Raw genomic sequence first — 120,572 nt, forward strand, 5'->3', positions numbered from 1 at the left:
CTTGAAACTTGGCATACCTTCTTCCCCATCAATTTGACGTCTCCTGTGCATTTTTTTAAGAAAAAAAAATCAAAATTTTTTGAGATATATCGATTTTAGTGACGTAACTACATGGCGTTTTCAGTCAAAAAGTGGTAAATGTTTTAAAAAATCGCCAAAAATCAGGGTTTTAAGCAAATTGCAAATTAAGGACATGAGTAGACGCAGCTTAATGGGTTCTTTAAAATGGCTATCTCTGATTTTCCATGAAATGCGTTTTTCACCCCTAAAATTTCGAAAAAAACTACATTTTTATCCAAAATTTTGAGAGTTTCCAAAAAACCGGAATATATGTTATAGAGCTCTATTAGAACATTAGATGTCCCAAATTTCAACTTTCTATCTTGATTTTGACTCCCAAATTCTAAAAAATAGCTCCAACATGCATAGGGCATGGTGACGTCATAAGCATTTTCGTGAATTATAGGCACTTCTAAACATTGCATGTGAACACAAATGGCACCACTAGATTCCTGGGACAAAGCTCGTCTAGAAGAGTCAAAAGTGCATTTTCATGTCAAAAATACAAAGTTGAAAAATTGACCTTTTTTCTTAGCCCTCGTTTAGTTATGTATGGTATAAACGATTTTTTATGCTTTCAATGCACACTTTTCCACCAGCACAGTGACTTGGGGTCACATTTAACCATTACCATCGGATTCGGCGTGAAAAATAAGCCATAAAACATGTGTCGCACGCCCATGTAGCAGAAAGTGAAAACCGTGACCTTTCGTGACCTGACCTGACCTTGAACCGTACTTAGTATGTCCCCTATACGCACATGGTACCTTCACTAGGTCTTTGAGGTCATTTTTGGTGAGTTTCGAGCAGCAGCTGTCGATTCCGCTGTCCGTAAGCCTAATCATGCAAAACCCCAGAATTTGACCTTTGACCTGACCTTGACCCGAAAGTTGACCTCAATCTTAAAATCTTAACCCTCGCCCGTAAACGGCGATCTGCCACCTTCGCCCATGCAGGGGGGGGGGTTGGTGCGACCCCCCCTTGGCGTTTGAAAACGGAGCGTCGTAGAGCTTAGCGGAAAAAACCAACGGATTGCTCTCAACGAGATCTCGCGATTGGTGGTATATTTTTTGGTCCTAGGTCAACATTTGACCTACTTTTGACCGGTCAAAGGTCAAATTTTCGGAAAAATAGACTTTTTTCAACCTTCCGCGGCGATTGCGGCAAAACGGTGGGAGATATCGACTTGAAACCTTCACTATCGTGTTCCTTGATCAATTCTCTATCGTTTGGTATGTATTTCGTTTCCCTAGCTCTAAAAATGGCGCGTTGGGAGCGCCGGAAGTCGGCAAGGTCACAGTCGGCGGCAGAAATTCGAAAAATCAAAATTTAAATTTTTGAAATCTGATTGTATTTTTGGATTTGGGAGGTCCATTTGCTCCCTATAGAAGCTAATATTGCTGCATATTCCCATTGAGGTGACAAGGATTAGTAAAATAGTGGTTCGGGCGCTTTTCAAAAATAGTACCGGACGCTGTTCCTCTTGTGACGTCATAGCTCCGTGACCTGACCTGACCCGGTCAAGTTTCTTATACCATATGATAGCCAATACTTGCCCCAACATGCATTGGAAGTTTCATCACGATCCATCAACCGATGTCCGTACCACCGGCAGGAAACCTCGGGCGTTGGCACTCAGTTTGTGAAAATCCGGCCGGAGGCTGTTCCCTTTGTGACGTCATAACTCCGTGACCTGACATGACCCGGTCAAATTTTTTTATCAAAAGATGCGCAAGGTTTGCCCCATCAGGTACCCAAAATTTGGCGGCGCTGCGCGCCGCCGTTTTTGCACTATTTCCGAAAAACCTCAGGGGGGGGGTTGCACCAACCCCCCCTACATGGGCGAGGGTTAAGAGTGCTTTGGGAAGGTATCGTAGAGACCTTTCGAACGCCGCCTCGCGGGGCTCGATGCGACCATTGGTTCTCGAGATAACAGGGGGAGGGGGTCGGATCCGACCCCCCCCCCCCCAGGCTGTCGGAAATAGCCCAGGCGGTGCCGGGTTAAGCGGGAGGGAGGGGGGAGAATGAAAAGCTTTTATACATAAATAAGTAAAAGTCTATTCTTGAATGAAATGGAAACGGTTAAAATGCACAAAATACGGGGGTCACAAATGCGGTTCACTGAATCGTTCTCATAGGGCCACGTCGGCCGCGTCGTACGTAAGGCCACGTCGGCCACGTCGTGCACCGGGCCGTATCGCACCGGTGGAGTCCCGTCGAAGACTGTTGGGCCCCCGTCCCGTCTCAGCCCTCGTGGTAGCACAACACGTGGTCCTGAGAACCAGGACAGGGGCCAGATGACACATATGTGCCCGGCGTGGCGCGGCGGACCGACCGCCGCGCTCCGAGCGCCGGCCGTCTTTGCGAAAATACCTAAAAATACCAACGTATTCGCTCGCTAACACCTAGGTTTACCAATGTTGTACAAGCGGGACATTTTTATTGGTCCACCTACTAGAGTCTAGAGATGTCAATCGGACACTAACTTTTTGGTATACCGATACCAAACCGATACCAACTTGGCATTTGGTGTTTGAATCCTAATGTGTTTGGTATTTTGTTGGTATCATGAACCCTCACTAACGTATAAGAGGCTGGAGAAATTGGTAAAAAGTTGGTATTTCCCTAATGTTCCCAAGTTGGTTTGTTTTCGGTATTTCCCCATGGTTTTGGTTGGTATTTCGATTTGTATCGGTATTCCGATTTTCCGTAATTGACATCGCTACCACCTACCCTTTAAATATCGTGTTTCTAGATGCCATATAAGTCAGGGGCTTATATATGTCGTAGGCATCGGGTGAAATCCGGCATTTCATGAAATGCCTAGGCATTACATGGAATGCCGGCAAAAACTGAAATCTTCGTAGAATTAGGCGCGTTACAGCAAATGTCTGAAAATTTTAGGCATTTCATGAAATGCCAGGCGGAGGCCAGACACTCCCTGAAATATGGTCAAAATTAACTGAGTACACTCGTTGCCTAGGCATTACATGAAATGCCCGACTGACGGCCGGCACTTTCTGAAACGATTACCGCAGCTGTGTGGTTTCCCGCGCTTTTTTCGTATCCATAGAAACCACGACTTGTCTGCGCGTGCAGCGTCTTAGCGGCGGCGTGGGGAGGGGTTTTCGGCTGGCTGTCATTGGGCTGTCAGTTGCGTTGGAGGTGTAGCGGGTGGTTTTCGTTTGTCAGTAGCTTGCTGAGTCGTCTCATTTTATTGTACCGAGTAGCCCGCAATGGAGGCCGAAGATGGCAGAGAGGGCTCAGGGGACAGCGGACGAGACAGGCAGGGAACTCAAGACAGCGAACAAGACTCGGAACCAATGAAGACTATATTTTATCAGGCGCTTGATGAGCACTACAAGACGAAAAACAAGAAACAGGCTATGTACAGGGAGGACATTCAGAGGATCATAGAAGATCTACAGGCCGCGAAGCAAAGAAAGCAGCGCGGGGAACGTCTGACTCGCATGCAGTATCATTATGTGTCTACGTATGACATAATGCAAATATCCGACGACAAGTTCCTGATCAAAAAGCCCAAAAGCGACCGGGAAAAAATAGAGTATGTGGTTGCATACGAAGACTTCTTTAATGTCCTCCAAGTACACCACAAGAAAACTGGACATGGAGGCAGGGACAAAATGCTGCATTCGCTAAAAAGGAAGCAACTTGTCCCGAGAGCCGCTGTGAACATCTTTGTAAAGGCGTGTACCGTTTGCGAAGCGAAGGCGACCATAGGGAAGAAGGGTCTCGTTGTGCGGTCCATCACCTCGAAGGATTTCAACAGCAGAGGTCAGGTCGACCTCATCGACCTGCAGAGCGCAAGTGACGGCAACTTCAAGTGGTTGATGAATTACCAGGACCACGCCACTAAGTTCGTCTTTCTCCGCCCACTCCAGTCCAAGAGAGCCGCTGAAGTGGCCATGGAGCTGCTGAAAATCTTTCTGGAAGTTGGGGCTCCACGCATTCTACAGTCAGATAATGGCAGGGAGTTTGTCGCTGCCGTTATCGAGGATCTGTCACAGCTGTGGCCGGAATGCAAGATAGTTCATGGGAGGCCCAGGCATCCTGAGAGTCAAGGCAGTGTGGAACGAGCCAATCAAGACGTGGAGAACATGCTGAAAGCCTGGATGAACGACGAGAAGAGTACCAGGTGGTCGATGGGCTGTTACTTTGTCCAGGTGAGACATTTTACAGTTTTCAAATATCTTTCGGATTATCCGTATTTTTTTTTTCTCTCTCTCTCTCTCTCTCTCTCTCTTTCTCTCTCTCTCTCTCTCTCTCTCTCTCTCTCTCTCTCTCTCTCTCTCTCTCTCTCTCTCTCTCTCTCTCTCTCTCCCTCTCTCCCTCTCCCTCTTTTTCTCTCTTTCTCTCTTTCTCTCTTTCTCTCTTTCTCTCTGTCTCTCTCTCTCTCTCTCTCTCTCTCTCTCTCTCTCTCTCTCTCTCTCTCTCTCTCTCTCTCTCTCTCTCTCTCTCTCTCTCTCTCTCCTTAGGTAGCTGTCTAGGTGATCATCCGATCGTATGATCTTCCGTCCATCAGTCAGTCAATCTGTAATTCAGTGCATGATATGATCTGTCAGTCCACCAGCCGGCCTGTCCGGCTGTCCCGTCTTTGCTACCATGCTACCCCCGCCAGCCTCGCGTTCCTGGTGTCCCTTCCTTTCCTCCCGCCTATTGTGCCCCAATTCGTCAAAGTGTGCTATTTTTTTCCTTACAGTGGCAGAAGAACTCCAGCCTCCATCGCGTGATTGGGCGAGCACCGTATCGCGCTCTCTTCGGTTGCGATCCACGAGTCGGACTCAGCAACTCCGGGCTTCCAGCCAGCATCCTGACAGCTCTCCATGCGGAAGAAGACCTGGAAGCGATCGTTAGCGCGGAGGATGGTGTCCGCGCAGCTACCCAAGGCACCTCAGGTGACGAACGCAGTGGCGTAGAAAGTCGTCCCGTTGAGGAATCTTCTGATGATGAGGAGGCGGATGTTTTTCAGACCAGTGGCGCGTTTTTTACCGATGACGATTCACACCGCGACGATGATGTTGTCAGCAGTGCCGCTGGTCCTTCTCGTCGTGGTGTGGAAGTGAGTGACGGTTGCGTAGATGAGGCTGATATCCTGCGGGAGAGGGCAGGGGCCTACGAAGGAGTAGTCAGGCAGGCCAAGCAGATGGGCGATAAGGTGCGTAACCTCCCAGCCCTAGCGGTTGGGACCCCCGTAGTAATGGCCATGCCCAAAGTGGACCGTGGGCCGCTCGATCCTGCTAACATCCACGCAGTGATCACTGATGCAAGGAATGATGTGTATCAGCTGAGTACGCGCGCCGGGGTCATAAAGGGCTGGTTTCCGCGCTCAGCTTTGCGGGAAACCAATGCAAACGAGGTTGGGGTGGTCGGAACAGATCGCACTCTTGGCCTGAGAGAGGCGTTCCGAGAGCAGTCGCTTTTTGGAGGGCAAGGGATGAAGCAGTGTGCATGCCGGGCCAGCGCCAAACAGTGCAACACTTAGAGGTGCAAGTGCCGTAAGGCTGGAATGATGTGTACGAGTCGGTGCCACGCGGCACTCCCATGTGTCAACAAATAATAAAACAGTTCTGGAACCTTTTGTTTGAAAATGCGGTCTCTATAGGAGTTTCCAGACGATATTTTTTTTACTGCCTATGGACCAACACAGCAGACCCCACACTTCAGAGAAACCCGATAACTGCACAGTGTAATATTTGTGTACTAGCTAACAATAAAGTAGGCACGCTGCAGACGAGACGATCCGTGAAATATCTCGTAGTGTTAGCCCATTTTACACCAATACGATAACGTCCCTCCCCCTCCCGCCCGCCGGCGTGTATATGCACACAACCGTCCGCGTACGAAAAGTTGTTACAGAGAGTGCCGGTCGTCTTTTGGGCAATCCATGTAATGCCTAGGCAACGAGTGTACTCAGTTAATTTTGACCATATTTCAGGGAGTGCCTCGCCTCCGCCTGGCATTTCATGAAATGCCTAAAATTTTCAGGCATTCGCTGTAACGCGCCTATTTCTACGAAGATTTCAGTTTTTGCCGGCATTCCATGTAATGCCTAGGCATTTCATGAAATGCCGGATTTCACCCGATGCCTACGACATATATAAGTCATATATAAGCCAGGGGGTCATACCCCCGCCCCGTGGCCGCTCGATTTAGGAAAAAATGATCTGGCATTGAGAAGAATCTGACACACCTACAGCGTTATGTCAGACTTACAGCGAAGTGATACTGTGTATTGCAGGGACCGTGACATTTTACACCGAATCATGTCACCTTGCATATCAAAACAAGGTATTTCCAAACGAACAAAGAAGTAGCTGTTCAAACTACCTATGTATCAATGTGGGACGTACCGGCTGGGGACGTTCCGGCTGGGGACGGCTGGGGACGTACCGGCTGGGGACGTACCGGCTGGGGACGGCTGGGGACGTACCGGCTGGGGACGGCTGGGTCGTCAGATTTCCCGGGTGTTTCGGAGACCATCTCGTCCACGACATGTCATCCCGGCCCCACCCCGTGCCGTGCTGCCACCACGCCACCGAACGCCACTGGCCAGCCCTAAGGTGTCGGCGGGTGTGCCTCTTTTCTACGGCCATTTTCCAGCGGCCGGCCGGAGCCAGTCGCGGGAGGCGCTGCTGATTGGTCCGTGCGTAACGCGCGAGCCGCAGAAGCGTCTGCTGATTGGTCTGTGCGTGGTGCGCGTGCCGCAGAGGCGACTGCTGATTGGTCTGTGCGTGGCGCACGTGCCGCAGAAGCGTCTGCTGATTGGTCTGTGCGTGGCGCACGTGCCGCAGAAGCGTCTGCTGATTGGTCTGTGCGTGGCGCGCGTGCCGCAGAGGCGTCTGGTGATTGGCCAGCTGCCTGGGCTGCGCCGTCTTCTGGCCGCCTTGGCCGGGACGCTCCACCTCCTGGTCAGTGGACGCGGCGCCGGCCGAGCGAAGCCGCAGGACCAGTGGCGGCCTCCGTCCTATCTGTCCGTATAGTTCTGAGGGTTCCATGACAACTGAACCAGTGACAACTGAACCAGGACAACTGAACCAGTGACAACTGAACCAGTGACAACTGAACCAGTGACAGCTGAACCAGGGACAACTGAACCAGTGACAACTGGACCAGGGACAACTGAACCAGGGACAACTGAACCAGTGTCAACTGATCCAGTGACAACTGAACCAGGGACAACTGAACCAGTGACAACTGAACCAGTGGACAACTGAACCAGTGGACAACTGAACCAGTAGACAAATGAACCAGTAGACAACTGCACCAGTGACAACTGAACCAGTGACAACTGAACCAGTGACAACTGAACCAGTGGACAACTGAACCAGTGGACAACTGAACCAGTAGACAACTGAACCAGTGACAACTGAACCAGTGACAACTGAACCAGTGACAACTGAACCAGTGGACAACTGAACCAGTGGACAACTTCGAACCAGTAGACAACTGAACCAGTAGACAACTGAACCAGTGACAACTGAACCAGAGACATCTGAACCATTGACAATTAAACCAGTCACAACTGAACCAGTAGCCCAGCCAGCAATTTTACTCCGGGCTCAAGCAGACTGAAGTGAGGCTTGCCCGAGATTTTTAGTTGGGCGAAAGTCGGCTAGCGCTTGGGCTAAAGCCAGCTAGCGTTTGGGCAGTCGGCGTATGACTAAAAAAAAACGCCGACTAAAGCCAATGCTCTGCCGGAGGTATGCGCGCTCGGCGAGCTCAGGACAGCCGTAGTTACGCCCTAGCTGTGCGACGTTTGGCGCAAGCCCGATGTAAGTCCGAGCAGTCAATCCATTTATATACCGGAGATTCCTCTGGGCCCAAGCGGGCTGAACTCTGCCATGCCCACGTTACATGCCCTGTCTGTCCCGAGTTACGCCATCAAAGTGAATATTATTTATACGTTGCTAACTATTCGGGCGTCCCAGGTGGGCGTAACGGTCAGTTCGCGACCACCAGGCTCTGTCAGCCCTGTCAGCCATCGTACGGCTCTCGGACGGACACTGACACAGATCAATTGGCAGACCAGCAGATTGGTACAGTCCGTCCGTACAGCCACGCGCTACCTTGTACCTATACAGCGCAGTACGACATTAGAATTGTTTCTGGTTCAGCTGTCCACTGGCTCAGTTGTCCACTGGTTCAGTTGTCCACTGGTTCAGTTGTTCGCTGGTTCAGTCGTCACTGGTTCAGTTGTCCACTGGTTCAGTTGTCCACTGGTTCAGTTGTCCACTGGTTCAGTTGTCCACTGGTTCAGTTGTCACTGGTTCAGTTGTCACTGGTTCAGTTGTCACTGGTTCAGTTGTTTGCTGGTTCAGTCATCACTGGTTCAGTTGTCCACTGGTTCAGTTGTCCACTGGTTCAGTTGTCACTGGTTCAGTTGTCACTGGTTCAATTGTCACTGGTTCAGTTGTCTACTGGTTCAGTTGTCCACTGGTTCAGTTGTCACTGGCTCAGTTGTCACTGGTTCAGTTGTCACTGGTTCAGTTGTCACTGGTTCAGTTGTCACTGGTTCAGTTGTCACTGGTTCAGTTGTCACTGGTTCAGTTGTCTACTGGTTCAGTTGTCCACTGGTTCAGTTGTCATACTGGTTCAGTTGTCACTGGTTCAGTTATCACTGGTTCAGTTATCACTGGTTCAGTTGTCCCTGGTTCAGTTGTCACTGGTTCAGTTGTCGCTGGTTCAGTTGTCACTGGTTCAGTTGTCACTGGTTCAGTTGTCGCTGGTTCAGTTGTCACTGGTTCAGTTGTCCCTGGTTCAGTTTTACTGGTTCAGTTGTCCCTGGTTCAGTTGTCACTGGTTCAGTTGTCTGCCTACCAGTTCTGAGACACCAATCCGTGTTTTTGTTCGAAAAATCACACTACTTTGTTTGTAAGAATTACTTTTTACTGCAACAATAAAGAGTAATTTTTGCATCATTCATTTTTGCTGATGATAGGTAGCCGGGGAGAAAAGTAAATGAATGTATTATCATTTATTTATATTCTCATTGTTAGCGATCAAATACTTTGCTTTGGGTATTTTCGCAAAGACGGCCGGCGCTCGGAGCGCGGCGGTCCGTCCGCCGCGCCGCGCCGGGCACATATGTGTCATCTGGCTCCTGTCCTGGTTCTCAGGCCCACGTGTTGTGCTACCACGAGGGCTGAGACGGGACGGGGGCCCGACAGTCTTCGACGGGACTTCACCGGTGCGCGACGGCCCGGTGCACGACGTGGCCGACGTGGCCTTACGTACGACGCGGCCGACGTGGCCCTACGAGAACGATTAGTGAACTGCATTTGTGACCCCCGTATTTTGTGCATTTTAACCGCTTCCGTTTCATTCAACAATAGACTTTTACTTATATGAACAATAACTTTATGGTCCTCCGGGGGACGGAAGAGAACGAGTACGAGAACGAGTGAACGATCACGAGCACGCACGAACATTAACGTATCGAACGGGTGAACTAAACGATTCTCGCGAACACTCATAGCTATGCTCTTTGCGAGGACGTTAAGAAGAATATCTAACTAACAAATAAATTGGCGTTCATGAAATGCATACGGCTGTTCAGTATTGACATAGTACCAATAAAAATATATGCACCATCTAGGTGGAAAATTGACATAATTGACATAAACTCAACTTATCGTTTTTGGCACACGTCATATGCTCCAGGGTCTTCCCAAGATTTCCATTAAAGTAAATGGTGTGACTGTGCAGGAGGTTGAGCGAGTAAAGAATTTGGGGCTGGTTATGGACCGACACTTATCTTTTGAAACGCATGTCAACCAACTGGTTGCAAAGTGCACCGGGCTACTTATAGCTTTGAGCCATGCGAGGCATCGTTTACCTGAAGGTGTGCTACCAGTGATCGTGAGTGGCTTGGTTATTTCTCTGATTCGATACTGCATTGTTGTATACGGAAACTCAACTACACACTCAGTGACGCGCATTCAGAAACTGTTAAACTTTTGCGCAAGAGTGGTGTCAGGGCGGAAAAAGCGGGAACATGTGCGTGATGTGTTGAGCGAGTTGAACTGGTTGCCTGCCGAGGACCTCGTGATGTATCGTACACTGTGTCTGCTGAAAGCCATCCTCACCTACGAACAACCGGCTGACTTGGCGAGTCACTTTCGAACGGCGATGAGTGTGAGGCAGAGATCGACCAGGCAGGACGACCATCTTGTTTTACCACGCATCAGAACAGAGTCAGGGAGGAGAATGTTCATCTACCGGGGGGCCCGAGCATATAATGCCCTACCACCCTCCGTACGGGACGGACGCACCGCGGCTTTCAAAAACGCTTTGCGGATACACATGGGTCAGGCGCGGCAGATGCAGGTGTGAGCGTGCTCGTGTGTGGTACCTTTTAGCATTCTTTCATTGGGTTAGTTGCCTTTTGCATTGTTTTATGTCGCATTAGTGTCGTGTGTGTATGCCTTTTATCCCACAACTGACGTAAGCACATGAAAAGCCGGTGTATGTTTACCTGGATGAGCTTGAAATACATTCTGAATTCTGAATTCTACCAGGGGGTGCTTTTCCAGCACCTGGCGAGTGGCAGAGTCAAATTATTGCGCAGTAAAGCACATATTATAAGCACCCTTTTCTACAGCATCACTATCCTCGCGACTAACGCAAAGCAGCTTGTGTCTCAGATGAAATGCAAGCAACCATTTGAGCATTATTACGTGGTAACCTTTTAATTTCAGGGGCGTGCTCGAGCACCCCCAAAACCCCTTATTCTCCACCCATGATATGCTTGCACAGATGTCATTTATTCATATGACTCTTATAAGGAAAGACCTATCTTTAGAGGCTGCATTTTGATTGTTCTTGGCACCCATCCACATTACAGCAAATCGATTATAACACTGCATAGACGTCCTTCAAATTGCAGTATCATACCACAACTGCGCTGTGTATCGTTATGCCACAGGCGATACAGTGGTCATGTCAACTACGATCAGACGTACCCGTGAGTCCATCTACCGCTCGCTAAGCCTGTTGTATGTGAGTGAGTGGTCAGTACGGGGAGGCCGATGGCACGCCGCCGCCGGCCCGGCCTGACCAGTGCAGCGTCTGGCTATCGTCCAGCCGTGCACGGTGTGTTCCGTTTCCGGCGGGCTGAGTCCCTCGGCCGGGCCGGGCCGGCCGTGGCGCGTCTCGCTGTGGCCGTCTGTCCGATCGGCCGCGTCCCCCTCACCGCCCCCTCCGGCCCAGACGGGTCCGTCTGGCGAGACGTTCGGAGCGGTGTGTCCATGTGGAGTGAATGCACTGCTAACTACTGCAGCTATTTGGTGTCCGGCTGCCGGAATAGAGTGTCGGAGCGGCGGCAGAGGAGTGACGGCAGCTGTTTGTGGTGGATTCTGACGGAGCTGACCACCGGCACAATAAGACTGCAGCGGCACCAGCCACGGGGAGGGGGCTGCAGCTGGGAGTGTCACCGGACCGCTCTCCGTGCCGGCAGCTGACACTGACCGGTGGCCGGTCTGCGTATTTACAAATTGCAACCGAGCTCCGCCGTAGGGTATTTTATTTCCGCCGTAGTGTATTTCACTTGGGGGATTTTCTACCATACATCTGCCTGAGCTTAGGGTAATTACAATTTGTCGGTGACGTTAAAAAATGATGCACCTTTTTTCGCAGTATAGGATATCGCATGTGCATATTTCTGCCTTTTTGGGTGCGCTTTATCGGTTTTTCGTGAGTAACTCGCGTAAAAACCGTCCGATCGCGACGAAACTTTCAATGCCCCCGATTTTATCAATTTTACACCTACCCTGAAAATTTCATGACCCTGACCCAAATGACCTTTGACCTGTGACCTATTTCTCGAGACCATGTTTGGCCCGAATCGCGATTCGGCGTATGTCGGCTCGCATTAGCCGCGCGGTTGCGGTTTTCACGTGGTTTCAAGCGTTGAAACATGTGATATGATGCTGGTCCCATGCATTAGGGTGGGTGTCAAGGTCACCTGAAGGTCAGGTCAGCTCAATGACCTTTGATGACCTCGGTTCCTTTTTCGAGTTTTACATGGTTCTAGGCTAGTTTTTGGAGCTTATTTCGAATTTAGCAACCATTTGAACATTACAGGGGGTGTAACGAAATTATCCGGACACCTTTATTCCCGCTGTAATTAAAAAGCAAAACAATATGGTACTTTTTCTTTTAACTGAGCTTGTAGCCACCTTTCATAAAAACACAGTGATGAATGTTCTGGAGCATTTCAGCCAATGGATTCTCCAGCACACTGGCTTTGATGCGGACCAACGCCGTCTAAACCTGTGCCTGCGGTTGAGCAGTGCTTATGGCGGGTGGCTCTTCATATACCTTCTGCTGAACAAGAGCCCACTGGTTTTCGATTGAATTGGGATCGCGACTTTTTCCAAGTCATAAGCGTTAGCCCAGAATGGTTGAAGGTTCTATCGGCATCACTTCCCGTTCTTTTAGGGACTTTTAAGTAGCGCGCCGCCCGGCATGAAGACAGCGTGGCTTGAATCACGCATCAGTGCGCGTTCAGAAACCGTGCACTCCTATGCCGTCTGGTTGAGCGCCTCCAATCATGCTCCACCACCTTCCCTGGAAAAGCTCCACCGGTCCACCCTTGCCTATGGGGCAAAATATAAGGGACAAAAACACCAAACAAGACAGATAAAAACAAGGCAAAATTAACTCGTTACCTAATGAAATTCAGGCTTGAGCAAAAACATAGGTAATAGGTATCTATGTCAAATTAGAATGAAAGATTAAAATCAACCTGACCAGGCCTTACGGTCTGACCTGGTCCTAACCACCTTACTTCGCCTAACTTAACCCAATTCAACCTAGCCTACCACAATATCAGTGCAGAGGTAGGTACCTTCCTGGAAAAATGACGCCCAGGGAGGTGAGGTGACTGTCCAACTTATTGGAATACTACCATGATTGCTTGTCAAAATGTGTGTCATCATGCTCTTGTTTGACAAGTGATGTATAATAAATTGTGATATTCAATAATTATCTCCTGACTGCTGACTGTTGAGTGATCAAAATATTCAAATAATCAAGGTGTGCATAGTGCACACTAATCATGTTGTTTTTGTGTAGGCCCTCTGCACATTGTTGTGTGCACCTTAAGTAAAAAAGTGACTGGTGGTACATGACAAAAGGTTGTGCAACTGTGAAGTTCATGCCCTTGGTCAAGCTGGTGCCAAATGCCTATAGCTATAGCAGGATCAGTGAGGGTTGTAGACATGCTACATACATTGTGCATTGAAGATATTGGCACAAAGTTCATCCGTAATTACCATGCTTAACACCTAATGTAAGAAGCGACATAAATGCCCAGATGATAAAACTCTCTGGTCAACATCACACAAATTTATTGACATACTTTGCAGGTACATATCTACATTCATGGCAAAATATACTTTCGATTTGATTCAGAAACTAGTTGCTAGTAAGCTTGCATTTTTGTAGGTACAACAACGAGCATATATTGAATCATAAAAAACCTTCTCAAGGCATTCATCACATACCTTTTTACCGAACAAGTACCTAGCTACCATGCAATGATTCTAAAATTTTCCGCAATCCATCTATATCTCAACTGACACAATGAATTTGAAATACCCTAACAAAACCTATAACTGTACATAAAAAGAATGCAATACTACAAGAACTATGAATTTCTGAAGTTATTATCACATGCTGGAACGTTGAAACTCTACTTTTGTCATCCATTTCCACGTTTGATTGAGCCATCATATCGAACTGCTTTCGTTCTTCAGTCACAAGCTTTCGCACAAATCTTGAATTTTTACACATCATCTTGAACAATGCTCCAGTCTTTCCAGCAAGGTACTATGTAACATCAAAGCAATTTTGATTTGTTACAACAGCTTCAGATCATGATAGGCTTGAGGTTTGTCACACCATTTGCCAGACAAATCTCTACAAAATGTGCATCAATTCCCAAACTAAGTAATTGATCATATCAGTATTTGCAGTTTCCACACAATGTTTCATAATACTATGTTTATATAAAGAAACTCAAATAATCCACAAATTGTTATTGAAACACTCCCACTTCAAGAATTCACAGCAATAACAGTACAAGTTCAGAAGCAAACAAACATTGCGCCAGATTTCGTATGAAACGCGCCATCGTCCTGAAGTTTCTACCACAGACGGTAGTTCAACCGCAGCCGTAGTGCGAAAACCCCTGCCCACCTTACCCCACGGCGGAGCTCGGTTGCAATTTGTAAATACGCGGCCGGTCTGACACTGTCAGGGGCTGCGGTGTCAGTGTGTCAGTTCAGCTGACAGTCGGAGCACCAGCAGCTGGACACAGCTGACACTGTATATATATAGACCACTGTCACTCCGACACTGACACGGACTGGGACGGCACGACGGTGTGACGCCACACTGGCCTCCAACACGGCCTCCAACAGCTGCACCCGGCTGTGGGCACGGACACACCGGCTGCAGCCAGTAACGCTCGCCGCTGTGCTGGAGCCGCCCGCTGGCCACAGCAGCGACGGGGGCTGACAATCGTCCCGCACGACAACGGAAAGGCCACACGACGGCAACGGGGGTGACTGCTGTGGTGGGATTTTCCGATAAATACGGGAATGGCTGTGAGCTCGGTATTATTTTGTGTGTATTTGACGAGAGGTGACCGGTTGATTTTGTGAGTGTGTTGATGGACATGCGAGGGTAATTAGGTGATTTTGTGAGTGCGTTGATGGGCAGGCGAGGGTGATTAGTTGATTTTGTGAGTGTGTATCTGGACAGGTGAGGGTGATTAGTTGATTTTGTGAGTGCATTGATGGGCAGGCGAGGATAATTAGTTGATTTTGTGAGTGCGTTGATGGACAGGCGAGGGTGATTAGTTGATTTTGTGAGTGCGTTGATGGACAGGCGAGGGCACGTGGTTGACAGCGAGACAAGCCGGCTGCTGGATGTGCTGTGACAGTGTGTCGGTGCTTGTTGTCGGTGTCGGGTGGTGCAGCTGGCGGCGGCCCGCTGCCATACGGGAGCGGTCGGTCGGCAGGCCGCTCGGCGGCTCGTCCAGCCGGTAGTTGGTGTCAGATCTCTGAGGCCGGTGTGTCAGAGCCGGTGAGCCCGGTCAGGGCACGGCCGGAGCACGGCCACGGCCCCGGCGGCGGCACGGCGTGCTTGTCAGTGGGCCGGCCGTGACCTGGCGGTGACCGGTCGGTCTGTCTGCCGACCGACCAAACTGTACTCAGGTCACCAGGACATTAGCACAAATGATGAGGTAAGCTCCGAAGGTAGCTGTTTTCCAGGACAAAGACTGGACATGTGTAAAATGTATTAGTCAAAGCGCAGCCGATTATCAGTAGCGTGGCCAAGTGATAACTAAAATCTAAAAAGCCGTTCCGGAGTCGGAGTCAAGGCAGCTTGATTGACACGGACTCCGACTCCGACTCCCAGTCGGTCGGTAGCCCAATTACCCCCCTGTACGAAGCAGAGGACACAAAACATGGCGGCGCACACCCGGGCCGTGACGGCGTGCTTCCGTGAACCGAGTCGGACAGACGCGAGGACACTCGTTATGACCGGTGCCGTAAGAGCTCTACACAATTCAGTAGCATCCAGCTGACTATATCCGACCGTTGAATAGCCGGCTATATCATACCCAGGGTTACATTATCCACAATACCCGACCGGTAATTACCCACTAAATCGCATCACTTCATCCAATTACCCACAATACTCGCCCGGTAACTAATTGCCCTAGGCTACAGATGGTACAGCTGAAGCGTCTCCTCTCGTGTATATAGTAGACATCTGACTGGCCAATCTGACGGACCAATGGTCAGCTGACTGACCAATCAGCTGACAGACCAATCAGCTGACTGACCAATCAGCTGACTGACCAATGGTCAGCTGACGGACCGGTCCCCGCCCCGGGCCGGGTGACGGCCGCCGGCCGGGACCGGAGCGGGCGGGCGCGGCGCGGCCGGCCGCCGTCTGAACTGGCACCGCGTGTATACTAGAGATGTCAATCGGATACCAACTTTTTGGTATACCGATACCAAACCGATACCAACTTGGTATTTGGTATTTCAATCGTAATGTGTTCGGTATTTTGTTGGTATCATAAACCCTCACTAATGTATACGAGGTTAAGAAATCGGTAAAAAGTTGGTATTTCCCTCATTTTCCCAAGTTGGTTTGGTTTCGGTATTTTCCCGTGGTTTTGGTTGGTATTTGGTTTGGTATCGGTATTCCGATTTTCCGTAATTGACATCACTAGTGTATACTGCCAGCTCGGACGGCAGCTAGCCAGTAGTCGAGTAGAGCTGTCCGTGTGGGACGTGCCACAACACGCTCAGCACGGCGCTCAGCACCGCCGAGCCGAGGTGCAGCCAGACCCGGGGGACGGTCACGTGACCGAGCCGTCCGACTCCACCGGGGGACGGTCACGTGACCGAGGCCGGCCGTGCCGCCGGGACCAGGCGCGGTGAACCGAGTCGGACAGTCCGAGAGGGCCCGCATTCACGCCGGTTAGAGGTGTGTTCTACATACAGAGTACCTATCGTAATGTCACGATCAGTATACACTCCATCACATCACTTTCACTGTCCAATTACCCACAATACCCGCCCGGTAATTACCCACTAGGTCACATCTCCCGTCCAATTACCCACAATACCCGCCCGGTAATTACCCACTACATCACATCTCTTGTCCAACTATCCACAATACCCACCCGGTAATTACCCACTACATCACATCTCTTGTCCAACTATCCACAATACCCACCCGGCAATTACCCACTACATCACATCTCCCGTCCAATTACCCACAATACCCACCCGGTAATTACCCACTGCATCACATCTTCCGTCCAATTACCCACAATACCCGCCCGGTAATTACCCACTACATCACAACTGTGTGCTACTACTACATCTACACTACTACTACTACTACTACTACTACTACTACTACTACTACTACTACTACTACTACTACTACTACTACTACTACTAGAGCGGACACCGGGGCCGTGTGCCGGCTGACCGGCGCCGCTCTCAGTGCCGGCTGGTGCAGCACACACGGCAGCAGTCAGCTGGCGGCCCCGGCCGACTGGCTCGGCCTCTCTGCAGTCAGCTCATCACTGCACGGTCGGTAGTGCAGCGCATCAATGCTTCCACTCAAACACTTTGACCCCATCGCCTTCCTGTCTCTTCAGCTGACGGTACAGCTCACCTGTGGACAGAGCAGAGACACGTCTGAGGTGGACATCTCACACACAGACAGACACACAGACAGCGGTACAGCCATCAGCCATGTCCACACACCGCCGGCCAGTGACGTCACACACAGGACAGACGGCTGACGTGACGTCACCATCGGCCGTGGTGGCCGTGACGCGTTACGTCACCGTTTGTGACGTGGCCTGCGGCGGTGGTCGAGTGTGTGTGTCTGAGAGGCCGGTGGCGCCGTGCAGCGTCTGTTGTGAGGGACTGACTGGTCAGAGGCGCGGCGCGCGGCGCCCTCTCACCTACCGGGGACATGGAGACCGATGCTACCGAATATACCCCGGCGCAGGTGCGCCTCCTTCAGGGCGGTCAGCACGGCCCGGGTGGTGTCTGCCGTGCAGTGAAGGTACAGACGGCCCAGATTCCGACACGACTTCACCAGGCTGTAACAGAGCAGAGCAGCAGAGCCGTCACACACAAACACAGCGGCACCAGCCGGCCGGACGTACGAGTCAGTGTCAGTTTCAGTATTTCAGTGTCAGTGTGTTGGAGTCAGTGACAATGCGTCAGTGTCAATGTGTCGGTGTCTGTGTGTCAGTGTCAGTGTGTCAGTGCCAGTGTCAGTGTCAGTGTGTCAGTGTCAGTGTGTCACTGTGTCACTGTGTCACTGTGTCACTGTGTCAGTGTCAGCGTGTCAGTGTCAGCGTGTCAGTGTCAGCGTGTCAGTGTCAGCGTGTCAGTGTCAGCGTGTCAGTGTCAGTGTGTCAGTGTCACTGTGTCATTGACGGTGTGTCAGTGACGGTGTGTCAGTGACGGTGTGTCAGTGGCAGTGTCAATGTCAGTGTGTCAGTGTGTCAGTGTCAGTGTGTCAGTGTCAGTGTGTCAGTGTCAGTGTGTCAGTGTCAGTGTGTCAGTGTCTGACAGGATACCCCTCTCCAGTGTCTGCTGACTGACCTGGTGACCGCTGCTGCTGTGAAGGCCGTCTCAGCCGGCCGCTGGCGGTCCCCCAGTGTAAGTCTCCACAGCCCGGGGCAGCCGCTGAGACTGTCCAACACGGCGTCAGGGACGCCGCCGGACAGGGTGAGACTCTCCAGCTTAGGGCACCTGGTGAGGGGCTCCAGGCTCACGGTGTCAGGGACGCCGCCGGACAGGGTGAGATGCCACAGCTCAGGGCACCTGGTGAGGGGCTCCAGGCTCACGGTGTCAGGGACGCCGCCGGACAGGGTGAGAAACCGCAGCTCACGGCACCTGGTGAGGGGCTCCAGGCTGCCGGCCGTGAGATCATGACAGTCTGGAAAACACTCAGACACACATACAGACAGGATCAGTCGGCAGGAATATATGTAAATATACGGAAAAAACGAAACAGCTATGAATTCGCATGGTTTAATGGATACAGTAGACAATGGTATCACAGTGGAACTATATGATATGCCATATAAACATCAAACATGAATGATTATGAATGTTCATGTTATCTATGGATATGCGATCAGTTCAGCCAATGCTGCCGGACAGAGCTGCCGGACAGAGCTGCCGCCAGCTCCCCGCTGCACCACTGACACCAGAGTGTCAGACACTGACACAGACATTTATGGGCCTCCTGACAGGTATGGTTGCGGTTGGTGGCAGGCCGTAGCCAGGCGAAGTCAGCGAGGGGACCGGCCGTGCGCGGCTTTGTGCGCACGTTAAAATTTGGACTCTAAATTCTGCCATAGAATCGGAATTACGCAATCGGAGGGTAGAGGGCAGGGTCATCGCAACAAGCTTCGCTTAGCGGTGGCTCTGTCCTTGTGAATCCTTCCCATCAAAAGGTTCGGACTAAATTTATAAAAAAAAAAATTATAAAAAAAATGCATTGAAGTGCATTGAACATTGCATTACAATTGCAATATGTAGTTCAACTAACTATGAGCGAATATATCACTGATTGTACAGTCCTCCTCCATTTTTGAGCTCAATTTGCTTCATTATTTCACAAAGCACATTGGCTATGTATCACGCCTGTCTCCATGAGGTCCGACAACGGCACACCGTTACTCGGTGTCCGCCATTCGCTGATCTCGTATATCAGCGGCCTGTCCGTGCTGCCGCTGCTCACCGTATATATCCAGTACTGTGACCGTCCGTCCCAGGCCAGCCAGGTGACTGATGGTGTCGGCAGCCACCCCCTGGAGAGACACTGATAGACCACTCCCGTACCATTTCGGCCACCTCGGCTCCGTCACCTCCGGCCCTGTCGGACAGAGCTGTGTCAGCTGACTGCAGTCGGACAGAGCTGCCGCCAGCTCCCCGCTGCACCACTGACACCAGAGTGTCAGACACTGACACAGCCAGCACTGACACAGCCGAGCGGCTGGACAACGATATTTGGCACCACCTATCATATGCAAATGTATGAATATCAACAACATAAGTAACTGCGACATTCCCTCAGCCCAGCACTTGCGTTATAAACAGTAAAGGTATAAAGGTAACATCAAATTGGCAGTTTAACGAATTACACTACTCGAAGCGGTTGCAATGTAATCTGCCCTCATCTATATGACTTTTCACCATATATTATATGCATATATACTTAACATATGTATTTGTATGTATTTGTATGTTTATGTGTTATATGCAATGCATACACTGCATACAACTGTACCTATGCATTGCAAGTTGCAACCCATCCCCCAATATCATGCACATGCAACGCTGTGTGTTGTTGGCTGAATTTGATCGGTTCGTCCATTTGCCGTCTCCCTGTCCATTTGTATATCTATATGCATTGTCCATTATACCGGCATTGCATGTAAGTATGATCCGATCCGTGGTAGCTCACCTCTGACATTGAGGCGCCTGAGGCCCTCCGGCAGCTGCTCCCTCAGTCGCGGGAGGTCGGCGGTGGTGACTGACAGCCGCTCCACAGTCTCCCGTGAGATCTGCAGCTCCGTCAGCTCGCTGTCACCGACTCCGGCCGGAAGGATGATAGTGTTTGGGCCCACCCTGATGATGGCACCACGAAGTTGACTTGGAATAGTAGTAACTTGTGCTGGAAAGGTGACTGAACCCATGTCAGGCATTTGTCTAGGTCAAACATTGTACACTTACCTACAGGTGTAGAAAACACAAAGTGAAAACTGTTTGTGGCTACAATGCTGTGATTATTTCGTGTCTGAGTAAATATGTATGTATTTGTTGAATATTATGTTACGGAAAGTCGCCGTAACTTATGAAATTCACATCGTTTTGATAAAGTACATACAATGATAATGGGTCTTTGACATATAAAACAAAATCACCACTAATTAGTGCATTATATTCCGAACTAGGCATATTTTCATGATGTCAATTGATCAATATGACAGTTTTTGAAACCTTTTCACCTAAGTATTTTGTTCAGCACTTATGTGTAGCGAATTATAACAATTTTGTATCGTTATAAAATTTGTAGCGTAAATATTACGTCCAATAGAGGCCCAAATCATTGACCATCACCATTCACCACACGGCACACGACTTGTCATCCTACAGCTTGCCATGGCTTATGGCTTCCGTCTTACCTTAGGATGAGGCAGCATTACCTGCAGTACCTACATGTAATATGTGTTGTATCCAGTTATTCTTGGTTTGATTTAGGCTTTAGATTTTCAGGGATAAACTGCTTCTCCACGTTATTTATGAACATTTGCTAGAAAAAAGCAGTTCCTTAGAGCAAAAATAACAAGCAAGGAGCGGTGCCGCCGGCCAGTTTTCCTGTTCTTGTGTCCCCGTATCGCCCCCTGCCCCGTTCAGGAGCGTCCGGCAGCGCCACCTGCACCTGACCAGTCCGGCAGCGTTTGGGGTCGCCGCCGGCCGCGCACCGCTGACAATCAGCTGACGCAGCCGGCGGCGCGTCTCAAGGTCACTGGAGGTCAGCCGGGCCGCGGCCCGCTGGGGTGGCCGTGACGTCACAGCCAGCGAGCGCCGAGCGCCGGAACACCCACTGTTGGCTTATCAGGTCTCCTAACCATTAATATATGAATAACTTCCCCCGCTGCTCACCATCTGTGTCTAGTAGGGTAATCCGAGACCCCAGCTCCGTGGCCAGGTGACTGATGGTGTCGGCAGCCACCCCCTGGAGAGATACCGACAGACCACTCCCGTACCGTTCCGGCCACATCGACTTCGTCACCTCCGGCCCTGTCGGACAGAGCTGTGTCAGCTGACAGCAGTCGGACGGAGCTGCTGCCGGGTCGGGAGGCGGCTGACACTGTGGTGTCAAACCCTGACACAGACGACACTGACAACGCCAGGGTCGATCGGCACTGTTGGACAGTAATTGAACACTGTGCACAGTGCATGCGCTATGCTTATACATGCGTCAGTTAATTAATACAGTTCAGTACATACAGGTCATACAGGTTCAGTACATACAGGTCATATTCGTTTGCAAGAGTATAAAGTAGGTATGTACAATACAGTGGCTAATGTTTGTGTAGCAGGTAGGTAGCATGGCACACATATGTCCGCTGAACGTTTATCACTGAAACTGTTACTTTATGTGAGCTATGTAAGTACCACCATTCAGAAGTAATAGTACGCGTTTCCTCAACTATTTCTCACCGGCAACGTATAGCGTCCTCAGTGACGTCGGCAGCAGCCGCAGCCACCGCCCCGTTCCGAAGGACGGGACCCTGACGGTCAGCTCCTCCAAGCGAGGAAGACTCTGCAGAAGCGCCGTCAGCTGGTCCTCGCCAAGGGCTGACGGAGCGTCGAACGTCGTCACGGTCCTTAGCGCCTCTCTCAGCACTGTGGTATCATTGTCTGCCGGTGGCTGGGGCTCCGTCTGTACCGTGACGTCACTAGTTGCCGAGGACTGGGGCTCCGTCTGTACTATGACGTCACTGACTGCCGATGACTGGGGCTCCGTCTGTACTATGACGTCACTGACTGCCGATGACTGGGGCTCCGTCTGTACCGTGACGTCATGAAACGCTTTTGTAATTTTACTGAGAAGACAAGAAAAAGTACATAAATCAAAATGCAAAAGAAGGTCACAACTGTAGTTGGCTCCTTTGATGATCCGATATGCATTTACATATCGTCGTCAGCAATAGTATGTTGTCAAATCTATTCGGTTGCATAAAATCGTTCAGAGTTGATTTCATACGAATCTGAACGATTTGATACGACCGATTATATTTTGTGACACGATTGTTGATGAAGACATGTAAATACGTGCGGGATATGATGTCCCGAACTGGCCAACTTTATGCAGGACGGCTGTCGAAAACTGGAACAATATGATGGAGACTAAACGGCTAACTTACGAAAGATGGTACGAATTCAAGGCATGTTTTTTTGATTGGGCGGAAATTACAATTACAAGTTACTCGACCTTCAATGACCTAGTTATGTTTTATTTTTTTTACACCTTCTACAAAGAAAGTTTACTTCTCACCATGACAGCTCTCCGAACTCTCTCAGCCCCCACAGCCACCCCTGCTGCCTCCCAGTCTCACCCCTGGGGACGGCCGGATGGCGCCGCTCGCCGGCGGACCTCCTGCCGCAGATCCTCCACCACGGTCTGGCGAGTGGTCCGCTCCTCGATAGCTGCCTGCTCCAGGCGGACCATCGCACCGTGAAGTGCGGCGTTCTCCCCCTTGAGCTTCTTCGTGTCTGAATTGTCTTTCGCCACTACCTCACTCAGAATGGTCACCTTTTCACGAAGGGGGACCATCACTTCCCGAAGGGCGGACATCTCTTCACGAAGGGCAGCCACCACTTCACGAAGGGCGGACACCTCCCGGCGAAGGGCGACCAGGTCTTTACGCACTTCTGTCATCTCCATCTGTAACGCATAATTACAGTTTTTTACGTTTCTACTCATCATAAATCAGTGGCCTAGTACGTAGCGTTACGTCGTACGCATTACGACATGTCGTGCAGCGTCGTGTCTAATCACGTCACAAAACGACATGTCATTACGTATTACGACATATTTTGTCATGCAACCCGTATTGTAGCATACCAGGCAGGCAAGCTTGGCAGGCAGGCAAACAGGTCTTAGGTAACCAATATAGAAATTTACTATCGTTACTAGTTTTTTTTTCGCAAAAAAAAAAAACGAGATAATAAAGAAACGTTTATCAGTACGAATGTTTACCCTTGGCTGGGTCTTTTTCATAACGCGGACGGTGAGGGGCCGGTTCGACCTTTGGCGATTAGCTCCTGACCTGATGCACTTAGAAACACCAGATGTATAGGGTAGGTGAACTCATACGACATCTCGCCCCTGTTCAAATCTAGTGACTGACACAGTCACACAGACAGTCACACAGACAGTCACACAGACAGTCTCACAGACAGTCACACAGACAGTCACACAGCAGGACTGACACAGTCACACAGACACACAGACAGTCACACAGACAGTCACACAGACAGTCACACAGACAGAGTCACACACACACATACAGTCACACAGACAGTCACACAGACAGTCACACAGACAGTCACACAGACAGTCACACAGACAGTCACACAGACCGTCACACAGACAGTCACACAGACAGTCACACAGACAGTCACACAAGACAGTCACACAGACAGTCACACATACAGTCACACAGACAGTCACACAGACAGTCACACATACAGTCAGACAGACAGTCACACAGCAGGACTGACACAGTAACAGACAGTAACACAGACAGTCACACGGTCACACATACGCCACACTGACAGTCACACAGACACACAGACAGTCACACAGCCAGTCACACAGACAGTCACACATACAGTCACACAGCAGGACCTCGGCTAAGGAATTTCGACTGGGCAGATGGGGACAAACCAGACTCCAGAATGTCATATTATACCACCTAATATACACCGTATACGCGAACCTTTACACCACACAGGGGCGTCGCCACGGATTTTTGAGTGGGGGGGTCGGGTTTCCGGTCTTCGTCTTGATGGGTAGGGGTGTTTTTAGCCACACTCTCGGTTTTTTTTTTCGTGTACCCGGAGAAAAACCTCGGCGCGCTGCACCGCGAAAGCAGCGGCCTATATCTTATTGTACATCAATTTTGCATCGTGCATAAAAATCAAGCACAGGTCACCTGAGGTCAGGTCACAATGTCAAGTTCAGTTTTAATGCCTCTAAAAACTGCAATCTTGTCATTCCCATAGATTATCTCCTGACTCCTATAAGTCTGAAATTTGGTGTAATGAATGGGATTATAAGTGCCAACAGTTCATGAATCTGGGATTTTACATCTGAGAAGTAAAGTCAGGTCAAATAGGTATGTGACCTCACCAATCATGATAAGATATGGGAAAAAGCACGATGCCCTTTGCTTTGAAAGAATATGCTAAAAACGCTAGATACTTTTGTAGCCATGGCACCTTGTTCATTTTAGAGACAAGGTGCAGCTAATGACCAGTGGTGACTGGAATGGTCAGTGATTAGGTCATCAAAGGTCTCTAACACATTTTCGACAACAACTTTCGATGGAGACGGTGTAGAGCGATGGCAGCACTGGAGTGTGTTCAGCTCAGTAACACAGATCGATCCATATGCAGCAGGTTCTTTTCCGGTCAGGTCATGATAAGTTCAAATTGTAAGCTATGCGACGTGTTTCGACGAAACAAAAACGATGGTGATAACATGAATATCATACACATTCACTGAATCATAGGTTGTTACGGAACAAATGTTTCGGCAAAATCAGTCCGTTTAGCTGTTTGAACTCTATGGTACACAAGCCATAGCCCGAAGTCATATCTGAGGCGAAGTTGGCGAAAGAGCTTTAAAAAAGCTATCGAATACGATTTCTGTGTTGCTGTAGCTCTTATTCGTATTTTACGGGTCGCTAAGGTAAAACGTTTACCAACGTAACGCTAAGGCATGCTTTCGGCCCCTGATCGAGATAACTGATCGAGGTAGAGCTTCGCGGAAGAGCGAGAATGCTGCCCGTGATGAGAAAAAGCCGATGATGCCCAATTTCAAGGTCTTGGCCGGGTCATCTTAGGTCAACGCCCAAAAGTAGGAAAAATTTGGCCGCCTGCTAGAACTTTTGTTTGTTTGTTTGTTTTGTTGGGTTAGGCCCTTTCGGTCGACAAGACCATTGCAGAGCCGGAAGGATGATAGGAATTAGGGGGAGACATTGGTCTGGGCAGGCACCCTACACTGTAAAAAATGTTAACTAACTTCCGTGTTATCATGGCAAATCTCACTAACCTAAAGCGTGTAAAGTTTACACGCATCTATTGGCCAAACGTGTTTTATAAAACACGCTTTTAAGAAAAAACGTGTTATGAAACTAAGACATTAGTTTTCGACGTGGTGTTGACCTACACGCCTTTTGCGTGTGACCGTGTAACTTAACTAATATCTACCTGTCAATGTACTAATATTATGCGTGTAAAGTAACTAAAAAGTTAGTTATCCTGGCAAATCTCACTAGGCAAAAGCGTGTGAAGCTTACTAGCATTTTGCGTGTAAGCGTGTTTCCTTTTGTGCGTGTTATGTAACACCGAAGTTAGTTATCATGCAACTAGGCATCGCCTAGTTGCAGGATAACTAACTTCGGTGTTACATAACACACACAGAAGAAAACACGCTTACACGCAAAATGTGAGTAAGATTCACAAGCTTCTGCCAAGATTTGCACATGTGCACACGTTATCCAGGCAAATATCATTAGCCAAATGCGTGTTAACTTCGGGATGCAGTGTGGTAAATACCAAGTTTACACGCATTTGGTTAGTGAGATTTGCCAGGATGACTCGAAACGTGCAAATATGTTTTACAGTATATATACATGTTGTGCGTTTTCACACACCGTGTTGCGACACGCGTCGAAATTTTTATTAAAAAAAAAGTATCATACAGACGAGTATTTAAATACAAAGATGTTTATTCAAACCAACGTATAAAGCAACGCAACCAACCTCATGCCAACCAACGTCATAAATCAGTCGGTAATCTGCACCGGTCATGGTGACAAATCTGCACTGATTCACACCTGCAACTATATATAGCCTGCAGGAATCCGCACCAGCCATGACACCATACAGGCTCCAAATACCTATTACGAAAACATTGAGAATGCTTCATTTCTGTCGATATGGGCAAACTAAATTGCAACAAAAGGGCAAAAATTCACTGACCGAACAATGGTGGCTCATGTGTCTACAAAAAAATTATTTGACAACATGGCTGCAGTGACAGGAATTGCATAAAACAGCACCTCACCGCGTTCGCTGGTTGAGTGCCCAACCAAAAATTAGGTACATTTAATTTCTTGTTCAAAGCTTAATGCGGTTTTAGTGTGCAACATGCTCATTGTTCAGTCCGTCATATGTACTTATAGACGTCAATTGACAGTCAACAAATGAACAGTGTCTCCCACCTGAGACCCTCTAAAGCCTGGTTGGAGCTTCATTTGAAAAGAAAATGAGTGACATACATAAACCACACTAAAACGCCAGCAATATCTCCACTGATCTTTCCCATAATCACTCACCATACCAGTAAGGATGAAAGCCATGTCCAACAATCCATATCATTTCACTGTTTGACTTCTTATTATTCTTATTCGGGTTATGTATCACCACAGTATCACCACTTCTGCATCACCACAACAGCTCCTTATACTGCACACGCAACACTTATACCTACGCCACAGCTCAGCTCCTTCACAACGCACGCGTCCTCTCCCTTCTCTGACTTGGCACAGACTGAACAATGGCGGGCGCAGAGGGGCGCACAAAATGGCGATTTTTTCAATTAACTAAGGTCTTTGTAATGCTACAACAAAAAGGGTAGTAAGAAAACTAAGATTGTGAGTAACAACATGCGTTTGATTTGTTAGTTAACACGTTACCCAGAAAAAAAGGCAAAGGAAGCATAAACAAACATGTTTGTCAAATAACACGGCATGGTTTGCACGGATAATATTTGTCGGCTTACAATGATGTTAGCTTTTCTGCTCGATGAAATGGATGTGGTGTTAGGTTGCAAACATATGTGTTACCTGACCCGTTTTTTTGCAACAACGTGTGTTTTAATACTAGATTTTGCTTGAAGAATTAACTAACTGGTTTGTTAGCATTTTTTACAGTGTAGTGAGTCGCCGGGGCTGAGCCCGTCCAGGGGACAGGCCACCCAGCCCCAAGGCACTCACTGCACCCGGCTACGGGGTGCGCTCCCTTAGGAGCAGCGGTGCCGCTCCAAGGGAGCAGCCCGCATGAGATAAAGTTGCCTGTCCAGCCCGGAGTGGGGTTGCGGCGTGGAGGAGAAGGATTTCAGTATCCTGAGGATAGAAGCACGGATAGGTGCTAGAACTTAGTGAGCCACAGCTGTTATCAGGGTCCCGAGTACGAGTTCGATGTTATAACATCGAACTATAGTTTCGATGAGATCGGGTCGGGTCAGGTCAGGTCGACCAGCAGGCTTCTTGCCGGCCATCTAGAGTGGGTGACTGACAACCACCAACGATAACTTCGTAACATGTTACATAACCACCATTTATCAAAACTATTTAGGTATTATGTTCAAACGGGCGCTAAACTCGAAATCAGCCCCAAAAACTACACTTGTAAGTGGAAGCAAATAAAACTCAAAAAAGTTATCCAAGGTCATCCATATTCGAATCAGGGCCAATACATTTTTAGAGTAGGTGTAAAATTCATTAACTCGAGGTCACTGGAAGTTTCGTTGCAATATACTCCTTTTTGCGCGTCTTATTAGGAAAGTCCCAGAGGGATCCACCATTGACCCCATTTCCCCAATGCAGGCAGGTCCGAGGGTAGCAGGGCTGAGGCTAGCCAGGTACTTCGTAGTTACTGATACGTCATCCGACGAATCGACTGCAACCATTATTTTGACAATAAGACGAACGCTTGGGTCAGTTTTGACGCGCTCCCTCATTTGAGGGATGAAAAGGGACTAGAATCATATTGTCATGCTGATGTTCCAGCCCACAGCTTATTGACCTATAAGCAATAGGGACTAGGGAGCTCTTGAAGCGATTCTGAATCTGACGTTGTATTTGTTGATGTTGCTGACGCCAACTTCCCTGACATGATAGCTAAAAAAAGCATACTCAGCATCGCCAAAAGTGGGGGGGTCGACCCCCCCGGTTCTGACGAGTGGGGGGGTCGCGACCCCCCCGACCCCCCCGTCGGCGACGCCCCTGACACCACACCTAACATACATACCATATACCGTAGGTAAAGGTATACCAAAATCCTGCCTAATCAGTTAAGCATCCGTAAACATGTCTAAACAAACTTCTACCAAAGGTTTCGAGGCCAGCGTAGGGCCCTCAGAAGCCGAAGTCGAGCCGTCGGAGGCTAGCATGGTCATTTAGAGTCCGCTTTGGGACCCTAAATGGCCAAATACGGACGTGGAGCCCAAAGAAGCCAGTGCGTAGCCCTTTTAGACCAGCGTGGGGCAATATAAGGCCAGTGTGGGGTCCTCTAAGACCAGCGGCGTGGGGTCTTCTGAGGTCAGATCGAGGCCCTCTGAGAACAGCTTGGGGCTATCTGAGCACAATGTGGGCCTTCTTAGGCAACGTGGAGCCCTCTGTCTTTTGATTTCTAAGGCTGGCGCTGGGCCCTCAGAGGCAGGCGTTGGGACATCAGAGGCCACCTCGAGGGCCTCGACGGTCAGACTGTAGCCCCTATGCATGTTTCAGCCCTCTGAGGTCGAGACGGAACCCTAGATGCCGGCATGACCTCTCAGAGGCCTGCACAGGCTTACCAAAACCGGCATGGGTTCCCTGAGAGCGGAGGAGGCCTTTAGAGGCTTACTCAAGGGCTCTCATGAGCCATCGTGGGCCCTGAGAGGTCAGCATAGGCCTTCAGTGAGGCCATTGTGGGTGTAGAGTCCGTGTCCACCAGAGACGTGTATTGGCTGCCTGCCAAGCACCAACTGACCCGGCCGGCCTGGGAACTGACCCGGTCGGCGGTCACAACATCACGTGATCACAGTAGGGCGGGGCGACACTGGCCGCAGTGCAGACAGCGCGGACGCCAGTTGATACAGCCCAGACACCAGTTTTGTCAGATATCGTCACCAATTTTTTAGGACACTTCCGGGCATTCATTTTACACATTGTGACCAAACAGTTCCTAAAAACTTTGATAGGCTGGCCACAAATGACGTCAGAAAGACGTTTTGTGTTTTGAAGACACAAAAAAAGTTTATTTTTGTAAATAAAAAGTGCAAATTTAATGGAACTATAAACCTGCAATCTCATACTTTTGAAAAATTTGGATTTTTACCCCATAGAATAAGGGATGGATAAAATAGCAAAAAAATATTCCACAAGGTTTTCAAAGTTCGAAAAAAAACGAAATAAATATTATAGTCCCTATCGTCTTCTATCCGTACCAAATTTGAGATACATACCTCTCTTTTTAGCTAAGTTATAGCGGAAAAAAACTGTTCTTAAATGATGACGTATAATTTCCAAAACACACTTTTAGCAATTCTGACCACGTAGCGCAAAACCAAGACCACGATTAGACTTCCCGTGACGAGCTGCATCGAATCAATACTTATTTTTATAAAATATCAACTTTAAAATTTGACCTAGTTTGACCTGAACTTGATCTGACCTTCACCAGAACGTAGCCTAAAACTTGATCTGACCTTCACCAGAACGTAGCCTAAAACTGGCCTCAAAGGTTGCATAACCCACATAATCACATTTGTCATGTAAACTGGACCATTAAACATGTATTACACGCCACTTTCATATTGTGATCCTCAGTGACCTGACCTCTGTTACCTGACCTGGTATCAGTGACCTCAAATAGCAAAATATGTGTTTCACGAGCAATTCGTGCGCGCCAACGGGGCGTGGGCTAACAAAAAGATCCGTCTTTTATTTCAGGGGTCTATTTCAAAAATCACTTTTTACTTTGGGGTTCAAAATATAAACAAATATATAAAAAACTAATAGCAGTTTTGAAGCGCTGCTTGTTTTATATCTTTTTGTTTTCCAACATTTTTCTCTATCTTCAAAACTTTGGGTTTGACAGCTCTTCCCACCAAACCTCTTTTGGGTCGGAAATGCCTGAACATGACGTCACTCTGACGTCATTTAAGGCCAACCTATCATAGGGTGTGGAAAAAGGTCACAAAGTGTAAAATCGATTTACAAGAGGGTACTGAAATTTTCGCGGCGATCGGCGCATTGGTTTGAGAGATAATGCGAAACGACTGGAAGGGGGGGGGCAAAAATACCCCCACCATGGCGCGGGCTAAAAAGTTTCCACTGGTTACCCTAAGGTAAAGGTAATCTCAAGATTGTGGATACGCCGCTGGATGTTCTCTACGATATTAGGCTAAGAACAGTGTAAACACCGGCGACAAAATATGAAAAGGATATATCATATAGGATTGATTGACTTTCACATCGGGTTTGACAGCTTGGAGAATATTTGAAGCGCATTATATTCACTCCGACAGGGTGGGCAAAATCTCTTCACTGCAGGGGCAACTGGCAGCCACTGCGGGACATTTGCCCCCTCCCCAGTAGCGCGGAACACCTTCAATTAAGGTGGGGGTGGGGTGGGGGCATTGCCGACGTTTGGTCCCATTCTTTCCATGCAACGCCCATAAGGCTTATGTTAAAATGCCGAAATCAAGTTGGCACGGTTCCCCGGTGCTCCCCTCCCCCTCCCCGTTCCGCCACCTATGCCCTCTTCCCCGTTAACCCGCGACCTGGTGGGGGGCTATTTTTTGCCCCCCCCCCTCCAGACTTTTCGATATATCTCCAGAACCGCTGCGCCGATCGTCACCAAACGTTCAGTACCCTCCCGGACATCAATTTTACACATTGTGACCAAATTTTTTTTTCCAAAAGCTATGATAGGTTGGCCGGAAATAACGTCAGAGTGACGTCATGTTCTGCCGTTTTCGACCCAAAAAAGGGTTTCGCAGGAAGAGCTGTCAGGCCTATAGCTTTGCAAATACAGAAAAATGACACGGACATAAAAGCTGTAGAATTGACGGGGCTACAAAACTGCTATCTCGGATTTTTGAAATTTTAGGATTTTGACCCCCAAAAATAAAAAAAATAGATTTTTTGGATAAAATAGTCGAAAAATCCAAAAAGTTTTTTGAATTTCGCAAAAACCGGAATATATGTGATAGTCCTTACCGCCTTCCATCCACATACCAAATTTTAGATTGATACCTCTTTTTTTGGCAAAGGTATAGCGAAAAAAAACTGTTCAAAATTTATGACGTCAAATTTTCAAACTCAATTTTTAGCAATTATATACCCCGTAGCGCAAAACAAAGACCACCATTAGACTCCCCGTGACGAGCTGCAGCGAATCAATACCCATTTTATGCAAAAATATCAACTTTGAAATTTAACCTTTTTTGACCTGACCTTGACCTGACCTCCACCAGAGAGTGACCTAAACCGTACCTGATGGTCTTATAACCAACATCATTGAGTTGGAAATCAAAAACTGGCCATAAAACATGCATCACACAACCTTAGTAAAGTTGGGTTCATGTGACCTGACCTGTGACCCTTGGTGACCTGACCTGTGACCTGACCTGGTATTGTCAGTGACCTCTAATAGCAACATATCTACTTGGCAACTGACGCCCTATCGCTGATTCTCGACAAAATGCGTTTTCCTCGGTGTTATAGCGCATTCCCTAGTAGACCCGTGAACGGTGAAACATTTTATCTTTGACCTGACCTGTGACGTCATCGGTGACCCCGAGGTCAATGAAATTTGGTTTCCTTCGACAAATTTGACAGGCCTTTCGAACGCCGTTTGAATTTTGCGGATCCGTCCAGTAGTTTCGGAGATACGAGGGGGGGGGGGGCAAAAAATAGCCCCCCCCCCCCACCAGGTCGCGTTATAAACAGACCCCACCAGAGCGCGGGTTAATTCATATAAGCACAGACATCCAAACACTCAGACGGGTACCTAGCACACAGAGAAAACACACAAAGACTCACACCATCACATACACACCGTTACATAGGTAAACACCTATGGTCTCACTATAGACACAGACGCACAAAACACACTCAGACAACAGACACAGGGACACACAGATCCCCCCCCCCCCCCCCCACACACACAGGTCGGTCCGGCTCACCTGATATTCGCCGCCTCCGCCGTGGTCGGCTCCGGTGGACAGAGCTCAGTACCGTCCACACACTGTTGGACCACCCACTCTGTCGACTGACCCGGCCGGTGGACGCAGTGCAGCCCGTGCTCCTCCGTCGCCCTTGTCCCGGTCTGGACCGCTGCAACTGCGCAGTATGTAATTACCCCGGGGCGGGGCGCCGCTGAGTCATGGTACCGGTTAGCGCCGACCTCGGGCCGCTGGGCGACTGCAGCGCCCCTACCGGTCACCGGCGTCGTACTGTAACTAATGGGGAGCCGGGGCGTTCATGGAACACTTGAGATGTAAGTGCACTGTTGCCTCGTAAAGGCTAGTCAGCAACAACAACAAAATAAAATGGGAACTCTCTACATTCGTCAAGGACTTGGATGTCCGGGTTCCAATGGGCCTTGTCCCGTAGCGAGGAGACTCTAGCGTGTTCAGTGAGTCGGCGGCGCGGTGTCCCGGCCTGATGACGTCAGTGGGGGGTCACCAGGGTTACAGGGACAACACGGACCGCCGGTCGATGTGCAGTCCCCCCCACCCCACCCCACCCCTCCCCTTCCCCAGTACCCGGGACAACTCTGCAACTCGGCAAAACAATACTTAGTGGCGACTGACGAGCAGGCATGAACGGTTGAAAAACAAAACCGATGATAGGCGTAAATGGGTAATGGTGAGCGGTGGCGCAAAAGGACCGCTCGATTTGCATAGGCCGTGAACAAAGGGTCGCCGCCGCCGCCGCCGCCGCCGCCGCGGAGTCGCGGTGTCGCGGCCTGCAGCCGGCAGCGGCCCCTCCCCGTCGGAGCAGCGGAGGAGGGTGCGTGCCGCGGGGAGGTGAGCCGGCGGCGGGGGAGGGCGCCGGCACCTGCCGACCACCTGGTGCCCCGCGGCGCCCCGGCGCCCTCCAGCCAGGCGTGACCGCGCCGCCGGCGCCCTCCCCGCCCTTGACCCGACAGAGACCCACCGCCGCCGCTGCGCCGCGACCGCCGCCAGCGCGAGCCGACGGTGACCATTGTGACGCACACCGGGCGGGGCGTGCGCCGCGCTCGCCCCCAGTGCGCCGCATTCGTGCTCAGCCGTCCGTGAAATCCCATTTGGCGCATTGTGCGAGCGGGAGACGCGTGCGGCGCCGGTGAGAACAGGTGGAAAGGTTTCCCGGCGTGGCGGTTGGGTCACAGCGCGCCGGCCAGCGCGGCGGGCGGCCGCGGGCCGGGACGACAACCGAGGTGCTTCGGCGGCCCGCCGACAACGTTGACAAATCGTGTTTTGTATTTTACACTCGCACAAGTTCACACGGGTCGCCAGTGCGACACTGTGCGAAATTTGTTCTCAACGGGAATAAAGTGAGTCGGTGACAAACAAAAATCGGCACGGAGCACCGTACCGGAACTTATCCCTCGCATGTGTAGGGGGGTCGCATGGACCCCCCCATGGTTTTTCGCGAATAACTCGCGTAAAAAGCGGCCGATCGCAACAAAACTTTCAGTACCCTCACATTGATCAATTTTACACCTACCCTGAAAATTTCATGACCCTGACCCAAATGACCTTTGACCTGTGACCTCTTTTCCGAGACCATGTTTGGCCGGAATCGCGATTCTGCGTATGTCGGCTCGCCGGCATTAGCCGCGCGTTTGCAAGCTTTTCGTGGTTTCAAACGTTCAAACATGTGAATTGATGTTGCTTCCATGCATTAGGGTGGGTGTCAAGGTCACATGAAGGTCAGGTCAGGTCATTGACCTTTGGTGACCTCGGGTGACCTCGGTTCACTTTTTCGAGCTGTACATATTTCTAGGCTAGTTTTTGGAGCTGAATTCCAATTTAGCAACAATTTGAATATTTACGAAGTAGTTTTGGTGCCTTCGTAACATGTTACGAAGCTGTCAGAGGCGGTTGACACGTACTACGAATACCCGTCACGACGCCTACTGATTGACCTGACCTGACCTGACCCGACCTGGTCTAAATGCTTTAAGACACCATCTGGGATCAAAACTAACACGATATTCGTGATCAGCACCCCGAAAAAAACCCTTAGCAACCACAATTTACGACTTTCTAACAGGTCCCGGTTTTCCCGATTTTGGGTCATTGACCTGACCTGGAAGGTCAACCAATGACCTAGGACCTTAAAATTGGGTATCATCGGCTTCCTCTCGTCACGGGCAACACGCTCGTTTTTTTTCCGCGAAGCTCTAGCTCGATCAGGGGCCAAACGGCAAGGGGGGGTCCAACCGACCCCCCCCCTACACATTAGAAGCTGGCAAACGCCGCACACATGCGAGGGTTATGGCCATTTAGCACGTTTTGTCAGTTTACCCGAGGACCATGTAAAGGGCACAGTGGGTGGCGACATTCATTCTTGCACTGGTCGTTTGCCGCTGGCACTGTCAGGGAGCCGACCAAGGTAACTACCACCCTCTCGATAAACTGCAGGAATTGAGCTGCTGCTCACACCTCGGTACATACCGAGAGACAATGGCGCCGCGTCTTCCGTGGGTGAAAACCGACACTTTTCTGGCTTTGAAAATTGCAGCCTGCATTTGAAAAAAAATGCATTTGCATTTGAGCCTGCAGTGAAGTATGCAAAAGTCAAATAAATATGTGACGCCTCAATCAAAAATGAATTTATCGGTGCTTTTGATAAAGCTATTTTAGATTTACACCGAAAGAGTAGTACCTTGCTTGAAATACTCGTGCTTCTACCTCATGCTGCTTGTCACGGAAAATTTATTTTCTACCATGGATCTGGTAAAGCACTAATGGCTCTGTCTACCACCAACGGTAAGCTACCAAGGCTTGTGGTAGGTTATCATCACTGTAAGACATCATAGAATGCCACCAATCAGGGTGCAGTCACATTGATCTGTAAAGAGCTGCTGACGGGCCCCGGTAGCTCTGTTTGCTATAGGGTGAAGTCGTATAAGAGTACGCACTTAGTGGATTTCTTGCTCTCATTTGTTTAATATTTGAAAGAAAGAACTCGCAAATAGGGAATATTAAAGTTCATTGAATTAGCCATCAACCCATGGGGCAACGATCCTTCAGCGTAAATGGAAGTGGTCTAAAACTGACATTTTCTGAACCGCTGCAGTTGCGTACTCTTACCGCCTGGGGTGTGTAAGAGTACGCACGCCAGGCGGGTGGAGTACGCAAGCATATGAACACACACCTATGCAGCTTGTACTGTCCAAATGCTTGACTTCAAACTCAGAAGGCATTTAAGTTAATTCTAGTATCCAAAAAGAAAAACATAAAATAAATCTTTGAAGTCTATAAATCAGGAAATAATCATGTCGTGTGTTTCTTAAAAAAAAAATGTACAATCAAAAGGGAGAATAACTCGTATTTGGAAGAATTTCGGGTACGCATCTGCATCACAGTGCTCCATTGATGATATACCTACAAAACAAACGTCATTGAGCGATAGATTAATAATTTCATATTTCTGTAGGTATATTCGATTTAATGTATAATTCTGCGTACTCTTACCCTCCTGAACAGTGCGTCCTCTTACCGTACATGCAATTCGCGCACAAAACAACCCCGAAACGTTGTGCAAAACTTCGCAAACAGAATATTGCACTGCATAGTATTTCCCCAGATAACCTCACAAGTTTCCCACAACAATCACGGAAATGTACCTTATCTCAACTGCCAAGTATCAAAATTATTGTACCATACCATAATAATATCATAACGCTCGAAAATAATATTCATCGCCTTAAACTCAACAGCGTCACCGCTCAACGCCCACGTTCCGTTGGTGACAAGCACGCACTGGCGGCTTCATGTCACTTCATGAACTCGACAAGCCCGCGTTGCTAAGCAACCAAAACAGCTGATGCGTACTCTTATCGCCCGCGTACTCTTACCCGCCCTTACCCTACTCTTCGTCAGGCGTGTGACACATTCATGGCAGCTGGGACCTGACCGATAAACTGTGGCAAACGGTGGCGTGCAGATTTCTACCGTGAAACCCACCAAACCCACTCTTTCTCTTGATATGCAGACATTAACCCGCGCCGGGCCGGTGCTCTGAGATTCCGCGCCGGGCCGCGGGGGGGGGGTTTGAACACTCCCCCTTCTAACTCGGCTCCTGGGCCACGTAGCGACACGCGGTAAGCGGCAATCGAAAGAACGTCCAAAATAAGGAAGAAAACACTTAGGTCATTTTTTGGGTCAGATCAAAGGTCAGGTCACCAGAGGTCACCAAAGGTAAAATGTTGACTATTTCAACATTTTGGAAACTGCCAGCGGCTATCTCGGGAACCGATAGAGCTACAGCGCGGCGCCGCAAAAAAAAAACGCATTCGATAGCCCTTTTACAGACCTTTCTGAGTAATGTTCACAGATTTGACCTCAGGTCAACGGTTTAGCCTCCAGAGGGCAAAAACTCCAAAAATAGCCGTTTTTACGAAAAACGTTTTTTCGGCAATAATTTTTGACTCAAAAAAGCTATGACATTACTTTTGCCAGCTCGTATTCTTTTGGTACTTCATGTAGTTATAAATGCTATTGTTTAGCTAGGGCAGAGACATTCTAGCATAAAAACATTCAAAACACCAGCTTCGTTTATTAGTTACGGGAGCTTTCGAAAGACGTTCGTCTTTCTTCGTCAGCCTGTCTTAAAAGCATTTAACACGCGCACCGACGGGGGAGGGGCGGATATCCGCCCCCCTGAGGTTTTTCGCGAATAGCGGGACCATCTCGTCTACGACATGTCATCACGGCCCCACCCCGTGCCGTGCTGCCACCACACCACCGAACGCCACTGACCAGCCCTAAGGTGTCGGCGGGTGTGCCTCTTTTCTACGGCCATTTTCCAGCGGCCGGCCGGAGCCAGTCGCGGGAGGCGCTGCTGATTGGTCCGTGCGTAACGCGCGAGCCGCAGAAGCGTCTGCTGATTGGTCTGTGCGTGGCGCACGTGCCGCAGAGGCGTCTGGTGATTGGCCAGCTGCCTGGGCTGCGCCGTCTTCTGCCTCCTTGGCCGGGACGCTCCACCTCCTGGTCAGTGGACGTGGCGCCGGCCGAGCGTAGCCGCAGGACCAGTGGCGGCTTCTGGTCCTATCTGACCGTATAGTTCTGAGACTCCAATCCGTGTTTTTGTTCGAAAATCACACTACTTTGTTTGCAAAAATTACTTTTTACTGCAACAATAAGTAGTAATTTTCGCATCATTCATTTTCGCTGAAGATAGGTAGTCGGGGAGAAAAGTTCATGGATTTATTCTTTTCTATTTAAATTCTCATAGCTATGCTCTTTGCGAGGACGCTAAGAAGAATACATAACTAATAAATTGGCGTTCATGAAATGCATACGGCTGTTCAGGATTGACATAGTATCTACCGAAAAAATATATGCACCATCTAGGTGGAGAATTGACATAATACCAGGGGGTGCTTTTCCAGCACCTGGCGAGTGGCAGCATCAAATTAGCTTGCGCAGTAAAGCACATATAAGCGCGCTTTCCAACAACATCACTATTATCGCGACTTACGCAAAGCAGCTTGTGTCTCAGATGAAATGCAAGCAACCATTGGAGCATTATTACGTGGTAACCTTTTAACCCTCGCCCGCACATGGGGGGGGGGGTTGCCACCCCCCCCCCCAGGTAGTCTTTCTGCTCTGCACTCGACATTTTTTGAGCTAGAAAGCTGATTTTTGGTATAGCTGCTCCTCTATCCTTTCTTGATGTCCACTGAAAATTTCAAGTTTCTGTGATTTCTGGTTTCGGAGATATGACCTTGTTTTTCAGGTCATGTCATGACCCAAATGGCCAATACTCAACATCTTGCGTTTGCCATGGGCCTTATGAGCTTTTGACACCCTGATTTCGGCTTTTTTTGCCAGTCTTACCTCCCACCTATCATGGAACATGTTGTTCGACGATGTACAGGGGTCAAGGTCAGGGTCAAGGTCAACCTAGGTCATCTAAGATAATTGCGTTTTAGGCAAGCTGAATTTACTTTTTTTGAAGTTTTTTGACTGCATTGTTGGTAAAAGCTTCTCAGATCATGATTTCATGTAATATGGACCCCAAAAACAATCGGTGCACACATCAGTATACACACAGACACACACAGACATACAAACACATATAATTGACCTTGACCTAACTTGACCTGAAATGACCTCAGCAGCAAAATTCTGGTCGGGTAGTGTGACAAAGAGGTTCTAGCTGGCTTGGCACCAGAAAACAGCATCGTCATCGGTATTTGATAAGCAGCACACTTGATATCCAACGATGACCCAAAACAGCAACATTTTTTAGTTTGACCTGACCTGGAAGGTCAATGACTGACCTGAGAAGGTAAAACTGGGTATCATTGGATTCGTCTCTTCCCAAAGAATCTTTTTGGTCTTTACAGCTAAGCTCTATCTCCAACAGGAACGAAATGGCGCGGGGGGGGGTGGCAACCACCCCCCCCCCCATGTGCGTTCTAGGATGGGAAAATGGCATGTGCGGGCGAGGGTTAATTTCAGGGGCGTGCTCGAGTTCTCCCCAAACCCCTAATTCTCCACCCCTGATATGCACAGATATGCCATTTATTAATATGACTCTTTTAAGGAAAAGCGTATCTTCAGAGGCTGCATTTTGATTGTTCTGGGGACCCATCCATATTACAATAAATCGAGTATTAAATAAGCATAGACGTGCTTCAAATTGCAGTCTCATACCTCAACTGCGATGTGTATCATTATGCCACAGGCAATACAAGGCTCATGTCAACTGCGATCAGACGTAGCCGGTGAGTCCATCTCCCGCTCGCTAAGCCTGCTGTACGTGAGTGAGTGGTCAGTACGGGGAGGCCGATGGCACGCCGCCGCCGGCCCGGCCTGACCAGTGGAGCGTCTGGCTATCGTCGAGCCGTGCACGGTGTGTTCCGTTTCCGGCGGGCTGAGTCCCTCGGCCGTGCCGGGCCGGCGCACGGTCTTGCCGAATACCAGATTAGCGCGAATTTAATCAAAAACCCGACTTTAGATAAACTGTTATTTATACCTATCAATGGGTAGGAAATTGTCCGAAGTTATCGGATAGAACCTTATTTTCAAGCCACTTTATCATTTGAGGACTTATATCCCTGCCGAAAGTAGACCCACGCTCCGGTTCCTGAAATCGGGCTATGGTACTGAGAAATATGTCCAGTTTTCAATGTAAATTTTACGGAAGCATCGAGAAGATATATGAGAAAATAGCATATCACCGGATAGCACAATTCATGATGAAGCTGTTTCTGCTATCATGGTAGTTTTTCAATGAATGGTTCCTGAGTTTAATGAGTTAGAACAGGAGCCCTGCATGTGTATCGTTCTCAAAATAGTATTTCATAAAGAAGTTGGAAAATGTCAAAATGGATAAAAATGGATATGACGAATAGGGCATGGCTGAACTCTCCGCACATTTCTGAACACAAGCGAGCAAGTTTCAGCTGCCACTTTTTGCCTATTTGCCGTCAATTCAGCTTTGAACATGTCTAGTCGGCCGCCCGGCGCGACCTGACCAAGGTCGGGGGCGGCGCGGCCGAATAGGCTCCAGCCTAATTAACTATCTCAAGCACACGGAATCGTGATTTCATGCACTCCTTGCAAGGTCCGATGCTTCACTTTTGCATTATTGGCCTTACGTGACGTCATTTATGACGTCACTAGGGTAATAAGAGTTTTTCGTCAATAACTCCTGATCAAATTGAGCTAGCGAGTCGGGAAAGCCACCAATGGACTCAGGAAGACCTGCCGAATCGAATGATATGCAACATGACCTCCTTCGACCAACTTCGTGATCTGGGGGGGCTCTAACCTGACCTTGACCCGAGGTCAACACCTTAAGTTGACTTCAGCCGAACAAAAAGTATACCATTCGACGCACCTGAGCGAGGCGAACACGATGATGCCAAAATTGCGGCTCTGCGGCATTTTTTCGCGAAGTTATTAATAAAAAACGAATCCGTGCCTTGGGCCACTTGACCTGAACTCAGAGGTCACAGGTTAACCTGAGACCTTAAAATCGGATACCAGTTGCTGCGTCTCGTGACGGCACACACGCTCGGTTTTTCCGCGAGGCTCTAGCTTCATCAGGGGCGAAACAGCGACGGGGGTCGTACCCCCCCCCCCCCCGTCGGCCGGCGAAGGGGGTATTTTGAAAACCAATAGATCCGGCGAGGGGTAAACGTCAGTTTTGGAACCAGAGAACAATTTTCAGTGGATCCCAGCGGCGCTGGGATTAAATTCGCGCTAAATTGGTGTTCGGCCACACTGTGCGGCGGTGGCGCGTCTCGCTGTGGCCGTCTGTCCGATCGGCCGCGTCCCCCTCACCGACCCCTCCGGCCGAGACGGGTCCGTCTGGCGAGAGGTTCGGAGCGGTGTGTCCATGTGGAGTGAATGCACTGCTAGCCACTGCAGCTATTTGGTGTCCGGCTGCCGGAACAGAGTGTCGGAGCGGCGGCAGAGGAGTGACGGGATCTGTTTGTGGTGGATTCTGACGGAGCTGACCACCGGCACAATAAGGCTGCAGCGGCACCAGCCACGAGGAGGGGGCTGCAGCTGGGAGTGTCACCGGACCGCTCTCCGTGCCGGCAGCTGACACTGACCGGTGGCCGGTCTGACACTGTCAGGGGCTGCAGTGTCAGTGTGTCAGTTCAGCTGACAGTCGGAGCACCAGCAGCTGGACACAGCTGACACTGTATATATATAGACCACTGTCACTGCGACACTGACACGGACTGGGACGGCACGACGGTGTGACGTCACACTGGCCTCCAACACGGCCTCCAACAGCTGCACCCGGCTGTGGGCACGGACACACCGGCTGCAGCCAGTAACGCTCGCCGCTGTGCTGGAGCCGCCCGCTGGCCACAGCAGGGACGGGGGCTGACAATCGTCCCGCACTGCAACGGAAAGGACACACGACGGCAACGGGGGTGACTGCTGTGGTGAGATTTTCCGATAAATACGGGAATGGTTGTGAGCTCGGTATTATTTTGTGTATATTTGACGAGAGGTGACCGGTTGATTTTGTGAGTGCGTTGATGGACAGTCGAGGGTGATTAGTTGATTTTGTGAGTGCGTTGATGGACAGTCGAGGGTGATTAGTTGATTTTGTGAGTGCGTTGATGGACAGACGAGTCCCCGTGGTTGACAGCGAGACAAGCCCGCTGCTGGATGTGCTGTGACAGTGTGTCGGTGCTTGTTGTCGGTGTCGGGTGGTGCAGCTGGCGGCGGCCCGCTGCCATACGGGAGCGGTCGGTCGGCAGGCCGCTCGGCGGCTCGTCCAGCCGGTAGTTGGTGTCAGATCTCTGAGGCCGGTGGGTCAGAGCCGGTGAGCCCGGTCAGGGCACGGCCGGAGCACGGCCACGGCCCCGGCGGCGGCACGGCGTGCTTGTCAGTGGGCCGGCCGTGACCTGGCGGTGACCGGTCGGTCTGTCTGCCGACCGACCACCGGTCGAGCCCCGACCGACCACTGGGACGGCACCGGTGGATGATCAGGGGGGCGGGCGGGACATTTGAGACCATTGATCAATGGAAGACCATCGTTATTCGTTCGTGACTGCTGATTACATAGTTCAGAGCGTATGTTGTGTATGTTTCTCGATAAACAGGGGTGTGTGTTGTATGTGAGTGAGTGGTCAGTACGGGGAGGCCGGCTGGCCGGAGGCCGATGGCACGCCGCCGCCGGCCCGGCCTGACCACTGTAGCGTACTGGGAGCAGCGAGGTCTGAGGCTGTCACCTCGGCGCCGCGGGCAGCGTCGGCCGGCCGCCGCCTGCCCTGTCCTCTCCGGTGTGGACGGAGACGAACATCGGACATAGGAGCGTCCCCGGCGGCCGTTTGTCCCAGTTGTGGGGCCATGCCGGCGCGTCGGACGGCACGGAGGGGGTGTCGGGTCGTAGCCATGTGACTGCACGGTAGTGTGTAAGGTCGATCGACGAATACATGGTGCATTGCAGAAGACAGTCCAGTTGACCACGTGACCTCGAGTGACCCTGCACAGCGGACTGGGGAGAGGAGAAGGACAGGGTTGGGGGCTCAGCGGCCGCCGCCGAAACGGACACTCAGATATAGGGAAGGGACAGTCGGCAAAGACAGTCCCACCGGTCCCACTCATGGGGTAGGGACAGTCGGCAGAGACAGTCCCACCGGTCCCACTCATGGGGTAGGGACAGTCGGCAGAGACAGTCCCACAGGTCCCACTCCTGGGGTAGGGACAGTCGGCAGAGACAGTCCCACCGGTCCCACTCATGGGGCAGGGACATTCGGCAGAGACAGTCCCACCGGTCCCACTCATGGGGTAGGGACAGTCGGCAGAGACAGTCCCACCGGTCCCACTCATGGTATAGGGACATTCGGCAGAGACAGTCCCACCGGTCCCACTCATGGGGTGGGGACAGTCGGCAGAGACAGTGCCACCGGTCCCACTCATGGGGTAGGGACAGTCGGCAGAGACAGTCCCACCGGTCCCACTCATGGGGTAGGGACAGTCGGCATAGACAGTCCCACCGGTCTCACTCATGGGGTAGGGACAGTCGGCAGAGACAGTCCCACCGGTCCCACTCATGGGGTAGGGACAGTCGGCAGAGACAGTCCCACCGGTCCCACTCATGGGGTAGGGACAGTCGGCATAGACAGTCCCACCGGTCTCACTCATGGGGTAGGGACAGTCGGCAGAGACAGTCCCACCGGTCCCACTCATGGGGTAGGGACAGTCGGCAGAGACAGTCCCACCGGTCCCACTCATGGGGTAGGGACAGTCGGCAGAGACAGTTCCACCTGTCCCACTCCATGGGGTAGGGACAGTCGGCAGGGACAGTCCCACCGGTCACACTCATGGGGTAGGGACAGTCGGCAGAGACAGTCCCACCGGTCCCACTCATGGGGTAGGGACAGTCGGCAGGGACAGTCCCACCGGTCCCACTCATGGGGTAGGGACAGTCGGCAGAGACAGTCCCACCGGTCCCACTCATGGGGTAGGGACAGTCGGCAGGGACAGTCCCACCGGTCCCACTCATGGGGTAGGGACAGTCGGCAGGGACAGTCCCACCGGTCCCACTCATGGGGTAGGGACAGTCGGCAGAGACAGTCCCACCGGTCCCACTCATGGGGTAGGTACAGTCGGCAGAGACAATCCCACTGGTCCCACTCCTGGGGTAGGGACAGTCGGCAGAGACAGTCCCACCGCGGTCCCGCCCTCGGAGGCCGATGGGCGACTCCCACCACGAGTCCTCGGTGGGTGATGGGACCGGTGGGCGACTCCCACCACCAGTCCCCGGTGGGTGATGGGACCGGTGGGCGACTCCCACCACCAGTCCCCGGTGGGTGATGGGACCGGTGGGCGACTCCCACCACCAGTCCCCGGTGGGTGATGGGACCGTCGGTGACCCGCCGGGCCGACGGTTGTTCCCGCTGCCCTCTGCTACCGCCGGCCGACAGCCAGCCGGCAGCTCTCTTGTGGCGGCCGTCGGCGCCGCTCAGTGACCCACGGGGCCGGCGCTGAGGTGCCGCGGCGCGCCGCCCCCCGAGCTACCCAGTGGCGGTCCGTGGACACGCGTCTGGTGACGCACCGCCCCGCCGCGCCCCACCTGGGCCGTGACCTGGCCGGCGGCGGCGGTGGCGGCGGCGGCGGCGCGCCGGACGGTCACCAGTAGAGCTCCGACAGAGTCTCGGACCGACCGGACCGTGCAGCGAGCAGCGAGCCGGGCAGCCGCGCCGAGGGGCGGGCCGGGCGGCCGAGCCGGTCCGCACCTCTGACCAGTCGGAGGGGCGGGCGGTACGTCCGGTCCACACCTCTGACCAGTCGGAGGGGCGGGCGGTACGTCCGGTCCGGTCCGCACCTCTGCCCAGTCGGAGGGGCGGGCGGTACGTCCGGTCCGCACCTCTGCCCAGTCGGAGGGGCGGGCGGTACGTCCGGTCCGCACCTCTGACCAGTCGGAGGGGCGGGCGGTACGTCCGGTCCGCACCTCTGTCCAGTCGGAGGGGCGGGCGGTTCGTCCGGTCCGCACCTCTGCCCAGTCGGAGGGGCGGGCGGTACGTCCGGTCCGCACCTCTGACCAGTCGGAGGGGCGGGCGGTACGTCCGGTCCGCACCTCTGCCCAGTCGGAGGGGCGGGCGGTACGTCCGGTCCGCACCTCTGACCAGTCGGAGGGGCGGGCCGTACGTCCGGTCCGCACCTCTGTCCAGTCGGAGGGGCGGGCGGTACGTCCGGTCCGCACCTCTGACCAGTCGGAGGGGCGGGCGGTACGTCCGGTCCGCACCTCTGCCCAGTCGGAGGGGCGGGCGGTACGTCCGGTCCGCACCTCTGACCAGTCGGAGGGGCGGGCGGTACGTCCGGTCCGCACCTCTGTCCAGTCGGAGGGGCGGGCGGTTCGTCCGGTCCGCACCTCTGCCCAGTGGCCACTGCAGTGTCCGTGTATGGCCCCAGAACACGCCACGGGTGTCTCCCGAGCCGTGTGTGTCTCCGAGTCGGTAGTGTGTCCAGCCGGTGTTGGACAAGTGCCGCTGGCCGGCCGTGGCGGCTGGAATGGAGGGCCGGGCACGGGCCGGCCGGCTCATCCGCCGGCGGTGGGAGGCCCGGTGTCAGCTGTGGGTCACTGACCAGCACCGAACACTGCAGTTGTGAGGGGAACGGGTGCAGGCCATACAACACACACAGAACTGCAACAGGGAACTACTTACATGACACCAGTCAGAGTGGCCAAAACACATGTGTGATGAGCAGGAACCTCAGAAAAGGTATATGTGTGGTCTGATCCCACGTAGTTATCCTGATATCGGATCCGATGGGATCCTAGATCCACCCAAATGGCTCGAGACGGCAGCTGATTTACCCGAGGCGGCTTCCAGACCTGATCCCAAATGACGGCGGGTAAAACGGTGTGTCGTATATACAGGTTATCGTCCGCCCGGCACCGGGGAAGGCGGTGAAATACGGCGAGTGGCGATCCAGCCAGTCAGTGTGTGGCCGCCGGTTAACGGTGAACTGCCACGCTGGGCCTGTATAGATATATACGACACCTGTTGATGATGTGCACGGAACAGAAGGACCGGGCCTCGACGGCCGACGGTGTGCTCTGGAGCCGGGACCGCAGCTCGGCAGGTCACAGCAGCGGCGGCACAGCGGCGCAGAAACACCCCCCCCCCCCTCTGGTGGAGCCAAACTGTACTCAGGTCACCAGGACATTAGCACAGATGATGAGGTAAGCTCCGAAGGTAGCTGTTTTCCAGGACAAAGACTGGACATGTGTAAAATGTATTAGTCAAAGCGCAGCCGATTATCAGTAGCATGGCCAAGTGATAACTATAAAATCTAAAAAGCCGTTCCGGAGTCGGAGTCAAGGCAGCTTGATCGACACGGACTCCGACTCCGACTCCCAGTCGGTCGGTAGCCCAATTACCCCCCTGTACGAAGCAGAGGACACAAAACATGGCGGCGCGCACCCGGGCCGTGACGGCGTGCTTCCGTGAACCGAGTCGGACAGACGCGAGGACACTCGTTATGACCGGTGCCGTCAGAGCTCTACACAATTCAGTAGCATCCAGCTGACTATATCCGACCGTTGAATAGCCGGCTATATCATACCCAGGGTTACATTATCCACAATACCCGACCGGTAATTACCCACTACATCGCATCAGTTCATCCAATTACCCACAATACTCGCCCGGTAACTATTGCCCTAGGCTACAGATGGTACATCTGAAGCGTCTCCTCTCGTGTATATAGTAGACATCGTGTTTGACGTCTCGAGTCTCGGCGTGCGCCGCGCTCCGCCGGTGGAGAGCGGGGCGGCTGACGGACCAATCAGCTGACGGACCAATCAGCTGTCTGACCAATCAGCTGACGGACCAATCAGCTGACGGACCAATCAGCTGACGGACCAATCAGCTGACGGACCAATCAGCTGACGGACCAATCAGCTGACGGACCAATCAGCTGACTGACCAATCAGCTGACTGACCAATGGTCAGCTGACGGACCAGTCAGCTGACGGACCAATCAGCTGACTGACCAATCAGCTGACGGACCAATGGTCAGCTGACGGACCGGTCGCCGCCCCGGGCCGGGTGACGGCCGCCGGCCGGGACCGGAGCGGGCGGGCGCGGCGCGGCCGGCCGCCGTCTGAACTGGCACCGCGTGTCTACTGCCAGCTCGGACGGCAGCTAGCCAGTAGTCGAGTAGAGCTGTCCGTGTGGGACGTGTCACAACACGCTCAGCACGGCGCTCAGCACCGCCGAGCCGAGGTGCAGCCAGACCCGGGGGGAGCGGTCACGTGACCGAGCCGTCCGACTCCACCGGGGGACGGTCACGTGACCGAGGCCGGCCGTGCCGCCGGGACCAGGCGCGGTGAACCGAGTCGGACGGTCAGAGACGTGGGTTCTACATACAAAATAGCGTAATGCCACGATCGGAAGTCTCCCCAGCACATCACTTTTCACCGTCCAATTACCCAAAACACCCACCCGGTAATTACCCACTACATCACATCTTCCGTTCAGTTACCCACATTACCCACCCGATAACTACCCACTACATGCCATCTCCCGTGCAATTACCCACAATACCCGCCCGGTAATTACCCACTACATCACATCCGTGTGCTACTACTACATCTACACTACAACTACTATAACTAGATCACTACACTAGAGCGGACACAGGGGCCGTGTGCCGGCTGACCGGCGCCGCTCTCAGTGCCGGCTGGTGCAGCACACACGGCAGCAGTCAGCTGGCGGCCCCGGCCGACTGGCTCGGCCTCTCTGCAGTCAGCTCATCACTGCACGGTCGGTAGTGCAGCGCATCAATACTACCACTCCCACACTATGACCCAATCGCCTTCCTGGCTCTTCAGCTGATCGTACAGCTGCCCTGTGGACAGAGCAGAGACACGTCTGAGGTGGACACGTCACACACAGACAGACAGACACAGACAGCGGTACAGCCATGTCCACACACCGCCGGACAGTGACGTCACACACAGGACAGACGGCTGACGTGACGTCACCGTCGGCCGTGGTGGCCGTGACGCGACACGTCACCGTCCGTGACGTGGCCTGCGGCGGTGGTCGAGTGTGTGTGACTGAGAGGCCGGTGGCGCCGTGCAGCGTCTGTTGTGAGGGACTGACTGGTCAGAGGCGCGGCGCGCGGCGCCCTCTCACCTACCGGGGACCAAGAGACTGATGGTACGGGGCAGGTGCGCCTTCTTCAGGGCGGTCAGCACGGCCCGGCCGGTGTCTGCCGTGCAGTGAAGGTACAGATCCCACAGCAACCGACACGACTTCACCAGTCTGTAACAGAGCAGAGCAGCAGAGCCGTCACACACAAACACAGCGGTACCAGCCGGCCGGACGTACGAGTCAGTGTCAGTGTCAGTAGTTCAGTGTCGGTGTGTTGGTGTCAGTGTCAGTGTGTCAGTGTCAGTGTGTCAGTGTCAGTGTGTCAGTGTCAGTGTGTCAGTGTCAGTGTCAGTGTCAGTGTCAGTGTTAGTGTCAGTGTCAGTGTCAGCGTGTCAGTGTCAGTGTGTCAGCGTGTCAGTGTGTCAGTGTCAGTGTGTCAGTGTCAGTGTGTCAGTGTCAGTGTGTCAGTGTCAGTGTGTCAGTGTCAGTGTGTCAGTGTCAGTGTCAGTGTCAGTGTCAGTGTGTCAGTGTATCAGTGTCAGTGTGTCAGTGTCAGTGTGTCAGTGTCAGTGTGTCAGTGTCAGTGTGGCAGTGGCAGTGTCAGTGTGTCAGCTTCAATGTGTCAGTGTGTCAGTGTGTCAGTGTGTCAGTGTGTTAGTGTATCAAGTGTCAGTGTGTCATAGTGTCAGTGTCTGACAGGACACCCCTCGCCAGTGTCTGCTGACTGACCTGGTGTACGCTGCTGCTGTGAAGGCCGTCTCTGCCGGCCGCTGGCGGTCCCCCAGTGTAAGGCTGTACAGCCCGGGACAGCCGCTGAGACTGTCCAGCATGGCGTCAGGGACGCCGCCGGACAGGGTGAGATGCAGCAGCTTAGGGCACCTGGTGAGGGGCTCCAGGCTCACGGCGTCAGGGACGCCGCCGGACAGGGTGAGACGCTCCAGCCGAGGGCACCTGGTGAGGGGCTCCAGGCTGCCGGTCGTGAGATCAGGACAGTCTGGAAAACACACAGACACACATACAAACAGGATCAGTCGGCAGGAATATATGTAAATATACGGAAAAAACGAAACAGCTATGAATTCGCATGGTTTTATGGACACAGACGATAATATAACAATGGTAATATATGATATGCAGTCAGTTCAACCAATGCATTGAACTGCATTGAACATTGCATTACAATCATTATGTGTACGTTCAACTAAGTCTCAACGAATACCTATGTCACCGATTCCCTTCCCTCACTGATTCACACCATGTTGGAGCTCAATTAGCTTCATTATTTCACAAATCACATTGGCTATGCATCCAGAGGCGGATCCAGCTCAGAGTTGGGGGGGGGGCAATCCATAACAATTTATCGATTCTTTCCATGCATCGTCCATAGGCGTAATGTTAACACGCGCACTGCAGGGGGGGGGGTTGTTTTCAACCCCCCCCCGTGGTTTTTCGCAAATTGCGAGAAAACGGCGGCGCGTAGCGCCGCCAAATTTTGCATACCTGTTCTCACAACTTTTGCACACCTTGAGTAAAAATTTTGACCCCAGGTGACCTATGGTCAGGTCACCAGGTCAGGTCAAGTGACCCTACCTCGAAACGTAAATTTCGAAGTTTGCAATCCCACCAAGCCCACAGTTGTTGAGATATGATCTTGAAACCCACAGGAAATAGTAAAGTCATCACGAGCTACAACTTGCATATCTCGGAATTTTTATATCGATGACGTAAGGTCAGGTCATTTTTGCGACCGGCCCATTATAAGTCAATGGGAGAAATTTCAACTTACTCTGAATGCCATCCTATGACTTCAATACGCTCAGGATCATAGTATTACAGGTCCCTGTTGGTGATTTCACCGAAACATATCACTTATGACCTTTGGAAGGTGATCTCCAGGTCATCTTAGGTCACCTGAGGTCACCAGCGGTTTTTCTTCAATAACTTGAGATTGAGTAGAGATAGAGACTCCGTTCGACGTTTATCGTGTTTTTCTCGTCAATGCGGATCGAATGATATGCAACATGACCTATTTCGGTCAGGTCATGACCTTGACCTGAGGTCAAATTTTCAACTTGACCTTTCGAGGTCATATTATATATCATTCGATGCGCCTTGACGAGCTAAGAACGATGGCGTTCGAATCGATCCTCTGTCTTGTGTGCAAGACAAGTTATTCAAGAAAAACTACCGCGAAATTCCTGTTGTGAAAATCGTAACATTTTGTCTTCGGTGACCTCTGGTGACCTCGTTTTTGACCTGACCCAAAAATGATCTTTGTATTTCTTGTCGATCTCATCTTAACCTATCCAACGCCGTTTACCGCTTGTCGCTACGTTGCGCCGTTTTCGAGATCTCAGGGGGGGTTGTTTTCAACCCCCCCCCCCCTGCAGTTCGTGTTCGGCTCAGACCCGCTGCAGTGCGCGTGTTAAAATTATGCCGTTTGGGGGGCAAATGCCCATTTTGCCCCCCCCCCCCTGGATCCGCCACTGTATGCATCACACCTGTCTCAATGAGGTGCGACACCGGCACACCGTTACTCGGTGTCCGCCATTCACTGAGCTGGTATATCAGCGGCCTGTCCGTGCTGCCGCTGCTCACCGTATATATACAGTAGTTTGACCGTCCGTCCCAGGTCAGCCAGGTGACTGATGGTGTCGGCAGTCACCCCCTGGAGCGACACTGACAGACCACGAGCCAACGGGTTCCATAGCGGCCACCTCGGCTCCGTCACCTCCGGCCCTGTCGGACAGAGCTGTGTCAGCTGACTGCAGTCGGACAGAGCTGCCGCCAGCTCCCCGCTGCACCACTGACACCAGAGTGTCAGACACTGACACAGCTAGCACTGACACAGCCGAGCGGCCGCACAGCAATTGTTAGCAGCAGCAGTCATATGTAGAATGTGAATATGAACATCATAAATATATGCGATAAGTATAGCGTAATACAGTAGTCTATGCAACTACTTATACTACTCTCATTCAGTAGCGGCGGAACACCTTCAATTAAAGGGGGGCACTGTCGACTTTTGGTCACATTCTTTCCATGCAACGCCCATAGGGCTAATGTTAAAATGCCAAAATCAAAGGGGGGCACGGTGCCCCGGTGCCCTCCCCGTTCCGCCGCCTATGCTCTCATTGGTTGCACTATGTCTGTATAATCATCCCTCATTGTAAATACTTGCACACTTATTGAAACAATGCCTGCATTCCCGTGCTGGCCGCCTTCGATCGTGGCGCCACCTATACTCTGTATAACCGCCGCGCCAGGGCCGCGGCCAGTCAGTCTCGTCAGTCTGCTCAGACTCGTCGTCAGCGAGCTATCTATGTAGTCAGTCACTAGTCAGAAGTCAGTGTCAGCCGTCGACCCAGACTAATTACTTTTGTTCGGAAATTTGCTGCTTGTGACATTGCAACTATTACTAGTACCTTGACTTTTAAAAATCACCCCGCGACATTAGGATTTAGGTACACTAATAACTATTCCATGCATGCGCCACAAGCATGTGCACCGGCACCCTATGCAAGTGCATGCATTGACCCCCCCCCACCACAACCACAATAATGTACACGGTCAATGGTGGAAATTGCTAGTTGAGGCTGATCGGCTCATCCATTTGCCATCAACGCTGTCCATTTGCATATAGCGGCATTATATGTGTCAGTGTGATCCGCATGGTATCTCACCTCTGACATTGAGGCGCTCGAGGCACTCCGGCAGCTGCCCCCTCAGTCGCGGGAGGTCGGCGGCGGTGACTGATAGGGCTTTAAGCCCAGGGCACCTTGTGAGGGGCTCCAGGCTGCTGGCCGTGAGATCAGGACAGTCTGGAAAACACACAGACACACATGTCATACAGACAGGATCAGTTAGCTGTAATACATGTCGATATATGACAAAACGAAAAAACACCTAATAACTCACATGGTTTTATGGACACAGTAGACAATGGTAAAACAGTGCAAATATATGATAATATGCAATCAGTTAAGCAAATGCATTGAACTTCATTGAACAGTGCAACACAAATGTTATGAGTATGATCAACTAACACTGAACGAATATGTCACTGAGTGAACAGTCCTCCTCCATTTTGAAGCTCAATTGGCTTCATTATTTCGCAAAGCACATTGGCTATGTATCACACCTGTCTCCACGAGGTCCGACAACGGCACACCGTTACTCGGTGTCCGCCATTCGCTGATCTCGTATATCATCGGCCTGTCCGTGCTGCCGCTGCTCACCGTATATCTCCAGTAGTTCGACCGTCCGTCCCAGGTCAGTCAGGTGACTGATGGTGTCGGCAGCCACCCCCTGGAGCGACACTGACAGATCATCATCCTCGTCCCATTCCGGCCACCTCGGCTCCGTCACCTCCGGCCCTGTCGGACAGAGCTGTGTCAGCTGACTGCAGTCGGACAGAGCTGCCGCCAGCTCCCCGCTGCACCACTGACACCAGAGTGTCAGACACTGACACAGCCAACACTAACACATCCGGGCGGCTGCACAACGATATTTTTAGCAACAGCATACATACGTAAATATGAAAATATGAGCAACATAAGTATTACGATTTTTGCAAGGCACATTGGCTTAGGCACTGGGCAGCCAGTCATGGTATAGTAACGGATAAAGTTGGTAGACTACATAAATATATGGTTCGCAGTGGTTGCAATGAAACCATTTCAAATTACCATAATTGCTACAATAATATTTCATGCATGCACTTGATGCTCACACTATATGCAAATGCATGCATTGCATCACTCTAACAATACCATATAACACAAACAAGGCTGTAAGATGTTGGCTGAATTCGAACGGTTCGTCCATTTGCCGTCTGTCTCCCTGTTCATTTGTATATCCATATGCATTGTCCATTATACCGGCATTACATGTATGATCCGTGGTATCTCACCTCTGACATTGAGGCGCTCGAGGCCCTCCGGCAGCTGCTCCCTCAGTCGCGGGAGATCGGCGGCGGAGACTGACAGCCGCTCCACAGTCTCCCGTGAGCTCCGCAGCTCCGTCAGCTCGCTGTCACCGACTCCGGCCGGAAGGATGATAGTGTTTGGGCCCACCCTGATGATGGCACCACGAAGTTGACTTGGAATAGTAGTAACTTGTGCTGGAAAGGTGATTGAACCAATGTCAGGCATTTGTCTAGGTCAAACATTGTACACTTGCCTACAGGTGTAGAAAACACAAAGTGAAAACTGTTTGTGGCTACAATGCTGTGATAATTCCGTGTCTGAGTAAATATGTATGTACTTTATCAAAACGATGTGAATTTCATAAGTTACGGCGACTTTCCGTAACATAATATTCAACAAATACAATGATAATGGGTCTTTGACATATAAAACAAAATCACCACTAATTAGTGCATTATATTCCGAACTAGGCATATTTTCATGATGTCAATTGATCAATATGACAGTTTTTGAAACCTTTTCACCTAAGTATTTTGTTCAGCACTTATGTGTAGCTAATTATAACAATTTTGTATCGTTATAAAATTTGTAGCGTAAATATTACGTATAGAGGCCCAAATCATTGACCATCACCATTCACCACACGGCACACGACTTGTCATCCTACAGCTTGCCATGGTTTATGGCTTCCGTCTTACCTTAGGATGAGGCAGCATTACCTGCAATACATGTAATATGTGTTGTATCCAGTTATTCTTGGTTTGATTTAGGCTTCAGATTTTCAGGGATAAACTGCTTCTCCACGTTATTTATGAACATATGCTAGAAAAAGCAGTTCCTTAGAGCAAAAATAACAAGCAAGGAGCGGTGCCGCCGGCCTGTTTCTCCGTTCTTCGTGTCCCTGTGTCGCCCCTGCCCCGTTCAGGAGCGCCCGGCAGCGCCACCTGCACCTGACCAGTCCGGCAGCGTTTGGGGTCGCCGCGCACCACCGACAATCAGCTGACGCGACCGGCGGCGCGTCTCAAGGTCACTGGAGGTCAGCCGGGCGACGGCCCACCGGGGTGGCCGTGACGTCACAGCCAGCGAATGCTGAGCGCCGGAACAGCTACTGTTGTTTATCCCTTCCTAGCCATTCATATATGAGTAACTTCAACCGCTGCTCACCATCCGTGACTAGTAGGGTAATCCGTGACCCCAGCTCCGTGGCCAGGTGACTGATGGTGTCGGCAGCCACCCCCTGGAGAGATACCGACAGACCACTCCCGTACCGTCCAGGCCACCTCGGCTTCGTCACCTCCGGCCCTGTCGGACAGAGCTGTGTCAGCTGACAGCAGTCGGACGGAGCTGCTGCCGGGTCGGGAGGCGGCTGACACTGTGGTGTCAAACCCTGACACAGACGACACTGACAAAGCCAGGGTCGATCGGCACTGTTGGACAGTAATTGAACACTGTGCACAATGGATGCGCTATGCTTATACATGCGTCAGTTAATTAATACAGTTCAGTACATACAGGTCATACAGGTTCAGTACATACAGGTCATATTCGTTTGCAAGAGTATAAAGTAGGTATGTACAATGCAGTGGCTAATGTTTGTGTAGCATTTAGGTAGCATGGCACACATATGTCCGCTGAACGTTTATCACTGAGTCTGTTACTTTGTGCTATGTAAGTACCTACCACCATTCAGAAGTAATAGTACGCGTTTCCTCAACTACTTCTCACCGGCAACGTATAGCGTCCTCAGTGACGTCGGCAGCAGCCGCAGCCACCGCCCCGTTCCGAAGGACGGCACCCTGACGGTCAGCTCCTCCAAGCGAGGAAGACTCTGCAGGAGCGCCGTCAGCTGATCCTCGCCAAGGGCCGACGGAGCGTCGAACGTCGTCATGGTTACAAGGCCGAGCGCCTCTCTAAGCGTTTTAAATACACTGGCGACCGATGGCTGGGGCTCCGTCTGTACCGTGACGTCACAAGCCGCCGATGGCTGGGGCTCCGTCTGTACTATGACGTCACTGACTGCCGATGACTGGGGCTCCGTCTGTACTATGACGTCACTGACTGCCGATGGCTGGGGCTCCGTCTGTACTGTGACGTCACTAGTTGCCGATGGCTGGGGCTCCGTCTGTACCGTGACGTCATTGACTGCCGATGGTTGGGGCTCCGTCTGTACCGTGACGTCATGAAACGCTTTTGTAATTTTACTGGGAAGACAAGAAAAAGTACATAAATCAAAATGCAGAAGAAGTTCACAACTGTAGTTGGCTCCTTTGATGATCCGATATACGAGTACATTTACATATCGTCGTCAGCAATAGTATGTTGTCAAATCTATTCGGTTGCATAAAATCGTTCAGAGTTGATATCATACGAATCTGAACGATTTGATACGACCGATTATATTTTGTGACACGAATGTTGATGAAGACATGTAAATACGTGCGGGATATGATGTCCCGAACTGGCCAACTTTATGCAGGACGGCTGTCGAAAACTGGAACAATATGATCGAGACTAAACGGCTAACTTGCGAAAGATGGTACGAATTCAAGGCATGTTTCTTTGATTGGGCGGAAATTACAATTACAAGTTACTCGACCTTCAATGACCTAGTTATGTTTTATTTTTTTACACCTTCTACAAATAAAGTTTACTTCTCACCATGACAGCCCTCCGAACTCTCTCAGCCCCCGCAGCCACCCCTGCTGCCTCCCAGTCTCACCCCTGGGGACGGCCGGATGGCGCCGCTCGCCGGCGGACCTCCTGCCGCAGATCCTCCACCACGGTCTGGCGAGTGGTCCGCTCCTCGATAACTGCCTGCTCCAGGCGGACCATCGCACCGTGCAGTGCGGCGTTCTCCCCCTTGAGCTTCTGCGTGTCCGAATGGTCCTTCGCCACTACCTCACTCAGAATGGTCACCTTTTCACGAAGGGGGACCACCACTTCCCGAAGGGCAGACATCTCTTCACGAAGGGCAGCCACCACTTCACGAAGGGCGGACACCTCCCGGCGAAGGGCGACCAGGTCTTCACGCATATCTGTCCTCTCCATCTGTAACGCATAATTACAGTTTTTTACGTTTCTACTAATCATTTAACCCGCGCCCCGTAGGGCTACCAGCGGACCCTACCACCCGTAGGGGGGGGGGGCCGTTTCGGCCCCCCCTAAGATCTCGGAAAGTTACCGGCCGATTTTCAAAATTCAAACGGCGTTTGATAGCCCTACCCGGGAACTACCTTGTGACAAAATTTCATTGACCTAGGTCAAACCGATGACGTCACAGGTCAGGTCAAAGGTCAGGTTTTCACCGTTCACAGGCAATTCAAGAAATGTGCTGTGAAATCGAGTAAATTGGTAATTTATTGAAAACCATCGATGGTATATTGTTCGTCAAACACATACTTTGCTATCTGAGGTCACTGATACCAGGTCAGGTCACAGCGAGGTCAGGTCACCGGGGGTCACAATATGAATGTGTCGTGTGATACATGTTTTATGGTCCATTTTACATGACAAATGCGATTATGTGGGTTAGGCAGCCTTTGGGGCCAGCCTAGGTCACGTTTTGGTGAAGGTCAGGTCAAGGTCAGGTCAAATTAGGTCAAATTTCAAAGTTGATATTTTTGCATAAAATGGGTATCGATTCGATGCAGCTCGTCACGGGGAGTCTAATGGTGGTCTTTGTTTTGCTCTACGAGTTCTAGAATTGCCAAAAATTGAGTTTGAAAATTTGACGTCATCATTTTTGAACAGTTTTTTCGCTATAACTTGGCCAAAAAACGAGGTATCGATCTGAAATTTGGTATGTAGATAGAAGACGGTAGGTATTATCACATATATTCCGGTTTTTTCAAAACTCAAAAAACTTTTTGGATTTTTTGGCTAATATATCCAAAAAAATGCTTTTTTGATTTTTGGGGATCAAAACTCAAAAATTTCAAAAATCCGAGATAGCAGTTTTGTAGCCCTGTCAATTCTACACCTTTTATGTCTTGATCATTTTTCTGTATCTTCAAAGCTGTAGGCCTGATAGGTCTTCTCGCGAAGGTCTTTTTTCGGTCGAAAATGACAGAACATGACGTCACTCTGACGTCATTTGTGGCCAACCTATCACAGCCTCTGGAAAATTTTTTGGTCACAATGTGTAAAATTGATGCCCGGAGGGGTCCTGAAAGTTTGGTGGCGATATCTCCAGCCGTTTAGGAGATATCGACCGAAAAGGACAGGGGGGGGGCCGTTTCGGCCCCCCCCTACGGGGCGCGGGTTAAAGGTGACTTATTACGTAGCGTTACGTCGTACGCATTACGACATGTCGTGCAGCGTCGTGTCTTATCATGTCACAAAACGACGTATCATTACGTATTACGACATGTTTTGTCATGCAACCCGCATTGTTGCATACCAGGCAGGCAAGCTTGGCAGGCAGGCAAACAGGTCTTAGGTAACCAATATCAAAATTAACTATCGTTACTACTTTTTCGCAAAAAAAAAAGAGATAATAAAGACAAGTTTATCACTACGAATGTTTACCCCAGTGGCGTATCCAGGATCTTGAAAAGGGGGAGGCCAAACCTGCTCAAGGGGCCCCACCCTTACCTTAGGGGCCCCAGTAGTGGCGTACTTAACCCACGCCCAGGTGCGGTTCTCTGCCACTTTCACCATGTGAGGTAGCCTTTTTAGGCACACTCGGCAATCTAAAAGGAAAAGAAAACGTGAAAAACCATCGATATTGATAGCTCTGTATGAAGTGTACAATTTATGTCACCAGTAGGCATTGAGTTTTTTTTTTTTTTTTTTGCTTTGGTCGTTGCCGGGGCCACTAAAGATTATCCAAAGCAAAATGTTTTGTCAATTTTTTTTTACGATTGTAACATTTTTCAAAGGGCAGATGTCAATCTCTTAGTGTCTTGTGCTGGTTGAGGGCTGATACCCTAATTAACTTTAGAAGGGCCCGACTCGGGTTGAGCTCTGATCTATGTAGACTCTGATGGCTCTATGTCGCCCACATTTGCCTCACTCCGACCTCTGAAGGCTCGTTCTGGCCTCTGAAAGTCCCACACCGGCAACAGAGTGAACCACGCTGGCCTCCGGGCCCCATGATGGCTTCAGGAGACCCATGCTATGGCTGACCCCATAGCCCCCTCCCCCCCTGGCTCTTGGGACTTGGGAGTCTTTGAGTCAGTCTGACGACCCTATGCCGCTTTCGAACCCACGCCGGTCTCTAGAAGCCCATGATGCCCCCTGAGGGTCCCACGCTGGCCTTTAAGGGCCACTCCTACCTCAGGGGCCCAAACATGCATAATATCTGAAAAGTGGTCGTCGAGGCCCTCGAGGTGGCCTCTAATGGCCCGACGCCAGCCTATGAAGGCCCGCGCTGGCTTCTGAGGGCCCAGCGCCAGTCTCTGAAGTCTGAAGTCAGATGACAGATGGCCCCACGCTGGCCTCAGAGGGTTCACGCTGGTCACCGAGTGCCCACACTGGCCTAAAAGGGCTCCACATTGTCTTCAGAGGGCCCCAAGCTAGTCTCGGTGGCCAATGGGCCTCAATCTGACCTAAGAAGGCCCCATGTCGCTGGGCTTAAAAGACCCCACGCTGGACATAGACGCATGCTGGACATAGAGGGTCCCACACTGGCCTTACAAGGCCTCACACTGGCCTTAGAAGGCCCCACACTGGCCTTAGAAGACCCCACAACAATGGCCTTAGAGGGCCCCATGCTGGCCTTAGAGGACTGAGCGCTGGCTCCTTAGGGCTCTACACCAGCGTCAAAGGATCCCACGCTCGAGTCTAAGTTTCTTTATGGCCGCCAAAGCGACCTCTGAGGGCCCACGCTAGCCTCTGGGGGCTCGGCCTTGGCCTCTGAGGGCCTATGAGGGCCATCAAATGACATTTTAAGATAGTTTGACGCAGTTTGACTTTATTTATGCTTGGGCCAGTACTTTGGATGAGGCCCTGAAGGTCGTTTCTCTTGTGACACTCAAGCAGGCACGTACCCAGGATTTCGCCCAGGAGGGAGCCGCCTGCTCTCAAAGGCGCCCACGGGTCACCTGGATGCCGCTGTCAACCCAGGCAGGGGCGTATCCAGAACCTTTCGATGAGGGGATTGGGCACAGTGGGTCCGGTCCCCCTTGCAGACGGGTCCCTCTATCCGTCTGTCTGTCTGTCTGTCTGTCTAACCCCTGAGAAAATGTGCAAAATTGGCAGGTAAAAATATCATTTTTTGCTTGAGGAGTATGCGTAAAATGCACGGTATTTTATGAGGAAGTGAAGCGAACGAGCGCCTCAGAGTCACCTGTGTTAGTCCTTCAGAGGTGTCGGTGAAAGGCCATCAGATGCGCTGGTGTGGGGTCCTCACAGGCGCCGTTGTGAGGGCCTTAGGGCTTAGAGACACTGGTGGGGGCCATCACTTAGGCGTGTGTGGGGCCCTGAAAGTTACTGGTGGCCCTTCATAGGCCGGCAAGGGACCCTCAGAGGTCGGTAAGAGGCCCCCAGAGTCGCTGGTAAGTGACCGTCAGATGCGCTGCATAGGACCCTCGGAGGCGCCGATGTGGGGGCTCTCAGAACCGCCGAAATAGGCCCTTAAGAGGCACTGATGTGGGGCCCTTAGAGGTGGCAGTGGAGGCCCTCGCAGGCGCCGTTGTCAGGGCCCTCAGAAACACCGGTGTGGGCCGTGGGGCCATAGCAAACGGGTATTTGGCCCTTACAGCTGATCCCTTATTGGCCGGCAAGAGCCCTCAGGGCCGGCAAGGTCCCTCAAAACCTGGCGTGAGGCCCTTCTGGAGATAAGTGTGGCTACACAAGAACCCATGGGGTGTTCTCACAAGCCCTGTGGTCTCCTTTCCAGTTGAAGCGTTGCCAGCGCGGGCCCTCTACCGCCAATGGCACCGCAGGGCCTCTCGGGCCCGAGGGTACCCTAAACCCTATAACGGACACGTGCCCCCTCACCCCTGGCCATACCATTGAATCCCAGTGATCACGGGCCGTTCAGGTAATCAGGGGCCTCTCAGGTGACCAGGGGCCTTTCAATTGACCAGGGCCTTTCAATTGACCAGGGGTCTTTCAATTGACCAGGGGCCCACCAGGTGACCAGGGGACCCTCTGAGAAACAAGGGACGGTTATACCAGGGGCTCCACGGGTAACTAAGGGCCTTAATGTGACTGCAGGGGCCCTTCATGTAACCAGGTACTCCCCGGGTAAACATGGGTCCTTCAGGTGACCAGGGTTTCTTCAGATCACTGGCCAGGGGTCACCCAGGGGATCAGGGGCCCCTCAGGTAGCTAGGGGCCCTTTAGATAACTACAGCCCTCTCAGGTAGCCAGGGGCCCCTCAGATAACCAGGGACCCCTCATATACCAAGAGGCCCCATTGGTAACCAGGGACCTCTCAGAAAATCAGGGTCTCTCGGGCAATCACGGGCCCTTTAGGTAATCAGCGGCCCCTCAGGTAACTATGGGCCCCTCAGATAACCAGGGCCCCTCAGGTAACCAGGGCCCCTCAGGTAACCAGGGCCCCTCAGGTAACCAGGGCCCCCGTAGCCAGGGGCCCGTCAGGTAACCAGGAGTCCTTCAGATAACTAGGGACCAATCAGGTAACCAGGGCCCCCTCAGATAACCAGGGGCTCCTCAGATAACCAGGGGCCCTTAGACAACCATGGGCCCCTCAGATAACCAGGGCGCCCCTCAGGGCCCCCATGGCCCCCCTTGGGCACGTTACTGCACTCAAGTGACCCAAAGGGCCCACTTGCATGTTTGATGCCAAAGGGGGAGGCCATGGCCTCTTGGCCTCCCCCCTGGATACGCCACTGGTTTACCCCATGGCCAGGCCTTTTTCATAACGCGGACGGTGCAGGGGGAGGGTCTGGCTGTACGACCCCTGGCGATTGGCTCCTGATGTACTTAGAAACACCAGATGTATACTTATAGGATGGATAGGATGTATAGGATACAGCCAGTCACACAGCAGGACTGACACAGTCACACAGCAGGACCTCGGCTAAGGAATTTCGACTGGGGAGATGGGGACAAACCAGACTCCACAATGTCATATTATACCACCTAATATACACCGTATAAGCGGACCTTTACACCATACCTAACATTCATACCATATATGTACCGTAGGTAACGGTATACCAAAATTCTGCCTAATCAGTTAAGCATACGTAAACATGTCTAAACAAACTTCTATCAAAGGTTTGGAGGCCAGCGTAGGGCCCTCAGAAGCCGAAGTCGAGCCGTCGGAGGCTAGCATGGTCATTTAGAGTCCGCTTTGGGACCTTAAATAGCCAAATGTGGACGTGGGGCCCAAAGAAGCCAGTGCGTAGCCCTTTAGACCAGCGTGGGGCAATATAAGGGCAGCGTGGGTTCCTCTAAGACCAGCGGCGTGGGGTCTTCTGAGGCCAGATTGGGGCCCACTGGGAACAGCTCAGCTTGGGGCTATCTAAGGACAATGTAGGCCCTCTTAGGTTAACCCGCGCCCCGTAGGGGGGGGGGGGGCCGAAACGGCCCCCCCTGTCCTTTTCGGTCGATATCTCCTAAACGGCTGGAGATATCGCCACCAAACTTTCAGGACCCCTCCGGGCATCAATTTTACACATTGTGACCAAAAATTTTACCAGAGGCTATGATAGGTTGGCCACAAATGACGTCAGAGTGACGTCATGTTCTGTCATTTTCGACCGAAAAAAGACCTTCGCGAGAAGACCTGTCAGGACTACAGCTTTGAAGATAGAGAAAAATGATCAAGACATAAAAGGTGTAGAATTGACAGGGCTACAAAACTGCTATCTCGAATTTTTGAAATTTTTGAGTTTTGACCCCCAAAAATCAAAAAAGCATTTTTTGGATATATTCGCCAAAAAATCCAAAAAGTTTTTTGAGTTTCGAAAAAACCGGAATATATGTGATAGTGCCTATTGTCTTCCATCTACATACCAAATTTCAGATCGATACCTCGTTTTTTGGCCAAGTTATAGCGAAAAAACTGTTCAAAAATGATGACGTCAAATTTTCAAACTCAATTTTTGGCAATTCTAGAACTCGTAGAGCAAAACGAAGACCACCATTAGACTCCCCGTGACGAGCTGCATCGAATCGATACCCATTTTATGCAAAAATATCAACTTTGAAATTTGACCTAATTTGACCTGACCTTGACCTGACCTTCACCAAAACGTGACCTAGGCTGGCCCCAAAGGCTGCCTAACCCACATAATCGCATTTGTCATGTAAAATGGACCATAAAACATGTATCACACGACACATTCATATTGTGACCCCCGGTGACCTGACCTCGCTGTGACCTGACCTGGTATCAGTGACCTCAGATAGCAAAGTATGTGTTTGACGAACAATGTATTATCGATGGTTTTCAATAAATTACCAATTTACTCGCTTTCACAGCACATTTCTTGAATTGCCTGTGAACGGTGAAAATCTGACCTTTGACCTGACCTGTGACGTCATCGGTTTGACCTAGGTCAATGAAATTTGGTCACAAGGTAGTTCCCGGGTGGGGCTATCGAACTCCGTTTGAATTTTGAAAATCGGCCGGTAACTTTCCGAGATCTTAGGGGGGGCCGAAACGGCCCCCCCCCCTACGGGTGGTAGGGTCCGCCGGTAGCCCTACGGGGCGCGGGTTAACGTGGGGCCCTCTGTCCTCTGAAGTCTAAGGTTGGCGCTGGGCCCTCAGAGGCTGGCTTTGGGCCATCAGAGGCCACCTCGAGGGCCTCGACGGTCAGACTGTAGCCCTTATGCATGTTTAACCCACGAGCCGCTGGGGGGGACATATAGTTGCCCCCCTTCACGTTTTGCGGAATATCTCCGAAACCTGATAAGCTACGAACGTGAAACTCAAGGTAGCTTCAAATGAATACCAAGGCAATGTTTGAGCAGAATTTGGTGGTTTTAGCACTTAAGATGACGTCACAGTGACGTAATAAAATATTGTCGTTTTCCTATACGGACCGTTTCTGATGTCGCTGAGCATGAAACTCAACTGTAAATGAACTAGACAGCACCTGCTGTCATCCTGAAACACCTAAATACACTTCCATCTAGGTCCTGACCAAAAATCGGCCCTTTATATACGGTCCCATATATCTGATATATCGTGAGGAAACTGGAGAGTCACAAATCTATAATTTCACTTATGACGTCACTGTGACGTCATTTCAGATGAAATCGACATTAAATTTGGACACAACCTCGGCTATGTATTCAGGAAAATATGTGCAAAGTTTCGCTTCTCCATCTCTTCGCGTTGCGACGATATCGTCGCAGAAGTAAAGGGGGGCAACTATATGCCCCCCAGCGGACGGCGGATGGCGCGGAGGCCCAGCGGCCGCCGGGTACTTTAACCCTCGCATGTGTAGGGGGGGGGGTCGGATGGACCCCCCATGGTTTTTCGCGAATAACTCGCGTAAAAAGCGGCCGATCGCGACGAAACTTTCAGTACCCTCGCATTGATCAATTTTACACCTACCCTGAAAATTTCATGACCCTGACCCAAATGACCTTTGACCTGTGACCTCTTTTCCGAGACCATGTTTGGCCGGAATCGCGATTTCGCGTTTGTCGGCTCGCACTAGCCGCGTGTTTGCAAGCTTTTCGTGGTTTCAAACGTTCAAACATGTGATTTGATGTTACTCCCGTGTGTGTCAAGGTCACCTGAAGGTCAGGTCAGGTCATTGACCTTTGGTGACCTCGGGTGACCTCGGGTCACTTTTCGAGTTTTACATGTTTCTAGGCTAGTTTTTGGCGCTGAATTCGAATTTAGCAACCATTTGAACATTTACGAAGTAGTTTTGGTGTCTTCGTAACATGTTACGAAGCTGTCAGAGGCGGTTGACACGTACTACGAATACCCGTCACGACGCCTTCTGGTTGACCTGACCTGACCTGACCCGACCTGGTCTAAATGCTTCAAGACATCATCTGTGATCAAAACTAACACGATATTCGTGATCAGCACCCCGAAAAACCCCTTAGCAGCCACACTTTACGACTTTCTAACAGGTACCGATTTTCCCGACTTTGGGTCATTGACCTGACCTGGAAGGTCAACCAATGACCTAGGACCTTAAAATTGGGTATCATCGGCTTCCTCTCGTCACGGGCAACACGCTCGTTTTTTCCGCGAAGCTCTAGCTTGATCAGGGGCCAAACGGCAAGGGGGGGTCCAACCGACCCCCCCCCCTACACATTAGAAGCTGGCAAACGCCGCACTCATGCGAGGGTTAACCCGCGCCCCGTAGGGGGGGCCGAAACGGCCCCCCCTGTCCTTTTCGGTCGATATATCCTAAACGGCTAGAGATATCGCCACCAAACTTTCAGGACCTCTCCGGGCATCAATTTTACACATTGTGACCAACAGAGGCTATGATAGGTTGGCCACAAATGACGTCAGAGTGACGTCATGTTCTGTCATTTTCGACCGAAAAAAGACCTTCGCGAGAAGACCTGTCAGGACTACAGCTTTGAAGATACAGAAAAACGATCAAGACATAAAAGGTGTAGAATTGACAGGGCTACAAAACTGCTATCTCGAATTTATGAAATTTTTGAGTTTTGACCCCCAAAAATCAAAAAAGCATTTTTTTATATATTCGCCAAAAAATCCAAAAAGTTTTTGAGTTTCGAAAAAACCGGAATATATGTGATAGTCCCTGCGCTCTTCTATATACATACCAAATTTCAGATCGATGGGTCGTTTTTTGGCCAAGATATAGCGAAAAAAAAACTGTTCAAAAATGATGACGTCAAATTTTTTAACTCAATTTTAGTGATTCTAGACCACGTAGGGCAAAAAAAGACCACCATTGAACTCCCCGTGACGAGCTGCATCAATTCAATACCCATTTTGTGCAAAAATATCAACTTTGAAATTTGACCTAATTTGACCTGACCTTGACCTGACCTTGACCTGACCTTGACCAAAAAGTGACCAAAGCTGGCCCAAAAGTCTGCCTGACCCACATAATCGCATTTGTCATGTAAAATGGACCATAAAACATGTATCACACGACACTTTCATATTGTGACCCCCCCCGCCCCAGTGACCTGACCCCTGTGGCCTGACCTGACATCAGTGACCTCAAATAGCAAAATATGTGTTTGAAGAACATTTCCCCATCGATGATTTTCAATGAAATGCATTTTACTCGATTTTACAACGCATTTCTTGAAATGCCTGTAAACGGTGAAAATTCGACCTTTGACCTGACCTGCGACATCATCGGTTTGACCTAGGTCAACAAAATTGGGTCATAAGGTAGTTCCCTGATAGGGCTATCCAACACCGGTTGCCGCTTGTCGCTAGGTTGCGTGGTTCTCGAGATCTTGGGGGGGGGGGCAAATTGCCCCCCCCCCCAACGGGGTGCGTTGCTCGGCAGAGCCAAACGGGGCGCGGGTTAATTTGGGGTTCAAAATCAAAGCAAATATATAACAAACAGGATAGCAGTTTTGTAGCGCTGCTCGTTTTATATCTTTTTGTTTTTCAACATTTTCCTTTATCTTTAAAACTTTGGGCTTGGCAGCCCCTCCCATCAAACCTCTTTTGGGTCGGAAATGCCTGAACGTGACGTCACTCTGACGTCATTTGCGGCCCACCTATCATAGACTGTGGAAGAAAAGGTAACGAGGTGTAAAACCGATTTACAAGAGGGCCGGGTTCTGAAATTTTCGCGGCGATCGGCGCATTAATTTGGGAGATAGTGCGAAACGACTGGAACTGGGGGGGGGGCTTAAAACACCCCCCACCAGGGCGCGGGTTAAAAAGTTTCCACTGGGTCCTCTAAAGTAAAGGTAACATCAGGATTGTGGATACGCCGCTGGATGTTCTCTACGATATTAGACTAAGAGCAGTGTAAACACGGGCGACAAAATATGAAAAGGAAATAGGATTGATTGACTTTCACATCGGGTTTGACAGCTTGGATAATATTTATTTGAAGCGCATTATAGGTATTCACTCCAACAGGATGGGCAAAATCTCTTCACTGCCGGGGCAACTGGCAGCCACTGCGGGACATTTGCCCCCTCCCCAGTAGTGCGGAACACCTTCAATTAAGGTGGGGGGGGGGGGGGTGGGGCATTGCCGACTTTTGGTCCCATTCTTTCCATGCAACGCCCATAGGGCTTATGTTAAAATACCGAAATCAAGTTGGCACGATTCCCCGGTGCCCCTCCCCTCCCCGTTCCGCCACCTATGCCCTCTCCCCCGTTACTTCATCTAAGCACAGACATTCAAACACTCAGACGGGTACCTAGCACACAGAGAAGACACACAAAGACTCACACCATCACATACACACCGTTACATTAACCCGCGCCCCACTGGGGGGGGCTATTTATAGCCCCCCCCCCCTCCCGTTTTTCTGCAATAACTTCCAAACCGCTTGACGGATCAACGCCAAACTTTCAGTACCTTCTGCTGCATCAATTTCACACCTTGTGTCAAAATTTGAACTTCGTAGCTACCATAGGTCGGCCGGAAATGACGTCAGAGAGACGTCATGTTCGTCCGAATTCGACGCAAAACATTGAACCACGGCAATCGCTCCCAAGAGCTCAGTTTTTAAGCTAGATCCAATTTCTTTGCATGAAAGGACTCAAAATTGACCGCGCTATCAAACTACTATCTCGGATTTTCAAAATTTTGATTTTTTTTGAAAATTTTATATAATCATATTCAAAATTTAAATTGTTATATTTTTTTCAAAAAGTTTTTGACTTTTCGAGAAAAAAAACCGTAATATATGTGACAGAACGCATGATTATGACTAACTCTGGCAAGTTTTAGCTAAATATCTTCAAAAATGGCCAAGTTATACGCATTATTGCAAAAAATTCACAATAATTAATTTTTTTCAAATCAATTTTTTCAGTACGTATTTGACATCGTACACAAATATAAATGGCACCATCGTGTTCCTGAGCTTAAACTGCATCCAATAGACACCTTTTTTGTTGAAAAATCTTAACTTCAAAATTTGACCTTTTTTGACCTGAAAGTGACCTGACCTAGGCTAAATTTGACTCAAAATGACCTCGAATGACACAGACGACATCAAATTCGAAATATATGGCCTAAATGGACCATAAAACATGTGTCACGTGACCGACGCATGATATAATATTTTTCGTGACCTTGACCTGACCCTGACCTGAAAATCAAAGTAAAAGTTTGGTACCCTCAAGGTATCTAGAGCATCTGTTCACGAGTGTGTAAACCAAAAATGAGGCTGATCTGACTTGTAAGACGGCGGCCAGAGCCCAAAATGTGAACAAGCCAAAATGCTAATAATTTTTACTTTGACCTGACCTCTGACGTCATCGGTGACCTCGAGGTCAATGAAATTAGGTTTCGCTTGACAGTTTTTCCGGGGCTATCAGACGCCGTTTGAATTTTGACAATCTGCACAGTAGTTTCGGAGTTAGGAGGGGGGCTATGAATAGCCCCCCCCCCAGTAGGGCGTGTTATACACAGACCCCAGTGGGGCGCGGGTTAACACATATAGTCTGACTATAGACACAGATGCACAAAACACACTCAGCAACAGACACAGGGACACACAGACCCCCCCCCCCCACACACACACACAGGTCGGCCCGGCTCACCTGATATTCGCCGCCTCCGCCGTGGTCGGCTCCGGTGGACAGAGCTCAGTACCGTCCACACACTGTTGGACCACCCGCTCTGTCCACTGACCCGGCCGGTGGACGCAGTGCAGCTCGTGCGGCTCCGGCTCCTCCGTCGGCCTTTGTTCCTGTCTGGAACTGCGCCGAACATCAACACCCTGAGTGGTGTGTCGGCAGAATCGATCGTGTTCAGTGAGTCGACGGCGCGGTGTCCTGGCCTGATGACGTCAGTGGGGGGTCACCAGGGTTACAGGGACAACACGGGCCGCCGGTCGATGTGCAGTCCCCCCACCCCTCCCCTTCCCTTCCCTTCCCCAATCCCCGGGACAACTCTGCAACTCGGCAAAACAAAACATAATGACAAGCAGACATGTGCAGGGATGGAAGAGGCGGATCTATGATCTCAGTGGATATCTCGACAAGTTGGAGGGTTCGGACCTACATCTCATCCCTCGCCCGGTCAGGGGTTGGGGAGGGGGAGATTGATTAACCCTCGCCCACACATGGGGGGGAGATTGATTAACCCTCGCCCGCACATGGGGGGGGGGTAACCACCTCCCCCCCCCCCCCAGGTAGTCTTTCTGCTCTGCACTCAACATTGTTAGAGCTAGAAGTCTGATTTTTCGTATAGCTGCTCCTCTATCCTTTCTTGAAGTTTCTGTGGTTTTTGGTTTCGGAGATATGACCTTGTTTTTCAGGTCATGTCATGACCCAAATGACCAATTCTCAACATCTTGCGTTGGCTATGGGCCTTGTGAGCTTTTGACACCTTGCTTTCGGCCTTTTTTTGCCAGTCTTACCTCCCACCTATCATGGAACATGTTGTTCGACGATGTACTGATGTCAAGGTCAGGGTCAAGGTCAGCCTAGGCCATCTAAAATAATTGCGTTTTAGGCAGGCTGAATTTACTTTTCGTGAAGTTTTTTGACTGCATTTTTGGTAAAAGCTTCTCAGATCATGATTTCATGTAATATGGACACATAAACAATCGGTGCACACATCAGTATACACACAGACACACACAGACATACAAACACATATAATTGACCTTGACCTAACCTGACCTGAAATGACCTCAGCAGCAAAAATCTGGTCCGGTAGTGTGACAAAGAGGTTCTAGCTGGTTTAGCACCAGAAAACGGCATCGTTATCGGTATATGATTTGTAGCGCACTTGATATGCAACGGTGACCCAACGCACACTGGTCGGAAACGCTCCAGCGAGAGGCCAGCGGCCTTTCCGCAAAAGTTTTTTGCTTGTTATTCCACAACTAGTGAAGCAAACTTCATAAAACTTTGCATACCTTCTCTGTCATATGTAAGCTATCATTTGGATGTCAAGCACTAAATATATGACGTGAATCTGTTAAGTTATGACGTCATAATTGAGTATAATACAGGATCTAGCACCACTTTAAGTCAACAAGGGAAATTGGGAGCTGCTATTCGGGTACCGGGAATGGTTTCATGCACTCCTTGCAAGGTCCAGTGCTTCACTTTAGCATTGTTGACAGCGTGACGTCATTCATGACGTCACTAAGGCCATATAAGTTTTTCGTCAATAAATCCTGATCAGATGGAGCTAGAGAGTCGGGAAAGCCACCATTGGACTCAGGAAGACCTGCCGTATCGAATGATATGCGATATGACCTCCTTCAACCATTTTCGTGACCCGAGGGGCTCCGACCTGACCTTGACCTGAGGTTAACACCTTAAGTTGACTTCACCCGAACACCAAGTATAGCATTCAACGCGCCTGAGCTAGACAAACACGATGATGCCAAAATCGCGGCAGTGCGACCATTTTTGGTAAAGTAATTAACCTAAAACTGAGCCCGTCCCTTGTGGCACTTACCTGACCTAAGAGGCCACTGGCTGACCTAAGACCTTAACCCTCGCCGGCCGAGGGGGGGGGGGGCGGGTGCCGCCCCCCCCCATAGGGTTTTTTCGCGATAGCTCCGAACACGCTGGCGATAGAGAGCTGAAACTTGGCATACCTGACCTTTGATCCAAGCCGGATCTTTTGACACCAACCGCATTTTTGGGTCAGGTCAGGTCACTGACCTATGACGTCATAAGTGAACCTCTGCACGGTCTTCAGATGTCGCAACTTCGCAACGCCCTCACTGCCAGAGGAGATGTCACAGGGAAATGAAACTTGCAGGATCTAGTATCCATTATGAGTCCCACAACTTGTATATCTCGGATTTTTCCTAAAGGTCATATGAGGTCAGGTCATTTTCGTGACCTCACCATTATAAGTCAATGGGGAAAAATGAAAACTGCTATTCTGGCGCCGGGAACGATCTCCAACTATCTCAAGCACACAGAATCGTGATTTGATGCACTCCTTGCAAGGTTAGATGCGTCACTTTTGCAATGTTGACCTTGCGTGACGTCATTTATGACGTCATCAAGTTCAAATTAGTTTTTCGTCAATAACTCTTGATCAAATTGAGCTAGCGAGTCGGGAAAGGCACCAATGGACTCAGGAAGGCCTGCCGAATCGAATGATATGCGACATGACCTCTTTCGACCAGCTTCGTGACCTGGGGGTGCTGACCTGACCTTGACCTGAGGTCAACACCCCAAGTTGACCTGACCCGGACAAAAAGTATATCATTCGACGCGCCTGAGCAAGGCGAACACGATGCTGCCAAAATCGGCGCTCTGCGGCCGTTTTTTGCGAAGTTATTCACCAAAAACTGAACCGTACCCTGAGACAGTTGACCTGACCTCAGAGGTCACCGGATGACCTAGGACCTTAAAATCGGGTACCAATCTCTGCGTCTCGTAACGGCGCACACGCTCGTTTTTTCCGCGACGCGCTAGCTCCACCAGGGGCGAAACGGCGAGGGGGGGGTCGTACCCGCCCCCCCCCCCCCCTCGGCCGGCGCGTATGTAGAAAACCAATAGGTCCGGCGAGGGTTAAAATCGGGTAGTACCTAATTGTTGCGTCTTATAACGGCACACAAGCTCGTTTTTTCCGCGAGGCTCTAGCTCAATTAGAGGCGAAACGGCGAGGAAGTTGTACCAACCCTCCCCGGTCAATATAGAAAACCAATCGGTCCGGCCAGGGTTAAATACCGGAATTGTGATCTAATGTAAAAAGACGGCCCAAGGTAACCCGACGTCAGTGACAGGTGTCCTATATTTGCAGCGTCTTATATTCACGAAGGTTTCAATTTCCACTTTCTTCAGCCGAGTGATGGCTGTCAATAGCAAGGCTCTTTAAATGCAAGCCGAAATCGCCACGCAATATGTGGAAGGCTTTTGATGTCCAATGTCCATGCATACATAAATGCATACATAAAACGCGCTTTTCACAAAATTCATAAACTCAAGCGCATCTGTTTTTAATGACCAGTCAACTACGCATGGATGCGTGCAGGCCACACAGGTCAGCGTAAGCCGGGCGCGGCGGCCGAGCCGAAACTGGGGCGGGGCGGGCGGTACTTGGGTAGGAAGAGCGGCTCCTGCAAATTTTGCGCAAATATGCGCAGTTAGCTTTTATGTTGCCCTGGTGTAAATTTAAATCCTGCTTCATCTCACAAAAAAATCAGAGTGGAACTAGATGGGACTACCTGTTGTTTCCTTACCTAAACTTTGCAGTTATATTCCAAAATCACTGTAGGAGAGCCTTCATAAAAAGCTACAGTAAATCTTAGTTAAGGAAAAGTATACCAAAAATTTTGCACTGACCAGTCGGCAACTTCATAACGAACATTTTGATGCATAATATGTGGGATTTCAATTTGGTGTCTATCAGCAATAAGACTCTGAATATCCGGCTCAAGAAACCTCTTGCTCCGCGTCAGTTTCCGAGTTCTGGAATACCCCATCTTCGGGGGCTGATTGCAGTTATTTTTGGTCACCCGGATTAGTTTTTTTTGCCTAAGTATAATAATTTGATCAATTTCAAATCGATCTATATAAAAAATAATCCGAAACTCCGGAATCGCCCGTGGCCTCTCGTGAGGGCGTTTCCGACCAGTGTGCAACGGTGACAACGGTGACGAGCGTTAAGGGGGATGGGGGGGGGGGGGGGGAATGAAAAGCTTTTATACATAAATAAGTAAAAGTCTATTCTTGAATGAAATGGAAACGGTTAAAATGCACAAAATACGGGCGTCACAAATGCGGTTCACTGAATCATTCTCGTAGGGCCACGTCGGCCGAGTCGTACGTAAGGCCACGTCGGCCACGTCGTGCACCGGGCCGTCGCGCACCGGTGGAGTCCCGTCGAAGACTGTCGGGCCCCCGTCCCGTCTCAGCCCTCGTGGTAGCACAACACGTGGGCCTGAGAACCAGGACAGGGGCCAGATGACACATATGTGCCCGGCGCGGCGGGGCGGACCGACCGCCGCGCTTCAAGCGCCGGCCGTCTTTGCGAAAATACCTAAAAATACCAACGTATTTGCTCGCTAACACCTAGGTTTACCAATGTTTATTATCTCATCCATGCCAATGTTGTACAGGAGGGACATTTTTATTGGTCCACCTATTAACTACCTACCCTTTAAATATCGTGTTTCTAGATGCCATATAAGTCATTCGCCAGGGGGTCATACACCCGCCTCCTGGCCGCTCGCATTAGAAAAAAACGCAAGCTGACACACCTACAGCGTTATGTCGGACTTACAGCGAAGTGATACTGTGTATTGCAGGACCATGACATTTTACACCCAATCATGTCATCTTGCATATCAAAACAATGTATTTCCAAACGAACAAAGAAGTAGCTGTTCAAACTACCTATGCATCAATGGGGATGTACCGGCTGAGGACAGCTGGGGACGTACCGGCTGGGACGTCAGATTTCCCGGGTGTTTCGGAGACCATCTCGTCCACGACATGTCAGATCACATCCCGGCCCCACCCCGTGCCGTGCTGCCACCACACCACCGAACGCCTCTGACCAGCCCTAAGGTGTCGGCGGGTGTGCCTCTTTTCTACGGCCATTTTCCAGCGGCCGGCCGGAGCCAGTCGCAGGCGGCGCTACTGATTGGTCTGTTCGTAACGCGCGGGCCGCAGAAGCGTCTGCTGATTGGTCTGTGCGTAACGCGCGAGCCGCAGAGACGTCTGCTGATGGTCTGTGCGTAACGCGCGAGCCGCAGAAGCGTCTGCTGATTGGTCTGTGCGTGGTACGCGTGCCGCAGAGGCGTCTGCTGATTGGCCAGCTGCCTGGGCCGCGCCGTCTTCTGCCTCCTTGGCCGGGACGCTCCACCTCCTGGTCAGTGGACGTGGCGCCGGCCGAGCGTAGCCGCAGGACCAGTGGCGGCTTCTGGTCCCATCTGTCCGTATAGTTTTGAGACACCAATCCGTGATTTTGTTAGAAAATCCCACTTCTTTGTTTGTAAGAAGTACTTTGTACTACAACAATAAAGAGTAATTTTCGCATCATTCACTTTCGCTGATGATAGGTAGCTGGAGAGAAAAGTCCATGAATTTATTATCTTTTATTTATATTCTCATTGTTAGCGATCAAATACTTTGCTTTAGGTATTTTCGCAAAGATGGCCGGCGCTCGAAGCGCGGCGGTCGGTCCGTCGCGCCGCGCCGGGCACATGTGTCATATGGCCCCTGTCCTGGTTCTCAGGCCCACGTGTTGTGCTACCACGAGGGCTGAGACGGGACGGGGACCCGACAGTCTGCAACGGGACTCCGCTGGTGCGACACGGCCCGGTGTCATACGACGTGGCCGACGCGGCCTGACGTGAACGACGTGGCCGACGCGGCCTGAGTACGAACAGTCTTCGACGGGACTCCACCGGTGCGACACGGTCCGGTGCACGACGGCCTTACGTACGACGCGGCCGACGTGGCCCTACGAGAGCGATTTAGTGAACCGCATTTGTGACCGCCGTATTTTGTGCATTTTAACCGTTTCCGTTTCATTCAAGAATATACTTTTACTTATATGAACGATAATTTTATAGTCCTCCGGGGGACGAAAGAGAACGAGTACGAGAACGGTCGATAAAACTTCCAACGTGCCAACGCTCGTTGGAGCAAGATATTAGCAATACTTCGAAGAGCTGGAGACAGTCCGCCCGTCTAAATGGATGCTTCCTTACGCCTAAAATATAGCATTGACTTATGACTTAATAATCGTCCGGTGCTGTTATCGGCTGCTCGGTACCGCGTGAATGTTCCCTCATTCACTCCTGGTCACCCTTTGGTCACCCCTCGCTGGGTCGGGCCAGTCGGCTATTTTTATCCTCTTTCCGGCTAGGCCACCCGCTGAGCTCTCGCCGTGCCGCGCCGTCTGCGGGGGATTTGACCCTTCTGCCAGGACAGGTTTCTCCAGGTGTCTCCGAGGAGGCATTATAGCGCTAAGGGTGTGCTCCGCATACACATACATTGATTTTCGCCCTTACTAGCAGGGCCGCTGGCACGCGTTGGCAGCGCCCTGCGGGCATTTTTTCGCCTAGGGTCATTTTGTGATAAGGAGGATCAGAAAATCACCCTTCCAACTTTCTCCAGGCCTGGGTGTTTTATCGAGCGCGCCTGAAAACGCACAGTGTACCGAAATCACACTTCGATTGCGTTACTTCGCATTAGGTAATACGATAAACAGTCCGCTCTTTTCTCAATCAATAAGGACAAGTGCGTTAAAGCACACATATAAACTTTTGAATTAAAAGCTTTAAAATGCTAAATCTCAACATCTCTAAGCTGTTGATAATCGTTAGTTGTTTCAGACTTTGGCGCAAAAACGTAGGCATTCAGATCCACCGTGCGACCGGTCACCGTATGCAGTAGTGTGATGGTGTGAGTTGGGGAGTCAAGGCCGTGTGGGGATAAGGTGAGGAGATACCGGTGTGCCGACGCCGCGGATGGCAGTGAATTTTCAGGATAGGTAGCAAAAGGCTCATTCTAGAGCACTTCATGGGCCGGATAAATCCGTTATCCACGGATAAATCCGCGGACCGGATAGGATTGGATTCTAAATTTGTTAAAAAAGAACGGATATGGGCGGGCCGGATTTGGGAATTGAAGGTTGAACCCGGATCAAAACGGATCAAAAATTTAACATTTAACATTGAAGTTAAAAATTAACCTAATGTGTTAAGCGGCAGCAGAGGTTTGATTAAAGTAATAGGCATCATTTTATGACACTCACTTGTCACAAGACTTGTCTTCAAGTGGATAATGTATGCAATATAATGTAATAAATGGATCAAGAAATCCCGAAATGAAAAAAATATATGTCCACACGTCAGTCATTATTACGGATATTACGGATATTTTTTGGAAGTTTGGCTGCAATACGGGCCATGGGTGGGCCGGATTCTGATATTCAAAGAAAGACGGATAATGGGCGGATCTGGATATGACTTGCTGGATATGGGCCGGGCCGGATCCTAAAAAGCCTATCCGTGAAGTGCTCTAGCTCATTCCCAGACGTTGTGCCAAATTTTGCGACGCTACGCGACACCAACTTTTACGCTATTCGCGAAAAAAAAACTTAGGGAGGCTGCTCCCCCCTCCCCCCCCCCCCCCCGCCAGGCGAGGGCTAAGTTGGAGACAGTGATGGGACTAAGATGTTCGTTGGAGCAACTCCAAGCATTTTATCGACCTCTACGAGTGAACGATCACGAGCACGCACGAACATTTACGTATCGAACGGGTGAACTAAACGATTCTCGCGAACACTGATAGCTATGCTCTTTGCGAGGACGCTAAGAAGAATATCTAACTAATAAATTGGCGTTCATGAAATGCATACGGCTGTTCAGTATCGACATAGCACCAATAAAAATATATGCATCATCTAGGTGGAGAATTGTCATAATACCAGGCGGGGTGTTTTTCCAGCACCTGGCGAGAAGCAGAGTCAAATTATTGCACAGTTAAGCGCATATAAGCACGCTTTCCAACAACATAACTATCCTCACGACTTACGCAAAGCAGCTTGTGTCTCAGATGAAATGCAAGCAACCATTGGAGCATTATTGCGTGGTAACCTTTTAATTTCAGGGGCGTGCTCGAGCACCCTCAAAGCCCCTAATTCTCCACCCCTGATATGCACAGATATGCCATTTATTCATATGACTCTTCTAAGAAAAGGCGTATCTTCAGAGGCTGCATTTCATTGTTCTTGGGACCCACCCATATTACAACAAATCGAGTATTACATAAGCATAGACGTCCTTCAAATTGCAGTATCATACCACAACTGCGATGTGTATCGTTATGCCACAGGCAATACAGTGGTCATGTCAACTACGATCAGACGTACCGGTGAGTCCATGTACCGCTCGCTAAGCCTGTTGTATGTGAGTGAGTGGTCAGTACGGGGAGGCCGATGGCACGCCGCCGCCGGCCCGGCCTGACCAGTGCAGCGTCTGGCTATCGTCCAGCCGTGCACGGTGTGTTCCGTTTCCGGCGGGCTGAGTCCCTCGGCCGGGCCGGGCCGGCCGTGGCGCGTCTCGCTGTGGCCGTCTGTCCGATCGGCCGCGTCCCCCTCACCGACCCCTCCGGCCGAGACGGGCCCGTCTGGCGAGACGTTCCGAGCGGTGTGTCCATGTGGAGTGAATGCACTGCTAGCCACTGCAGCTATTTGGTGCCCGGCTGCCGGAATAGAGTGTCGGAGCGGCGGCAGAGGAGTGACGGCAGCTGTTTGTGGTGGATTCTGACGGAGCTGACCACCGGCACAATAAGACTGCAGCGGCACCAGCCACGGGGAGGGGGCTGCAGCTGGGAGTGTCACCGGACCGCTCTCCGTGCCGGCAGCTGACACTGACCGGGGGCCGGTCTGACACTGTCAGGGGCTGCAGTGTCAGTGTGTCAGCTCAGCTGACAGTCGGAGCACCAGCAGCTGGACACAGTTGACACTGTATATATATAGATTACTGTATGCAAGGCCATATAACCAGGTATGGTCATCAGGCTTTTTTTACCGTCCCCCTACCGGGCCCGAGTGACGTCACTGGGATGGTAACTCGCCGGCCGCCGTCCGTAGCCATTATGGAGGACGGACGTTTAAATACGTTTTCAGCGGATTTTAGTGCAGTTTTGATGTCCGATGCAAGGCAGAACGGTGTGATGTTTCCTCAGTGAAGCAAATAAGGACCAGCTGTTACTCGAACCAAAGATTTGGCGACATTATTGGGATCGGACCGAGCCAACGTGCGCCCCGCCGGTGATCCGGCCAGCACATCGGCGGCCCTCTCGTAGATGAAAATCGCCATAGTTTTGCGCGAGGCTTCGGAGTCAATGGATTTCTAGTGACTCTGACTCCAACCGCGACTTCCAAAAACCAACTCCGACTCCGACTCCGGGCTGGGTAATCAACTCCTACCGACTCTAACTCCGACTCCGCAGCCCTGCCAGATCTGCGGAGCGGCCAGGGCTGCGGAGTCGGAGTCGGAGTCGATTTTAGAAACCCGAGCCGGAGTCGGAGTCACCGAAAATATGTCGACTCCGCAGCCCTGCTAGGTCTGCGGAGTCGGAGTCGGGAGTTGGAGTCGGTCGGAGTCGACAATTCTGCCCGGAGGCGGAGTCGGAGTCGGAGCTGGTTTTTTTAAAGGCGGAGTCGGAGTCGGAGTCGGAGTCGGAGTCGCCGAAAATCCATCGACTCCGCAGCCCTGGTGGAGCCGATGGATTTTCGGTGACCCAGACTCCGACTCGGTTTCCAAAATCGACTCCGAGTCCGGTCAGAACTGTCGACCCTGACTCCGACTCCGCAGCCCTGGTTTTGCGTCTATTTCGCCCCATAATTAAAGGGACTATCCCACCTTTAACCAGACATGTGCTTGGATCCGGAAAAATGGATCTGAGATCCGATCCCATGGATCCCGATCCGAGATCCACTCAGATCATAGATCCAACCCCTCAATTTTGTCGAGAGATCTAATGGGATCATAGATCTGACCCTTCAATTTTGTCGCTAGATCCACTCGGATCATAGATCTGGCTCCCCAATTTTGTCGTGAGATCCATTGGGATCATAGCTCATAGGTGCTCAAAATGTTAACAACTTTCTTTCATAAGAAGTTATGAATACCAAAGTATGGTTAGAAACAAACAATCTTATACAAAGGACATATTAGTAAAGGCATCCAGTTACATTATACAGAATACAAAATAAAGGAGGCTCATGACGGTCACAACTTGAGAGAATTGAGTGACATGAAGATTGTTCACAGTTCACATAGGTACCTACCAACAGAAAAGTTTGCATTAACAATTAACATAGAGGTAAGTCAAAGTAATGACTAATGAACAATACATAACTTGGTACCTACCACATCACAATTCATGTTAGAATCTACATAATGATATTGATAAGACAATCTTGCATTAGACAACCATGAGGCTTTCCAGTTTCCACTTTGCAGCTACCACAATTGATTGATGAACAATAAAAGATGATACTGACACATGTGGCTTGGTTAGGTAAAGGTATTTCAATCTATTGAAAGAAATATTTGATAAAATAAACTGAGATATAAACAAAAGTATAAAAACATTCAACAGCCTGCGGAAGCGATGGGAACCGAAATATCAATTGTAATGGCCTTGGATATTTACCGTAGAATGATTATTCAGTATCTAAATAGAACTCGTGACGTCATTTCAAATAACAAATGAGCTAGGCGTTCTACCTTCGAGTATAATGACAATAAATAAAAAAACAAACTGGAAATTCAAAAGTCTAGAGTTTTTTTTTTAACCCTATTAGTGGCAGGGGGGGTTGTTTTCATCCACCCCTCAGGTTTTTCGGGAATATCTCCGAAACCGCTGAAGCTACGATGCTGAAATTTTCTGACTTTTCCTAAAACTAAATTGGGCACATTCCCTGAAAATTTCAAGTTCATAACTTTACCAAGGGCGGCTCCAGAGCACTGGGAATTGGGGGGTCCTATTCGTGAAGCGAGTCATTTGGGCGATGATCACGATGCTGATGTATTATAACTGTATGCACCAGTTTTATCATGTGATAACATATACAAAGTTATTGCGCATCCTCTTTTGACACGTTTTTGCTATAATAGGCGGATCCAGGCGTCCAAAAAGGGGGGTTATGTTTTACCTCCCAACATAGGTGCCCTGACACCGCCTATGCATGACCAATACAATTGTAGTCGTTCTCTCATAAGAAAATTGTAACATAACAAGACCATTACCACCCTTTTTAGAAACAGTACCAACAAAAACCTTATTTGCTATACTTTTTGTGTACCCCCAATCTCAATGATCTGTATCCGCCTATGATTTTTGAAAATGCATATTTTTAGGATCCATGTGAATTCCTGGTTCATTCTCTATCGATCGGCAAAAGTTACGTTAGGATTGGTTCAGAAACCTGGCCGTGATAAGCAGTCTAAAATGTATCTGCAATTTGCCCGTTTTTACCCCCCTCAACCCCCCTTTTGACATTTTCTTAATTTTTTTTTTTTAGAAATGTAGATCACGTTGAGCGAAGTCGAATGCCGTTTGAATTTTGAAAATCGGCCCGTTAGATCTCGAGATATCAAGGGGGGGTCGTAAACAGCCCCCCCCCCTGCCACTAATAGGGGTAGCCAGGAGCCTGCCACTAATAGGGTTAAGAATGTTCATTTTTTCTGCCTCACATAATTTTACGATACGATTGTTTGTGAATATCATCTTTGTAGCGTTGAATTTAATGACGTAAACATCAGCTGAAACGGTATTATATGACCCAGAGCGGTGTGCGCCTTGCATCTTTGTTTTATTCATTTTTCAAAAGAATAACAATATCTTACGTCATTAGTTTAAAGGGCCTATTACGGGAATCTTTTAGAATCATTACGGTTTTGGTCAAATCAAGATTTTTCATTGGTCAAACGATAATGACGTAATAAAACCATATTACCAAAACGTGAGCTGTGAATTTCGTTTGTCTTTTTTTGGGAGGCTCTCTCATAACAAAAGCACAGCATGGCACTACACGTGGCACGATGCCAAAAGTAGGTAATCTGAAGAAGTTGATGCCATTTTTGAACTTGTAATTTTATTAGGAAAGTATTAGAGGTTGGTTGCTATTCTTACTAAATCGAAATTGTGTTGCACATACTAATAGCTCATACGAACATTCTGGATTGGGATTTCATACCTGGCAGAAGTGGATTGCTGGATTATTTTAACAAAACTGACCTATTTGGCTTCCAGGTTTGATTCCCTAACATCTGTCCATAGGCGGCAGAACAGGGGGGGGGGGGTGGCACCAGGGTACAGTGCCCCCCATAGATTTTGGCATTTTAACATTGGCCCTACTGGCGTTGCATGGAAAGAATGGGACCAAAATGAAAATCTGCAGTGCCCTGCTGCCACTGCATCTGTCTGTACTGCTTGTTCATTGAATTTAAGTGGTTGTAGCTTGTTGATAAGATTGTCATCAGTGTTGTCATGAAAAAGTTACAATTGGTCACAAAAAGTAGCAATATGCATGTTCTTGGTTTATTTTAAATGTAGTACAAATGTTGTTTATTTAAATTCAAATTTAATGATGATACCTAATGATTACAAGTGGTCTTAACCAATAACCATGTCCCCAAGTGATAATTCTCAATTGTATTGCACTGTAAGGTGTAAAATTATGTAGGATAAGGGTTTCATTGGCTACATGTTGTCGTGAGATCCATACAGATCATAGGTCCTCCACAAATTTTTGCCCGCTGGATCCACAGAGATCCTAGATCCGACCCCTAAATTTTGTCGAGATATCCATTCGGATCATAGATCCAACCCCTGAATTTTGTCGAGAGATCCACCCGGATCATAGATCCAACCCCTCTATTTTGTCGAGAGATCCACTGAGATCATAGATCCAGCTCTCGGATCCAAGCACATGTCTGCCTTTAACATGGGATTTGAGTTGAGATAGCCAAGTTTGCGGCGAGGTTCAGAAACCACTATCTATCTAGGTTGGAACCCCCGAGGCCTCTTGGTGTTGAAGAAATTCGTTCCCTTCATTTGAAAATGGGCCTTGTACAAGGCCCTATCTTCAACATGGAGCGACCGTTAGTGTGACGTCACCTCGTTTAGTCATTCTGATTTAAATGGGTTTGTCCGTTGAAAAATCGCTTAAAACTTGGTCTGAACTTTGTTGTGGTGCCTACAGAGTAAAAAGAATCAGCTTTATGACAGTAATGTGGCCTGGGGAAGGAGGTAATTTTGGGCTGTGACGTCACATATTTGAAAGTTTGTGTTTGGAATATGGGAAGCCTAAGATGTTTAATGAAAAATAAATGCCAGAACCGTAATCCTGGTCATCCAATCTATAAAGTCGGGCACAATTTAACTGGTTTTAACAGCATTTTAGAAGGTGGGATAGTCCCTTTAAGAGAGATTGTGTGAACTGCACAAACCGAAATTTTACCGTAGGTAACACAAGTATATGTACACATTCCAAACTTCTGACTGGAACGAACCAAATGCGTACACAATATACCGGTTTATGTCATACCATAAATCGTAGTTATAAAAAACATATTGGACAGATTGGTAGAGGACAAATAAGGCACAAGCCTAATCTCTTGCGACTTGAGTAGGTACAATAAAATGCTCCGAACTGTCGGAAAGTTGTACAAGATGTCGCCTCTCCAAACACAATGTGCCGATTGACTCCGCGACAGCCAGGAACCGGGCAACATAACACGTGAAACGGAGCGGTGGCACCTCAGCACAGGCTCCCAAGCTCGTCAAGGCGGCGAGAAAGGTCCGGCAAGTCGGTAACAGGTTCACCACGGCAGCGACAGGTCAGGCAGGTCGGCAGCAGATTCACCAGGGCGGTGACAAGTGCGACAGGTCGGCAGCAGGTTTACCAGGGCGGCGACAGGTCCGGCAGGGCGACGACGGACCTGTTTCACCAGGGCGGCAGCGTAAACGCGGCGGCAGGCCCGCTGGGGTGGCAGCAGGTCCCAGGGCGGTCGCAGGCTCACCAGGGCGGCGACAGGTCCGGCAGGGCGACGGCAGTTTCACCAGGGCGGAAGCGTAGACGCGGCGGCAGGTCCGCCGGGGTGGCACTAGGTCCAGGGCGGCCGCAGGCTCACCAGGGCGGCGACAGGTTCGGCAGGGCGACGGCAGTTTCACCAGGGCGGCAGCGTAGACGCGGCGGCAGGTCCCAGGGCGGCTCAGGCTCACCAGGGCGGCGACAGGTCCGGCAGGTCGGCCTCAGCAGCAGGCAGTCAGCACTAGCAGATTCTCGGGGCAGCCCTGGTTGAGGTGGGATGTCATCAGAAACTGCACATCTGGGTGCCGGCGTCGGATGTCGTACAGACCACGCAGCGAGGCTTTACTGCGCAGCACGCCCTGCTGGCAGCGCAGGAGTGTCGGCAGCCCAGCGGGTGCTTTCGGGTTGCCTTCCTCAACTTCGTTTCGGAAACTGGCGCTCGCCACTCAGGGACTCGGGAGTCGGGCGACGTCTCCAAAGCTGGGAGACAGATGCTGAAGTCGATATGATGTGATTTTATGCCCTCAGCTCGGTGCCAGTCATTGTGTTATGTGCAGGTAGCCACTCCTCGCCGTCCTGCACGCCAGAGGACCAGCCCCGGACCTGCAAAACACAGTACCAAGTTTATTAACATATTGCAACATGAAAAAATTGACTAGGCGATGGCAAGCAAAAATAATCAATGCCCAAAGGTGCCTTTTCTTCGATTGCCTTTTCTATGTGCTGATATGAAGCCTCAAAACATGTACCTATTTCATATTTATGTGTTGATTGCAGGCCTGACTCAGAATTCAGGTGAAACAAGCAAATAACACAATTTTTCATTAATATTTTGAATTTGGGTCTGGCATCCGAAGAATTTCCATAAAATCAGCACTATTCCTTATATGACTGTCACTAACAGAGCCTAAATTGCTTGACAGTGGTTTGGCCAGTACCTTTGCCAGTCGGTGGGGTGCGCTGCCTATCCCCGACGTTATTGGGCGCACTGGAACTCCAGCTTTATGAAGTTTTGGAAGGCCTCGTAGCCTTGGGGCACCAGGAGCTTCTTCCAACAGGTGAAGCAGTTTCTTTCCCTTCTCGGTGTTCTTCAATATCTTCCTTGCCTCTTGGTTAAACTTCTTGCTTGTTTTTGCGATAACGCCGGAACGTTTCTTCTCGTAGACTGATGTGTCCTTGCGGAGATCGTTTACTTTTTTGGCGTAATCACTACTGTTAATAATGACGACTCCTCCTCCCTTGTCTGCCTCTGTGATAACTATTGACGGATCGTTGGCGAGTGCCTTCAGAGCCTTCACATACCTTCTTGGCAGTGCATCGGACTCGTTGTCTGACATGGCTTTGCAGCAGAATAAAATTCCTTGAACGAATCCTTTCTCGACATCTTCTTCGTCACTTTTGTAATTCCGGCTGACTTGCTCCATGAAGCTAGCTTTGTCCTTTCCGGAATCAAACTTTAAGCCAAGAGCTAGCGCCTCTTTTTCTTCGCTAGATATCATTCTCGAAGACAGATTTGTTATAATGCTTACATTGCCGGCTTCTCTCCATGCGCTATCTCTGCAGAGATTTAGTTTTTGTTCGAGTCTAGTTCGTTGTGTTTCGTTAAGTTCGTTGAGCTTCGTTCGTAAGTGTGCTGGTAGACTAGTTCCTTTTAATTCATCTCTTAAAACGTAAATGTCATCTCTCACCTTCGTAATAGCTTCCTCTAAATAACTTCTAGCGGCCTTAGTAAACGGATGTTGAGTTCCTTTGATTTGTTGGGGGGCTGACTTTGGAAGTACTTGCTCAGCGCAGCAATCCCTCAGAAACTTCAATCGATTGAGACAGCTTGCTAGTTTTCTCTTCGTGTTAAATTCTTTGGAAATGGAATTCATAGTACTTAAATATGGAATTCATAGTACATAGGGCTTAAAGTTTGATTCCGGAAAGGACAAAGCTAGCTTCATGGAGCAAGTCAGCCGGAATTACAAAAGTGACGAAGAAGATGTCGAGAAAGGATTCGTTCAAGGAATTTTATTCTGCTGCAAAGCCATGTCAGACAACGAGTCCGATGCACTGCCAAGAAGGTATGTGAAGGCTCTGAAGGCACTCGCCAACGATCCGTCAATAGTTATCACAGAGGCAGACAAGGGAGGAGGAGTCGTCATTATTAACAGTAGTGATTACGCCAAAAAAGTAAACGATCTCCTCAAGGACACATCAGTCTACGAGAAGAAACGTTCCGGCTTTATCGCAAAAACAAGCAAGAAGTTTAACCAAGAGGCAAGGAAGATATTGAAGAACACCGAGAAGGGAAAGAAACTGCTTCACCTGTTGGAAGAAGCTCCTGGTGCCCCAAGGCTACGAGGCCTTCCAAAACTTCATAAAGCTGGAGTTCCAGTGCGCCCAATAACGTCGGGGATAGGCAGCGCACCCCACCGACTGGCAAAGGTACTGGCCAAACCACTGTCAAGCAATTTAGGCTCTGTTAGTGACAGTCATATAAGGAATAGTGCTGATTTTATGGAAATTCTTCGGCCCTTAGATATGTCAGGAAAACGATTAGCCAGCTTTGATGTAGTATCCCTGTTCACAAATGTTCCCGTTGACGGTGCATTGAAAGTTATCGAGAGCGTTGTGGAGAAAATGGACCCCAATCAGCTACCACTCGCAAAATCAGACTATTTAAGGCTAGTCAGACTATGCATGAACTTTGGCTGCCTCTCATTCGATTCTGATGAATATTTGCAGCATAGTGGATTAGCCATGGGCTCGCCACTCAGTCCAGTGGCAGCGTGCCTATACTTAGAATGGCTAGAGGAGCATCGCTATCAGAACATAATGGGAAATGACGTAGTCTGGGTACGGTATGTCGATGATGTTTTAGTAGTTGCCCCAAGTGATATGAATTTGAACGACAAACTGAACGAACTGAACGCAGTAGATCCAAAAATCCAATTTACTATTGAGCATGAAAAAGATGGTAAGATACCTTTCCTGGACACTGAGATAGAGAGGACAACAAACAGCTTGAAATTTAAGGTGTACAGAAAGCCGACGAACAAAGAAGATTACATTCATTTCTATTCCGGACATAGTGATAGAGTAAAGCGGGGAGTGGTTTTGGGATTCTTTCTTAGGGCCTATCGCATATGTAGTGAAGAGTATCTCGAGCAGGAAATCCAAAACATTTTAGCAGCATTCACCAGACTTAAGTTCCCAAAAGGTCTTCTTTTAGATTTGAAACAAAAGGCGAAACAGATCCGAAATAGAGCACAGACCGAACGACGACGAAAGAAAAACGAACGATATCTCGTCCTACCCAATTCGAAACTGGCGAAAATAGTGACACGCAGAATCGAAACGACAGGCACACGAACAGCTGTGACCTCGGGTCAAAAAATAGGCGATATGATACGACAGAAAAGAAACGAAGTCAAGTCAGATAATAGCGTAGTTTATAGGGTACCATGCGGGATGTGCGAGAAAGCATATATAGGAGAGACAGGGAGAGGGATAAATACTAGACTGAAAGAGCACAAAAGAGATCTTAGCAAATACCGAGAGTATAGCGCCTTTGTGGCCCATGCAGACGAAACGGGACATCTGCCAAACTGGGAGAGAGCAAAAGCAATAGCTTCCTGCAGTTCAAAATGTATTAGAAAAGCAGCCGAAGCGGCATTTATAAGCACTAGCGAAACGATTAACACGAAGGGTGGGTTCATAAAATGGGCAAAATCGGCAGCAACTTTTAGCATCAAAGATTTTACAAAAAGCTGAAAATGAGAGAGAGAGAGAGAGAGAGAGAGAGAGAGAGAGAGAGAGAGAGAGAGAGAGAGAGAGAGAGAGAAAGAGAGAGAGAGAGAGAGAGAGAGAGAGAGAGAGAGAGAGAGAGAGAGAGAGAAAGAGAGAGAGAGAGAGAGAGAGAGAGAGAGAGAGAGAGAGAGAGAGAGAGAGAGAGAGAGAGAGAGAGAGAGAGAGAGAGAGAGAGAGAGAGAGAGAGAGAGAGAGAGAGAGAGAGAGAGAGAGAGAGAGAGAGAGAGAGAGAGAAATGAAATAGATTTCTGTACACCGTCAAACATGTTTAACTTTTAGGCATTTACTGATGTATCGAACGTTGATGTTTGGTGTAGGAGCATATTCACCGAAATATGATGATAGATTGTGAGTGTTTTTAGGTAGTAGGTGCCCTTCTCAGCAATGCTTATTATTTTCTAACTGAATCCGATTTTATTTCAAACGATTGTCACTGTGCTATAGTCTGTTCCATATCAAGCTTGCAGTTGGAGTTTCTTCGGCAGATCACTCCTCCGCTCAAGAATTTGCGTCTTAACCCGCGCCGTGCTGGTGGCCTGAACTTTCCGCCGAGTGCTGGGGGGGCGTTTTCACGCCCCCCCGTCTAACTCGGCTCCTGGGCCACGTAGCGACACGCGGTAAGCGGCAATCGAAAGAGTGTCAAAAATAAGGACGAAAACACTTCGGTCATTTTTTGGGTCAGGTCAAAGGTCAGGTCACCAGAGGTCACCAAAGGTAAAATGTTGACTATTTCAACATTTTGGAAACTGCCAACGGCTATCTCGGGAACCGATAGAGCTACAGCGCCGCGGAAAAGCGCATTCGATAGCCCTTTTACAGACCTTTCTGAGTAATGTTCTCAGATTTGACCTCAGGTCAACGGTTTAGCCTCCAGAGGGCAAAAACTCCAAAAATAGCCGTTTTTACGAAAAACGTTTTTTCGTCAATAACTTTTGACTCATAAGCGCCATGACATTACTTTTGCCAGCATCGTGTTCCTCTCGTCAAGACGCGTCGAATGAACTATTTGTTGACCTTGAAAGGTCATTTTGAAAATTTGACCTCAGGTCAAGGTCATGACCTGACCGAAAAGGGTCATGTTGCATATAAGTCGATCCGTATCGTCGAGCTGAACACATCTGACGTGTTTTCACCGCTCTAGCACGTCTCTATCAAAAGTTATAGCCAAAAAACTGCTGGCGACCGTTCATGACCTGAGATGACCTCAGGGGCACACAGAGGGGTCACAGGTGCATTTTTCCTATTCAGTGTGTCATGTTTACCTATGAACCGATGTTTGAGAGCGTTTTGAACGATATTCGTCCAAAAGAGGCGCATTTCAATTTTCTCCCATTGACTTATAATGGAGAGGTCGCAAAATTGACCTGACCTTAGGTCACAGATATCAAAAATCCGAGATATACATTTTATACATACTGTTACTCATATCAATCGCTGAAAGTTTCAAAGTGATCGTTCAGTCGGTGTAGCTATAGCGAGCCTTTGAACTTTTTCTGAGGTAAGGTCACTTGACGTGACCTGGTGACCTGACCTTGAACGGCCTAGGTCTGAAATTTTCACAACATGTGCGGAAATGATGTAGGAACACGTGTACCAAAAACGGCGGCGCTGCGCGCCGCCGTTTTTGAGATATTCGCGAAAAACCTGAGGGGGGGGGGCGTAAAAACGCCCCCCCCCCAGCACGGCGCGGGTTAACATGTAAGAGCTGTATATACAGAAATCACGCACTGCTTTCAGCAGGGCACTTCGGCTGCAAACTTGAAACGGAATAGAGTATAGTTTTCTTGTTATACGTTTTTGAAAAAAGCGCTGAAGAAGTCTTTCATAGACGAAACCGGTCCGCGTATTTATATGTAATTGCTACTTGAATATATTCGTATGCTACTTGCTCTTTACTACATACCTGTCCAAGGATGAGCTTGTTTAGTTAGCAAATGTCAATTACATAACATTTACATAAACAAGAATGGGATTTTCAGCAATAAGCATGTCAGAAATCCTTTTAAATTCAAAATTTCCATCCAAAATTTGAAAGTTTAGATACAGATTATAAAATCTGGCAACAACTAATATTGAAAAGAAGTAACAATGAGCTTCAACTTTGCACAAAAGATGTGCCAAAATTTTGGTGAGAAATCACTTGCGCTGAATTTTGAGACCCGAAAGCCCCTGGGCCCTGACGCATCTGACAGTGTGTGAATTTTTTTCCAGTCTGGGAGGTAAGCATAGATTGATTTGTTATTTGATACTATTTGATTTGACAAATAAGTTGTTATTTTCACAAAGCATTAATATTTATAGAAGCTAGCCACTTCTGAAACAATTTACAACTATTCCATCTCCATTCTCCTTCTCATTAAAATGCTAAGGCATTTTACAACTTAATATGAGTTTATCATGCTCCCTTTGAAAGCCAAAAATGACAAAAAAAGGTTAAACCGAGTTGAACTGAAACGGGGCTGATCTGCCTATGATACTCATGCTTATACAGTTGAATTAATTGAATACCTGAGCTGAACTGCTGAAGCTGGTCATTCTTCATGATCTCTGAGACGACAAGTGTGTGAATGCCACTTATGTGCATGCTTTTCCGATCTTCAAACGCATAAAAAGTGATATTATTATCAAATAAACAATATTCAAACTCCGTATAACAATACACGCAACGGCTGGAAAACACTGCGCCGGTGCGCCAGAATTGACAGCATCGCCTGAATCTCAGCGACCAATCAGCTTTCGACCATCCCAGTGACGTCACATTGGCAGCATTTGGTAGCAATTTTCCTCCTATGGCCCGGTAATATATAATACTGAACGAGGCCGGTGTAAATAAATTTTCAAGACCGAGGTCCTTACTGAATTTTTGAACGAGGCCGAAGGCCGAGTTCAAAAATCAGTAAGGACTGAGGTCTTGAAAATTTATCACCGGCCGAGTTTGGTATGTATTTTACTGTATGCCAACGATAAAATAATTGTCTAGACCGAAGCTCTTAGCCGTTTTTTGAACGAGGACATCCCAAAATGTTGACTTGGTAATTCGTTTTTGACCGTGGTCACCTTGCTTACACCAGTTATTACCACACCCCTCAGGCTAATGTATTTGAATAGGCCAGGCATACAGTAATATATAATACTGAACGAGGCCGGTGTAAATAAATTTTCAAGACCGAGGTCCTTACTGGATTTTTGAACGAGGCCGAAGGCCGAGTTCAAAAATCAGTAAGGACTGAGGTCTTGAAAATTTATCACCGGCCGAGTTTGGTATGTATTTTACTGTATGCCAACGATAAATTTATTTTCTGGACCGAAGCTCTTAGCCGACTTAGGAACGAGAACATCCCAAAATGTTGGCTTAAGTGCATTCTGGTAATGCATTTTTGACCGTGGTCAATTTGCTTACACCAGTTATTACCACACCCCTCTGGCTAATGTATTTGAATAGACCAGGCATACAGTAAAGGGACGGACCCCCCCTGACTGTATGCCTGGCCTATTCAAATACATTAGCCTGAGGGGTGTGGTAATAACTGGTGTAAGCAAAGTGACCACGGTCAAAAATGCAATACCAAGTCAACATTTTGGGATGGCCTCGTTCAAAAAACCGCTAAGAGCTTCGGTCTAGACAATTGTTTTATCGTTGGCACTTGGCATACAGTAAAATACATACCAACCTCGGCCGGTGATTAATTGTCAAGACCTCAGTCCTTCCTGATTTTTGAACTCGGCCTTCGGCCTCGTTCAAAAATTCAGTTAGGACCTCGGTCTTAAAAAAATTATTTACACCGGCCTCGTTCAGTATTACCTATATACCACTGTCACTCGGACACTGACACGGACTGGGACGGCACGACGGTGTGACGCAGTGTTCGCCACGGGCCGGGCCAGCCCAACGGGCCATGGGCCGGGCTGGGCTACGGGCTGGGCCGGGCCCCCAAATATCATTAGTTAAGGGGCTATGGACGGGCCGGGCCAAGAGCTTTGTGCACTATGGGTTTTGCGACTAATGTCAATTTAAGAAAATTTGGAAACTGATGCAAACAAAACCCACTGGGAAAATACAAAAACTAAACCAAATTTCAGGAATGTGAAAGAAAACCTACTTGATATTGAATTTTGGGAATCTTGAGAATTATCCAATATCACATCATGTCACACATAAGAGGGTTTTCGTAAAAATTCCGAACCAAAAAGATCAGAGAATCTCTAGCATCATTAGTTTGTAATAAAAGTTAAAATGTAGTCATCAGAATAACTTACTTAGCACTACAACTCCAAAAACTAAGAAGCCACTCAACAATGATGGGCCACAGGGCTACATTAAGTTTAACACTTATATATGGCGATAGTGAGACAATTCCAACACAGTCTTTTTTCCTTCACCGACGGCTTTTTAACGAACAGAACCTTAAAAGGATACTCACAAAACACACTGTAAGTAACGAGGAACTCTACAGAGTATTTCGCGATGAAAGCTTCTTTAAATGTCCATAAATTTGTCAAAATAAGTCACAACAAACCGGCCCCTTCTCAACAAAATTTGCAATCATGGCGGCGGCCATGCGGCGGCCCTATGTTTATGTGGCGGCATCTAGGTAATATACACAACAGTATATCAAATAAATACGTTTTTAAAGTAAGTATCAAGGTGAAAAACAAAACTAAACAAATAAAAAATAAAACCTAAATCACGAAGTCTGAAAACTCGAACGAAAAACAAAACAAAAACTTGATCATATATGTTTTATTATACAATTGGTCAAAATCGCTACCTGCCGCAGCTGCGACAATAAAGAAGTGTTCGCTCATTTTTGATTGATGATGGTGATGCGTAAAAGTCGCAAAAGTACCCAATGACATTTCAAGTTCACCATGTTTTCTGCTTACGCTGCTAGCGATATCAATATCTTGAAAAGAGCCTAACATAAAATAGCAAGGAAAGTAGCAGATAGTTGTCCACAGAGATTTGGTTGACACGTGGGCATGAGTTGAAAATAGATAAGATCAGTTTTGCTGATAAATGGATGGATTTTCTCTTTTTTTGGAAGACAGTGCTGAAGTTAGTGTCACCTATTTTGTATGCTTTCTCAGGCTTTTGATATTGCAGCATCTATGGAGTGAATTTAACAGCAAGGTCAATCCCAGACAGATTCATCAATTCCCATAAGTCAAGCTTTTTTCTGCTGGTAAGTGCTGGGAAGTATAGAGTATGTGGCAAATACTTCCTTCAAGTATGCATTAGAGTCACCAATTATGAATGATAATGTTCACACACATCAGCTTGCAAGATAACTTTACTCATAGAATGTAGTTAATATAATCATGTAAACTTTTTATAGGTGTGTAATCATGACCTAATTGACTGAGGTGCTTGCTGTTACTGTTAAAATTTGTGCCATAGGTGCTTGAAATGATTATATTCATTGAAAAGAAGGGAGTCATGATTGCCATGTTAATATTCATGCAATTTGAATTGTTCTCAAAATAGTGTAATCAATCATGCTTATTATAGCAATAGACTAAGACAATAACTAGATTGCTATTTTTGCCGGGCCGGGCCGGGCTGGGCTTGGAATATTTGCCAAGAGCGGGCTACGGGCTGGGCCGGGCTCTGAACCCATGGGCCCGGGCCGGGCTGGGCTGGGGATTTTGGGGCCCGTGGCGAACACTGGTGTGACGTCACACTGGCCTCCAACACGGCCTCCAACAGCTGCACCCGGCTGTGGGCACGGACACACCGGCTGCAGCCAGTAACGCTCGCCGCTGTGCTGGAGCCGCCCGCTGGCCACAGCAGCGACGGGGGCTGACAATCGTCCCGCACGGCAACGGAAAGGCCACACGACGGCAACGGGGGTGACTGCTGTGGTGGGATTTTCAGATAAATACGGGAATGGTTGTGAGCTCGGTATTATTTTGTGTGTATTTGACGAGAGGTGACTGGTTGATTTTGTGAGTGCATTGATGGACAGGCGAGGGTGATAAGTTGATTTTGTGAGTGTGTTGATGGACAGGTGAGTGCACGTGGTTGACAGCGAAACAAGCCGGCTGCTGGATGTGCTGTGACAGTGTGTCGGTGCTTGTTGTCGGTGTCGGGTGGTGCAGCTGGCGGCGGCCCGCTGCCATACGGGAGCGGTCGGTCGACAGGCCGCTCGGCGGCTCGTCCAGCCGGTAGTTGGTGTCAGATCTCTGAGGCCGGTGGGTCAGAGCCGGTGAGCCCGGTCAGGGCACGGCTGGAGCACGGCCACGGCCCCGGCGGCGGCACGGCGTGCTTGTCAGTGGGCCGGCCGTGACCTGGCGGTGACCGGTCGGTCTGTCTGCCGACCGACCACCGGTCGAGCCCCGACCGACCACTGGGACGGCACCGGTGGATGATCAGGGGGGCGGGCGGGACATTTGAAACTATTATGGAAGTTGTTATGGAAGACGAAGTTGTTATGGAAGTTATGGAAGACCATCGTTATTCGTTCGTCACTGCTAACGCCGCTGGCCGGCCGTGGCGGCTGGAATGGAGGGCCGGGCACGGGCCGGCCGGCTCATCCGCCGGCGGTGGGAGGCCCGGTGTCAGCTGTGGGTCACTGACCAGCACCGAACACTGCAGTTGTGAGGGGGACGGGTGCAGGCCATACAACACACACAGAACTGCAACAGGGAACTACTTACATGACACCAGTCAGAGTGGCCAAAACACATGTGCAATGTGCAGGAATCTCAGAAAAGGTATATGCGTAATCTGATCCCACGTAGTTATCCTGATCTTGGATCCGATGGGATCCTGGATCCAGTCAAATGGCTCGCTACGGCAGCTGATTTACCCGAGGCGGCTCTCAGACCTGATCCCAAATGACGGCGGGTAAAACGGTGTGTCGTATACAGGTTATCGTCCGCCCGGCACCGGGGAAGGCGGTGAAACACGGCGAGTGGCGATCCAGCCAGTCAGTGTGTGGCCGCCGGTTAGCGGTGAACTCCCACGCTGGGCCTGTATTATAGATATATACGACACCTGTTGATGATGTGCACGGAACAGAAGGACCAGGCCTCGACGGCCGACGGTGTGCTCTGGAGCCGGGACCGCAGCTCGGCAGGTCACAGCAGCGGCGGCACAGCGGCGCAGAAACACCCCACCCCCCTCTGGTGGAGCCAAACTGTACTCAGGTCATCAGGACATTAGCACAAATGATGAGGGAAGCTCCGAAGGTAGCTGTTTTCCAGGACAAAGACTGGACATGTGTAAAATGTATTAGTCAAAGCGCAGCCGATTATCAGTAGCATGGCCAAGTGATAACTAAAATCTAAAAAGCCGTTCCGGAGTCGGAGTCAAGGCAGCTTGATCGACACGGACTCCGACTCCGACTCCCAGTCGGTCGGTAGCCCAATTACCCCCTGTACGAAGCAGAGGACACAAAACATGGCGGCGCGCACCCGGGCCGTGACGGCGTGCTTCCGTGAACCGAGTCGGACAGACGCGAGGACACTCGTTATGACCGGTGCCGTCAGAGCTCTACACAATTCAGTAGCATCCAGCTGGCTATATCCGACCGTCGGATAGCCGGCTATATCATACCCAGGGTTACATTATCCACAATACCCCACCGGTAATTACCCACTACATCGCATCACTTCACCCAATTACCCACAATACTAACCCGGTAACTAATTGCCCTAGGCTACAGATGGTACAGCTGAAGCGTCTCCTGACGAACCAATCAGCTGACTGACCAATCAGCTGACTGACCAATCAGCTGACGGACCAACCAGCTGACGGACCAATCAGCTGACGGATCAAGCAGCTGACGGACCACTCATCTGACTGACCAGTGGTCAGCTGACGGACCAATCAGCTGACGGACCAATCAGCTGATGGACCAATGGTCAGCTGACTGACCAATGGCCAGCTGACTGACCAATGGTCACCGCCCCGGGCCGGGTGACGGCCGCCGGCCGGGACCGGAGCGGGCGGGCGCGGCGCGGCCGGCCGCCGTCTGAACTGGCACCGCGTGGATACTGCCAGCTCGGACGGCAGCTAGCCAGTAGTCGAGTAGAGCTGTCCGTGTGGGACGTGTCACAACACGCTCAGCACGGCGCTCAGCACCGCCGAGCCGAGGTGCAGCCAGACCCGGGGGGGACGGTCACGTGACCGAGCCGTCCGACTCCACCGGGGGACGGTCACGTGACCGAGGCCGGCCGTGCCGCCGGGACCAGGCGCGGTGAACCGAGTCGGACCGTCAGAGACGTGTGTTCTACATACAGAATAGCGTAATGAAATGATCGGTAGTCTCTCCAGCACATCACTTTTCACTGTCCAATTACCCACAATACCCGCCCGATATTTTCCCACTTCATCACATCTCCCGTCCAATTAACCACATTACTCACTCGGTAATTACCCACTACATCACATCTACCGTCCAATTACCCACAATACCCACCCGGTAGTTACCCACTACATCACATCTGTGTGCTACTACTACATCAACACTACTACCACTACAACTACATGACTACACTAGAGCGGACACGGGGGCCGTGTGCCGGCTGACCGGCGCCGCTCTCAGTGCCGGCTGGTGCAGCCCACACGGCAGCAGTCAGCTGGCGGCCCCGGCCGACTGGCTCGGCCTCTCTGCAGTCAGCTCATCACTGCACGGTCGGTAGTGCAGCGCATCAATACTTCCACTCCCACACTTTGACCCAACGGCCTTCCTGGCTCTTCAGCTGACGGCACAGCTCCCCTGTGGACAGAGCAGAGACACGTCTGATGTGGACACGTCACACACAGACAGACACACAGACAGCGGTACAGCCATGTCCACACACCGCCGGCCAGTGACGACACACACAGGGCAGACGGCTGACGTGACGTCACCGTCGGCCGTGGTGGCCTTGACGCGTCACGTCACCGTCCGTGACGTGGCCTGCGGCGGTGGGCGAATGTGTGTGTCTGAGAGGCAGGTGGCGCCGTGCAGCGTCTGTTGTGAGGGACTGACTGGTCAGAGGCGCGGCGCGCGGCGCCCTCTCACCTACCGGGGACAAAGAGACGGATGGTACGGGGCTCGCCATCCCTGTCCCGGCCCAGGTCCGCCTCCTTCAGGGCGGTCAGCACGGCCTGGCCGGTGTCTGCCGTGCAGTGAAGGTACAGCCACCACAGCTGCCGACACGACTTCACCAGTCTGTAACAGAGCAGAGCAGCAGAGCCGTCACACACAAACACAGCGGCACCAGCCGACCGGACGTACGAGTCAGTGTCAGTGTCAGTAGTTCAGTGTCGGTGTGTTGGTGTCAGTGTCAGCATGTCAGTGTCAGTGTGTCAGTGTCAGTGTGTCAGTGTCAGTGTGTCAGTGTCAGTGTGTCAGTGTCAGTGTGTCAGTGTCAGTGTATCAGTGTCAGTGTATCAGTGTCAGTGTATCAGTGTCAGTGTGTCAGTATCAGTGTCAGTGTGTCAGTGTCAGTGTCAGAGTCTCCATGTCAGTATCAGTGCGCCAGTGTCAGTGTGTCAGTGTCAGTGTGTCAGTGCCAGTGTGTCAGTGTCAGTGTGTTAATGCCAGTGTGTCAGAACCAGTGTGTCAGTGTGTCAGTGTGTCAGTGTCAGTTTGTCAGTGTCAGTGTGTCAGTGTCAGTGTGTCAGTGTCAGTGTCGGTGTGTCAGTGTCAGTGTCAGTTTGTCAGTGTCAGTGTCTGACAGGACACCCCTCGCCAGTGTCTGCTGACTGACCTGCTGACCCCTGCTGCTGTGAGGGCCGTCTCTGCCGGCCGCTGGCGGTCCCCCAGTGTAAGGAACTTCAGCCCGGGGCAGCCGCTGAGACTGTCCAGCACGGCGTCAGGGACGCCGCCGGACAGGGTGAGACTGAGCAGCTTAGGGCACCTGGTGAGGGGCTCCAGGCTCACGGTGTCAGGGACGCCGCCGGACAGGGTGAGATCATACAGCTCAGGGCACCTGGTGAGGGGCTCCAGGCTGCCGGTCGTGAGATCAGGAGAGTCTGGAAAACACACAGACACACATACAGACAGGATCAGCCGACTGGGATACATGTCGATATATGGAAAAAACGAAACATCTATGAATTCGCATTGTTTTATTTTATGGACACAGTAGCCAATGGTAAAATATTGGCACTATATGATATGCAATCACTTCAGCCAATGCATTTGATTGAACTGCATTGAACATTGCATTACAATCATTATGTGTATGTTCAACTAAGTCTGAACGAATGTGGCATTGACTGAACAGACATCCTCCATTGTTTGGAGCTCAGTTGGCTTCATTATTTCGCAAAGCGCATTGGCTATGTATCGCACCTGTCTCCATGAGGTCCGACAACGGCACACCGTTACTCGGTGTCCGCCATTCCCTGAGCCCGTACATCAGCGGCCTGTCCGTGCTGCCGCTGCTCACCGTATAAATACAGTCGTATGACCGTCCGTCCCAGGTCAGCCAGGTGACTGATGGTGTCGGCAGCCACCCCCTGGAGCGACACTGACAGATCATCACACAACCAGAACCGTTCCGGCCACCTCGGCTCCGTCACCTCCGGCCCTGTCGGACAGAGCTGTGTCAGCTGACTGCAGTCGGACAGAGCTGCAGCCAGCTCCCCGCTGCACCACTGACACCAGAGTGTCAGACACTGACACAGCCAGAACTGACACAGCCGAGCGGCCGCACAGCAATTTTTAGCATCAGCACTCAGCAGTCATGTAGAATGTCAATATGAACATCAAAAGTATATGCACTAAGTAGGTATATGCGTTATACAGTAGTCTATGAAACTACTTTATATATGCAACTCCCAGTGGTTGCGCTGTAAGCATTCCTCATTGGAACAACTGCCCACCAACTGTAACCATGCCTGCATTCCCTCCCGTGCCTGCTGGCCGCCGTCGATCGTGGCGCCACCTATACTCTGTATAACCGCCGCGCCAGGGCCGCGGCCAGTCAGTCTCGTCAGTCTGCTCAGACTCGTCGTCAGCGAGCTCTCTATGTAGTCAGTCAGTGTCAGTCGTCGACCCAGACTAATTAATGTTGTTCGGGAATTTGCTGTTTGTGACATTGCAACTATTACTAGTACCTTGACTTTTTAATCACCCCGCGACATTACACTAATATTCCATGCATGCGCCACAAGCATGTGACCCTATGCAAGTGCATGCATTGAGCCCCCCCTCCCACCACAATAATGTACACGATCAATGGTGGAAATTGCTAGTTGAGGCTGATCAGTTCGTCCATTTGTCATCAACGCTGTCCATTTGCATATACCGGCATTACATGTATGATCTGCGGTATCTCACCTCTGACATTGAGGCGCGTGAGGCCCTCCGGCAGCTGCCCCCTCAGTAGCGGGAGGTCGGCGGCGGCGACTGACAGCCGCTCCACAGTTTCCCGTGAGCTCCGCAGCTCCGTCAGCTCGCTGTCACCGACTCCGGCCGGAAGGATGACACTGTTTGGGTCCACCCTGATGATGGCACCACGAAGTTGACTTGGAATAGTAGTCATTTGTGCTGGAAAGGTGATTGAACCAATGTCAGGCATTTGTCTAGGTCAAACATAGTACACTTACCTACAGATGTAGAAAACACAGAGTGAAAACTGTTTGTGGCTACAATGCTGTGATAATTCCGTGTCTGAGTGAATATGTACTCGTACTTTATCAAAACGATGTAAATTTCATAAATTACGGCGACTTTCCGTAACAGAATATTCAACAAATAAAATGATAATGGGTCTTTGACATATAAAACAAAAATCACAATTATTTAGTACATTAGGGGAAAGTGGGGTAAGACGGGCACCAACTTTGGAGCCATTTTTCGGCCATTTAGCAGCATCTTAGAAACGGGAAACTGAGTGATAACCTTTTTTAGACATTTTACTTCCACTTGCCAGAAGATGGGATTTAAACCTGATTCAAAAAATAAACTGCAGCTATTTTTGCAAAACCTTGCAAAAAAAAACGTCTTACCCCACCCCATGGGGTAAGACGGTCACATGGGTAAGGCAAGACGGCCAGCTTCTTTCACCGACCAGCACAGCTCGCAAAAAATACCCGATATTAGCTGCATTGATACAGTCGCTCTTTGGTCTGAAGTGCTTCGGAAATGGCAGTATACGAGATTCGTGCAGAAGGCGTATGCTCGTATATAGACCCTAGTTCAGAAGCCATGTATAAGAGCCGTTTTTCACATTCATTATTCGAGAATAAACTGTACCGAAGGAATATTGCTAGCATGTATGTGAGTATCAGAATCAAGCATATTCTTATAAGAAATGTTTCTTTTTTCCCACAGCAACAAAAATATTTTCACCATTACAGACCCATTGGATTCATAGTTGCGCGTCTTACCCCAAACTCAATGTCAGAAGTTCAGCACAATTTTGCTCTGTGGACAATTTGATGCAGACAAAGCAAATCCGCGGTAAATGAACACCGGTGGCATATGAGTGTACCACAAGTGATTGCAAGTTTTTAACTATATAGTGCTGCACACAAAAGCTTCCACAATACATCATGGATGTTTTCAATGAAATGAGTGTTTTAAAGAAATCAAAATAAAACATTATCGATTGGACACAAGTTCACCAGAATTCAATGGTGGTGTGTAGTGGGAAAGGCAATTCTGGTCCTAATTTTTCTCGCTCGTAGCGCTATTGGTTTGGTCTGCAGAAGGGATGCCCGTCTTACCTACCCTGACCGTCTTACCCCACTTTCCCCTATATTCTGAACTAGGCATATTTTATTGATGTCAATTGATCAATCTGACAGCTTTTGAAAACTTTTCGCATAAATATTTTGTTCAGCTCTTATGTGTAGCTAATTATTTTAATTTTGTATCGTTATAAATTTTGTAGCGTAAATATTATGTCCAATACAGGCCCAAATCATTGACCAGCACCATTCACCACACGACTTGTCATCCTACGGCTCACCATGGCTTATGGCTTCAGTCTTACCTTAGGATGAGGCAGCATTACCTGCAGTACATGTAATATATGTATGTCAGGGTTTGGTGTTTGTTTAATTTTTCAAATAAACAAACATAAACAAACTGTTCACGAACAAATGTGTTCGTGAACAAGTGACGTCATCGGTCAAATTTTGGTAAACAAACAACGAAGAGTTCTCGAACGTTCATGAACTGTTCGCGAACACGGTAAAGAGGGGGTAGATAAGACCCCCTCTTTAACCCTATTAGTGGCAGGCTCCTGGCTACCCCATATTAGTGGCAGGGGGGGGGGGCTGTTTACGACCCCCCTTGATATCTCGAGATCTAACGGGCCGATTTTCAAAATTCAAACGGCATTCGATTTGGCTCAACGAGATCTACATTTCTAAAAAAAATAAAATTAAAAAATATCAATAGGGGGGTAGAGGGGGGTAAAAACGGGCAAATTGCAGATACATTTTAGACTGTTTATCACGGCCAGGTTTCTGAACCAATCTTAACGCAACTTTTGCCGATCGATAGAGAATGAACCAGGAATTCACATGGATCCTAAAAATATGCATTTTCAAAAATCATAGGCGGATACAGATCATTGAGATTGGGGGTACACAAAAAGTATAGTAAATAAGGTTTTTGTCGGTACTGTTTCTTAAAAGGGTGGCAATGGTCTTGTTATGTTACAATTTTCTTATGAGAGAACGACTAAAATTGTATTGGTCATGCATAGGCGGTGTCAGGGCACCTATGTTGGGAGGTAAAAAATAACCCCCCTATTTGGACGCCTGGATCCGCCTATTATAGCAAAAACGTGTCAAAAGAGGATGCACAATAACTTTGTATATGTTATCACATGATACCTTTCATTCACTGTTCGTAAAACTGGTGCAGCATCGTGATCTTCGCCCAAATGACTCGCTTCACGAATAGGACCCCCCAATTCCCAGTGCTCTGGAGCCGCCCCTGGTAAAGTTATGAACTTGAAATTTTCAGGGAATGTACCTAATTTAGTTTTAGGAACAGTCAGAAAATTTCAGCATCGTAGCTTCAGCGGTTTCGGAGATATTCCCGAAAAACCTGAGGGGTGGATAAAAACAACCCCCCTGCCACTAATAGGGTTAACCATTTCGCTCCTAATTGAGATAGAACCTTGCGGGAAAAGCCAGCGTGTGCGTCTTAACAAACCACAGCGATTGGTATCCAATTTCAAGGTCTTACACCAACCGGTGACCCCTGAGGTCAGGTCAAGTGTCATAAAGTAGAGGCTGATTTTTGGTAAATAACTTCGCCTCAAATGGTGGCAGAGCCACGGTTGTGGCACCATCGTGCTCGTCGTGGCCAGGCGCGTCGAATGATATACTTTTTATGTATAGTCACTTTTCGGATTATTCTCTGGGATAATAATATATAACTCACAAGTCCAGTGGACTTGTGAGTTATATATTATTATCCCAGAGAATAATCCGAAAAGTGACTATACATAACTAATTTCCTGGGAAAAAAAAAATGACTTTAAAACACGATATACTTTTTGTTTAGATCAGGTCTTTTTAGGATGTTGACCTCAGGTCAAGGTCAGGTCAAAGCCACTCGGGTCACAAAGCTGCATGAAGGATGTCATGCTGCATATCATTCGATGTGGCAGTTCTTTCTGAGTCAGTTGATGGCTCAACCGACTCGCTAGCTCAATTTGATCGGAAGTTATTAGCGGAAAGCTCCTACTGCACCAAATAACCTTAGTGTGCTTGAGATATGACTTGTGGCTTGTGCATATTTCACATGTAAAACCTGCCTGCAGTCATGTCTGCACCGTATGCTAACAGTTACTCGAAATATATCAGAAATGATGACTTGTTCATGAACGTTCATGAACGTTCACGAACTGTTCGTGAACAGAGAATCGTAAGTGAACATGTGACCTTGAATGCCAAAATTCGTAAACTATCAAATAAACAAGCAAACAAACATTGTTCACGAACTGTTCATGAACAAATATACAAACACCAAACCCTGAAAATTCGACCTTTAACCTGACCTGTGACATCATCAGTTTGACCTAGGTCAACAAAATTGGGTCATAAGGTAGTTCCCTGATAGGGCTATCCAACACCGTTTGCCGCTTGTCGCTAGGTTGCGTGGTTCTCGAGATCTTTGGGGGGGGGGGGGCAAATTGCCCCCCCCCCCAACGGGGTGCGTTGCTCGGCAGAGCCCAACGGGGCGCGGGTTAATTGGGGTTCAAAATCAAAGCAAATATATAACAAACAAGATAGCAGTTTTGTAGCGCTGCTCGTTTTATATCTTTTTGTTTTTCAACATTTTCCTTTATCTTTAAAACTTTGGTCTTGACAGCTCCTCCCATCAAACCTCTTTTGGGTCGGAAATGCCTGAACGTGACGTCACTCTGACGTCATTTGCGGCCAACCTATCATAGACTGTGGAAGAAAAGGTAACGAGGTGTAAAACCGATTTACAAGAGGGTTCTGAAATTTTCGCGGCGATCGGAGCATTAATTTGAGAGATAATGCGAAACGACTGGAACGGGGGGGGGAAATACCCCCCACCAGGGCGCGGGGTAAAAAGTTTCCACTGGGTACCCTAAGGCAAAGGTAATCTCAAGATTGTGGATACGCCGCTGGATGTTCTCTACGATATTAGACTAAGAACAGTGTAAACACTTGCGACAAAATATGAAAATGAAACAGGAAATTGGTTGACTTTCACATCGGGTTTGACAGCTTGGATAATATTTGAAGCGCATTATATTTACTCTTACAGGGTGGGCAAAATCTCGTCACTGCAGAGGCAACTGGCAGCCACTGCGGGACATTTGCCCCTTGCAGTAGCGCGGAACAGCTTCAATTAAAGGGGCATTTCTGACTTTTAGCTCCATTCTTTCCATGCAAAGCCCATAGGGCTTATGTTAAAATGCCGAAATCAAGGGGACACGGTTCCCCGGTGCACCCCCCCGTTCCGCCACCTATGCCCTCTTCCCCGTTAATGCATGTAAGCACCCACATCCAAACACTCAGACGGGTACCTAGCACACAGAGAAGACACACAAAGACTCACAGAATCACATACAAACCGTTACATAAACACATATAGTCTGACTATAGACACAGACGCACAAAACACACTCAACAACAGACACAGGGACACACAGACCCCCCCCCCACACACACACACACACAGGTCGGCCCGGCTCACCTGATATTCGCCGCCTCCGCCGTGGTCGGCTCCGGTGGACAGGGCTCAGTACCGTCCACACACTGTTGGACCACCCGCTCTGTCCACTGACCCGGCCGGTGGACGCAGTGCAGCTCGTGCGGCTCCGGCTCCTCCGTCGGCCCTTTGTCCCGGTCTGGAACTGCGTCGAACATCAACACCCCGAGTCGGTGTGTCGGCAGAATCGATCGTGTTCAGTGAGTCGGCGGCGCGGCGTTCCAGACTGATGACGTCAGTGGGGGTCACCAGGGTTACAGGGACAACACGGGCCGCCGGTCGATGTGCAGTCCCCCCCCCTCCCCTCCCTTCCCCAGTACCCGGAACAACTCTGCAACTCGGCAAAACAAAACATAGTGACGACTGACGAGCAGGCATGAACGGTTGAAAAACAAAACCGATGATAGGCGTAAATGGGTAATGGTGAGCGGTGGCGCAAAAGGGCCGCTCGATTTGCATAGGCCGCGAACAAAGGGTCGCCGCCGCCGCCGCCGCCGCGGAGTCGCGGTGTCGCGGCCTGCAGCCGGCAGCGGCCCCTCCCCGTCGGAGCAGCGGAGGAGGGTGCGTGCCGCGGGGAGGGGAGCCGGCGCCACTGTAGGCGATCCATGCTTTCTAGCGCTTCACAGACCCGAAACAAAATGGTGGGAAATATAAACAAATACTGGTGTATTTTGTACCTAAATATCCCAGCACCCGAAATGTGACACTATTTGTAACATCAAGCCAAACACTTTCAAACCACACACGTCCAAACACGACCTTTTTTGGAGAGGCTGAGCTCTGGTGCCTGGTCGTGATTTGATCCTAGTTATATTTAGAGCTGTAAATCAAGACAAAAGTTGAATATATTGAAAACTCTAATTTTAATTCGTATATGAAGTAAGATAAAAACACCAAAACCACTTAACGTTTCGTGTTATTCACTTTTCAAGGGTGATATGACACATTTTACCTACAGAGTCAAGTACGTTTTTTCGGTTTCGATCGAATATAGCGCGGGCACTTTTTTCACAAATTTCCTCTGCCTTGCATGACATGTTGACATATATACATACACACATACTACAAATTAACGTCTTTCCTAGCCAACAGAGCAGAAACCGAAGCTAATCTGAAGAATCCACTCGAAGTGTTCAAAACATCACCTTTCACAACAAACGCCGCTTCTATAATTCTCCGTTGGGTTTTAGAAAAGTTTTGATCCACATGTGTTGCCCGCGTCCAATCAGGTAAATGCCCTTCTTTCTCAGCGTGAATAACAAATGCATTAGAAAGTCTGTGATTACGTAAATCCCCCCTGTGTTTACGGACCCGTATTTTGAGACCCCTACCAGTTTCCCCGTAGTACACCCGCGGGCACCCACCCCACATGGAATTTTGTAAACTACGCTGTCTCTGTTGCGAGGCTGTTTCCTTTTTTTACGCATTATCCCACCTATCTTCTGCCCCCCTACAGAGACTATGCGCAGCGCAGGACCTATCAGTTTCTGAACCGTCTCATTCAAGGGAGAATGCGGAGCTATTACCATTGGTTTGGTTTCTGCCACAGGCTGACCAGCTACAGCTGAGGGCTGGTTATCTGAGGTGACAGATCGGGACCATATCTTCTTTGCTTTGTTTCTCAGAGATAAAAGCATGATTAACCCTCGCCCGCACATGCCATTTTCCCATCCTAGAACGCACATGGGGGGGGTGGTTGCCCCCCCCCCCCGCGCCATTTCGTTCCTGTTGGAGATAGAGCTTAGCGGTAAAGACCAAAAAGATTCTTTGGGAAGAGACCAATCCAATGATACCCAGTTTTACCTTCTCAGGTCACTCATTGACCTTCCAGGTCAGGTCAAACTAAAAAATGTTGCTGTTTTGGGTCACCGTTGGATATCAAGTGCGCTGCTTAGCATATACCGATGACGATGCCGTTTTCTGGTGCCAAGCCAGCTAGAACCTCTTTGTCACACTACCCGACCAGGTTTTGGCTGCTGAGGTCATTTCAGGTCAAGTTAGGTCAAGGTCAATTATATGTGTTTGTATGTCTGTGTGTGTCTGTGTGTATACTGATGTGTGCACCGATTGTTTATGTGTCCATATTACATGAAATCATGATCTGAGAAGCTGTTACCAAAAATGCAGTCAAAAACTTCACAAAAAGTAAATTCAGCTTGCCTAAAACGCAATTATCTTAGATGACCTAGGTTGACCTTGATCCTGACCTTGACATCTGTACATCGTCGAACAACATGTTTGATGATAGGTGGGAGGTAAGACTGGCAAAAAAGGCCGAAATCAAGGTGTCAAAAGCTCACAAGGCCCATAGCCAACGCCAGATGTTGAGAATTGGCCATTTGGGTCATGACATGACCTGAAAAACAAGGTCATATCTCCAAAACCAAAAACCGCAGAAACTTGAAATTTTCAGTATACATCAAGAAAAGATAGAGGAGCAGCTATACCAAAAATCAGCCTTCTAGCTCTAAAATGTTGAGTGCAGAGCCGAAAGACTACCTGGGGGGGGGTGGCAACCACCCCCCCCCCCATGTGCGGGCGAGGGTTAAAGGGAATTGAAGTTTCATGAACGTTTGAACCACATAATCGATCTCGTCACGTAAAAAGTCTTCAGAATATATTCTGAAGGCGCGCAAAAAGAAACCAATAACGACCCCGGATTTAACTCTCTGACACTGCCCTGAAAAGTAGTGTATAAGGTCATCCTTGTTTGTTGGCTTTCGGTAAACAGTGAACTTAACCCGGCCGGGCCCGGGGGGTAATCCCAACCACCGCAGCCCGGGGGGGGGGGCGTTTTTCGCCCCCCTGTCTAACTCCGTAAATAAGGGAGCTACGGAAACAAAAGCGATACCAAACGAAAGGTCCTTACGAGACGATTCTAATGCACCTAAAATTTTTGACCTCAGGTCAATTTTCAAGGTCAGAGGTCAAGGTCAAAGGCCAAAACCGGCACATGTGTAGTGATCTCAAAGTAAGCCTTCTAGAGGACGGCAGGCTGCATCAAACCGACAAAATTGGGTGTCAAACGAAAGAAGAGAATCTGAGGATTCTGAAAATGTGCTCCAAATCAAAGGTCAAGGTCAAGGTCACGCTCAAAATTGACCTCAAACTTGGCACTTTTTCGCACATCTTGCGTGCTAACTTCCAAGATGTTTTGAAATGTTTTGAGGCTTACCAGTTCCCTATTTGTGGTTCATCTTACGATACAAGGCTGCTCAAAGGTCAAGGTCACAGAAGAGTATCCCTGCTAGAGGCTATTTCACTGATTCAAGTTAGTAATAATAAATAAGACAATTTTGCCATCCGGAAGCTCTAAATGAAGGCTTAGAGGAAAATAGATGCCAGATTCGTGATCAGCGGGTACAAATCCATCATAAACGACCTTTCATGTGTCAAGGTCAACCAGAGGATATTTGAGGTCACATGAGGTCAACATGAAACTTGACCTTTTCCGAACAAAATATATATCATTCGACGCGGCTTGACAAGGCGAATGCGATGGTACCACTGCCGTAGCTCTAGGACCATTTTTGTCGAAGTTATTTGCGAAAAACTAAAACCACATTTCGGGGTCGTTGACCTGACCTCTGACCTCAGGTCACTAAAACTATTTTTCTATTTTTCTCTAGGTCAAACGCTACACAGCCGTGCTCGTAATTTGTCTTTATCTCTAAAACTCTATTTTTAGCAGCTATTTGAAGTTTGCGTCTGTGACGCCGAAGTTTGCCGTGCAGGGGTCTAGAAAAATGGACCTTGTGACGTCATCAAGGGGGCTAGGTCCAAATTTTTTACTTCAGAAGATGTCAAATTGATGGGAGAAAAGGTACCGAAAGTTTCGCCTTCCTATCCCTAAGCGTTCGGGAGTTATCGCAAATATTCGCCAGGGGGGGGGGCGAAAAACGCCCCCCCCGGGCCCGCGAGGGTTAAGTGAGTCTCCCGTTCTGATCAATAGCGTATCTAAGAAGGGAAGCCTGTCGTTCTCTTCCTCCTCCACTGTGAATTGTATAGCGGGATCTACTGCGTTTAGTTCATGGAGGAGGTTTGTGATATTAGTTTCTGATGGGATACATGCCAGTACATCATCGACGTATCTAACCCACAAGTTTTGCTCCCCCACTATACGTTTGAACTGGTCTTCCTCCATTTTCTCCATATATAAGCACGCTAAAACGGCACTTAGAGGGGAACCCATTGCTAATCCGCTAACTTGTATGAATTCCTTGTCATCGAAGGTAAAGGGGTTGAAGTTGACACAGAGCCGAATTAATGCCATGAAGTCTGCCTTTGAGACCGGAAGATCCTCATCACTCACGTTAGATAGCGCCCTGCCTACGGCAGAAAAGGGAAAGAAACTTCTCCATCTTTTGGAAGAAAGCCCTAGGACACCAACGATGAGAGGCATGCCGAAGACACATAAATCGGGCACTCCAATGCGGCCGATAACATCCGGTATCGGCAGCGCCCCTCATCGGCTCGCTAAGGTCTTGGCTAAGCCGTTATCTGACCTTCTTTGCACTATAAGCTCAGCTCATCTGAAGAACTTAGGTGATCTCTTGAGGCGCATCAGAGATCTCCGCGTAACCGGCAAGAAGATGGTGAGCTTTGATGCCAAAGCCCTATTCACGAACGTTCCAGTAGACGGGGCTCTAGATGCCGTAGGCAGGGCGCTATCTAACGTGAGTGATGAGGATCTTCCGGTCTCAAAGGCAGACTCATGGCATTAATTCGGCTCTGTGTCAACTTCAACCCCTTTACCTTCGATGACAAGGAATTCATACAAGTTAGCGGATTAGCAATGGGTTCCCCTCTAAGTGCCGTTTTAGCGTGCTTATATATGGAGAAAATGGAGGAAGACCAGTTCAAACGTATAGTGGGGGAGCAAAACTTGTGGGTTAGATACGTCGATGATGTACTGGCATGTATCCCATCAGAAACTAATATCACAAACCTCCTCCATGAACTAAACGCAGTAGATCCCGCTATACAATTCACAGTGGAGGAGGAAGAGAACGACAGGCTTCCCTTCTTAGACACGCTATTGATCAGAACGGGAGACTCACTTAAGTTCACTGTTTACCGAAAGCCAACAAACAAGGATGACCTTATACACTACTTTTCAGGGCACAGTCAGAGTTAAATCCGGGGTCGTTATTGGTTTCTTTTTGCGCGCCTTCAGAATATGTTCTGAATACTTTTTACGTGACGAGATCGATTATGTGGTTCAAACGTTCATGAAACTTCAATTCCCTTTAATCATGCTTTTATCTCTGAGAGACAAAGCAAAGAAGATATGGTCCCGATCTGTCACCTCAGATAACCAGCTCTCAGCTGTAGCTGGTCAGCCTGTGGCAGAAACCAAACCAATGGTAATAGCTCCGCATTCTCCCTTGAATGAGACGGTTCAGAAACTGATAGGTCCTGCGCTGCGCATAGTCTCTGTAGGGGGGCAGAAGATAGGTGGGATAATGCGTAAAAAAAGGAAACAGCCTCGCAACAGAGACAGCGTAGTTTACAAAATTCCATGTGGGGTGGGTGCCCGCGGGTGTACTACGGGGAAACTGGTAGGGGTCTCAAAATACGGGTCCGTGAACACAGGGGGGATTTACGTAATCACAGACTTTCTAATGCATTTGTTATTCACGCTGAGAAAGAAGGGCATTTACCTGATTGGACGCGGGCTACACATGTGGATCAAAACTTTTCTAAAACCCAACGGAGAATTATAGAAGCGGCGTTTATTGCGAAAGGTGATGTTTTGAACACTTCGAGTGGATTCTTCAGACTAGCTTCGGTTTCTGCTCTGTTGGCTAGGAAAGACGTTAATGTGTAGTATGTGTGTATGTATATATGTCAACATGTCATGCAAGGCAGAGGAAATTTGTGAAAAAAGTGCCCGCGCTATATTCGAACGAAACCGAAAAAACGTACTTGACTCTGTAGGTAAAATGTGTCATATCACCCTTGAAAAAGTGAATAACACGAAACGTTGGGTGGTTTTGGTGTTTTTATCTTACTTCATAGACGAATTAATTTGTCCAATTCAAACAATCAACTCTAATTTTGATTGAAACCTCATTCCTTGCGAAGTAATATGCATGCCATACTTTCAACTTTTGAAGCTTCTCTATATTTTTTATAATATTTTGCATTACACCTTTTTGACTGCATCAGTTCAAGACTGTGTACAACGTTTGGCAATGCGCATGTTTTACTGTCCGCGAGATCCGGCCACAAAAACACCATTACTTAGTAGCCTAATGTTTGTTCTCAATACCCTGTTAAAATTGTCTGCGACTTTTTGCGATTCACGGAGTTATAGACTTTTTCTCAACCCTTACCGTTACGTGGGGTGTGCGCAATTATTGCAAGTACTAAGTTTTTCGCAGATATCTCCAGAAAACGTTAACTAATCGGACAGGAGTTTGGCATGACTAAGTACAATTGTTAGACATATAACCTCGAATTTTTTGGTTTTATACCGAGCAAGCCCACTCGGCTGTGACGTCATACCATGTCATATTCGATCAATCGGCAGTTTCTCTTACATGGTGGTGTTTAATGCTTATTTGCGTGCCTATCTTCTTGCAATGCAAGCGAGAGAATCGGAATAAACTTATATCCTTCAATCCGGTATAGACCCAAAAACCCAAATTTAACCCCCAACACATAGAATCGGGTGGCATTGAATTTCGTTAGGGGAGAGCAGCGTGCTTGGCTTTGTACCGAAGTTCTAACCCAATTAGAAGCCAAATGTAAAGGGTAATTCCTCCCCCCCCCCACCCCCACCCTCCACCCCACCCCCGGTTCCGTTGAAGAATACATCGTGGTAATGCAAAATAGTTTTTTTTAGTATTCAGGTTGCGGTAGCACAAGTCTAAATGGACGTGCACTTGACTCGACCTGTTCGGCTGTGGGCGTGGCTAACCTGTGACGTCAGCTAGGTCACGAGGCTCCGGGGCAGCCTGGCTCGACATTCCGACTCGTAAACAGGCTAGGTCAGGTCGTCCGTTGAGCGGCTCCTGGGCACCAAACTGAATCATGTGCGTTAAGAAAAGAGATGTTTTTGAATGGGCACGTTCTGTTGGGGTAAATTCTTTATCTGCAGGTGTAGTTTGTGAGTTTCTTCGCAAGGCCTTTCCAGAGTCAGACTTCTCCTCGGAGAGTACCGGTAAAATTTCGCATTTTACTAGCCACTTGCGAGCCAAGTGGAATGCTGCAGATCGCCGTGAGTCGAGGTTTTTAAGCCTAAATCGCGAATGGCTCGACAGGGAGCTATGCCTGCCTGGTCATGACTGTCGGACCAGGCATAGAGTTGCCACTCTTTCTGAACGCTCATTCAGTGAGCTCTCGCGGTCCAGCAAACTCCGCGAAACCCACGACCTACGGCAGCAGCCATGGGAAAAACTGGCCTTCGCTGCGGCGTCAGCAGCCTACAGCAACGGACACAGAACAGTGGCACGTGCTATTGAGCTGCTGAGTTCGCCAGAGACGGGCTCAAAACTGGTAGCTGCAGTGCTCGCCGAGCCCCAGCACGAGCCTGTCAGGTATACCGCTCAGGAGGCACTTGGGCTGGTACTGGACCTCAGTCTCAGCAAGGGGCAGTATGTTCGGCTGCAGCAGAGCGCCAAACAACAGGGCGCTGACATCTACCCTTGCTATGATCAGCTCCGGCTAGCCAAGGCGGACTGCACGCCGACTCCAGAGCAGATCCAGGTGACGCCGGAGCGTGCAGAGGTATCGCTGCAGGGATTGCTGCACCACACCGCCAAGCGGCTGCTGCAGCTGCAGCCTGTAAAAAAAAAATGGACAGCTGCATCCCGGGAGGCTTCAGAGACCGCTCCTCAACTGACCCTTGATGTCAAGTGGGGCGTAGACGGCAGCACGGGCCACAGCCGTTACAAACAGGCTGGGCTGAGCCGGGATGACGACCAGCTTCTGGTGACGTCTCTCGTTCCTCTGCAGCTCTCTGCTGCTGATGGAACTGTCGTGTGGCGCAACAGCACGCCTAGCTCCACACGCTTCTGTCGGCCCATCTCCATCGAGTTTGCAAAGGAGACGACAGCGTTGCTGCAGGAGGTCAAAGCACACGTCACCAGGGAGACAGCCGAACTCCAGCCTCTTCAAGACGTCAGCGCCTCAGTGTCCTTCAGGCTGTCGATGACAATGGTTGACACCAAAGTGGTGAACGCGCTGACCGGCACGAGCAGTCAGGCATGCAGCATGTGTGGTGCACTCCCCAGTGTCGTCAACGACATCGATGCCGTCATGCTGCGACCTGTCAGCAACATGACATTCGGCCTGAGCCCACTGCATACATGGATAAGAGTCTTCGAGGCCATTCTCAAGGTGGGGTATCGTCTCTGCCTTGATGAACCACGCAGGAATGTTAAGAAGGTGGATAGGGAGAGTGTAGCAACACACAAGAAGGAAGTCCAAGGTCGGCTACGAGAATCGCTCGGACTCCGGGCAGATGAACCACGCTGTGGTGGATCTGGCAATTCCAATGACGGCAACACCGCCCGCAAAGCCTTCAAGTCTCCAGAAAAGTTTGCAGCAGCGACGGGAGTCAACGAAGAACTCATCCGTCGGCTCCGCGTGGTACTAGAGGCGGTCACGTCTTGCGAGCCTCTTTCTGTGCCTGCGCTCTCAGCCTACTGTCTCGAGACAGCGCGTCTGTATGTGCGCTTGTACCACTGGTACGCCATGCCGCCTACTCTTCACCGTCTCCTGATTCACTCGGCTGCAGTGTCCGAGGAGCTGGCCCTGCCAATAGGAGCGATGAGTGAGGAGGCGAGTGAAGCCACGCACAAGGAGATCGGGCTGTTCCGGCTGCATCACACACGGAAGAACAGCAGACTGAACACCATGTCGGACCTGTTTGGCCGTCTGTTGGTGTCAAGCGATCCACTGCTGAGCAGCATGCACCAGGAAGAGAGGCGGCATGAACGAAGCAAGCGTCTCGGTCCACTGTCCCCCGAGGTGCACGCTCTCCTTCGTCAACGTGCTGCCGGGGAGCCCGGCAGCAGCTGCAGTGATGGCGAAAGTGACCGAGATCATGTGTGAAAAGCGATGTCATAAGATGACCGCGCATTGTGTGCTGTTACATGTGCGTCTTTGTGTTGTTTTAGTTTGTTGTTATAAAATATGCTTTTAACAGTCTGTTAGCGTCCGTGTTAATAAAATGCAATATTGTTCTAACCCTTTTTTTCATGGTAAATACATCATATGTACCTACATAACATATTCATGTTGTAGTTTTAACCCGCGCCCCACTGGGGGGGGGCTATTTATAGCCCCCCCCCCCCTCCCGTTTTTCCGCAATAACTTTCAAACCGCTTGACGGATCGACGCCAAACTTTCGGTACCTTTAGCTGCATCAATTTGACACACCTTGTGTCTAAATTTGAACTTCGTAGCTGCCATAGGTCGGCCGGAAATGACGTCAGAGTGACGTCATGTTCGTCCGATTTCGACGCAAAACATTGAACCACGGCAATCGCTCCCAAGAGCTCAGTTTTTAAGCTAGATCCAATTTCTTTGCATGAAAGGACTCAGAATTGACCGCGCTATCAAACTGCCATCTCGGATTTTGAAAATTTTGAAAATTTTTAAAATTTTAGATAATAATCAAAAATTATATTTTTGTATTTTTTTTTCAAAAAGTTTTTGACTTTTCGAAAAAAACCGAAATATATGTGACAGAACGCATGATTATGACTAACTCTAGCAAGTTTTAGCTAAATATCTTCAAAAATGGCCAAGTTATACGCATTATTGCAAAAAATTCACAATTATTAATTTTTCAAATCAATTTTTCAGTACGTATTTGACATCGTACACCAATATAAATGGCACCATCGTGTTCCTGAGCTCAAACTGCATTCAATAGACACCTTTTTTGTTGAAAATTTTAACTTCAAAATTTGACCTTTTTTTACCTGAAAGTGACCTGATCTAAGCTAAATTCGACTCAAAATGACCTCAAATGACACAGACGACATCAAATTCGAAATCTTTGGCCTAAATGGACCATAAAACATGTGTCACGTGACCGACGCATGATATAATATTTCCGTGACCTGTGATGACCTGACCCTGACCTGAAAATCAAAGTACAAGTTTGGTACCCTCAAGGTATCTAAAGCATCTGTTCACGAGTGTAGAAAACCAAAAATGAGCATGATCTGACTTGTAAGACGGCGGCCAGAGCCCAAAATGTGAACAAGCCAAAATGCTAATAATTTTTATTTTGACCTGACCTGTGACGTCATCGGTGACCTCGAGGTCAATGAAATTAGGTTTCGTTCGACAGTTTTTCCGGGGCTATCAGACGCCGTTTGAATTTTGACGATCGGCCCAGTAGTTTCGGAGTTAGGAGGGGGGGGGCTATGAATAGCCCCCCCCCCCCCCAGTAGGGCGTGTTATACACAGACCCCAGTGGGGCGCGGGTTAAATCCCAATCACCGAACACGAGCGCGTTGCGTTGTAGGTAGGCACCACGACACTAGTGCTATTTATTAGTAGAATATATAATCGGAACGCTCATGGAACCGCATTTTTTGGCAAGCCATGGTCTCCTCTTTCTTGTCTTTTTTTTTTGCTTTTCCAATTGCATTTTAGCTTGGCTTACGTGCAATTTGAGTGCTATACCAGTGAACTGCTAATTACTTCCGTAAAGCACGAGATTTTGCGATCAGTCCTGAAATGTGGTAGTCTGTTAAGATTCCCCCAAACAGACCAGTCTGGACGCGCCCCTGCAACAATTTTTTTTTTTTGCGAAACCGGGTCACGTGGTTTGCGACCAAGTGGTTCATCCATAACTGACGAGCAGTTGAACAGTAAAGCATAACACGGGCAAAAATTGTGCATGCTTTCGCAAAGTCTTCTCTGTCCTGTATTAACCCTATGGGAAAAGGGCATTGCTCGCTTTCTTGCACGTTGCAAAGAGAACCCGATTGCTTATGATGCAAACACTCATATCAGTTAAAGCGCAATGAAACTATGCACAAAACAAGGGGTCAAAAGATCATTTTGTATTGAGTCTAACTCGAGATATAATCCATGAAGTGCTAGGATAGCGAAATCGCCCACTGTGCGGCGGCGGGGGAGGGCGCCGGCACCTGCCGACCTCCTGGTGCCCCGCGGCGCCCCGGCGCCCTCCAGCCAGGCGTGACCGCGCCGCCGGCGCCCTCCCCGCCCTTGACCCGACAGAGACCCACCGCCGCCGCTGCGCCGCGACCGCCGCCAGCGCGAGCCGACGGCAGAGTTGGCCTGCGCTACGCTACGTTACGCACTACGTTACGCTACGTTTGCTTTTTTTGCCAAAACTACGATACCGAATTACGATACGTTATATATTGCTACCTTACTGAATTACGGTATTTGTTCATTAACGCAGCAAATTACTTTATCGTACTACGTTATGCAATATGTCATCATCCACTACCCAGTGGAAACGGTTAGTCTCTAGTAACTAAGCCAAATACTGCGCACAATGATCGCCGGCTTTGCAGCATCGTCGGTGCGGCGGTGCCTACGCGCTACTCGCTAGATGCGCTGGACTTCCGACAGGGAATTCCCTGGGACTCCCCAGTGGGAAATCCCCGGTGTCAGTCCGGCCGGAAGAAAGACTCAGTGGTATTCATATAGCAGGCGTCTCACATTCGTGTAAACGGCCGGAGGTCTGGTGACGATATGAGTAAACTGAAAAAATAAAATTATATACCTTATACAAATACAGCTGACCTGTAATTGCTACGGAATCCATTTCGTAGTTCCTACGTTATTCTATTATTTTCCGTACTACGCTACCGAAACATCCCAATTACGCTACAAAACGGTACTGACAGCTACGGGTTACCGAAAACTTCAAAATAACGTAACGTAGGCCAACTCTGGCCGACGGTGACCATTGTGACGCACACCGGGCGGGGCGTGCGCCGCGCTCGCCCCCAGTGCGCCGCATTCGTCCTCAGCCGTCCGTGAAATCCCACTTGGCGCATTGTGCGAGCGGGAGACGCGTGGGGCGCCGGTGAGAACAGGTGGAAAGGTTTCGCGGCGCGGCGGTTGGGTCACAGCGCGCCGGTCAGCGGGCGGCCGCGGGCCGGGACGACAACCGAGGTGCTTCGGCGGCCCGCCGACAACGTTGACAAATCGTGTTTTGTATTTTACACTCGCACAAGGTCACACGGGTCGCCTGTGCGACACTGTGCGAAATTTGTTCTCAACGAGAATAAAGTGAGTCGGTGACAAACAAAAATCGGCACGGAGCACCGTACCGGACCTTATGGCCATTTAGCACGGTATGTCAGTTGACCCGCGGACCATGTAAAAGGCACAGTGGGTGGCGACATTCATTCTTCCACTGGTCGTTTGCCGCTAGCACTGTCAGGGAGCCGACCAAGGTAACTACGGCCCCTCGATAAACCAGGGATTTAGCTGAGCTGCTCACACCTCGGTACATACCGAGAGACAATGGCGCGGCGTCTTCCGTGGGTGAAAACCGACAATTTTCTGGCTTTGAAAATTGCAGCCTGCATTTGAAAAAAAAATGCATTGCATTTGAGCCTGCAGTGAAGTATGCAAAAGTCAAATAAATAGGTGACGCCTCAGTCAAAAATGAATTTATCGGTGCTTTTGATATAGCTATTTTAGATTTACACCGAAAGAGTAGTGCCTTGCTGGAAATAATCGTGTTTCTACCTCATGCTGCTTGTCACGGACAATTTATTTTCTACCGTGGATCTGGTAAAGCACTAATGGCTCTGTCTACCACCAACGGTAACTCACCAAGGCTTGTGGTAGGTTATCATCACTGTAAGACATCACGGACTGCCACCAATCAGGGTGCAGTCACATTGATCTGTAAAGAGCTGCTGACGGGCCCCGGTAGCTCTGTTTGCTATACACTTCGTCAGGCGTGTGACACATTCATGGCAGCTGGGACCTGACCGATAAACTGTGGCACACGGTGGCGTGCATATTTTTACCGTGAAACCCACCAAACCCACTCTTTCTCTTGATATGCAGACATTAAAAATCCGACAAATAGTTGCGAAAAGGAAATCGAAAGTCATGAGCCATTCAATGCATAACGCCTTAATTCCGCTGCATGTTGCTCCCCTACCACCACACGGCAGTGTGTTGGTAGCTCAGTGCTCCGCCCGTCTGTGCCCACTGCACGTGTAGCTGACCACGTGTGCTGCACCCCCACCCGGTGCGGCTGGCGGCCCCTTTGTGCGCCCGCCGGTGTGACGGCCTCCCTTCCCCGGAGCAGGCCGGTCAGCTCTGGCGTCACGGCCTGTGACGACCGTCACCGCGGCGGCAGGGGAGCGTCACGGCCCGGCGCCGCGGCTGGTGAATCGGGCCACCCGGCGCCGCCAGACGGGCGGGAGCGCGGGACAATTACCCACTGCCCACCGCCGCGGGCCCACGATACAGGCCAGTGATAGAGTCGCTGCACCAGTCACACCGGGAGCCATCACTGCCATCAAAACCATCAACACCAGCTCCATGATCAACCCTGGCCGTCAGCCGGCAACAGCCCGACGTTGTTTGACGAAGACCGTCTCAATTCAGTGCCGTCAAACCCGGCGTGGTCAATTAGTCAGCGACAGCGCTGTCAGATTTCTGAATAAGATTTCAATACCGTAAAGTGGGGCTATTTGAAACGGATTTTACAGTTTTTGGCCTTTCCCTTCAAAACGGTTGATATTTCCTATAGCATGTAAATTGCAAAAACGTAGTTCTCTGTAACCGCTTTCAGATAGGTCAATTTTGGTTCAGCTATTAACCATAAATAAAGTTATTTTTATACTTGAAGCCTGTCTCAAATAGCCCCATAGTGTGGGGCTATTTGAGACAGTTTTGGTTGCAAGGAAATTGAAGAAAATTGGTCAAGCTAGGGATAATTCTTTTAATGCCATGCGATTGGAAATTAAATTTTGATACTTCTAGCAAAAAGCATTTCCTTCAACTACAGTTAAATAACCCTTATAATCGAACTTTTCTTTTTTGGTTGGACCTAGAATTTCGGTCTGCTAGAAAATTGCATTACTTTATGCTAGAGCTGTCATAATATGATGTGATCCTAAGCTTTAACCCTATTAGTGGCGGGGGGGGGGGTTGTTTTTATCCACCCCTCAGGTTTTTCGGGAATATCTCCGAAACCGCTGAAGCTACGATGCTGAAATTTTCTGACTTTTCCTAAAACTAAATTGGGCACATTCCCTGAAACTTTCAAGTTCATAACTTTACCAGGGGCGGCTCCAGAGCACTGGGAATTGGGGGGTCCTATTCGTGAAGCGAGTCATTTGGGCGAAGATCACGATGCTGCACCAGTTTTACGAACAGTGAATGAAAGGTATCATGTGATAACATATACAAAGTTATTGTGCATCCTCTTTTGACACGTTTTTGCTATAATAGGCGGATCCAGGCGTCCAAAAAGGGGGGTTATTTGTTACCTCCCAACATAGGTGCCCTGACACCGCCTATGCATGACCAATACAATTTTAGTCGTTCTCTCATAAGAAAATTGTAACATAATAAGACCATTGCCACCCTTTTTAGAAACAGTACCAACAAAAACCTTATTTACTATACTTTTTGTGTACCCCCAATCTCAATGATCTGTATCCGCTTATGATTTTTGAAAATGCATATTTTTAGGATCCATGTGAATTTCTGGTTCATTCTCTATCGATCGGCAAAAGTTGCGTTAAGATTGGTTCAGAAACCTGGCCGTGATAAACAGTCTAAAATGTATCTGCAATTTGCCCGTTTTTACCCCCCTCTACCCCCCTATTGACATTTTTTAATTTTTTTTTAAAGAAATGTAGATCTCGTTGAGCCAAATCGAATGCCGTTTGAATTTTGAAAATCGGCCGGTTAGATGTCGAGATATCAAGGGGGGGTCGTAAACAGCCCCCCCCCCCTGCCACTAATATGGGGTAGCCAGGAGCCTGCCACTAATAGGGTTAAAAGCACAGGATGATTATCTAGGACTATTTCATAGTCAATGACAGTGAAATTTTCAAATAAAGTTGTTGTGTTTATTTCTGGCGGCGGAAAACACATAGGCCGAAAGTTGGTGGGGCTATTTGAGACAGTCTCGCTACTGCATTAAACGTACCGTAATGCATTAAAAAAGGGAAAGCAGTTTCCAAAATGGTTAAATGAATGATATGCATGATTGATTGTTCCATTGCACATCAACCTTTGAAGAAATAACAGTAAAAGGTCAAACGGTTTTGATTTTATACCGATTTTCCTAGATTACTGTATATTGTATCGAATGGCCGGTTACCGCACTGCATCAAGTAGGTACAGTCACCAGCAGTTGCTACCCATCACCCCCGGACGGCGGGGGAGCAAGCTACCACCGCCCCTGCGAGACTAGCGCCGCCATGCGCCAAGAAGTGGAAGCACCACGTGACTGAGGCCACGTGAGGGCAGGGTCACGTGATGGAGGGGCGGAGCATAGTAGCTTTTGCGCCCGACACTAACTGAAATGCGGCGCTGTGATTGGGCGCCTTAGCATGAATGAAGCCCCGGCGCCAGAATCAGCCGTTCGCCTTATATGGAAAGCGAGCCTTTGCGTTTCACTGTTCTGTATTGGTTTGAGAGCCACGGCACCATACGAATTGTGAGCCCCTTTGAACGGGTCACCGCCCGAGGCACTGAGGCGACGGCTGTGCCGGACAAAGTCTCGCCTGGTGGGAGAGGTGGGCCAGGGAAGGTGCGATAGAGCAGCCACTGGGACGTGGATTGGTATTATCCAACCGCGACAAACGATGTCAGCAGCCTCTTCTCGTGTCATAGACAGTGTCTATGACACGAAAAGCTAGACAGACAACGTGGGCAGTGCCCAATCAAAAGCTACTAAACGATCCAGTTAAGAAGTTGGCGAGGTAGCCAGACCAAATAAAAAGTTTTTAATTCGATTTTGGTTGACAAATGACATACAAGCCCGCTGTGATGGACCAAAAACGGAGCTGAACAGTACAACTTCTAAAAAGCTCAACGGTTTAACAATTCAAAAGTTAAATGTTAAAATTAAGCCTGCATGTTTAAACTCTGGTCCGGCGCGTGCAGGAAGCTTATATTGCCACTTGCAATTCCACTACGTTGTAATATAACCAAGAGTTCTGTGAGAGCAGCAACTGAAAGCCCCGTTGAGGGGGAGGGCGACACGAATCGGCCCCCTCTCCTTTTCAGTCAATATCTCCTAAAGTGTAGCAAATGTCGCCACCAAACTTTCAAGACCCCTCCGGGCATCATTTTTACACCTTGTGATCAAATTTTTCCACAGCTCTTATGAAAGGCTAGTCACAAATGACGTCAGAGGGATGTCATGTTCTGTCATTTTCGACCCAATAAAAGGTTTAGCGGGAAGAGCTGTCACGCTTACAGTTTTGAAGATAACGAAAAATATTCAAGATAAAAAATATGTAAAATAAACAGCGCTACCAAACTGCTAACTCTTATTTCCAAACAAAAATTGATTTTGACCATCCAAACTATAGAAGTATAACACCCCGAAAATACCAACAACTTTCAAAATTAAAACCGAAATATATGTGATACAACTATCTGCTCTAGATATGCCAAACGTAAACTCGATAGCTCCATTTTTAGCAAAGTTATGGCAAAAAAACTACTCAAAATTTATTACGTAAAATTTTAAATTCAATTTTTAGCCGTCACAGAACACACAAAGCGAGCCAAAGGCCACCATTGGATTTCCTGTGATGAGCTGCATCGAATAGATATCCCTTTATGCAAAATATGAACTTTGAAATTTGACCTTCTTTGACCTGACCTTGACCTGACCTCAACCAGAATGTAATCTAAACTGGCCCCAGTGGCCGTCTAGCTCACACCATTGAATTTTAAATGTAAAATTGGCCATAAAACATGTATCACACGACCCTAGCATAGTTGGGTTCATATTGTGACCCTTAGTGACCTGACTTCTGTGAACTGACCTGGCATCAATGACCTCTTTAGGCAACATATATATTAGACAACCAACGCTCCATCGATGTTTTTCGATAACATGCCTTTTATTTGATGTGTTAACTGACTGTAACGCATTCCTTAGACTAAATCTGTGAAAAAATGCGACCTTTGACCTGACTTGTGACGTCATGGGTTGCATCTAGGTCAACAAAACCTGGTAACAAGGTAGTTCCCTGGTGGGGCTATCAAACGCTCTTTGAATGTTTAAAATTTGTCGGTAACTTTCCGAGATCTCAGGTGGAGGGCGAAACGGCTGCACCACCCGATCAGGTGGTAGAGTCCGCCAATAGCCCAAAGGGGCCCGGAATATTTATTCACTCATACAATGTCATTTATTTTGAGAACACCTTTCTCACGCCATACATGGTCCTCTCGTAATAGAACGAGATGAGGAGTGTTTTCACGCCTCCTTATGCACGGCTCTAAATGTCAATGAGCTATCAACTGTCAGCGGTTTTCGGACAATGAAGTTCTTAGTTCTTACTGAATCCAATTTTATTTCAAACGATTGTCACTGTACTAGTTTTCTTCTTATACGTTTTTGAAAAAGCGCCGAAGAAGTCTTTGATAGACGAAACCGGTCCGCTTATTCTTTTTCTAATTGTTTTTTGAATATATTCGTAGACTACTGGCTCTTTACTATAAAATTTGAGAATGTTTGGTATTACTTTGACCCGAACGATATGCAGCTGAATTTTTCCTTTTGAATGATTATGGACAGCTCGCGAAATTAACTTCAACCTAAACTACCGACAAGCAGAAGAAAATCCGATACAAGCCTACCTCAATCCTCTCACCTTATTCAACCGTTGAAACGTTAAAGGCATTTGTTCAGTCCGAGTCGCTATGTCGACCACCCGCGCCGTGCTGGGGGGGGGGGGGGGGGGCGTTTTCACGCCCTTCCCCCTCAGGTATTTCGCGAATATCTCAAAAACGGCGACGCAACTCATAGCGTCATTCAAGGTCAGGTCACCAGGTAACGTCAAGTGACCTTACCTCAGAAAAAAAATTCGAAAGCTCGTTGTAGCTACACCGACTGAGCGATCACTTTAAAACTTTCAGTAATTGCTTAGGGTAACAGTTATAAAATGGATACCTCGGATTTTTTTATGTCTGTGACCTAAGGTCAGGTCAGTTTTGCGACTGCTCCATTAGGTATAAGTCAATGGGAGAAAATTGAAATGCGCCTCTTTTGGACGAATTTCGTTCTACACCCTCTCAAACATCGATCCATAGGTAAACATGACACACTGAATCGGAAAATTGCACCTGTGACCCTTGTGTGTGCCCCTGAGGTCATTTTAGGACATAAAAGGTCTTCAGCAGTTTTTTTTTACTTTTGACAGAGACGTGCTAGAGCGGTGAAAACACCGTTGATCTGAGGTCAAATTTGAGGTCAATCAGAGCGGTGCCCTCTGGGGGCTAAACGGTTGATCTGAGGTCAAAGTCGAGGACATGTTGGCGTAAAAGCGTTAAAAGAGCTATCGAATGCGCTTTTCCGCGGCGCTGTAGCTCTATTGGTTCCCGAGTTAGCCGTCGGGTGTTCGAAATCGTTGAAATCAAGAAAATTTGACCTTTTATGAACCCTGGTGACCTGACCTTTGCCCTGACCTTACAATGACCGAGTGTTTCCTCTTTATTTTTGACGCTCTTTCGATAGTCGCTTACCGCGTGTCGCTACGTGGTCCAGGAGCCGAGTTAGACGGAGGGGCGTAAAACGCCCCCCCCCCCCCAGCACTCGATGGAAAGTTCATGCCACCAACACGGCGCGGGTTAATTGTTCATGTTAGCTAGCTCCTGTTGTAAGCTGTGGAGTCGTGGACCTAATCTTGAAGGAACTGCAACTGGGCCTAAAATTTTCATAGCAAACGTAAAAAAATGTCTAATAGGTTGTGCAAAAATAGCATCTTTTATGAAACATCTGCGAAGCCTTCAACATCATCCCCAGATCCCATTAGTGCCGAGCTCCCAACGACGACCATAAAAGCGTCCCCATCCCGTCATAGGCGGCGGAACGGGGAAGGCACCGGGGCACCGTGTCCCCCTTTGATTTTGGCATTTCAACATTAGCCCTATGAGCGTTGCATGGAAATAATAGGACCAAAATTCGGCAGAGCCCCCCCCCCCCTTAATTCAAGGTGTTCCGCCGCTACTGCATCCCGTCAACGTGGGTTTATCACAAGGATGCTAAGATTTAATTTCCAATCCGAAGCTGTAATGATGGAAAGCAAATTTGCATTTTACATGTGAAACAAGCTGACACAACTAAATATTTCCTCTCTCGCTCCCTCTCACTGATTTACCCATTGCCCTCATTCTCATTTTACCCTCTCTGGTTTTCCTTTTCAGTTTTCTCTCTCTCTCTCCTCTCTCTCTCTCTCTCCTCTCTCTCTCTCTGCTCTCTCTCTCTCTCTCTCTCTCTCTCTCTCTCTCTCTCTCTCTCTCTCTCTCTCTCTCTCTCTCTCTCTCTCTCTCTCTCTCTCTCTCTCTCTCTCTCTCTCTCTCTCTCTCTCTCTCTCTCTCTCTCCTCTCTCTCTCTCTCCCTGTCTCTCCTCTGTCTCTCTCTCTCTCCTCTCTCTCTGTCTCTCCTCTG

General features: G+C 49.4%; 3 protein-coding genes across 3 annotated transcripts; all 3 read right to left on the reverse strand.

Annotated features, from left to right (window-relative positions):
• Positions 1-15,372: 15,372 nt before the first annotated feature.
• On the reverse strand, positions 15,373-32,573 carry LOC122387040. The gene is made up of 9 exons (XM_043376841.1): positions 32,404-32,573; positions 22,775-23,103; positions 21,876-22,261; positions 21,315-21,452; positions 20,113-20,322; positions 19,387-19,521; positions 18,240-18,576; positions 17,592-17,728; positions 15,373-17,292 (listed from the first exon to the last, which is right to left on the reverse strand). Exons 2-9 carry the CDS (start codon positions 23,101-23,103, stop codon positions 17,225-17,227), a joined length of 1,740 nt encoding a protein of 579 aa, XP_043232776.1. The 5' UTR covers positions 32,404-32,573; the 3' UTR covers positions 15,373-17,224.
• A 15,819-nt stretch (positions 32,574-48,392) lies between these two features.
• LOC122387029 lies at positions 48,393-67,271 on the reverse strand. Its single transcript, XM_043376836.1, has 7 exons — positions 67,067-67,271; positions 55,170-55,498; positions 54,176-54,651; positions 53,615-53,752; positions 52,435-52,644; positions 50,121-50,261; positions 48,393-48,412 (listed from the first exon to the last, which is right to left on the reverse strand). Exons 2-7 carry the CDS (start codon positions 55,496-55,498, stop codon positions 48,393-48,395), a joined length of 1,314 nt encoding a protein of 437 aa, XP_043232771.1. The 5' UTR covers positions 67,067-67,271.
• Positions 67,272-92,025: 24,754 nt separating this feature from the next.
• On the reverse strand, positions 92,026-101,819 carry LOC122387031. The gene is made up of 6 exons (XM_043376837.1): positions 100,943-101,819; positions 96,086-96,295; positions 95,193-95,333; positions 94,509-94,773; positions 93,822-93,967; positions 92,026-93,529 (listed from the first exon to the last, which is right to left on the reverse strand). Exons 2-6 carry the CDS (start codon positions 96,288-96,290, stop codon positions 93,462-93,464), a joined length of 825 nt encoding a protein of 274 aa, XP_043232772.1. The 5' UTR covers positions 96,291-96,295; positions 100,943-101,819; the 3' UTR covers positions 92,026-93,461.
• Positions 101,820-120,572: the final 18,753 nt, after the last annotated feature.

Source organism: Amphibalanus amphitrite, unplaced genomic scaffold (assembly GCF_019059575.1).
Source record: "Amphibalanus amphitrite isolate SeventyFive unplaced genomic scaffold, NRLGWU_Aamphi_draft 000271F_arrow, whole genome shotgun sequence".
NCBI classification, from domain to species: domain Eukaryota; kingdom Metazoa; phylum Arthropoda; class Thecostraca; order Balanomorpha; family Balanidae; genus Amphibalanus; species Amphibalanus amphitrite.

Coding starts and splice junctions, on each gene's coding strand:
- LOC122387029 (XM_043376836.1), bottom strand. CDS start 55,498: ATGGAGAGGACAGATATGCGTGAAGACCTGGTCGCCCTTCGCCGGGAG. Junction 53,753..54,175: donor GAGGACGCTATACGTTGCCG/GTGAGAAGTAGT, acceptor TCTGTCCGACAG/GGCCGGAGGTGACGAAGCCG. Junction 48,413..50,120: donor CAAACTACTGTATATATACG/GTGAGCAGCGGC, acceptor GTGAGCCTGGAG/CCCCTCACCAGGTGCCCTAA.
- LOC122387040 (XM_043376841.1), bottom strand. CDS start 23,103: ATGGAGATGACAGAAGTGCGTAAAGACCTGGTCGCCCTTCGCCGGGAG. Junction 21,453..21,875: donor GAGGACGCTATACGTTGCCG/GTGAGAAATAGT, acceptor TCTGTCCGACAG/GGCCGGAGGTGACGAAGTCG. Junction 20,323..21,314: donor TACCCTACTAGACACAGATG/GTGAGCAGCGGG, acceptor TCACCTTTCCAG/CACAAGTTACTACTATTCCA.
- LOC122387031 (XM_043376837.1), bottom strand. CDS start 96,290: ATGACTACTATTCCAAGTCAACTTCGTGGTGCCATCATCAGGGTGGAC. Junction 94,774..95,192: donor CATACGACTGTATTTATACG/GTGAGCAGCGGC, acceptor TGTGTTTTCCAG/ACTCTCCTGATCTCACGACC. Junction 93,530..93,821: donor CATCCGTCTCTTTGTCCCCG/GTAGGTGAGAGG, acceptor CTCTGTCCACAG/GGGAGCTGTGCCGTCAGCTG.